The sequence below is a fragment of the Phalacrocorax aristotelis genome, chromosome 2 (genome assembly GCF_949628215.1).
Source record: "Phalacrocorax aristotelis chromosome 2, bGulAri2.1, whole genome shotgun sequence".
NCBI lineage: Eukaryota > Metazoa > Chordata > Aves > Suliformes > Phalacrocoracidae > Phalacrocorax > Phalacrocorax aristotelis.
Window position 1 is genome coordinate 37529203 of NC_134277.1, and position 139517 is coordinate 37668719.

General features: G+C 47.8%; 10 protein-coding genes and 1 long non-coding RNA gene across 23 annotated transcripts; 1 reads left to right on the forward strand and 10 right to left on the reverse strand.

The window, feature by feature from the left end:
- Positions 1-37071: 37071 nt before the first annotated feature.
- Positions 37072-39872, reverse strand: HOXA1 (homeobox A1). The gene is made up of 2 exons (XM_075083126.1): positions 38963-39872; positions 37072-38545 (listed from the first exon to the last, which is right to left on the reverse strand). The coding sequence occupies exons 1-2, from the start codon at positions 39600-39602 to the stop codon at positions 38190-38192; spliced, it is 996 nt and encodes a 331-aa protein (XP_074939227.1). The 5' UTR covers positions 39603-39872; the 3' UTR covers positions 37072-38189.
- LOC142052676 (uncharacterized) lies at positions 39418-43817 on the forward strand. Its single transcript, XR_012658939.1, has 2 exons — positions 39418-43153; positions 43361-43817. It is a non-coding gene; the product is annotated as an uncharacterized LOC142052676 (long non-coding RNA).
- Positions 43818-44317: 500 nt separating this feature from the next.
- HOXA2 (homeobox A2) lies at positions 44318-50249 on the reverse strand. The gene is made up of 2 exons (XM_075083125.1): positions 45805-50249; positions 44318-45089 (listed from the first exon to the last, which is right to left on the reverse strand). The coding sequence occupies exons 1-2, from the start codon at positions 46184-46186 to the stop codon at positions 44344-44346; spliced, it is 1128 nt and encodes a 375-aa protein (XP_074939226.1). The 5' UTR covers positions 46187-50249; the 3' UTR covers positions 44318-44343.
- A 383-nt stretch (positions 50250-50632) lies between these two features.
- On the reverse strand, positions 50633-95775 carry HOXA3 (homeobox A3). Of its 13 annotated transcripts, none has more exons than XM_075083111.1 (6): positions 95638-95775; positions 83432-83536; positions 69362-69555; positions 65661-65739; positions 53746-54334; positions 50633-52289 (listed from the first exon to the last, which is right to left on the reverse strand). In XM_075083111.1, exons 5-6 carry the CDS (start codon positions 54215-54217, stop codon positions 51520-51522), a joined length of 1242 nt encoding a protein of 413 aa, XP_074939212.1. In that variant the 5' UTR covers positions 54218-54334; positions 65661-65739; positions 69362-69555; positions 83432-83536; positions 95638-95775; the 3' UTR covers positions 50633-51519. The 13 variants fall into 13 exon arrangements, with proteins under 13 accessions (XP_074939212.1, XP_074939214.1, XP_074939215.1 ...); XM_075083113.1 differs by lacking the exon at positions 95638-95775 and adding an exon at positions 90823-90904; XM_075083114.1 differs by lacking the exon at positions 95638-95775 and adding an exon at positions 89501-90761.
- Positions 71034-73389, reverse strand: HOXA4 (homeobox A4). The gene is made up of 2 exons (XM_075083127.1): positions 72718-73389; positions 71034-72212 (listed from the first exon to the last, which is right to left on the reverse strand). Exons 1-2 carry the CDS (start codon positions 73304-73306, stop codon positions 71884-71886), a joined length of 918 nt encoding a protein of 305 aa, XP_074939228.1. The 5' UTR covers positions 73307-73389; the 3' UTR covers positions 71034-71883.
- HOXA5 (homeobox A5) lies at positions 84414-87239 on the reverse strand. The gene is made up of 2 exons (XM_075083128.1): positions 86496-87239; positions 84414-85488 (listed from the first exon to the last, which is right to left on the reverse strand). The coding sequence occupies exons 1-2, from the start codon at positions 87055-87057 to the stop codon at positions 85238-85240; spliced, it is 813 nt and encodes a 270-aa protein (XP_074939229.1). The 5' UTR covers positions 87058-87239; the 3' UTR covers positions 84414-85237.
- Positions 88714-93688, reverse strand: HOXA6 (homeobox A6). The gene is made up of 2 exons (XM_075083129.1): positions 90823-93688; positions 88714-89500 (listed from the first exon to the last, which is right to left on the reverse strand). The coding sequence occupies exons 1-2, from the start codon at positions 91256-91258 to the stop codon at positions 89241-89243; spliced, it is 696 nt and encodes a 231-aa protein (XP_074939230.1). The 5' UTR covers positions 91259-93688; the 3' UTR covers positions 88714-89240.
- A 1137-nt stretch (positions 95776-96912) lies between the features above and the next one.
- HOXA7 (homeobox A7) lies at positions 96913-100269 on the reverse strand. The gene is made up of 2 exons (XM_075083130.1): positions 99748-100269; positions 96913-98690 (listed from the first exon to the last, which is right to left on the reverse strand). The coding sequence occupies exons 1-2, from the start codon at positions 100121-100123 to the stop codon at positions 98407-98409; spliced, it is 660 nt and encodes a 219-aa protein (XP_074939231.1). The 5' UTR covers positions 100124-100269; the 3' UTR covers positions 96913-98406.
- A 5631-nt stretch (positions 100270-105900) lies between these two features.
- HOXA9 (homeobox A9) lies at positions 105901-109397 on the reverse strand. The gene is made up of 2 exons (XM_075083131.1): positions 108505-109397; positions 105901-107329 (listed from the first exon to the last, which is right to left on the reverse strand). The coding sequence occupies exons 1-2, from the start codon at positions 109052-109054 to the stop codon at positions 107091-107093; spliced, it is 789 nt and encodes a 262-aa protein (XP_074939232.1). The 5' UTR covers positions 109055-109397; the 3' UTR covers positions 105901-107090.
- A 5263-nt stretch (positions 109398-114660) lies between these two features.
- HOXA10 (homeobox A10) lies at positions 114661-118223 on the reverse strand. The gene is made up of 2 exons (XM_075083132.1): positions 117383-118223; positions 114661-115925 (listed from the first exon to the last, which is right to left on the reverse strand). The coding sequence occupies exons 1-2, from the start codon at positions 118194-118196 to the stop codon at positions 115651-115653; spliced, it is 1089 nt and encodes a 362-aa protein (XP_074939233.1). The 5' UTR covers positions 118197-118223; the 3' UTR covers positions 114661-115650.
- A 9544-nt stretch (positions 118224-127767) lies between these two features.
- HOXA11 (homeobox A11) lies at positions 127768-130313 on the reverse strand. Its single transcript, XM_075083133.1, has 2 exons — positions 129515-130313; positions 127768-128031 (listed from the first exon to the last, which is right to left on the reverse strand). Exons 1-2 carry the CDS (start codon positions 130188-130190, stop codon positions 127799-127801), a joined length of 909 nt encoding a protein of 302 aa, XP_074939234.1. The 5' UTR covers positions 130191-130313; the 3' UTR covers positions 127768-127798.
- Between the last annotated feature and the right edge of the window lie 9204 nt (positions 130314-139517).

Here is a 139517-nt window from a genome sequence, read left to right on the forward strand (position 1 = left end):
TGCTGTGTTAATATAGTTAATAGCATAATTTATATGAAAATAAATATCAAAATTGTTGAGTAGCTGTTCTTGTTATAGTAAATATATATATCAGTTTAATGCTGCCACTCAGTCAGATTAATGAGTACTTAGAGCATCTACAGTTTGTATTTTTTAAAATTTCTGAAAAATATAAGGTGATCATTTGAAATTCTTTGATCTCATATTCTGGTAACTTCATGAAAGGAAGTTCTAGGCAGTTAAGTTAATCTTTGCAAGACTAAAAGCTTAAAAGAAGGCTGAAAAGACCATTGAAGGTCAGAATTTACATATTGATCAAACTGTAAGTTTATACTCTTGCAAACATGTAATTAACTTTGCTGTTATTGAATTTTGGTTCACAACTAATTTTATTAGTCATAGTTTCACCAGTAATTCCACTGGACTGAAGCATGAGTGACAGACATCAGTAATAAGGTAGAGTGCATACTAAGGTGTTATGTTTAAAAATAGATTAAAACACCTGAAACATTTGTTATTTTGAAGAAAATGCCTTTCATAAAAACACAACTTTTGGCAGTAAAATGAAGCCATCTTCTGAGAGTTATTGATGAGAAACTGAAATGAAGGCATGTATGAAAGTTATGTTTCCATGTTCCAAACCATTGGACCTTTCTCTATGCAATTTAATTTTGTAAGCTAATAATCATGAATTCAGTGGTAAAACAGCTAAAGGTTTGGGGGTTTTTAACCCTTTATATTCTGACCACAGACTAGCTGGGAGCTAGTAAAGAAGTTATCTGGGAGGTTCAACTTCATGTGTTCAAGTATTGAGGGGATGATTCCTATCCAGGCAGCAAGTAAGAGCATGTGGGTGAACACATTGCATCATTTAAGAATTGCTCTAGAGCAGCTGATGGGCAGCCTGAGATCTGTTCTGGTTTATACATCAGCAGCAGAAATGGTCATTTATATTCCAGCTGGAATCCAAGATTTGCTCCCTGAGACATGAAGAGAATACACAAGGACCAACCATGTCATCTCAAAGGACTATTCCTTTGCATCCTATCCCCAAAACTGTACCACGGCCAGGGATATTGCAGTCATGTAAATGAAGGTGAAGGTCTCATATTCTTAAATATAGTCATATCAGATAGTAACAATGATCAATCATAAGTCACTGATCTCAGTGGTCCTTTCAGCTTAGGACAAAGAAAGAGCAAAGGACAAGGTTTGCTTTTCAGAGTCTCTCTGAACTAACACCTTCTTCACAATCAGGGTTTCTGTGTCATGTTCCTTCTGGCAGATACATAATGTATCTGCATCCTTCTTATCACCCAGGGCAGCTGGGTGCCCAGAGAGGCAGTAGGTTCTCCCTTCCTGAAGACTGATTAACCTTTTTAGATAACAGGAGGGCTGTGTTTAGACTTTGCTGCAGACTCACGTGCAGGTGGACCGGCACTGCTAAGAACAGAAATCCCACACAGCCTGAAACCAAATGTAAAGGTGACTGTGATGCCTTTTCCACTTATTTTGCCAAGTAAGAGGACCTGGGTACAAGGAAGAACTTAGGAGTCTGCACGTGTGCTCTCATGTCAAAAAGACATATAAAACAAAGCTAGGTTGAGACCTGAACTCTTGAAATTATGATACCTTCCAACCAAGCGTGTCCTTTCTTGACAAAACAGTGAAAAATTTAAGATTATATTAAGCATTTCAGGAATGACTGTCACCAATCTCAGCAGGCTGCTGTGCCTTCAATACACATTACCCTCAGCCATCATCTCCATGTCAATACAGCCATCAGCAATGAAGGCTTCACTCTGAGAAGGGAATTCTGACTTCACTTGTTATAGCAGGACCCAGAAGCACAATATCAAACAACACTCTGGAAAAAAAATGACAGGATCATTGACAGTGTAAGCAGAGCAATGTTATGTCTAGTGGCAAAATGTAGCTGGTTCAAATGTGTTTTATTTCTGCTGAAGACAGGTAAGTTTACACTGCAAAAGAGTGTGTCACTGGATAAATGTCTACTGAAAACAGAATAAAAATATAAAAATGTTATGGCCTATCACTAGGCAGAGCTACCCAGAAATGGCAATATTGGTCAGCATTCATCTGGCCACACGGTCTCTAGGTGCAGACTGTGTTTAGTTAGACTTCAGTTCCAAGATATAAGCTGTTTGCTTGTGGCTTCAGTGGTGGCAGTGGCAGTAGGCTTCTTGTTTTAGCATTTGGTTTGAACAAATTACTGTGTCCACAAGCAACTGTCAATAAATCTCTTTCTTTTCTCTTTTTTACTACAGAGAAATATGTGTTATCAGGTTACATCAACTACCATGTTCATCAACCATCACATCTGAAATCACTGCATTTCATTACAGTCTCAGGCTTGAACCTTTTATTTAAAGCTCCCCGTACCCAAACGCATGAAACAAGCCAGCAAAACAAGAAGGTATGGTAGAGAAGACAGTCAAGGAGGCCTCTTTTCTCTATGTCTGACCTCCATCTCCTCATCTTTCAGAAGTTACTCAATGTGGTAGCTGTGAAAATTAAGCGACTGCCCCAGCTGTTATTGTGAACGAACTCCTGGTAAAAACTAGGTTGCTGCTGCAGCGTGTACCTACTCTCCCAAAGTGATCTACCCACCTAGAGCTGTATCAAGCAGTTTTCTTAATTATGTGCTAGCTGTAAACATTTTATTAGTTGTAACTATAAGGTGTTTAAAATTATTTAGTAGCTATTGTACATTTCATAACTCATCTTATAATCTTAGAGTACCAAGAAATTGAAATTCGGAGCACAGTGTAAGATGACCTTTTGTATGCAAGTGAAATCAATTTTATACTCCTTAGAATCTGGCCCACTGAATATAAAAGAGTCCAAGCTGTCAAAAAGAGAAAGCTATACTAAAAAAAAAGGGGGGGAGGGGGGCATCTCAGCAGTGCCTTGTAAATAGGTAGTTCAGGAAGTGTCTGTGAGGTTATAGCATAGACCTTCCTCCTTTCCAGCATTTCCCAGCCAGTGCGTGGTGCCTGACTTGTGAAGTAAGAGCACTCTACAGTGAAGAACAGGACCCAATCTAACAAACCCTGCTGAACCTCTCTGGAGAGGGAGGGTAGGCAATGGAGGAGGCTGGAGGCAAGCTGGCAGCATGGAAGGAGCTGAACCTAGTCCAGCAAAAATCTTAAGTTCTTCTCCAGTGAGGCTGAGGTACGGTAAATGAAGGAATGACTGTTGTAATTCCCTGATTCATGTTACACTTCATGATCACCTTAGTGGTTGACACTTCACCAGTGGGAACTGGCTTAAACTGGGAATGCTGCAAAATGGCTCAATGAGCTATTTGGCACTCCATGAGCATGCTGCGGCATACTTTCTGATGGCACAGCTCAGGTCCTGCAGTTGAACCTCTGGCTGCTGGGGGAAAGCAGCTTTAGATCTGCCACCCTAGAAGCCATTTGTATCCCTGAGGATGCTAGAAGGGATCAGGCCCTTCAATTGCCTCGTAGAGCGTGTGTCACACTGGTAAAAAAGACATGGAAGGAACTTACTCTATGCTTATGTCTCCAGCACGAAAGCTGGATCCACAGAGTTGTGCTGTGTCTTTTAAGCTTCCTTTTCTCTTTTTCTTTTTAGTAGAATCAACAATAGATGGCAGGAGCTGAAGGGGATGGTTTTATTTAAAAGTTCTGTGAAGTTGGAAGAGCTGGGGGTTTTATCACTTTATTTTTACAAAATTCAGGATTAAACTCTGTGTTTCGTTACAATCAGGTGACTTCAGAGGAGGCAGCAGGCATATCAGAGGGCTAAATCTGGTTCTTAATCATTAAAATATTATGTAAAGGAACATGAATAGAAACAAAGGCAAAAGAGTCTCCACTTCCATATCAATGTTCCAGATACTTTGCATTCATACAGAGCAGAGTTCATGAACTCTCTCTAACCATGTTAACAATCCTCTGGGTTTCTAAAGGAGCAGCAGGGGTTGGAATGAGAAGTCTCCCCATATACATCAATAACATCAGTCTTGACACACTGATGGGATTTCCAGGGGGTTCTTTGCTAACTGTGCCTGCTAAATCCCCTGCACCACTCAGCAGTGGTAGCTCAGTATGCCTTGCAGGGAGGAAAAAAGTCTGAAGTTTGTAGTTCAAAACAAAATGTGCATCTGTGGCATGTGATTTCTTGTGCAAAAACAAGTCAGAACGTAGAAATTTTAAATGCATTTTTCTCAGTGACTGATGTCAGTTGGGGTGTCTTAAATGGATATATGTGCAGAAATTAAGCACAGTAATGTTTTGCACCACTCAGTTTGTATTTCACAATGTATATGTAAATAAAGTTAAGCATGGCTTCATTTGAAAATCAGATGAGTAATCTCTACTACATAAAGGAGAGCTGTGTGACTGGGGATAGCTAGCATGATGTTAGCTTTGAGGAGGTAAAAAAAAAATCAGAGTGATAGAACTGTGCTTGACCGAGGATCCACATAGCTCAGTCCAGTCTTGCTTGGTGTCTGGCACCTAATGGTTGGAGAACATTATCAGAACAGGACAAGCATATTTTTATTCACTACACACTTTTAGTACCTGGTAATCCGTAGTAGAATGACACCTTATGCACCTACATCTTTTTTATGGAATTGTTCTTGATGGCCTTTCCACCATGATTTTTTTTCTAATTGTTTTTTGAATGCATTTATACTTTTTGAGTGGGGAGATTACATTCGGGATCAGATTGTCAGCTGCAGTTAGTGGCATGTTCACATGCCATTTTCTGTCAAATAAAAATCCATCCCTTAGAAAATTCAACATTAATATAACAACTGCTTCAGCTTCATAAACTTTGTAACTGACTCACCTTTCAATGTAAACATTTTTTCATAATGGAAAAATAACAGTTGCTGAAATCTGGCATTTTGATAGAGTTTTCCACAGTGATTCAACAAATTTTTGGAAAAATAAATCTTCATCTTGAAAATAACTTTGAAGCTTTCTAATTCTGAATTAAAAAAACCCAGATGGTAGATTTTGTAGATCTATATATGCCAAATCTAACTGATATAAAAGAAAGTGTTTCAAAATAACAGTAGTACTCTGTACATTTTATGTGCTTTGAAACTACATATATGGAGTTCCTAATTCTGTATAGCTCCCACAAAAAAAAATCTAGTATTACCAAAATCCAAAAGATAGTAACAGACTAATACAATCTGCTCTAAGGACATTTTCACAAAGCTGAAAGTGAAACAAAACTTCACTGTGCCTGTGATTAAGCACAAAATAAAACCCAGTGCAGGTAGTGCTATTGTAGCTGATGTTTTTCTGTCTTCATCCTAGGCAGGAAGTTTCACGCTGGACCACCTAATACAAGAAAGACATTGACAAGCTGAAAGGAGCTCAGCAGAGGACCACTGAGGTGGTCAGGGCTGGAGCACTTGCCCAGTGAGAACTGGGCTTGTTCAGCCTGGGGAAGAGGTGGCTGTGGGAGGACATAAAGGCAGCCCCTCAACCACTCAGTACCTACAGAGAAGCTCTTGAGAAGATGGAGGCAGGATCTTCACAGAGGTGCCCGGCAGCAAGACGAGGAGCAATGGTTATGAATTGAGAAAAGAGGTTCAGAATGGATATCAGAAAACAAATTTTCACAATGGGGACAGTTGAATACTGGAAGTCACTGCCCAGAGAGGTTGTGTTGTCACCATCCTGGGAGGTTTTCAATACCCAGCTGGATAAAGCCTTGAGCCACCTGATCTGGTCTCATAGCTGACCTCGCTGTGAGCAGAGGGTTGGACTGGAGTCTGCCTGTGGTCCCTTTTAGCCTCAGTTTTCCCATGATTCTGTGATTCTGCATGTATCTGTATTACCAGTGGGTTTTTACACCAAAGAGATGCTCCATCAGCTCGCTCTGCTAAGCACAGGTTGCCTCCCACATATACGTGGCAGCATCGTGGAGAGCAATGGGTTGAGCTATGAGGGGAAATTCCCTTTCCCTGTCTTCCGCACCTTCAGTAGACGTCCCCAGGAAAGTAGAACCGCTAATTGCACCCACATGTCCAAGGTCTCCTGGTCTTTTTGGGGTGTAACAGTTGCATCAGGCCCGTGTGTGCAGGCAGGAGGTGACTTGCCCACCAGCACCTTCTCCACCCTCCATCCTTCCCCTGAAAAAGCCGCATGCATCAGAGCCAGAGGAAGCTGTGATGTGGTTAGAGAGAACAAATGGAGGCAGCTGGGGCTCAGCTATGGTCAGGAGCACAGTGGCATGATAGTGCAGACATAGCTTGTCCTGCGGAGGTGGACAGGTCTAAAAAGGGGGACCTGAAGCACTCTAGCACATGAGCAGCTCTGCCCTTTCATCCCAGGCTTTTCACAAGCTCTGGAGCTGCAAACCTTGAGCCTGCAAGAAGCATCTTATTTGCTCAGTTCCTGCAGTCATAGGGACAGCTAAGGACATCAGGGTGGTCCTGAATAGCCCTAAGAGCTCACCTGCTTCAAAGTCTTTGCAAGATCATGGCTTAAGCAATACTCTCTTCTGTCCCATTCATTTTAATCATCCTCATTTCTCCAAGCATGCCAGTGATGGGGTAGAAATGCACCTCTGCAGTCTCCTCCTTGTTTTGCCATGCAACTCTGAGCTACTTGCCAGAACCTGATCAAATGCCGGGATTTCCGCTTTGCTTTGCCTTAAATGCTTATTTAAACAAACAGAAACAAACCTTAAGTAAGAAGTGAAGTAAGTCCTCAGGCTCTGGGTGACTACAGTGGATTGATTGTACGTATGGGAAATGTTGTCATAACAAAACAGGTGTTATATGGTAATTGTGCTAAGTATCCTAACAAACAAGGTTCATCTGGCACAATTCACCCAAAGCCTTCAGGGAACTTACGAAATTTATTTATAAGTGAGAGAGAAAAATATTCTCCTTAAGCTAAGGCAGTGTGGAAAAAATGGAAGCCAGCCATATATATCCTTCTTGTGATGGCACGCAGCACTGTTTAAACAGAGGGTGATCCTCACAGGCACTTCTGCAAAAAGGAATGGCCTCCACTCCCTACCAGGTATCCTGCCCACACAGCCTGGCGGGAAAGTGGTTCTCTTAACCTTAAACAACAGAGGAGGGGAGGAAGAACTGGGGAAAACATTACAAACCTAACTTCATCCTGGTGAGTTTGGACAGATTTTGTTTAGCGTAGATTTGGGGCAGCCCACTGATGGGGTGTATGAAAGAGGTGATCAAGGGAAATGTGATGGAAAAAAACCCAATTTCACAAGTAGATACAGAAAAAAATATTTGCAAGCAAAATATGTAAAAGGCAAAAGGAGGAATGGAGACATTTGGCAGCTCAGGAGCAAAGGTCAGTAATGTAGATAGATGCATTCATGTTTGTATGTTTTCTTACAGTTAAAAACCGAAATGTACTCAGAAGCATATCATCTTAAATCCTGACCGGATCAGACAAATGTTTTTCATTGTTTGATCACCCTTCCACCAAAGAGAGTGCTGACAGCTTTTGTAACAGGTGGCATTTGCTCTATTATGTGCTACTAAAGAGTGAAATGGTACAGGCTGTCAGTCTATTCCCAAGTATCATGCCTTAAATGCAAAAGGGCTTTCAGTGTTTAACTCAGCTTAAACTGGCATTGTGATCTTCCATCTTATGTCATAAACCTGACTACAAAACATATCAGAGTAACTTTAAATAGGTGGAATTTTATAGATGATTTGTGGGTCTGTGTGTCCAAGGTAAAATTCTAGCTCTGCTGAAATGAATGATAAAATTCATACCAACTGTAATAAAGCCAAGTTTTACTGAACTTTTATAAAGCCAGGCATTTTTAAATGTCAGAAATAATGCATTCAGGAAACATTACTGCCTTTGCTTAGCTGAAAGTGGGAACCCTGTTCACGAAAGGTTTGGCTGTCCTTCCAGCTTAGCTGGTTTCTGGACATGCTTTGCTGCATCCTACACATTACACAGCAGTGTTGAAACTGGCAAAGAACAGGATCTATCTTTCCGTCCTGAAAGCTTCGCATGCCAGTCCTCTTAGTGAGCCTGGGGTAACAGCTGGGATCTCGAAAAACACATCACTGGTGGTAGATTCAATCAGCAGTGCTCAGGTTGTTGGATGCTCGGAAGCGGGTTGCTGGAGCATGGCTAGACTAGTGTTGGATCTGTTCCTAGGTATGGCTTTGGATTTGTTCTCCCAGGGTAATGAACCCTTACCCTGTCATGCAAGAAATGCTGACGTCGCCAACAGTGTCTGTGGGTAAAATACCATCTGAATTAGAGTCATTAAACCCAGACATATCTCCTTAGTGTCAAGGAGGCAAGGAATTGCAATTCACACTTATGGGTGAGTGAACACATAAATTATAGCTATTTAACTAATTGCTTACTTTACAAAGATGAATTGGACAAGGCTTTCCCAGAAACCAAAGACATTTTGGACATGTTTGTATATGGGAACGCTTTCCCAGTCCTCACTCAAAATGCTACCACAAGGTCATTTCTCATTACCTAAACTTTCTGAACTATTTCAAACTGTTTAATGGACCCAGTATATCCAATGCCTCTCTCTACAGCAAGTATAGTACAGTTCCCTGTGGTTCCCTCAGAGATGCAGCAGGCTCTCAACAGTACAGGCAACAGCCTTTTGAACTGGCACAGGAGCGGTTAAGGAGCACATGAATGAACTCTGGTCCAACCTCTAGTAAGTGAAGCTGGGTGTTCCCCATCCAGTCCAGCCCTGGGGACAAACTGTGAGACACTAAGCCAGCTCTCTGTGGCTGTATTTCCCTAAAACCTTTGTATTTTTCCAAACTCAGTGATTTTCCATGAAAAGAGGACCTGCCCCAGATGACAGGTGTCAGAAGCTTGTATTTTATTTTCACAGGAACAGAGCATGAGGAGTTATTTACTCTAGAAGGTGATGTGCAGGAACGGGTATGAACCAGCACTACTTAGCCCCAGGAAGAAAGTATGAAGTCATAAGTTCTGCATTAAAAAGAAGAAAAAAAGCTACAGGAATCAAAGACTTTATTTGTGAACAGAGGACGCCTGCCAGAACCAGAAATAGTTCTGTTGCCTGATGCTTTCTTTCCTCAGGCTCACAAACCCCAGAGGAGTCTTGGGGAGTGAGTGGAGCTGCAATGTTTTAATAAAGTACTCTGAAATTTTGTTAATGTGAAGGGTTGCAAATGCCTGCAGTTCTGGTCATGTGAGCATCTGCATTCAGCTGTCCTGGATTTTAATGAGGTGGTGAAGAACATTAACTATGTAATTCACGTGGCTGTTCCTTTGGCCTATAACAGGGTTTTGCAAGGTTAACATTATGTTCATGTTCAGATTTTAGTGTTTGGCTTCCTGGAAAGAAAAAATAAGCAAGAAAAAAATTCATATGCATTGAAGGGGATCAGAAAGACACTTGGAAATGAAGAGAGTGGTTTGCAAATGCAGAGCTCATGGAGTGCACGGGAAGGTTAGCCAGAAGAGACGAGGGACAGGGAGTTAGAGTTGCATACCCAGAGACTTCATTGCAGGTCTCAGAATCACAGAACGCACTGACTGTCCTATTTCATCCCCAGTTAGGAAGACATGAAGGCTGAAGTGAGTTTTTAAAACCTTTTTCCTTTCAAGAGCAAATCCAGTCAATCATACTTCTTAGAAATAACAAATGCTTAGTGTCTGGGGGCTTCTTTATTAGGGCATATAGTTTGCTCTTGGTCCTAGTCCAGCTCTGTCTGGGGCTCAGTGTCTGCCAAAGGGGTGCCTGTGCATTGATGCCTCCCTCAGAGAAGCGCTGTGTCAGCCCAGGAGGAGAGCACTGCTATGGAGGTACTGCTTGCAGCCCAAAGATAGAAGCTCCCTCCCAGCAAGCAAACTGAACTCCTCTGTGTGCCACTGTTCGGATTTCTGACCATAAATACCAGGCAGCTTTCCAAGCATGGACTGGTAGGCTGTCCCATATCCTGAGCTTATATTTAGTGCTTCTTCAGCATGCTTAGAAGTGGGAAGAGAGCAATTCCATATGTGAATCCTACTTTGAACATCAGCTTCCTCTATGACTGTGGTCAAGTTACATGGCTTTTCTGCCCCAGTTTTCTTCCTCCCCTCAAACCCCACCCCTGTCCTTGGATCCGGTGTAGTGCTCCTTTCCTGCTGCCAGAGGAGGGCTTGACATTCAAAAGGAAATACACTGAAATCAATCAGCAGATAAGCACTCATCTTCTGCGTACAGTCCTTTCTCCGGTCCAGTCATCTGTTCTTGGTGGTTTGGGGTGGAGAGAGGTCCTGGCCCCAGTTCTGCCACTGCTTGCTGAAGAATCATCACCTCTCTGGACTCATCTTTTCCCTTCTCCTGATGGCAGTCAGAACAATTCAATTGCAACATGTGACACTCCAGCAGACGTGCCAGGGACTCCTGCTCTATGGCAAGACTATTAGAAGCGTCTGGTCAGACTTTTAAGATCAGGCAGATGTATTTGTTGAATACACCTGAGAAACTGTCTTTCTCAGGAACTGGGGTGTCACAGCTGGGGAGAGGAACTAGGCATGCCTGGCCAGGGCTGTTGAGAAGTTCCTCTCCCATAAATGCAAAGGCCAGCTTGCCTGTGAAGATATTTGAATAACATTTTTCCCCTGTGCCAGATTGCGAGCTGTATGTCATGCTGTCAAGGCTAGCAATCAGCCTGATTGTTGCAGGCTTGACAAACACGCTTATTTTTAGAACTGCTAGATACTACACATTGCACTAGATCTCTCTTTGATGTTAAAGACTTTAATCTTCTGCTGGAGTTTCTTATTGGACATCTGCCCAGAATATAAAGACAGATCTTTCTTTTTTTTTCCCCCTCTTTGATAAAGTGTCAGAGCCTCACTGAAAGGTGTAGATGGCAGTCAAAGGATCTCAGCTGAAGTCATGCCTCTCCCACCTCTCATCCAAATTACATGTAGGGGTTATTGGCAGTATGTTGAAATAACTTTACCTTGGGATAATAGCCTTTTGCTTATCTCCCATCTATCTGTCACACTGTCTAACTTCTGTATTAACAGAGTCTACCTTTGGGCAGCTCACACAGTACAGTAGCTGTCATTCTGTCCTCACTCCTGGGTATTTAATGTAAACTGAACTAAAGTACGTTAAAGGTGTACCAGGAAAGACAGTAATTTTTCCATCTCTCTCCCCAGCAAAGTGAGAGGTAGCCAAAAGAGCGGCCCTGCAGCACTCCAGATGTGAAGTAGCACAGTACATATCATTACAGAAGAAACAGTTTCTGCCTCAGGGGTCTATTAGTAATTTTGACAGCAGAGGCACTCTAATCCCATGCAGAAGAGAACAAGGCTAAAATAAACTGGGACCTAGTGAGTTCCCAAAGTTAAGCCCTAACTGAGATACCCTGGCCCTGCCATCAGACCACAGATTGCTGCAGACTATATGCTGGAGTGTAGACCTCAATATTGCCTGACTGTGATGGCTGGGAATAAAGTGAGAGTTGAAAAGATGGGAAAGTTCACTTAAAAGGCTCATTTCTTTCATCCCAAATGTAAGGCTAGGTGACAAATGGCCTGCAAGCACAATGCACTCAGAGAAGCTGAGGCCACAGGAGGCACACGAGCACCTCCTTGACCAGCACGCTTCCCCCTCACTGCAGGAGGTGCTACCCAAACACAACAGCAAGGGGAGGCAGAAAGGATCTGACACAAAACAAAACCTGACTGGAGCACCAAGATTAGCCATTTCTGAGAAGCAGAGATCCCAGCACCCCAGCATCCTCCTCCCCTAGGCTCACCTTTCCTTTGCACTGTGCCATGAGCTCGACCTTTGTCTTTCCTGAAAGGTTAAAAAAAAGGTGTCTAAAAAGAAGTGGTTAACATAAGAATAAGCCAGGATGCTTATCATTAGTTTCCATAAACTACCTTTTCTCCATACTTTCCCCCATTATTTCTGATCTCTTTTTATTCTGAACTTCATTCGCTTGCTGTTCTATCTCCATGCCCTCGTTCCTTGGAGGTGGGGGTGTAGACTTTTGATCCCCCTTTATTGATTTGAATTCTAAAAGGGTGTTATGTACAAGAAATCTGTGGCATTTCAGTGAAAATATAAACTCATAATGTTCAAGGGAGTCTAAAAATTGAGGCAAAAACTGTCAAAACATGGCATAGCTTTTCCACAGGATAGAATATGTCCAGTTCTTCAAAGAGGAAATACGTGGAAATCTCCATAAGGGAGATACCTTTACAAGATATATGAACTTTACAACTGCAAAGCTAAAACCTCCTAAGCTTTTGTGCATTTAATCACATTCAGAACTCACCACAAGAATATCTGTCCCTCCTAGCATGCTGTTCAGCTGATCCAGCTGGTGACATGAGCTGCTAAAGACATGCTCAGCAGCTGAGCTCCATGCAAAACAAATATCAGTGTGTTGCCTCACGAGCAAGTGTGAGAAAAGGTAGGAGAGCCACAAACAACAGGGAACTGGCCTGAGGCAGTTCAGCCTGCTAGCAGAGAGACTGAAGCGGCCCCAAAACAGATGTAACCAACACCCTTTATCTGTAATCACTATATAGTTCTCATGTCAGGAAAGTCTGGGCAGTATGAGGATCTCAACTGCTGTCAACATCCAGGCCATGAGAAAACAGAAGATGTGGCAAACCTCCAGGCATAGCTTGGCTTGATGGTCCAGCAAGTTAGTGTTATACTGGAGAGACACTTGCTTTCCAGCTACTAATCTCTGTTCCACTTCTTTTTTTCCTTTTTGACAGATGGGGATTAGTGTAGACAGCCAATATTCTTAATCTCTGGAGAGTAGGAAACATTTTATGCCACTCAACAGGAGGTTTTATGGATGCTTGAGGTCAAATTCACAATGATATCTGAAAACCTAAATCCTGTAGGGGTACTTGACTTCCCTCTGGCCTTCGTGGGAATTTAGCCACTGGAGAGTTAGACCTTAAATACCTTTGGGAAACAGAGCCTAGGCAGCTGACATGTGAACAGTTTATTGGGGAGTTACTTCTTGAATTGTTCCCAAGTTTCAAGGATGCCTACTTCAGCTATAAAGCCTGGGGAGGAAAACAGATTATAACAATATTTACATAGTGAGTCAATTATCTTGCAAGTAGCAAGACAGCTACCTGCTGTAGAAAAAGTACTGGCAAGCTCGTACTTTTAAGCAGAACATTAGCCTTTCCTTCTTAACTACATAGCTGGGAAGCTGTTTAGTGAGTGATATACCTGCAGTCACAGACCCTGAGACTCTCATACCCCATTCGTTCTGTTCAGATGGAATGGTTTTGGAGAAACTGAATTTTGTATCAGACCTGTCAATACTTCCACAGCACTGGTATTCTTCCATATTTAATAGTACAGTGTCTCTCATATACCACAGTCATTACTTAAAACGTTTGCTATGTCATCTCACCTGCAGGAAAAAAATGAGCACTGGATTTCACTTTGAAATGAGGATGTCCAACATGTGTCAAAACATGTTGGCTCTTCTATTAATTCCTTCCCATAAGCATTTCAACAACCATGGTTTAAATTAAAATTCAAGAGTAAAATGACTGAGAGTAAGGTATTGCCAGTACCTGCAAGGACACTGTCCCTTTAAGGCCTTGCAGTCGGCCTCAATTAACATTCCAGTTTTATTGCATGTACCTGGTCTGAAGAGAGTCAGTAGCCACTGGGTGTAGCATAAATTGTTGGCCTTCAGCAAAATGAACAGCTGAAATGCACACAGTACCTGACCATGCTTGTTAGGCTATTTGCTCCTTTAATCACCCACTGCACTCATGAATGCCTGCCATTCAATTATCTTCAAAACCTTCATCATGTCACTAGACAATAAAACGTGACAAGACAGGTATTACTGTGTTATGGTCATTCGATATCCAGAAGTGTCTCATTATTCCCTTCAGTGATTAGCTACAATTACTGCTTTAACCCAAGTATTTAAGGCCATAACCAGTGTTTCAAATATTCATCACAGGATACCTTATGAGCTGGCGAAGCATTTGAGGAGGAAGGACCAGCGTTCCAAGCTGACTGTCCCCAGAGCAGCAGCAATCCCAGAGAGGGTGCTTCCAAAAATGCTTTGACCCCCAGTTTGCTCCTAAGACACAGCACTTGCTAGCCCAAGGGTAGGCAGCCGACATCTTGCCTGTGCTGATTGCAAGTGATATTAGACCTTTCAGGAAGGATCCACATGCAACTCTGGTCTTGCGTCATCTTTCTTGCCCTAAATCACTCCAGGCAGAGCTGATGGGATAGCTGGAGGCCAGAGATTCATCTGAAGCACGTCTCCTGCAGGAGGTGCCACAGAAGCCACCAGAAGATTGCACCTGTGTTGCTATGGGGCTATGTTGGCCCCAAGGAAGTAATGTTACCCCTCCAGTAACACAGGCACAACTGGCCCCAAAGTTACTGCAGTTTCTGTATTCCAGTTGAGGATTTGTAACTAGATTTAAGATTAGGCCATCTTGTTTGTTAAGAAAATGCAGTCCCATTCTAACAAAGCCCCTTCAACCACTTTAGGACCAGGACAGGTTTTTGTCCCTGACATCTGAAAACAGCAAGTTGAAAAGTTAGAGCAACTAAAAGATTACACAACCTCATGTTCCTCGAGTTTGGGTAAATTAGGAAACTCCTTGAGTTCAAACTCTTTGCTTCATTCAGGCCACACCATTTACGGTGAGCAGTGGGCAATGGAGAGTTCCCTCCAGGAAGGGAGAGTCCTACAGGCAAGCAGAAGTGGAGGAGGCAGAGCTGGCGCTTGCACAGTAGGAATGCTGATTGTCTAGGAGAAGGCAGGACAAAGCCAGGGTTTAACATTTCTCAGTAAGTCTAAATTACTCCAGGATCAACCTATTGCTGCCTTTCTCCCTTTCACCCAGCTCAACCTAAGTCAAACTTTGGTGAAGGGGAGAATCTATCCTGATCTTTCAGCTCAAAGGCAAGACACACATTTCACAGCGGTGCTGCAGGAGGTGGAAATAATACCTGTGTAAAGTAATAAACAAGAACAGCCAGCCTTTCACTAAGGGAAAGGCAGTTCTACAGGCGCATTGCCAATCGAAACCTCTCTCCCACTGCGGCTCAGAGTGGCCCCAGTATTCGCTCTGCCTTCCACATTGCATTCAGTGTGACAAACTAATAACCACAGCTGGCACTGCTGCTGGCAAAGTCAGCAGTTACCTCAAGCAGATGACTGGTAGGAATGGCAAAATAGTTTTTCCGTTACCTACCAGCAGAGCCCTGGAAAGTCAAGTAAGGGGATGTGGCAGATGTCCCACCCCAGTGGCACAGGAATAGCAAGCCTGGCTCTCCAGGACTCACCTCCATTCCAGCCCTTCCTTCGTCCTTCTTTATCCAGCAGCAGGATAAGCCCAGTCGTCCAACCTTGGGGCTGCAAAATTCAGTATTGCCAACACTGCTGAGAAGCCTTGAGCTGGCCCTGCAGACAGCACAGCTCATTGCAAGAAAATGAGTTGGCAATTTTGTTTCTTGTGGTACAATGAAACTTATTTAAATAAAATCCTGATTAAGACAGGAAGCCATGGACTTGATTCACAGCAGGAAAAGCTGAAAAATGCTTGCTACATGCCGTTAAATTACTAATTTCTACCATTTTATTTTTAAAGCAGAGTGCTGTTTCTTTGAACTGGGAACAACACGGCATGCACATCATTTTGGATAATGTGTATGCAAGGTCACTTTGTTCATTTGATGTTATCTAGCCCAAAGTAAGAAACATGGGGGATTTTTTCCTCTCCAGTTGAGTAGTGTCTTTTGATATATGGAACTCAATGGCCATATGGCAGTAAGAGATCTGTCCAATGTACAAATGGTAAAGCAAGGAGGCCCACGTCACCATAAGGCTCAGTGGGAATCCTGCAGCTTTCACCAGTCATTTTCCTATGCCAGGGATGCATCAATGAGGTACAGCAAACTTTGTAGCTCTCCCCTCTGTTCCTCGCATTTAAGTCATATCTGCTACAGGGCACAGTTAGTGTTTGCAGATCATTGCTTTCTGTCTCAGTTACAGAGGACCTGTTACACATACCAGGCACAGCTGGCAGAAGTTCAATTAGACACATGTTAAGATAGCATATAACAATGCACCAAAAATTTAATTTCATCCTAACTGTGAATAATTTGGGTCATTTTGGCCATATTTCATTCTAAACCTTATTCAGCTAATCACTTACCAACTTTTCCATTACCTGGCTATGACTATTCTCATGTTAGTCCACAGAGCTTGGTTGTAGCTGACCGTTTCCTATTGGGATAAATAAGCATGTGAGCAATCCTGAAGCAAATGCTCAAGTCTGCTTCTTACAGATAGTTGTATCTAGAGACAGGAACGCAAGAACTTCCACGGAATATGACTATAAAAAGCGCCTGATCATGGTAAAGAAAATGTAATACCTGGAATTCATATTTGTTAGTCCTTTCAGCTCTTTTCCAAGATCTTCTTGAAATAAATGTTTTATCTCCCCTCAGCTAGGCTAGCTACGAGTTTGGGGCACTGTATCAGCTTACACCGCCTGAGAATCTCGTCCTTTTTGTACTGTCTGTACTCAGCTGTGGCAAAAAGTCACAGAAGATACGCCCAATACTTAACTGCTTTGTGTTCGACTGCAGATCAGAAGAATGTGTCATATATGTTAACCACCATAACTAGTGTGTTTGTTTTCAGTACCTAGACAGAGAATTAATGGCATTGATTTTTAGGTATCTACATTTCAGATGAGGATCCACTGCACAACATAGATGAGTTTGCATCATTGTGAGAATGAGCACTCAGCCATTTTAGAAAATCCCTTTGAAATTCATCCCTGGCCTTCTATAATGACAAAAGCTTGTATATGTAGCTGTAGCCTATAATAACAATTTTCAGTGAAACCAACTTTCTTCAGCAATGCCCTGTTTTAAGGGATCCAGCTATGTTAGAGACATTCCCTTTCTCTGCAGAGTTACGAGGGGGCAGTGATAGCCCACTGTCACTGTTCTGCTGCAATTCCACTTTAAGCTGTGATGGAGAACAGTCAGCCCTGGCAGCTGCTGCCAGGATAAGCTTTCACGTTTCAATTGTGTTAGATCTTTCAGCAGTTATACCCGCGGTTGCCTGAACAGCACTGATAACATGGGAGAAAACTAAGGCAGGTAAATTAAGAAAAGCTGTGCTGAATCTGTTCCTCCTTATCAGGGTTTTTTTTTACTGGATTTTGGGGAGTATCTGTACATCCCTTCTCGGGTGCATAGCATTGTTATGTGCCCTCCCCGCCCCCCCTCCCCCCCCACCATCATCAGCCCTTATGTCCAAGAAATCTTACAATCTTAGTGCAAAATGCCATTTTCCCACACCATGAGTGGTCAGGTAACATGCAGTTATGTGTCCGTCGCTACCTAGGAAACCCTCTCTTCCTCACCAAACTGTCCCTTCTCTTGTGTGAGATAAGCAGACAGTTGGAGGGATGAGAGCAAAAAGTTGATCTAAGAAGCAAGGAGGGTGAGGTAAAGAAGACAGGTGGACTTGCCAATGCATTGGTCTATTAGCCTGGAGGCCAACAGGGCATTGCAAAGCCTCCATGCCCTACTGGACACCTGGATGCAGGTTACTACTTAATGAAAAAAAGTTGTTTTCAGCTGACTGCACTGTGGCTTCTTCTGTTCACCATAAGCATCAGCATAGCTGCAGCAGTGGATATGAGTAGATTATTTCAACTTCAGTTATTTAGTTTCTGTGGCCAGGTGTTTGGCCATGATGAAGCTTGCGTTTGCTGCACCGGGACTTTCTGTATGGTCATCTGAGTCCCCTGGACAGCTCTGAGAGTGCTTAGTTTCCAAAGCAGGCCAGAATCAAATTCATTCAACTAAATATGGGTAAGACTTACTGAATTCTGTATTATAGCAGTCCTTCAGTGGGACCCTGAAGCACTGAGTGACTCCCAGCTATGGACTCTGTTTATATGATGCTACTGAGACTTGTATTACAATAATAAGCCATTGGAGAGATTATTCATTATGTGTAATTAAGATGTTGGTTAACTGTGACACCCAGAATGAGCATTAGAGCAAAGACATTTTGCTAAATCTGTAGCAGTATTCCAAGCCATCAAGATATCAGTTTGATTGACAGATCAGATAATCTCTTTAGTAATCCTCTGAATTCTAAACACAGAAACCCGTAACTCATCATCAGACAAGAATATGCTGTGGTTGTACTCTACAGTAATGGAGAACAGAGTTTCAGTTGGCTGGGTTTATCCACTCACTGTTTGCATAAGGTTCTTAGGGCATCTCTGTTTCAAAAGTTTATCTTTGACTTTACTAACGTCAGGCATATTCATGAATGCCAATGACACATTCTTGCAGAAGTTCTGCTTTTTTTTTTAAAAGGCACTAATGATGTAATAAAGATTAATTAGTGTAAGTTATAGTGTCTGAAGTGTATACCTTCAAGCTGTTAAATGTGTCAATGGAGATCCATTATGACAACAAGCGGCATATTATTCTCCATAGGGATCGCTGTATTTGCCAGTATGGGATGTGTGCTCGTTATTAAGACAAAAACAGTGAAAAGAGCACAGATCTGAATGCAGCTGAAATGAGACTCTTGCTTTACACAGCATGATAAGCCTTGATTTTGTAAACACTATTACTTTGCTTTCATTACATATTCCTGCTGGTATTATTTCATGTCATCAGCTATTTTACAGGCTTTTATTTGTCATCATATGAAATCAGGCCAACAGAACATGCTTAGCACTTCACAGCTTAAAAAACAAAATTGACTTGGTGATTTATGAAGGATACGTACTTGAATTTCAAATAGAATCTGTGTATCTATATCAATATCTGCCCAGGTCTAGATGGCCCATCAGATGAAAAAGGTTAAAGCTCACCAAATTTCTACAGCCAATAGCACACAAGGGAATGTTGTGCCTAACAGCACATCTATATGCTTGGACATCCCATAGTCTAGTTAAGCAGGCATCCACTTACTACTGGATTGGAGAGGATGATTACCACTGTAAAGCCCAAATCCATCTGCATCTATGGATCCATATTGACAATTTAGATATACTCCCACCATCTCTTCATTCAACCATCTCTTTAACTTGTTAGAAGATTTAAACTGATTTAAAGGCCATTATCAACATATTTTAAAATAAACATGAAATACAGCAGGAGGATACTTGCTGCAAACTTACTGTTTAAATGTTACAAACACCAGTAGAAAATTTATTCCTCAGAACATTTTGAGTGCCTAAGCCAGTTATTAAAATTCAGTGCTTGAACTGGTTTTCAGAAAGGCCAATAGTTGCATGGAATGGACAAGTCCTCACTACGCTGAGATGGGTACATATCAGCACAGCCCGAGTGTGGTATTCTGGCCAAATGGAATAGACAGCTCTTCTCCACTTCCCAGGTTGTCACGCTAGAGGGTTTTCCTTTTACTGCATTTCTCAAAGGAATATTTTTCCCATGCACACTTAGAAATTGTTTCTCAATGCTCTGTTTTCCAAACTTGAGATCTTACCCAGGAGTCTTCTGGGCATGGCATTCCTTGAATTTTGTAGGACTACAGCTGTGCTAGGACATTGGCCTTTACAGAAGAACATTCAGACATAAAAATTACACATTATTTTCTCTGGGTTTTTTGTTTGCTTGCTTGCTTGCTTATTTTCTTACTTCAAGTTATAGCCTGTAAGAAGGTTCATTGTCTCACTCTTCTGTGACTCAAAGTTCAATCAAATAATTTTATTCAAAACTTCAGCAGAAAAAAAGGTCTTTTATAAGCTGAGATCATGCATCAAAGCTTTCAGCCATAGAGAAGCTTGGGAGGAATTTACAAGTATTTGAAACTGAAGAAAAAAAACAAACATGCCAAGAGTGACTTCCCTGACACCCAGGGAAATGCGGTTCCTGCCTTTCTTCCTGCCATGGCCTCCGATTAAATCAAACTTCAACTTTTTCAGAGCAACATGAGTAGGGCTCAAGGCTAGATCTTCCACTCACGTTTTGCTGGCTTTCTGCTAGCTGCCTCATTCAGGTTCACCTTAATACAAGAAAGGAAAGGGAGGAGGGAGACGTGGGAAAAGGAAAGATCTCTCCTTCCTCTCCTAAATGTAAGTGAACGACTGTGCTGAACCTCCAACCCAGAAATGCTCACCCTATCCACTCTGTTGGACAACTCATAGCCCAAGAGGACTTTTCAAGAAACTTGAGTGGTTCACAGGACCCCATGCACACAGTCTCTGTCTGAAGTCTTTTTTTCTTCCAGTCGTGCTGGCCCAGAGCTGGGCTCAGCTGCCACTGGAGGAAGCTGGCACTGAAGCAGCAGGATGAGTGTTCATAGCTTTGCTTTGATCTTAGAAATCCAGAGTAATGCCTGTGCTTAGCTTTATACATCTGGGACAGAATCACAAGTAAACGCATGTCACCAAAAATTGTTTCCCAGTGCTGTCAGGGATTGAAGTATTAGTGGACTATGCCTCAAGAGAGCCATGAAAACCCACAACGTTGTCCGTATATCACTGACTGACCTGCTTGTTTGATTAACATCTCAAGATTAAAGCTGGATATGGGAGAAAACCCTTTCCACAAAACCATCATTTTCTCAGAAATGAAGAGATTATTCTTCCCAGTGTGTAATGAAATCACAGTTTCCTGAAATAACATGAAGTGTCAGGGCAACCCAACCTACAGGAGCACAGACAGAGAGTGAGAAGCTTTTATAGACGAAATAAGGATTCACCTGAATCTGGCCAGTTCTGGGCCTTCAGTCACAGGTCCTGCAGATGACCCCTGCACTACAGATCAGGAGAACTACTTAAGTGCCAGTGTCTGGTTTTGCTTTCTGTAAATGAAAAAAAAAATCAATTAATACTGTGGTGTTGATCAGCATCCCATTTATGGAAGGTGTTGAAAAAAGAACTAAAGAGCCTTCACTTTATATGTTTGAATTCAGAATTAAGACTAAGTTATCATAAGGTTTCTTACCTTGCAATCTGAAGTCTGGAACTTCACACCTCGAAACTACAGGTCATGTTACTTTCCATACATTAATCATTCCTAGAGTTGAAAATATGTTCATTTGTTTAATATTAATTCATTAATGTGCTGTATGAGCATGTATTTACTGAAGGTCACATCTGTGCTTTGGCATGTTTTTAATTAGATGCACAGTTTGTCAGGCAGTTACAGAAGATACATATCTGGCTGTGGCCCACTTAAGGATTCCAGCCATGTAATTTCCTTTTTTGTTTGTTTGGGGTTTTGTTTTGGGTTTTTTGGTTTTTTTTGTAAATTATTCACTGCTACTATTTGGAACTATATCTAAAAATGCCTCAATTATGTGCATTTCACTATGAATGAACCTTTTTTTAGTAAAGGCATTGCACCTGAAGTAACTAAATAGCTGTAGAGCTTATAATCACAACAGAAATTGAATTCTCTGTTGACATTTTGAAAGTCCTATTGATGAAGATTCCTACTGATTACAATTCCTATTGATTGAAAGTTATTTTAATCAGTTCAGTTGTTTTCTTAGAGGATTGACCAAAAATAAATACTCTTTTCCCATATGAGAATATCTGCATTACTAGGACCCATACAGGGATGAAGCTTAAAATTCAGTGTTGGTTTACTTTGCCTAGCTCTCTTCCCTGAAGAGAGAAAAAAACCTCGTTTGAAGAAATTCAACACCATAATTTTAAATGCATGGGCACATCCATCTCCTATGGATAAGACATCAGAAATTTTTAAATTTCCATTTCTGAGACTGCCATACAGCTCAGTCAGTTCAAACATCTACTGGCTTGAGTGCTTACGCACTGAGCAAACATGGAAATCAACTATAAGAAAAAGAAAGCTAATGATTTATCAAATACAAACCCCAAATGCTTAATTTCTCTACATAACAAGTTAGCTTTCTAAAAGACTATTAATTTGGTCATGTTAGGCACCTGTAGTATTTTCCATTGTTCTTTTTTTCTGAGATATATAAACCTTATCCTTATGGCAAAATTAACCAGTGGTGTGGAATAACTAACATGAGCCATTCAGATTATTTCAGCCTTCACAGGGGCTGTGGTTTAGGATTTCTCAAACCTTGTATCAGTGACAGCCTCAGCCAGATCAGCTGTCTCCATCCATGATTTCACCCCATAGTGTTTATCAGTATTTTACCACAGGTTTTAGTGAAGCTAAACAAGAATTTCAGCGGGGAGAGCGTGAGCTAGTGGCTCTGAAGTCATCATCGTGGCATTGCACAAACCAAACAGCTGCCTGGGTGGGGACTGTGAGACAACCCAGTAACCGGCTCCATTTCGGAGGCTTGAATTTCACCCCAGGAGAGGAAGTCCTGCCACCAGCCTGCCTATTCAGGGGTGCATGGCAATGAGCTTCATTAAAATCGTTAAAGAACCAGCACTGAAGTCTCCATCCAAACAAAAATTCAATTGCAAGTCAGTTGCAGATCTGGCCTACGGAGTATAAGACCATAAAAGGAGTGTGGCCAGCAGGCTGGGGGAGGTTATCCTCCCCCTCTACTCTGCCCTAGTGAGACCGTGTCCGGAGTATTGCGTCCAGTTTTGGGCCCCCCAGTTTAAGAAGGACAGGGAACTGCTTGAGCAAGTCCAATGAAGAGCTACCAAGATTATCAGAGGACAGGAACATCTCCCTCATGAGGAAAGGCTGAGAGATTTGGGTTTGTTCAGCCTGGAGAAGGGAAGACTGAGGGGGGAATCTCATCACCACTTATAAATATCTGAAGGGCAGGTGTCAAGAGAATGGGTCTGGACTCTTTTCAGTGGTGCCCAATGACAGGGCAAGGGGCAATGGGCACAAGTTGGAACACAGGAAGTTCCACCTGAATATGAGAAAAAACTTATTTCCTGTGAGGGTGACAGAGCAGTGGCACAGGCTGCTCAGGGAAGTTGTGGAGTCTCCTTCCCTGGAGACATTCAAAACCCGCCTGGATGTGTTCCTGTGCCCCCTGCTCTAGGTGTGCCTGCTCAAGCAGGGGGGTTGGACAAAATGATCTCCAGAGGTCCCTTCCAACCCCTATCTGTGATTCTGTGATAATACATGGTAACATGTCTGAGTCAATATTGTCCTAAACCACAATACTTCCCTAATTTTCACATGATCTATGTAAGAGCATAGTCAAGTCAAAAGTTCCATTGCAGCAGGGAGTACTCACTTTCTCTCACTTTCATGCATAGTATGGACAGGCTTACAAAAAAAGTCGGTAAATGGAGCCCTGAACATCTGAGCCTCAATAAAGGGCAGTTCTCAAAATACTGTAAGTTCATCTTTAGATATAATAAATATCCTAAATGGTTCCTTTGCACAGCAAAATATCTTTGTTTAGTTATTACAGTGCACAAGTCGTCCTAGAAGGATCTTGGTTAAGATGAGCTGATGTTCTGTCTTTTAACCTTTTTAACACCGTGTCTCTGTATGTTGCCATTTACTCTCAACTCCAGAATCCTGCAGTATTGTGAATTCATCTTAGTGTCTAGCACCTGGTGGGGGATGCTGTTGTTATGCTATAGCTGAGGACAAAAGCTATAACATCTGCAAGTGTTTTGATAAATCAGATCACCTAAAGGTATTATTTTATTTTAAAAAATCAAATTCATTAAAACCATTTGGATAGTGTGATAGATAAATTGTCAGAGAAACTGCAACATACAGAAAAGATTCGGGACCCAGAGTCTGGTGATTTCTTTAAATTTTTACACATGCCAAGATGACAAACAGATGGCACAGTTAGGAAAATCTAGAAGGCAAAATATAGCCCCCATGTCACTTTAATGATGTCTCTGCTTATCGCAGCCTATATTTTAGATCAACTTATAAAGTATTTTTCTAAATCATAAAACTCTCTTGAGCTCGATTTTCTAAAGACAAACTGGTCTGTAAAGATGCATCAGTCAAGCAGAAGATTAATTCCTGTTGTACCAAGTTGTTGTTTTTGGCACAGAAGTCAATATTTATAAGACAGAAATCAGCTGTAGTACGCAAGTTAGCATAGTGCATAAATCTTTGCAGCGGGTTATAGAAAGATGATGATACTATCCACAGGTAACACGATGGAAGCACTGCCACAACAGAGCCTTCCTAATGGCGGTCATCCATTTACCAGTGTGAGCTACGCTAATGAGGTCACACTGATTCACTTTGTGTCATTTCCCCTTTGGAAGCAATCAGCCCAAATATAAACCAGTAATACATTAGAAGAGGTCACCCAGCACAGTAGCTCGGTAAAGAGTGAGCTGTTTGTATAGGACTCTGAGCCAGATCCATGCTTGCCTGGAGCAATAGGACATGCGGCTACTGACAACAGGGCCTGGGAAGCAGATTAACCCCCTGTCCCCTTGAAAGCTGGCTAAGGTAAAGTGCTGCTCTCAGCTTTGCCTGTAGTGCGGTATTTCATCCCACCTCTCTCATCACCCTGCCACGTCAGCCACGGGGGCAGCAGGGAAGGCAGGGGGTTAACTCTCAATTTTCCTTCTGCTGATTGAAGCTTTTGCCTCCCACTCAGCAATGCCAGACCCTGTGGCAGCTTTGGGGTAGCAGAGGGAGTGGGGCACAGTACTGCCAGGAGCTGTGGCAGATGTGGTCCCTGCCTCCTTTGCAGGGGGAAAAGAGACTTGTCCTCTGACAGACATGCTGCCCCCCTTCCCCATCTCTTCACTTCTCTTGCCCACCACACCAAGAGCTTAATCACTGGAGGCTGGGGGGGGTGTTACTAACCAGTCGGTTTTAGGGTTTGGGTTTTTTTTTCAGAAGACAGGACATTATGTGAAGCCCATTGAAGCCAACAGGACCATTCCCTTGCTTGCAAAGGGTTTCTCACCAGTGTCAGAGCTCCTGGGTCCGACCAAGGGGCTTGGCAGGCACCATGCAGCAGTGCATTCCCGCTCGGCGCTGAGCTATGCCTCTGGAGCAATGAGACACCTATCCTCTCTTTCCTCCACATCAGAGACCTGGTATGGTAAGCAGCAGGGTCAGGGCACGGAGGCTGGTGACTGACCAACCAAGTGGCTCAGGTAAGCCCCTTCTCTCCCCAGCCTCAGTTTCCACAGCTTCAGCCTGGCAATCGCTCCCTTCCCTGGCACACCATGAGCTCTGCAGAGGAGAGGGTAGAGCTGATCTAATTTTTGTTGCCAAGGTTATAGAGATTACCCATATCTCCATCAGCCTTTTTCCATGTGCTGAAACTCAGGATATCAGATCCCTTGCCACGGTGTAATCCCTAAGACTAGACGTGAAGGAAGTTCAGCCTGGAAAGGTGCTCAGGTATTTCCCTCCCTTCTTGAGAAGCCTGTCATGCCAAATGTTGATCTCCTGGCAGCGTTCACATGACTGCAGTTACTCACATACCAGGCTGTATGTAGTTTCAAGCCCAAGGCTTTCTCTCTGCTCACTGCTGTGCTCATTCTGACTTTTCCAGCCTCCCTTGACCAAATTATACATGGTTTTAGGCGAAGAGGTTCAAAATTTAATGTTGAATAGATGCAGATTGAGCCCACATGGGAAGCAGGAAATACAATAGAAATGTGCAACTCCATTATATGAATTTATCAGTGTGCATGCTTTATAAATTTCACTAGCATGATCATCTGTTTTGTCCCTAGAACAGAAAAAGCTAGCAAATATGAATTTCTCGAAATAGGCAGCAGAAAGAGATTGGCTTGAAATAAACAAAATAGTTGAAATTAAATTTTCTTGGCAAGATTTGCTTGTGTTGTTCATCAAATAAATGTACATTATGTCTTGCACTGTTACTCAGCTGTGATCCTATAATGTGTTCTCTGCATCCTGTCAGACATATGATCCTTTGTCCCGTAATAGACCCAACTATCTCACAACCAGCTGAGCTCAGGGTCATCCCAGGGTCAGGCTGGTTAAAGATGGCTGTCAGTTCACTGCCTGACTCACAGACGCACTTTAAATCACCTTTATCTTACTTGTGCTGATGCTTTCCAGCCATCACTGTAGCAGGAGCTGTAGCATCTGTGTACGATGTAGGGAAATGTCTTGTAGCATCCCTGAAGATGTCTCCGTGAATGTGCAATGTGCAATGTACCCAATATAAAGAAAGTGCAGCTTGATGTGTAATCTGAAATGAGAACGATTTCAAATACCTTTATGCAAGGTAGCTAAACAATGTGGTTCTCATCCATCTTACAAATGAAAACAAAAATTCAGAGGGTGAAATATCACCTTTCAGATCAGAAATATAATTATTACTTAGCCTGAAATTTCCAGCAAAAAGAGTATTTGCGTAAGAAGGACAGAAAATCTGGGAAATGCATCACCTGATGTTTTTATTGTGATAAATACCTCCCTTCAGCTCCCGATGCTGTACAACTTCTTAATGTTTGTCACTAGTCTCCAAGGTATAGAAGAAAGACAGGCCTTAATTGTAAATTTACACATGCTTTATTGCCGGTGCAATGGCATGAACACATTTAACAGGATTGTCATTCCAGTTAATTATGCTGATTCTGACATGTACCTATCACGTCTAAAATTGATAGTGCCTTTTGACCAGTTAGTAGCATCACAATACGTTGTGTCTTTCTCTCTAAGGTTAAGCATGTTAGGGGCCAGAGAACGGCAGGAGAAGAGTCCCTGCATACTAAGTAAGCACTGCTAGCTCAACAGCCAAACCTCCTTTTAAGAGAACGGCAGATAGCTCAACCCCAGCACATGTTCTGCATTTCTATGTGTGCTCCAGCCCCAGCTCACCTGCCCCAGGCAAAGACAACAATCTTCATTATTCCTAATAGTAAACACCACAGCCACAGCCCCTCAGAAACTCTTGGCCTTGTTCACAACATGTAATACCAGGCACCTAAGCAGATGGTAACACTTATTAAAGATATTAAAGCGGAATAAAAGACGGCAGAAAAGGAGGCAACTCTTAGAAAACATTTTGTGGCAAGGGAAAAACAACTTCCATGTTTTCCCTGCAGCAGGAGTCTGAGTCTATGAATTCCAGACTGAAGAAAATGGGGGAAGACTTGAAATCAACAGCAAACCACAAACTAATATCAAATGAGAGTAAAATACCATCCTTACCCTCAGCAGACTTGTCACTGCTCAGATCAAAGCATCACTTTAAAACACCACACTGAAAAGGCAGATAGAAAACTGGGGAAACCATACATCCTCCTTTCCTTCCCACACACCCCAGTATAAATCTTGTGGGGCATTCCAGAAGGCAAGTGGGGATACATATATCTTACAGTGGCTGACAAGGATAATATTTTCAGATTGCCTGAATTGGAGGCAGTCAGGCAAGGCAAGGCAAGGCAAGGCAAGGCAAGGCAAGGCAAGGCAAGGCAAGGCAAGGCAAGGCGAGGCGAGGGAGGGAGGGAGGAAGGGAGGAAGGAAGGGAGGAAGGGAGGGAGGGAGGGAGGAAGGAAGGAAGGGAGGAAGGGAGGGAGGGAGGAAGGGAGGGAGAACATGTTCACTTTTCTAAAAAACTGGATAAAAAAATATTCAAGTCATTCATTTGCTATCATGTGACCCACATACCTGTTAAATAAAAGCCAGCTTTTAGGCTACACCCAAAAACAAAAAACCATGGGTGATGGGATCCAAGCTAGAGCAAACAGTGCAGAAATCTGGAAGAAAGAACTGAGATTAATTATAAAATAAATTAAGGAATAGCAACCCTGTTGGATAGTCCTTTGAAATGCAACTTAGTTACCTCTCCATGCATTGTAGTGATTTCACATTGTGCCTGGGAAAGGAAGAAATAATACCACCAAAGTCTCTCTTCTCTATGCTGTCCCCCTGCTCCTGCCCAGCCTGGGCAGCAGTCTCTCCTTCCTCCTGCCCCACTGCCCCACAGCCAGTATCCTTGTAGACAGTGGCAGCAATGGCCAGCAGAGACCCTGCATAGTTAATCCCTTTCTTGCCCCAAATCAGCCATGCTCTTTTGACCACCGTCATCCTAACCTGATTAAAAGCAGCAGGAGGGCTACACCAAGGGCTGGAAAAGCTCATGAGATCTGGAAAATTGGAAAGGCTTGGAGCACCAGTGAACAGATCCTGAAGAGCTTGTCTCATAGATGTGGATGAGCATCTGGGAATCATCTAGATGAAGCTTGCTTTTTTTTTAAATTCTTTTAAATAAGAAAGTAAGCTGTAAGGAAGGAGGAATTCCTTTCCCCTGTTCTCCTAATAAGAGCTTTTGCACCTCTTCACCTTTCAAGTGCATCCACAGTTCATTTTGCTGGTCAAGAAAAAGCAGTATTTTCAGTAGTGGCGTTCTGGCTAAGCGCACATACTCCTACTCATGATTAGGGATGTTCACACTTGACAGCTCAAGGGATGCCCTTCAGATCTAGCTGAAAGGATCTCTGGAGCAGGGTATGGTGCTTTCCTTCAGACAAACTCACATCGAGCAGGTATGTCTCCAGATAGGGCTGCTGACAGACTTCATTCCTTTCTCCCTCTTTGAGCTCAGATAGTGTTTACCCCACAGGTAGTGACTTTTGGGGCTACTTCCATAGCCGTTTTTCTGAGAAACTCCCCAGTGAAACTGCTAGGGCATTTTATATAACACAAACGTAGCAGGAGTTAACCTTTTCTGATTAAAGGGAATTTACTATTTGATGCCTGCTGGCGTTTTCTTACTTTAAACGTTTTTCTACAATAAAAAAGACTTACCCCCGAGACATGAACGATAAATCTTAGATTATTTAATCTTCACTTAAATGCAGATTGCTTTTTTTCCAAAGGCTGATATATGTTCCTTGCCCTGGAGAATGTTTAGAGACAAACAAACCTGATTTTAAGGCTCAGGCTGGACTCCATCACCTTTAGCGCTGCTGCTTAGAACTGATATGGAATTGCACTAAACAAAAGACCCACTTTAAGGATTAAAACATGAAAAGACATGCCTCATTCTCATGAATCTTAAAGGACACACCCATGCACCCATAGATCACCCTCCTCCTTCAACATGGACACTTCAGACATGTTGACACGCAAGGCAGCTCTCAAAGGTGCTTCACCAAGAATGGGTATCTGCATTTCCTATATGAAGTTAACAGCATCCTTCCTCTGAGGTTACACGCTGAGTGCAGGCACCAGTGGTACAGGGGACCCTGTACACCTGCACGGCAACCGCTGTCCCACATAGCTGAACACAAACGCTGCCCTCGAGGAAGGGGCTGGGTTCCTTTCGTCTCCTCTCAGCCAACGCACACCTGAATGCAGTTAATATTGCTCAGCTCTTCCATTCAACTCCTGGCTGGATTTTTTGGTCTCTAAGAGGAAAGGAATTTTATGAAATAAAGATCTAAGGGTTGAAAATGTATGTGCAAAGGAGGGGGGAGTGTGACAAACCTCACAGCCCATGTGAAAGGTTGTTTTGCTTCTAGACCAAAGGGGAGGAGGCCTGATCCTGCTCCCGTGCTAGATAAGCAGATATCCTGCAGGCAAGCAACGCTGGCAACAGGCTGAAATCATGGTGAGAGTTGAAAAGCTTGTTTTTCTATATGCACAACAAACCAGAGATGTTGACAGAAAAGCAAAAGAACATCTGCTTGTGCTGATCTATGAACGCTTTCCCTGGCTCCATTAACCTCCCTTCTTTCTCTGTCTCTCTTTTTTTCCTGAACTGAAAATTATCATTTAAAATGTTCGGGGCTTTCATTTCTCTGTTAATCAAATTAAATCTCCTTAGCCACAGTTAAAATACTCTGTGAGGTTCTTCGACCAAAGGTCATTTGCCTTGCAATTAGAACTCATTTTTAATACAACAGGGGGGAAATAGAGAACCAGAGCTTTAGAATCAATAAAACTATAAATTACATGGAAAAGGAAATGGTAGCATCCTAGCTTGAAACACCAGATTTATTATCAAAGTGGGTAGTATTGTATCAACAAAGTACATAAGTTTTATAAAGAAAGAGAGAAGGAGACACACAGAGAGAAATCAATATTAACATGGGCTCACTGTTGCTTTAAACACTGCATTTGTGGTAACTAATTTTTACTTATTATTTTAGATTGTAAAAAGTCATATTGAAAAATTGTTAGTGGCTCAAGAAACCCTGTCTGCAGTATTTTCTAAGGCAAAACTCCACTGATTTTAATTAAAAAGGTCTGCAGAAAAGGTCCCATTATGTGTTCTGTATTTAATCCTGGTTAAGATGGGTTACTGAAGAGCCTCCTCCTTTCCCATGTTTTGAACAGGATCATGGTTAAGGTTGCAGCTAATATTTGTATTTAAAACTCAATTATTTGCTTTCATTTTGATTCACACCTGCTAGATAGGGAGAGAAAATTGTTCTTTCTGAGAGCAGCAAGTATTTTAAATGCATCACCTTCCACAGGCAGGATTCCCCTGTGGTAGCTCACATATATGATACAAAAAAACCTTGATGTGTGACCAGAAGATTGCTTGTTAGGTTTCCACTGCTTTCAGTGCACAGGCTGCCCCGCTGCCTTCTCAATGAAAAGCAGAGGGGAAATTTTTGCACGTTGTTGAATGCGGCTGGGACCTGATCCAGAACCCAGGGTAATAGGCATGTCTTCTTCTGTTTCAGCACCAGTGAAAGTGGGAGTCAACCTGTATGGTTGACCGGTCTCAAAACACATCACTGTGTTCAGAGAGGGGATTACATGGAGATTATCTGGATTTCTAGAGTCTCTCATCTGATTTGCAATCAAACTGTTTCATTAGAGGAGCCTCAGCAGAATTTTCTGTGGTTTCTGTCTATCTTCCTTATAGGCTTTACCGTGCCATTCAAACCCTGGGTTGAGAAAGATGTGATATGAAGAGAGAAAAGTCTGAAGATCTGAAGAGAGAAATCCATCTTTACTGATGGATTACCAGGTTCAGTAAACCTAATCTTTTGATTTGCAGTCTCAGGTGAGCTGAATCTCCCTAGGCAATGGGCCACAGTGGGTCCCACTCAGAGTCAACGGTACAAGCCTCTGCTAGCATTTAAATCTTTCTGTTTGTGAGCTGACTTGAAAGGAGCTTGGGTGATGCCTCTTTGAGTAAATCTAAATTCTGGGGGAACATTCATGTTCCTATGCATAAAGATATTGCACATATCTGGCACAGTGTGAGCTGAGGTATGTCATTCCTCACCCTGTTCTGACCAGAGGACAGATCTTCTCAGACCCTTTTTGCCTTACCCTCTATTTCTGTGACCATTGCCTTGCCTCCTAGCACTGTCAGAAATATAAAAAAATGAAATATATGGATGGGGGTGTAGTAAATTGCAAAACCCCACAGGGTCTTGCTTTTCTGCAATACCCACTTCCATGTCTAAACGTATTGTTCATGCTAATACTGTTTGCTGGAGGAGTGTTCCTCCAAGATAACATTTTTGCACAGTGAAATATGCGTGGTTCTTCGATAGCTCAGAGCAGATGGAATCACCTTTCAGTTTCTAGACAGTGGGGATTTTTTTTACTTTTTTTTTTTCCCCCAGCTTGGCATGAGGAACACAACACTACCCTAGCCAATGCATTTTGGTTTATGATCTGTCTGTCCTCACAGCTGCGCGTGGACGTGGAATCCACTGACATTACAGACCAGTGCTGCAGGGATTTTGTTTCTTGCAAAATGGACTATTCTAGTTAAAGTCTCCACCTTTGCTGGGCGCTAGCAGGAATATTTCACAACTTCACTAAGAATATAAATTGAGGCATGAATGGCATTTCCACTGTAACTGATGTTTTGCACAGGAGTTAGTTGAGGTAGTAAACCTGTTGCAAAAGTCAAGGAAAAGCTTTGTTTTATCAGTACAGAGAAGTTTCAATTAAAACTGTGTAGAAAGCCACCCCTGTGACTTAGCCCCTTCCATAACCTTCACCATCTTATGAAGGCAGTGAGAAGTCTGGACAAGTGGTTATTTTCCGAGACTCCTCCGATGTGCTCCCCCAGATTTGTGTCCAGACAGAGTCTGTGATTTATACAGATGTGCTTTGCACCTGAAGGCTCACCGGTGCACAGTGGAGGAGAGATTACCACTCCCCCTCACCCCCCATTTCCACCACCAGCCTCAACCTCACCCCCATCCCTTTTCATTACTTAACGAACCTGGTCTCCTGTGTTTTCTCTGCTCTTTATTCCATGTCACCAGGGCTGAGTGACTGCTGAAGATGAGAGGGCGTGAGGAGTGTGAAGAGGGAAGCTTCTGCCTTTGGTCTGAGCCTGACGGGGAATGATGAAAACCACATGGGCTATGAAAAAGTCCAGTCCAACTTTCTGTTTACCGAGCTCCCTAGAAACATCAACGTCTGTCACCAAGTTACCCCTAAAAGGGGCACCCCCTTGCTACAGGACCCCGATGGCAGGTCCCATCCCTCTTCCCGCAGCACGGGCTGGAGCAGAGGGGTGTTGACAGAGGGAAAGGGAGGTTATCCGGGATTTGGTGATGGCTGTATTAATAGACAAAGGAGATCAGAAGCGATACCCCTGGCTCAGCGCTGGGATGCCACCTCAGGCGCGGCCAGCCGGCCCGCAGCCTCCCTCCCACCCCGCAGCTCGCAGCCGGCCGGGGGGACGCTGGGGGCACCCACGGCCCGAGCTCCGTGTTCCCCCTCCCTGCAGCCGGGGGCCCTAAGGGGTGACCCGCTGAGCTGGGTGCGGAGGAGCTCGGCCTCCGGGCACCGCGCCCCCAGCGCCCCCCGCCGCGGGAGAGCCGCGGGGCGGCCAGCCGGCCGCAGCCCCGCTTCGTTGTTGTTACAATGCACACAACGAATTTTCCTCGTATTAGTCATTTCCCGAAGATCAAACCCGAAGACAGCTGCGAATGCAATCGATCCCTACAAAATGCGTTAGCGAAGCGTTCAATCAAAGTAGATATTTCCTTGGATTATTTCTTTTTTATTTTTTAATTATCGATAGCATATTGCTTTTTTTCTTTTCTTCTTTTCTTTTTTTTTTTTTTTTTTTTTCCTGGCGGCGAGTGGCCCGCCGAGTTACAACCCCGCGTAGGTCAGAATAAGAAAATGTGTAAACACTTATGCGCAAAGCCAAACGCTTGGGATGCAAAGAGCAACCGCTGGGCAGCGCCGGGAAGCCGGGCAGGCGGCGGGGCGGGCAGCAGGCGGGTGCCCCTGCTCCCGACCGCTCGGACACTTCCTACAACTGTTGCGAGGAAAACGCTCCATGAGTCCCTGTATTTTCCTAATCCCCCCGCTTCCCGCTGGCTACACCACATTTTACACCGATGTGAACACAGGCAAAAGAGCCTGTGACTGAGATTGGCTTCGTGTCCTCTCGCCGTTCCTCGTTTGGGCTTGTATTTGGTTTTATTTCATTTTTTTCTCTTTGCTACTTTTATTTTCTTGAACGGGGCAAATTTTTGCAGGGCGTTGAGTTTGTATTTATAAACTGAGCACCCGAAAAAGTCGTGAACTAGCTAATGGTTTCATCGTAATAGAGGTTGACCGTTATTCGGCCACGTTTTTATAAGAATCAATAACCCTGATTTAACTTTACGAGACATACACGTTCAAGGAAAGAAGATCGGAAAGCCAAAATAATTGTGCAAGTAATGGCTGAAAAATTCTCCGTGTGGAACAAACGGTTAAAATATGTCACTGCCCTATTAAAAAGAGCGCGGAAGCATTTTCCCGGGCCAATTTCTGCTCGTATTACTGAAATGAGTAATCCCTTTGAAGTTATATGGCAAAAAAAAAAAAAAAAAATTGGGCGCCTCACACGATCAAAATCAACAAAGTTTGCCCCCAAATTTTTAGGCGCAAGGGAAGACTTCCTTTCTCTAGAGTTCCCATTGATTTCAATGGTCTTTCTGAGCCTGAAACAGGAGTAACTGTGACCTGTAATATTTTATGACACATAAACCATTAAAGAATAATGTTAACAGTGAAAGTCGGCCAAGCGGTGTGCCTGGGGGAGAAAAGGAATGTTTGCCTTGGAAAGGAAGAAAGGGAAAAAGGAGAAAGAGGGAGAGAAAGAAAGAAAAGGTGAGAGAGAAAGTAAGACGCAGAAAAAGGCAGAAAGAAGGAAAGAAAAGAAAAAATTTTTTTTATTTATTTTATTGCGGTTTGTTCATATATTATTAATTTAATTATTTCTCTGTTGCCTTTTTGTGGTTACCAATTTACTGCGATCTCACAGAGCCAATTGCTTGGGGAGAACAAACAAGAGATCGTGCTCCTAAGCTTACGCGGAGAAAACATTCCGAAATGATCCTTTCCCCCCCCAAAAAAAAAAAAAATTACAGACAACCCCCCTTCCTCCCCGCCGGGTCAGGGCCCCCCCGCTGGGCGGCGGGCAGGGGCGCCTCCCCCTGGCTCCTCTCCCGGCCCACCTCGGAGGCCCCCCCGGGGCCTGGCCCAGCTCGGAGCCCCCACCCCCGCGGGGCCCGGCCGGGAGCTCATCGACTTTCGGGCAATGTCTGTGCGGGAGCGGGGGCAGCTCCTGAGATACGATTTGCCGGTGAAACCCCGCTTGAGCCTATATCCAAACGTGAGCTGCCATTAGAGAGGTACTAATATATCCCTGTTAAGCATGCATTTATGCAGTGATTACGTGAACTTTGGCCTTTGAAGGGTCCCTGCAATTAGCAGCAAGTCCATCGCGTTTTGCCCAGATTTCTCTCTACTCTTTTCCCATAAAGGATGGAGAGGGGAACACAGCCCCGCGCCTCCCTCCAGCTGTCGGGCGCCTCCAGCCGCCTCCCCACCCAACCCCCCGTCTCTGCCGGGAAGAAAGAACGCCCCAAGCACCCCTCCCTTCTTCCCCGGGCCCCCTCGGAAACGCAGGATGCCTTGCGGGTCCTGTTTCCCGCACCCCCGGTACCTCTCGCCGGGGGTACCCGCCTTGGCCGCAGCGCGGGGGCGGGGGGGGCCGCTGGGCTTTTGCCATCTCCGCAAAAGAGCGGAAAGCGGGTAAGATTTAGTAAATACCGCTGGGCAAAAACGAGAGGAAACTTGCTGCTGCCGGGGAGACAGTGAGAGGGAGAGGGATGACTCTGTGATTGTTGCCTTTACCAAGGCTGTGAGATTAACCACTGGGACTTATTCTAAAGTGACCCATCACCGAATTCATTTCTGCTTGAACTTTCGGTGAACCTGAGATTAAAGAGGGGAGAGCAGCTAAGCAGTTTGTTGTTAGCTGCCTTTTCAACAGCCCTTTCAGACTGAGTAAATATTGATCGGTTTCAATCTGATTGCCCCAGAGGAAAACGCCGAAGCATCTCAATAGCCTCCAAAAGTAAACTTTAAAGGTGAACGGCTGAAACGGCCTTAAGTATGATAGGACGATGCTAAACTCCCTTTGACATTTGGACGCGGATTGGGTTGGAGTTTGGCTTTGGGGTTTTTGTTTGTTTGTTTGTTTGTTTTGGGGGGGAGGTCTTAATTTTTTTTCCCCCGAGATTCTAGAGAGAAAAATTTAAATAAATTTTAAAGGTGTAAAAACCAAAAGAATCCCTATGACCCGAAGGGCAAATTAGTGTCTCCATCAGGGCAACGCACGCTCTGAATTTTTTAGCGAAATTTTTGTGGTAGAATCCTTAAGCTAGAGATTTTCGTTCCTCTTCCCCACACCCCCTCACCCAAAAAGGCTGATCGCATCGAAATAATAACAATAATGCTAAAAAAATGAGCCAGGATCGGGAGGTTTGGGGTATCTTTGCTTGAAATCGATCAGGGCTGCGGAAAATAAAATTTAAAAAAAATAAAAAAGAAAGATAACCCGGGGTTTGGGCTTGGAAGGAGCAGGGATTCTTTGCCGATGAATCGCTCACCGCAGATTGACGCACTGACAAGTGTCTTGTCTCTCGTATTTACGCTATAATTTATGGCTGCTCTTTCTAACACATTAAGTCAACACCGGGGGAGCCGGGTTGCAGATCCGGATTCCAGCAATGTTTAGATCCAGATTTCGATATTGAAATGCCCTCATTGGCATGCAAATGCCACTTTAGCACATCCAAGTCTCTGGAAGAAGGCCATCTGTTTTGCTTTGTGGCTTTACACTAATAAACAAAAGGTAAAGTATATGGCAGGCGGGGAAATGAAAGAAGTAGAGGCATCGGCGGGAGCCTTTGGAGACAGCTCTGCTCCCTTGCAGATAGCTCGGCTCTTGATGTGGCCGCCGCGCCTTGCAAATCGGGGCTTGTCTCTTTTGACGCCCAAGTGTAGAAAATTTCGTTGAAGTCTCTGCGGATCCCGCAAAGCCGAGCCTGCGCGGGCAGCCGGGCCCCGGGAGAAGCCCGGGAGCACTCCTCCGCAGCTGGGCCGGGCAAAGGAAATTCAAGAGGCAGCAGTGACTTAAGACACCCCCATCCCGTCCAGCTGAGCATATCCCTGCTCCCTCCTGCCACCCGGTTTCTCCCCACCGTCCCCGACCCGCTATTATATTTGACACCTCTTGGAAATCTTGTGATATTTACCTGCGAGAATTTGCCCTTTTTCCCGAAAAAAAAAAAAAAAAACAAAAAAAACGAAGTGGTGGTGATGGTGGGGAATGGGTTGGGGTTAATGCCAGAAGCACCTGGGAGCCACCTCCCACCTTGGCACCCGTCAGCCGCCGGGGATGGTAGCCTGGGGGGGCGGGGGGAAGAAGCCGGACCATCTTAGTGCCCGGGCTAATTAAATGTGCAGCCCTTGGCAAGGGGCCTGCGATGTGAGGAAAGACTGGCTGAAGACAGTTTCTGCTTTTGAAGCATGCTCTATTTATCTAAGTGTCAGCATCCATCCCGAGGTGAAAAGGTTAGCACTTGACCCAGGAAGTTCTCGTGTTTGTGCTTCAGAAATAGATCGGGATCATAAATTCCTCCCAGCTACGGAGGAGGGAGAGGAGGGCCTTATATTTTCTAAAAATAATATTATTTGAGCATAGGAAAGGAAGAAGTTTTGTGCTATGAGTCGGGCTGGGAAGCCGGAGCTCTGACCCCGGCAAAACAACGCATGAGGAGTGACGTTGGGAGATTCTTCCTCCCTCTCCCCCTTGGAAAGGCCCCAGCAGCAGAAAATAAGGGAAACCAAACCGCTGAGCCCAGCCTGTGACTCGGCGCTGACGTCATGCAGAGGTAGGCAGACGAGGGCTACCTGAAAGTGGAATATATTTATTACAGACATTATAAGGACCCGTAAATCCTGCCCTGGCTTCCATCACCGGTGGAATCCCAGAGCCTTTTATGATTGTACAGAAAATCAGGAGGACATTTCGCTCACACACGACAACTGATAGAACTCAGTGTACCCGCAGTACAGCAAAGCACGGTGCGTCATGCAATGGTCCAGACACCAACCACAGAAATTATACATTCATTGGCCATTCGTCACATTCACGAGTAGGCTGAAAAGACATCGAGTCTAAAGGAAGGCTAATATGAAAATAGGAAGAGGTGAGGTCTTTTGGACGGTTATACCCTTTGGTTGAGCATAATCCAGCACAGCTTTTGGGGGGGTGGGGGAGGAAGAGGGGGGGCAAGCACACCGGGTAAGGTTTACAAAACCTAGTGCAATTGAAGCCTTGTTTGTCACGTTTAAAGAAATAGCGCTACTTTTTTTTTTACTTTTTTTTTTCTTTTTGAGGTATCTGCTTGAGCTAAAGACGTTGATATGGTCGTCGGCTTTACCAATATAAAAGTGGATCCAGTTTGGCGAATGCGCTCACCCTGCTTAACCTGATAATCGAAACGTCATTTTCTAGAAAAAATCTGTAAAAAGATAAATCTCTCGGACAAAGTATTTACAAGCAACAAACTCATAGACACGAACAAAGAATAGATTAAATTAAGGGGATGAAAGTCCTATAAGTCGTGTAAACACTTGCAATAGTGCATCTCTTCGTGAGGTTATGTACCCTAGGTCTTTCACTCAGGGAAACTCAGAGGAACGTCCTTGCAGCGGAGGAGGGAGACCCTTACGCGTGTGCTAACACAGCTCCTCCAGCAGAAGGGCGGGGGGGGGGGGGGTTTCGGGTCGGGGAGGGGGAGAAAATCTTTTGGCACCAAGGCGCCGGGGCCCGGCTGCTGGGAGGCGAGGGGGTGGCGGAACTGGCCGGGCAGCGGCGAGGAAAGGGGGAGCGCCGGGACCTCTCGGGGAGACCGACCGACCGACCGATGGACGGAGCGAGGGGCCGACATAACGGCGGTGAACGGAGGCGAACTGCGCTGGCGGGGGCGTCGCGCCGGGCGGCCGTCGGGGCGCGGCGGGCCTCAGTTGGAGGCAGTGAGGGTGTCGGAGGCTGAGGAGGCGGGCGAGGCGCTGCAGGGCGACGAGCAGGACTTCTCCGAGGAGTCCTCCGCCTTCTCCTCGCAGCCCGTGGGGGCGGTGGGGGAGATGGGCAGCAGCCCCTCTTTCTCCCGTTTCTTTTGCTTCATCCGCCGGTTCTGGAACCAGATCTTCACCTGAGTCTCGTTGAGCTGGAGGGAGGCAGCGATTTCCACCCGCCTGGCCCTGGTCAGGTACTTGTTGAAATGAAACTCCTTCTCCAGCTCGGTGAGCTGCTTGGTGGTGAAGTTAGTTCTGACGGTGTTGGGCTGCCCCACGAAGCCATACTCGCCAGCCTTGCCTGCGAGGGGACATGCAGCGGTAAGTAAGCGCAAATGATTTATAGGCGACGTAATCAATATGTCCACACCGGCTAAGCGATAGGGAGCAAGAACTTCTTAGGATAAGAGGGAAGCCCCGGCAGGGTGAGTGATGGAGTGCGAGGTGCTAAACCGGAGTCAGCCTCTAGTGTCAGAGGAAACTTGATAAGTGGTTTATGAATTGCAAGAAATATGACCGCGGGAGAGGCGGAGAGGGGGAGTCAGGGATAAGCGGCGCTGGCTTCCAGCGCGGCGGGCAGACGGCTGAGGCTGCTCCCAGAGGTGCGGCCCGCCCCACCTGGCCGGCGCCTCGCGGGACCCCGCACCGCTTCCCCGCACGGCAGAGGGGGAGAGAGAGAGGAGCGGCCCCTGCCCCGACCCTCCCGCCGGCCACTGACCTGTTTTGGGTGGGTTTCTCTTCACTTTCATCCAGTCGAAGGTTTGCGCCGCCGGCGAGGTCTCGGCGGAGGGGGAGCGGGCGTTTTCCCGGTGGCCGGCGTGGAGGGGAGAGAGGGCATGGTTGTAGGTGCCCAGGGGCAGGCTCTGCTGCTCCTGCCCGTAGGGGGGAGGCACGTACTGAGCGGGACCCCCCGCGTAGCCCTGGTGCGGGTGCGGGTGCTGAGCGGCGGCCGAGGAAGAGGAGGAGATGCTCCCCGAGTAGACGGCGGGGGCGCAGGGGGGGAAGCCGCCGCTCAGCTCCGCGTCCTGCCCGAGGGGGTAGGGGCCGTACGCCGGTCCGAAGCCCTGCGCCCCGTAGGTCGGGCCGCAGCCGGGGTGTGCATAGGACACCCCCAGGCCGCCGTGGTGCTGGTAGGCGGCGGGCTGGGCCGGCGGGTGGTGGTGGTGGTGGTGGTGGTGGTGGCGGTGGGGGCTGATGGGCACCCCGCGGCCCGCCAGGAAGCGGTCCTCCCCGCTGCAGCTGCCGGCGCTGACGGCGCAGGGCTGGAAAGTTGTAATCCCGTGGTCGGGGTGGTAGGCGCGGGCGGCGCAGCCCCCCGCTTCGCCGCCGAGGACGGGGTACTCGAGGAAGGAGCTCATCCTCGCCGCGTCCCTCTGTCACGCCACCACCGGGTCTTCAGCGTCCTGCGGGGCCGCGCCAACTTTCCCACTTCCTCCATGGGGCCGGCAGGAAAATGACACGAAGGTACAGGCAGCGGGCAGGCACGTGGGGGGCGGCAGCCAATGGCTGCGGCGCCTGCGGGACTTTCCCGGCTCCTGCCGCTGATAGATCGCCGCGTCGGGGGCATTTAAACGCCGAGCGCTCCGACGGCGCGGCGCGGCGCGGAACCTCGGGGCAGGGCGGCGGCGGCCCCCCGGGGGGCGGCGGGGCGGGGGGGGGGGCTGTCATCCCGCCGCCGGGGTCCCGCCTGCCGGCTGAAAGGGGAAGGCAAGGAGAGACCCTGCGGCTGCGCCCGACTCGCGGAGCCCACCGGCCGTGCCCTCCAGGGTGAGTGCTGCTGCGGCAGCGAGGGTGCCCCGGCGCCTCCCCTGATGTCGGCGCTGTCAGGACAGCGCTGGACACCTCCGTCGCTGCCCCCCCCCGTCCCCTGTAGCCCCCTATCTCCCGGCCGGGACGCGGGAGGGGCGGCTGGATCCGCGGTGCAAGGGGGGGCTGGAGGGGCAGCGTTGAGACCGTCGGCCCTGGGGACAGGGATGAGGATGGGACCGCGAATGTGTTTGGAGACTGCTATGGGGATGAGGATGGGACCACGGATGTGGTTTGGGACTGCTACGGGGATGGAGACAGGGACGGGGATAATGATAAGCGGAGAATGGGGATGGGGCCGACGATGGGGATGGGGATGGAGATGGGTTGGGGACGGGGCCGAGGCATCTCGCTGCATCTGCCCCCGCCGCAGTCCCAGCGCGACGCGACGCCAAGAGTTAAAGGGGCTTGTCCAGCCGCATCACCAGGAGGCCGCGGACATTAGCATGGAAATGAGCCGCTTTTGGGACTGACGGCCATTGTGCTCTCCCGGGCCCGCCGGCCTCCCCCTGGCCCGCATCCCTGCTCCCCCCGCACCTCCGCCGGGCTCACCCGCGCCAGCCCGGGGCTGGGGTAGGGGAGGAGGAGCCAGGGGCAGGGGATGGATGATGGGGGGGGGGCCCGCGGCCTCCGCAGCCCATCTGCTGGGTCCCCGCGGCGCCGCTGCCGCCCGCCCGCCCTGGGACCGGGCGGGGGGAAGGCTGCCCGGGGTGCCGCGGGTCGCAGCCCGGCGGCCCGGGGAGGCGGCCCGGGGCAGGGGCAGAGGAGCGGCGGGAGGCGCAGGGTCCGCCGCCCCGGCCTCTTTGTCCCTGCGCTCCGCCAGCCGGGCCGGCAGTGGCGGGAGGTGGCAGATGGCCAGTGGTAGAGGCGGCCCCAGGACCCTTGGGAACCGCGCTGAGCATCGACTCCAACACACCCTTACCCACCCCCAAGGAAAAAAAAAAAAAGGGTCCGTAGATAGAGAAGGAGGGAGGGCGATGGGAGGTGGGTTGCACACTCATATTCGGTTTACGTATGCGGAAAAGGAAGGAGAGGGTAAAGGCCGGGCATCCGTCCGTCCCGGGGCACCCAGCCGTCTGCAGGGAGACAAGACGGCACCAACACACTTCAAAGAGGCGTCCTGCGAAGCGCTAACCTCGGGGATAGGTGGCTGGAAAGTCATGTTCCCTGCCAAAAGCTCCAGGAGGGGCTGCCCCCTCTATTTCTGCAGGTGCATTTCCAGGCGGCTCCTACGTCCCTCTGTTCTCACGCTCGGTTCCTGTTTTGAAATCCAAAAGGCTCTTCTACCCTGCCAGCTCTCCCTGATCACGAACACACACATAAACCCTCAAGCTCCTCCCTCCCACATGAACAACATCCTCTTCTAGGTGCAAAAGCTCTCTTACTGCTATTAGGTCAGCCCTTATCCCATGCCACTTCCACGGCCCCTCTACTGCCAGCCAAAACCGAAGAGCTGGTCTCTCCACCACGCGTCTATCTCTATCACCTCAGTATTTCTATTTGTTCTGATTTACTACTCCAGCATGGATGGTTAAGGAGCCCTTTGGAAAGGTTCGGTTTCTTAAACTCCAGGGGGGCGGGGTGGAGGATCAGAGCAACAACACTCCAGAGGCATTTATGGCATTATACTGCACCGATTTTGGCTACGGTTACAGCTGTAAACACATTTATTTCATTCTTGTAAACCAGTTGTGATAAATACTGCATAAGGCAGAGAAAAAAGGCAGGCCGCTGGGACTGTTTACTAATAAAAGGGCTGGCATCTTTTCAGTGCTTTTTCAGCCAGCCAAGAAAAAAAAAAAAGTATATTTTACTATAAATAGATCGGGTTTACCCCTAAATTCCGCCGAATCACAGCACCTCTCTTACAGTCTCCAGCATCCTGAAATCCTTTTTCTCTCCCTTTTTCGTGCTATTGTCTCTTTTGTTGCATTGCCTCCCTGGCGAGGCTTTGGGGCTTTGCTGCCTGTACTGTGCGTGGGGGCAACCTCATGAGAAGGGCCGGAGTAAAGGGGGACACCCCCACCCTCCGGCGCGGGGGGCTGCCGCCCCTTCCCTCTGCCCGCAGGCCGACCCGGCCCCTCCGCGGCTCCGCTCCGCGTTTCCCGCCCGGGACTGGGGCCGAGGGGGCGATCCCGGCGCTTTAGGCTTTTCCGTGGGAGTGTGCCCCTGCTGTGGCCCCAGGGCTCACCGGGAGACTCGGTGGCGACTCCTGCTCGCTGAATCCCCCCTTTTATTTTAACGAAGTTTGCGAGAAGTTTCAATCTCGTAGCGTCTTTTCCTCTTTTTTCTTTTTTTTTATTTTTTTAAAGCATTGTCAGCATCCAGAAACCTGGGCACAAAAGTGACCCCAGCCCCTACGTCCACGTTGCAGTCCGATTTAACCCAGTGGCAGAGGAGTTAAAATGCCAGTAAGGCTGCTCGTTTTCCGCAGGGACAGGGCTGGAGCAGAGAGAAGGACAAGAAGCAGGGCCGAGGTTTCACCGCGTCCGCAGCTCAGCCAAGCTGTTGTTTTAAAAGAGCAATAAAAATGAGTTATGACTAAACGCCTTCTCACTTAATGGTTTTAGACGGGGATCCCCAGCCCCGGCAAATACGTAAGAGGATTTTTATTTGTGCATGTGTTCCTGCAATTGATCTCTTTGATGACATTCTCATTCATAGAAAGAGTTTGATTTATGACTTTCGGAAGAATTGCGTTCAGCCCTTCCAGCTATAACCCACGCGTCCCAACTCCACAACGTGTTGCAGAGCTGGGAGACAACATTCCTCGCATGGACGGGCAGCAGAGCCCCGGCCACAAAGCCCGCGCAAGCCCTGCTCGTCCGTGCAATGTAACCACAGGCTCACACGCACTCACACCCAATCACACGCACACAGGGAGACACGATCGCACCCGCCCGGGATCGCCCGGCCCCGGAGCGGCAGAGCCCCGCTGGCATCTGTTGCTCGGTTTTATCCCGAAGGACGGGGCTCACCCTCCGCTTCGGGGCCCGGCAACGCCGCTAGCCGGGTGGTGGGCAATGTGGTGGAGAACTCTGAGAGCCCATCTTTGCTGCCGCCAGCAGAGAGTGAGCACCCCCGAGGAAATTGTAACTTTAAGGTCAGAGTTTCCCTTTTTCGTTATCAGTCCTTCGCCCCGCGAGAAGTTTTAAACAGAAAAATATCTTCGGCTGTGCCCCCTCAGCGCCCCTCAAAAGAACGGAATGGAGGGGCTGAATCCTCCCTAAATTTCCCCCCTCCCCCTCCTGCGTTTCTGCCACCCGTTTGATTTCGCAGGCACTAACTTCTCCATTTCCTCTCCTTCTAGGGCTGATTCCTTGGACCGCTCAGCATGTGAGAAGTAACCAGGAGCAATCTCTGTGAGCTCTGATATTTTTTAAGATACGCTTCTTGAAACAGCTTGCTGGCTGCTAAGCACTACTTTCTAGAAAAACAAGATTATTTCCTCCCCCCCCCAAAAAAAAAAAAAAAAAAAAAAAAAGCGCCTTTCCTGTACGTAACAGGCTAGTTTCTGCAGGAGACGCTTATCCTACCGAGTGTCTCTTATGTTTTGCCTGTAAGGGAGAAAGTGCTCGTTCATGCTTTTGTTACAGCTCAGCATTTCCAAGCTTTGTATCCTCACGGAGATAAGATGCTACATTTATACATTAAAAGGAAGAGGTCTCCATCAAAGCTGTGAATGGTTTTAGTTTCTTTGGTTTGTTGTTTGGTTTGGGTTTTTTTTTCCCCTTGTGAGAGCGCTTGCAATAAAGATTTTGAACGTGGTTTTCCTCTCTAATAAATGTCCTAAATTGCCATAAGGGGCGAGCTTGTAGTCAGAATGTTGGATTTTGGTTATTAGTAAATTAAGAGTAGAAGGGAGGGGCAGAAATACCCATCATGTTATCAGTCTTGAAAGGAGAGAGAAAAAGAGAGGGAGAAAGAGAAAGAAAAAAAGAGAAAGCTTCTTGTAGCAAACAAGAATTTATTCTACCAAAAATACTTATGACAACGCATCCTAATGCAATACAAAAATAAAAAGAAAGTGAAGATACAATTCCTATATGATCACTTTCTTACAGACCTCATATATTGCTTTCATAGAAGGACCTAGAATGTGGCTAGGTTAAAATTGAACACAACTAAAACTTCGTAAGAAACGGCAAAATGGCACAGCAGAGGGGGGCAACAAACAGAAAATACTGACCAGGAAAAGGGAGGGGGAAACAATAAAATTAATTCGCAGGAAAAAAAAATTAAGAAGAATGAGGAGGAGAAAGCAGGACCCTTGGAGAGGACGTCTTTAATTTCTCAGTAATTCAGATGCTGCAAGTCAATTGTAGTGAGTGTGTCTGTAAAAAAGTCAAAACTGTCAGCAGAAATATCTACGGGACTGTCCAGAGATCCTGGCAAACTGGGGGAAACTGCATCTGAAAGCTGTAGGCAGGAATCTGTGGAGAAAACGTTGAAGTCCTGTAAAGAAGGGACATCTAGGGCCTCAGGACTGTCATTGTTCAGGCCAGCTGCACAGTTCTGGGCCATTGTTGAGAGACAGTTTTGAACAGTGGGTGACTGATGTTGAAAATGTTTCAGATTTTTCTCATTGCTCGTTAAAGGCGAAACGGGGAAAGTTTGGGACTCGCCATTGTGCGCATTCTGCGCCTGCTGCTGGGAGAGGGCATTCTGCTGGAAAGCGTAGCCTTCCCGCTCCAAGAGAGCGCCGGAGACGTTGCTGAGGGCTTGCTCGAAGAGGGATTTCTCCTCCTCCTCCTCCTCCGCCGCTTTCTCGGGGTCCTCTAGGCTCTTAAATTTCCCCTCGCTGTTTTGGTTCTCCTTGCACTGGGTCTGTCTCTTGTGCTTCATCCTCCTGTTCTGGAACCAGACTTTGACTTGTCTCTCGGTCAGATCCAGCAAGGCTGCAATCTCAACCCTCCTTGGTCTACAGAGGTACTTGTTGAAATGAAATTCTTTCTCTAGCTCCAAAAGCTGGGTGTTGGTGTAAGCCGTCCTCAGCCGCCTAGATCCACCGCTACTGCTATCGGGGATTTCAAGGGGGTCTGTTAAAAAAAAGAAAAAAAAAAAAAAAAGAAAGAAAGAAAAGAAAAAGAAAAAGAAAACCACCAGCACCGCACGCACACGCACCCCAAAGCACCACCGCCAGAACAGCGAAAGCAAAAGCACACGCACGCACCCCCAAAACAGATAAATGCACGGATTGAATTTCAGCACCCGAGCACATCGCATCCCGGGGCGGGGTGGGGTGGGGGGAGTCCTCTCTCTGCACGTATGTGTCTATATCTATATGTCCATATAGCATAAAATAGCACCCGCAACAAAATGGCCGCCTTTGGATGCAGTAAACCCATTGTGTTGTGCTGCTGAGCGCTGGGTGCTGCGTGCCCCTCGGCCCCCTCGGCCAAATCACTGCCTCCGGCTCCCCAACCTCCCCACACCAGAGCAAACTTTATATTAGCCATACCGCAATTTATAATTAATGCATCAGCTGCTTAGCTGAGCGGGAGCAATCTATCACTCTTCATTACTGTCAAATATCCTAACTCTAGGACGGCGAGACAAGAGAGGTCAGCTCCAACTCAAATAAATCATCCCGCATTAAGCAAGTTTGGGGAAAGTTTGGCTTTCCAGCGAGCCCCGCCAGCTCCGTCCTCCCCGACCGCCCGCCCCTCCGCCTCGTCCCCCCGCGAAGCCGGGGGGATGCGGGGAGCCAAAAAAAGCGGCCCGGCGGGGCCGGCGGCAAGTCTTTGGACTGACCTTTGTGGCTGAGGCAGGCAGGTCCAGCGGCTGAGGCGGAGGCCGAGGCGGGCGGCAGCGCGGATCGCTTGGACGCCTTTTTCTCTTTCATCCAGGGGTACTCCGGGGGCGGCGGGGCGCCGGCGGGGCCCGGGCTGCCGCTGCGGCCGCGGGGGCTCGCCTTGGGGCGACCGCCGCCGCTGTGGCGAGGGTGGCTGCCGGGGTTCAGGCTGGGGATGGTCTGCTCGAAAGGAGGAGGAATCAGTGTCGAGTGTGAAAGCGTCGAGTTCTTGATTGATGAACTTTGAAATGTATCACCGACAGGGGGAAAAGATGTCAGGCACTCAGCAAGCGATGGCTGGCTATTGATAAAACCGATCTCTCGCTCAAATGCGAAATTCATGGCCTTCAACTGGCAGCCCCCGCGGAGAAAAAGTTCCCTCGGATTCAGGGGGCTCGGGGGGGGGAAGGCCCAGGAAAAAGGAGAGAGAGGAGAAAAAAATATAGCATAGAAGATCGCTGGTGGGGTGTTTTTTTTCTAATTCACTGATTACAGCCGTATGGGGACCGTGCTACTATTAAACTATTGAATTCATGGAGACAAGGTTGAAATTGGACCGAATTGGCTGTCACATGATTGCCTCTGCCCAATGACAATTTGGGCTTTAATCAAAAGAAGCCACTGTCTGTTTGATTGATCCAAAAAAGTCGGGAAGGAACGCCTCATTGGGGGCCAGAAAGGCTTTATTTACACTTTTTTTAAAGAGGGAAATGATATCTCGAGTATCTATCCCCTTGGCGTCCTAATCTGAAATGATCGGGGGTGGGGGGCAGGGTGCGTGTGCGTGGATATGTTTGTGTGAGAGGCTGCGAGTGTGTGTGTGTGTGTGTGTGCGAGAGAGTGTGTGTGTGGCTGCTTGTCCTGCAGCCTGCTGCCTCCCTCGCCTCCACCCGCACACTCTTCTCTCATTGTTTGGGACTGTCAGGAAAACGCTTTGCACCTCACAAATCATTTAAGCACCTCAATCTGACGCCTTGAGTCATTAACAAAGTAATCCATTAATCTTCAAACTTTTGACACCGCCAGGCCCCCGCATAAGAAGTTGCACCCAGGCAGGAGTCTGAAGCAGAGGGTCTTGATTTTTTCCTAGGAATAGCGCTTCCTCCAAAACTAGTTTCTCCTTCCCGACTCAGCCTCGATGGGCTCCTTTTGCTTTCTTTTTGTTATTATTATTATTTTTCTTGTTTGTTTCTTTTTTCCTTTTTCCTTTTCTTTTTTCCTTTATTTTCTTTATTTTCTTTTCTTTTGTTTTCCTTTTTTTCCTTCTTTTTTTTTTTTTTTTTTGGTGGCTATCGGGTGTACAGTACGGAGAACAATTGGCCGCCGGTGCCGAGCCATTGTTTAACAGGATCTTCCTCAGCAACCTTGCTTCTAGGGGAAGAGTCAAATAGGCAGCAGCCCTTGTGCTTCATGACTTCCCTCTCCAGTTGGCTTCCCGGGATTGGACCGTAAAACATAACCCTAGGAGTACCTCTCTGGGAGAGCCAAATCGCGAGGCTGCAAACGCGTCTGGCTGTTGCCTCTTTAAAAAAAAAACCAAATCTTGTGCCTTAGCTTGCAAACGATACTCCCGTCTGCTGGCATAATTTGCTTAATAACCGTAGTAGGCTGGGTCTGGTGAGTATTTTCGATTACCAGGAAATATATGGGCTGGTAGCGGGTTTGTTTTCACGGGACCAGGCAGAGCGAAAATGCTGCGGGGTTATGACTTGAGACGGCACTCGCCTCCGACGCTTGGTTTTCGCCGCCGCCGCCTCCAGTGGCCCCTGCTAGGTCGAGGCAAGTCCCGAATTTGGATGTTTTGGGCACAATTCTCCAACCAGGCTGAGGCGAGAAGGAGAGCGATGACAATGATGGCCACAATCCCCGGCCTGATGAATCCTACGGTCACAGCCTCCCCGGGCAGCCCGGACGGGGTTTGCCTTCCCGCGGAGCCCGGGGTGCCCGGCGGGGTGGGGTGCGCTGGGAGGCCGAGGGGGGAAGGCGCTTCCGAGCCGCTCTCCGCGTCTTCGAGGAGCAGGAGACCATCGCCAGGGCGATGCGGTGCCGTCTCGCTTTATTCTCGGAGTTGCCAAAAAGGGGTCGGCAAGCTTCTTCGTAATTAAAAAAAAAAAAAAAAAAAAAGAAAAAGAAAGGGGGTGGGGGGTGGAGGGAAAACAAGACCCCGAGCACTCAGCGGATCCGTCTGCGTCCAGACTGCACGAAGTGCATTTTTAAAAATCGGTTTTAAGTTAATGCACCCACAAGATGTAGCATATCTGCGAAGGCATTGGAGAGAGGGGGAGGGGAGGGGCCGGGAGGCTTTAAATGGGCTTTTTGGTGGTTGCTTGTTTAAATAAAATATAGAACGAGACCTGTCATTTAATCCCTCAAAAGGGATGCCTTACAAATATCGATGCTGTTGGAAAATGCAAGGGGTTTAATTTTCTTGCTTTTAGTCCAAACAAAGCTCTGGTGGTGTCTGCGCGCGATCAATCTTGGCCGCCAAAAGGTTTGACAGCTACTGGCCCTTAAGAACACATTTAAAGCTTCTTGCTCTTTCCAAGATCAAATGTGGCCGAGAAAAGAGGCAGAGCAAGAAACGCAAGTAAACAAGGAAAAAAGCTGCTTTTAAAATATGCTGGCAGAGGACTGGGCTGCTTGTGGGAAAAGTCCGGCTTTATTTTGCTTCTCAGTGCCTACCTTGGGGCCGGGCTTTTCCTTTTCTTTTTTTTTTTTTTTTTTCCCCCCTCTGGAAAATATTGGGATTAACAGCAGGATGACAAATAATAAAGAGAGAGGTTTGGACTTTAACCAGGCTTTGTGAGTAAAAACCTGTGTGGGTGTCTCTATTCTGCACATTTGTTTCTTGTGGTCAGTCTAATACAAAAACCACCTGGAACAAAACCTTTGGAGAGAGGACGCGAAATTCTTGGGCAAATCAATTACTTCTGCCTCCAGAGGGATCTTTTAATGGGGAGAATCTAAAATGCAAAAATACAAATTCTTATTTGCAACCTACGGGCTCCGACGAAGGGGTTGAGCACGGTTTCTGGGAAGAAGGGGGCAAAATCGCCTGTATTTTATCCTTCTTCGGAGTGGGGGGGTGGATGGGGGGAGTGGGTGTGAAACACCAAATTCCTTCTCTTCCAACGTTTCCCGAAATGGAATTCGTGGTGCTAAAGGAGGCACACAGTAAGAATCACCGACTGTACCGTTACCTTTTGTTGTATCTAACCTAACTGATCCGAGGGGAGGGGGCCCGGCTTGGATTTTATACGGGCGCTGATTTAAAACGAGCAATGTCTTGCAATGTTGCAAAAATGCTTCCTTCGCCTACAAAACAATAATCAGTAGTTGGTCTGTGTCGGGTAATAATCAGGTTTCAATGAAAAATATCAGACTGCATAACCTTTCCCTCCACGGTTACACATCTATATATACAATAAACAGCACGGTATAAATATATTTGCAATCCCTTTCTTTGACTGAGCATGCTTTATCTATTTATGCAGAAAAGCTCTATATAGATTCATGGGTGCATGACAATGTTTCAGGATCAGGCAAGGATGGTTCTGGGAACAAGATAAAGCCCAAAGATTAATAATATTTCAGCACAAGACCAAAATGGCGACATTTTTTTCTGTGCTCTAAAAGATACAGATGGTGAACAGCGTGCGTTATTATCTACACAGCATAGGAATATGTCTTTATAAACGTGCAGGGGTATATTTTACCTAGTCTATTAAGGTCCATTTTGATTTATCTTTCAAGTTTCAATCTAAAAATTACAGACATTTTGCCTGAAAGGAAGAAAAATCGGATTTGAGCACACGCTTGCGGGTTTCTGCCTTCCACCTCCAGCCGATTCGAACAGGAGACCCCCGCGGGTTCCCGTTTGGGGCCGGGACAGTCGCCTTTCTGCAGTACCGTGTGTCCCCCCCACCCCCCCCGCCCCCCAACACACACACGCACACACATCCACACCCCCGCGGGAAGAGAGGGAGCACAAGGCTCCCCTCCCCCACAGCCTCAGGCTGCGGTGGGGGTGAGGCAGATCAGCAAAAAGGAAACAACAACAAAATAAAAATATTAATTTTAAAAAATGAGATAGAGGGGGGAAAAAAAGAGAAAATCCACTTCTTTAAGGAAAAGAGAGGAAACGGCGGCGGGTGGAAGGAGCCGTGTCCGGAGGCAGCAGTGCTCGGCATCCACCCCCCAGCCGCCTTTGGGGTTCGGCCGGGGGCCTGCTCTGCCAGCCCTGCACCCCAGAGCTGGCGGGGCCGCCCCTCCTGGCTCCCCTCCTTCCACAGCGGGCGAGCCCGGGGACCATGCGGCCCCTCCGCGCCCGCACCCACGCGGGGCTTTATCCTGAGCTCTGCTCCCATGTGCTTCACACACACACGCGTACACGCACCCACACCCACCCACCCCCACAGCCGGCTGGCCTGCCCGGGAGGCAGGGGCTGCTCCCCACGCTGCTCCGCGGCCGGTCCCACGCCGGAGCCGCGGGGCGGGGGCGACCCACGCCCGCCTGACCTCCGCGCCGGGTGGGCGCAGGAGGAGGCGGCCGCCGCCGCCGGCCGTCAAACCACGCTGGAAACAAACCAACAACAAAAAAATCCCACCCAACATCCCTCTCTCTGCCTATGAAATGCTGAAAAGGCGTCGCGGGGCCTTGGGGTGGGTGAACGGATCCTCGTGTGAGTTTACAGACGAGTTTCCCAACTCCCCACGTCATGAAGGGCTCTCCCTTCCTTTGCACTGTGAAGAACATGTTCTTAACTCTTTATTATTCAGAATAAAAACTTTATTTTTTTTTTCAGAACGTGAGCAGCAAGGAATGTATAACTTTGAAAACAAATCTAGCCTTTTCAGCTTCACACGCTTTCCACCTAGCTGGATGTTACAAGCATAAAATATTCAAACCGTGATCTTTTTTCCCAGATTTTATTGCATCATCATCATCATCGTTATCACCATTTTTAAGAAAAGGAGTTATAGTTTCCTTTGAAATTATATTCCCTACGCGTGCCGATATGCCATCTAACATATGGCCAGGTAAATACTTCCTGAATATTCAGGGTACAGATTTTTTTATATATATATAAATATGAACAAATGGGGATAAATAAAATTTTAAACACTTAGATTATTCAATGTTTGCAAAAAAAAAATAAATAAATCTGAATGTTCACCAGCATACACACATTGAAAGACTTACACGTATTAATAATTGTCCAGGGAGTCCCTGTCCAAGCGCTTTTGATGTCTTTCTCGCTATTTAAAAGAAGTGCAATAAAAAAAATTGCTTCCCCGTGGGATCAATCATGTACGAACAAATTCACATTTAAGAATTCCTTTTATAGAAAATTTGTTCATATACCCTGTTTTGATAAAAGTGTAGAAGGTAAAGTATAAAGCCTCTGCATACTCCCAAAGTGAGACACAAGGCTACAGTTCAAGAAGATAAATATCCACTAGTGAAACTATAGAGCAATTCAAGCAACAAATATTGCTACGTCACATAAACTAGAAAACGCTTTTACCAAAGGAAACAAAACAAACCAAAACGAATAAAAGAAACGAGAAGGGGAGGGAAGGGCATATGGGGTGGGGGAGGAGAGAGAGAAGGGAAGGGGTGAGTACTTTCCAAAAGTTGGGGGCTTGGTGTTCCACTTAGTGACTCCTGTCTCTTACAGATGGGTGAGTTTGGGCGCTTCCTGAATTCTTCCCTGAGAAGGATGGTGAGCAGTAAGGTCTGTGTATGTTGGGTGTGGATCGCAAGGTCCGTGGTGGTGATTGTTGGCCATTGGCCCAGCCCCGCTGTAGTCCATGTTGGCAGAGGGAGGATGAGGGAGATGAGTTAGACCAAAGATGGAAGGCCCAGAATTGGTCATGGTCTCCACGTAGTTGCCCCCTACATAGACGGGGCTTCCCTGTATATGTGGATTCCCATAACCGTTGCCTTGAAGAGGATGAGTATCGTATTCAGGTGTCACAGCTGCCGTCCCCGTGTATCTCTTTTGAGGAGGTGGGCAATTATTAAGAGGAGCGGTATACGATGCAGGGATGCCATAGGTGTTTTGATGAGGCTTGTTAAATGGTGGAGGCGACTGGGGCTCATAGGGGACACTGTTTACTAAAGAATGCATAGAGTTTAGATATCCCCCAGCAGCTGGAGGGACAGGGCTTCTGCTTGGGGACTGTCCTCCTGAAGAGGTCATCATGCCCTTGCCCTTTTGATCCTTTTTGTATTTCATTCTGCGGTTCTGAAACCAGATTTTGATCTGTCTTTCTGTGAGATTGAGCAAATTAGCCATCTCTACCCTTCGTGGCCTGCAAAGGTACCTATTGAAGTGGAATTCCTTTTCCAGTTCTACCAGCTGGGCACTTGTGTAAGCTGTACGGGCTCGCTTAGAGGAGGCTTGCCCCGGGGGGCTTTTATCACCAGCACAACTCTCACCTATGTAAATCACACAAAGAACACAATCAGCACGGCAAACCCAGACACAGCAACCAGAGACAACGGCCAACAACACCGGCACCTGATGAGTCCGACTCTCGGACACAAGATGGACACCCACATGTGCACCAAGTACTCCCCTATAGCATGAGCTCAGTCGTGCCAAGCTACGAACCTCAGTGGACTTCCTTTGCCTCATTAGTGTCACTATATGACTATACTTGCTTCCTTTAAGAATGACAGCATACAACATATCTTGAGCTTTGCATAAAGGAGTAAGAAAGGTTCAGGGAAACACAGTGGGGTTTAGAAACTCTGAAGGTGAACCTATGGCTCTGCTAACATGGTGGAATCAGGGTCTTAAAGACTTAGCTGTTCTCCATTGCTGTAAAGACCTGCAGCCCTCTTTTTCTGAAAACCCTGATGTATACACATCAGCTAGAGGTGCCCGAAAGTCATGGTATCTACAATATAAAGTTATAACATATAAGCATAGAACTGACAGTATAGTGTTTCTATCATGTCTAGCATATAGCATAAACATACGGTAGTGATTGGGAAGTACAATATACATACAAAGAACATACAGCGGCTAAGCTTGCGTATAGGCATACAGACAAATTTAGATGTTGCTGATTTTTAATAAAATAAATACATGATATGGAAGGCTGTAAACAGCAATGTTACCAGAGCTTTAAAAGGCAGACTGGTGAAGACACTTGCTAAAGTTTTGTACTCTATTTCCAAGGCACATTTAAGAGAAAAAGAGGAAAAGGTTAATATAAGCCCAACTCCTGGGCATTGGAGCTAGTACTAGTATTATTGATTTGGGTTTCCTTGAGCAATAAAAGCATTAACATACACTTCCATCCCTCAAATAATATTTTATGGGCTGAAGTTTATGGCACTCCAGAATGATTTTTGTTTACCAGGCTTGTAACTTTGCCAATCAGCTTGTTAAAATAGGAAGAGGTTCTGGCTGCATGCAGGGCATTGATCCTGCCTGCACGTGATTATGAGCTATTTTATTCCTGTTACACTTCAGCAGAGATAGGTCACTGTCTTATTAATCTAACAGCACCATGCCAACAAAGTACTCGGGACAGGCCTCTGGTTTAAGGCCTCGGCTGTTCCACACTGACATGATTTACTGGAGGGGGGATTACCTAGGAAATGTGATAGATGCAGGAGGGCACAAGTGGTTTAGCCACTAGGAAACAAAATCACTTTGGAGCCATCCTCCAAGGCTGGGAAAGTTTTGCAGGGGGTGGTTTGTTCACTGACCTCCCCTTGCAAGCGGTGGCAACCCCTTTCCAATAGCTCAAGGGGGTCAACCTGGAGAGGAAAAAAGCTCCCTCCCTCCCCTCCCCAAAGTGAAGGTGGGCAGGGCTTCCCTCCTCCCTGCCAGACCAGCCCAGGGGTACCCAGGGAGAGGGGAGGGGAGCGTGTTTCATACCTGAACTGGAACTGCTGTTTTTCTGCTTTGTGTTTTGCCGAGATTCTTTCATCCATGGGAATATCTGTTTGGACATGGTGGGCGAGTTAAGAGCCGGGCTTTTGGTGGGGTTGGCTGGGGCAGGGTTGCTGCTGGCATTTTGAGATGGTGAGGCAGAGGATGGAGGTGGAGGTTGTGGCTGCTGGGCCGGAGGCGGCTGCGGTGGGGCCTGCGGGTCGGTGAGGCCAGGGGGCTGGAGAGGCTGGCTGGGGAGGGTCCTCATGCAACTCTCACTGATGTCATTGGCCTTGTGGTGGGGCACGGAGCTGCCAGGGGACTGGAGGGAGCACGCGGGGCGGTGGTACTCAGTTTCCACAAGAGATGAAGATGGAGGATATTGCTGCTGACTCGCATTATAAGTGAAACCATTTGCTCCTTGGTAGGGGTAGGCACCATAGATTGCAGAGCTGTCGTAGTAGGTCGCTTTTTGCATTTCGTTGTTTCCCAATATTTATTTCGCAAACTGACAGGGTCTTGACACCCTTGGAGAATAACATTGGCACCCCTCTGTCACGTGGCGCTCTTCCTCCAATGGCCTCTCCGAGCAGACCTGGGGTGTGGGGAGAGCAGAGCAGGGTGAAGAAATGGTACAAATCCATCTTACTTTCAATAGCTAAGTGACATGAAAGCCATAAAAGAAAAAGTGGTCAGCAATATTTAGCAGCATGACTTGGCCTCAGGCGCAGAGCATTTCGATATAAAAGCTGCCTGGATGTACTGGCAGCTACAAATATGTGCTTTGCTGCACCGGGATAGGGGCTTTCTAGGGTGTTTCTTTCTTTCTTTCTTCTCAAGAAACAGAGCAGGGCACCACATGGCAAGGGGGTCGATCGTTTATCACCAAGAGGCTGTTTTAATACCAGTCTCTGAGATAAGGGTGGTTGAGGAATCAGTAACACAGAGGGGCTGGGCTGTTCCTTCATTCCAGCCCTGGGATCAAACCCTCTCCTGTAACGGGCGTAATTTTATTTTTAGCCTTTCTCTCCAGGTTACGGCTCTCCATACAACTTCAAAGAAATACATGAGATTGTTCCTGTCTACGTGTGGCAGGGGGCAGGAGCAGGGTGGAAAGGTTTCCTAGCCAGGGATATTTACACACCCCGATCCCAAGTGACGGATTTTGGCTTGTCTATGAGATGCTCCGTAGGAAAATAAACAAAGCCAGCACCTTCTCCCCTCCGTGCTCGCACACCGCCCCAAGCCGCCTGGGTCAGGCACCCCGGCAGCAGCGGTTTCTGCCCGGGTGAGCCCCGCCGCCGCCCGCGGCGGCTCCCGCTCGGCCCCCGGAGCCCTCCTGGCCGCCCCACGCAGCCCCCACGCCCGCCTCCCACCCGCGAGTGGGTCCGGGGCCTCAGCTGCACCCGGCGCCGCGCAAAGCCCCTTCAGCAAGACCAGCAGGGGCAAGTTGGGCGCTTTGGTTGTTGCTTTGGTTTTTCCCAACAGTTATTTTCAAGATACTAACTTTTCGTGGGATCGGCCAGATCCTACCTGTTAAAACATGATGGATTGAGGGAAAAAAACACACCAGGAACCTGAAAAACCAGCGTTCATCTCCATGACCACGGCTTGAACTTTCCTTCCAACTTAGCGATAATAGGTTCTGTCTTGGAAACTGCTATGTAATTTGATGTATGAGGGTCACTTGGCTGGGGAGAGGGTGGACACAAACCCAGAGAATGCTTCTCCTGCCCGGGCGAATCCCTTTCTTACCCCCCCCCCCCCCTTTTGTCCCCCGTCCTTCTTTCTTTCTGAGAATATTTTTTTGTTTTCCAGATTAAAGTCTACTGGTTACCTGCCTGAAAATAACCAGTTAAAGAATCGCCCGCATGAATGAGAGAGGAGACCTGCGCGTAATCTCCAATCTAGGAGCTCTTTCCACACGCTCTCACATTGTTCTCAGAAATTAAAGTGTGTTCCTCACCGTGCCCCTACCCCCTTGCTGACAAACAACCGCGTCTTTTCGGATCAGAAGAGCTCTCGTTTCTTTTGCCACTTTCTCTCTACTTAAGCAGCTGGCTATTTCCCCCCAAACATCTAACGAGGACAAATGCTTAGGGGCGAAAAGCCTTACACAACACATGCACCAAACGAGCTCATTCTACGCCTTTCAAGTTATACAAGTTCTTAGAAAACAGTATTCCCTTTGTTAGATCGTAACGAAATGAAGGTAACACACCTACAGCAGGGCGGCTACCCGGTTATTGCACTAATCAAGCTCTTTTGGATGTTATTAAGCTAATAAACCGATGGAGATCTGAGGCGCGCACACAATTTCCAGCTCCTCGCCTCTCCTTCCTGATGCTATCGAGGCCTGGTGTGATTTTTCTCAATTCCTTTGAAAGAAAGAGAGAGCATAGACACCACTACCAGAGCAGAAAGAGGAAATAATGAGCCAGCGGTGATTTCACAAAGTCACCCGCCTTTCATGGTAGCGACACCAAATATTTCGCCTTCCCCTGGCCGCTCGGAAGTTCGCGGGACGGGCAGCGCTGAGCGGGGGTGCCCAGCTCGCTGTCCCCGCAGCCGCCCGCCCCCAGACAAGCGGCACCTTCACTCGGAAGGCAAAATATTATCGAAGGTCCGGCCGCCTGCCAGCGAGGGAAAAGGGGGAAAAAAAAATCGGCTCTCGCCTTTGGCTTCGCCAAGTTAATCACTTCCTAAAAAGTTATAGAGAAGCGAGAGTAACCTGAGGAGCGCCCGGCCATTCCTGGTGAAAGCGGGAATAGCGGGATTAAGAGCGACAACCATCACGATAATAAGAGCGCCCTAACGGGAGAGGAGGGGGGGGAAAGAAAGTTTGCCACACAGCCGACGCCTGGGATGGGAAGAGCTTTCCTCTCCCCCTCGGAGACAAAAGGCCAGGTCTCACAAACACGGTTGGGCCCCCAGTTTTTCCAGTGCCCGTTTAATCGGCTTCATCTCCACTTGCGTCTACCCTTAACCAACTTCTCTCCCCCCATCCAGACAGCCCGGAGACAGCAGATGAAAGATGCTTGGGGGAGGCAAGTCCCCCCCGTTTCCCTCACTCCCCACTTCAGCTCTCCTCTACCCTCTCCTTCCCTCCGCCTCCCCCCTTCCCAAGCACACCAGATCTTTGCCCTGTAACTGCCAGCCGAGCCCCAAACTCTGACTCTAGGACGAAAACACAGCAGCCCCCCTGAAAGATTTCCTGAAAGATAAAGTTGAGAGAAGGTTGGGGGGGTGGGGGGGAAGAGAGGAGAGAGAGCTGCCTGAACACGAAGTGTAAGGGTATCAGTCACTGCCTGGAAGGAAGCCCCAGCTTGTGAACTCTTCTTGAACCGACATTTAAGTCTACGGTCATAAATCACTGGGACATAAACTCCGCCATTCACGACTGATAGCAGCGTATTTGTGGCCTGCTTACCTTAACTTCTGACGACTGAGGCGGAAGCCAGCATGCTCGCTCTCGCTCTCTCTCTTTTTTTTTTTTTTTTTTTTTGGAGGCGACACAACCCAGGGAGCGGGGGCTGTCTGCCCCAGCCCGGTCCCTGCGCGGCCGCGGGGTGGGCACCGGCTCAGCTCCTCCACACCCGGCTCCCCTCGGCCGGGAGGGGCGAGCCCTGCCCCGCACGGGTTGGGGGGGACGGTTGCTCCGGACACCCGCCTCCCCCGTTCCCCTCCCGCTTTAGGCTGCCCACCCTGCCCCGAGCCGGTCCCCGGCGTGCCGGGCTCCCCCTGCGCGGGGCAAGGAGGACGGGGATGTTTCCCAGGGCTGCTCTGAGAAGGGAAGGAGAGAGAGAGGAAAGGAGAAAGGGGGGTGGGGGGGAGGGGGGGGTGGGAAGGGAAAGAAAAAAAAAAGGAAAAGGGAAGGAAAAAAAAGGAAGGAAGAAAGAAAGACGGCCGCCTGGGGAAGCCTGAGGCAGGGTGGGGGCTGGGGAGGGAGCGGAGGAGCGCGGCAGTGAAGGAGTGCGGGGCCCCCCCCCGCACTCGGGCGTCACCAAAGTCCAGGAAAATTATGCTAATGAAGACAAACGGCGCTCACAAAGGCTCGCTCTCACCAGCCTCCGGGGGTGCTGCTGGGGGGGGAGCTTGGGTTTGTCCCTCTTACCGGTGTGCTTGGGGGGCGGCTGCAGAATAGCCCCTCTGCCGCTCCCCGCCGCCGGGAGCCCCGCAAAGCCCGGCTGAGTCCCGGGGAGGGGAGCAAAGCCCCGAGAGCTGGGGCTGCGTCCGGAGAGCCAACCGAAGCCCACCAGGATCCCCGCTCTGGGCAATGCTTTCAGAGCCACGCTGGAAATCATTAGAGTTACTAATTATTAACTCATGCATGCGTGAGCGCACACACACACACAGATATACACACAGACACACACCCCCCTTCCACCCCCCAAATATCCCCAGCGCCCGGGACGGGCACAGAGCCGCTCACACACACAGACATGTGCTGCACAGGCGGGTCGGGGTGCCCGTAACCCCCGTGGGGACGCGCGGGCTGCAGCCCCTCGTGGACGTGGGCCCGGCACCGCACAGCTCGCCTTCGCCTCCCGCTCCGCGGCAGCGCTGGGGAAGGCGCTCGCCTCTTTCTCTAGCGCCCCGGGTTTTTTGGGGGTGGTGATGTCCCCCCCCTTTCCCTGCAACAGAAACACGGCAGCGACCGTCCAAACGAGAACTTAAATAAAGTTGCAGCCCCTGCCCCTCTGGCAGGCGGTAGCCGGACTCTGGGCTCCGAGCATTAAGCGGAGGCTCCGAATAATGCCTGGGTGTAAATTGGACGTTACTTCGTTAATTAAGGCATTCAAAATATAACTAGTCCGTTTAAAGCACGAGGGAGCCCGGCGTCATCTTAAAGCACAAACAAAGCGAGGGGGAAGCGAGAAATAAAAAGCACTATAAGGCTGGGGTGGCCTCTTACGCATACCAATGGTTTTTGTCATTTATGGCTATGCAAGATTTATGACTTCATGCACCAAAGCTGTAAACAGAGCACTAAAACAGAAAACACTTGCTCCTTATGGCATAAGTGAGAAGGCACCACATGAAAGGGGAAGCGGGCAGCGTAGGAGGAGAGGAGAGGCAAAAATCCCGCGTATGCGTTTTGCTTCAAACAACCCCTTGAATGTTGCATCGGAAGAAAAAAAAGTCTTTTTAGTCAATAATCGACCCCACACTTTCTTTCTGAAACTGCTGATCTGCCATTCGCCCTCTTGCCCGACCAAATAGCGAGAGGCAGCGCTGCGCCCCGACGGAGCCCCCCGGACTGGAGAGGAAGATTTGGCAAGGGAGAGCGAGCTGGGGACTGCAGAAACCTGAGGACGCCGGGGAGCCTGCCGGTTTGGGGAGTCCTGCCGAAAGCCCGGGCGATCTTTTCCTAGGAGCGCGTTTAAACTTTGGAGCCATCTCCGGCGGGATATTCTGACTACATGTCTGTATTTAAGAGCGGGGACGGAGGGGGGGGAGGGGATCTTTTTAAAACTGAAGGGATTTGCAAGGGACTGTAGTCGTGAGAACCGAAGTGGTTCATAGGAATACTGAAGTGTTTCCTCCATTCTCCTGACTGCCTGCGAAGAGTATTTTGCGAGATTTCGCCTATTAGTCCCGTTTCCCCACGCCCCCTCTCTCCCCAAAGAGGTCATTTTAAACATGAGAAGATGATTATTTTTTTTTAATGTCTCCTAGGATGTCGGGATAAGTGTCCCAATGCACAGATCCCCGCTGCTTTTATCTGTCTTTCCCTCCCAGAGGCCGAATATTTTCTTTCTGCTCCATTCTGCGGAGAGCGATAGGGCTCAGCTCGAGGAGGGACCGGCAGCGTTTGGGGCTGATTCCCGCGTCAAAAACGAACTGCCTTTTCTTCCCGATGGGTCCCACTCTGCGGGACTTCCCCCCCCCGGCTCCTTTAATGGAATTACTTCTAGTTTCCGAATAAAATAATGCCTGTAAAGCGCTTTGTCCTCGGATGTTCCGAAGTGGAAGCAGGCAGCACCATAATTCAGGGCTGATTTTGGGGGATCTCTTAGGGATGAAATAGCAAGGCGGGGAATTGCTGGAGAAGGGGACTAATTCTGGAAGTGGTGCCTGTCCAAGTCGTTAGAGAGTTAGGAGAGGATAATAGTTGCCCTAGAGAAGGACTGGACTGTGGAAGCAAGCCGTGGTTAATCTGAATTATTGTTTATATTCTCTAACACTAAAGAATGGCCACGGACTCTTTGCTATTTGCTGAGCAGACCGAGGTTATTTACACAACTCTCCGAAATCTTCCTCTCCTCCAAAACTCTTCTTGCTTTCTTTTGCTTTAAAGCAGGACTGTATTATTTATGAGCGCTTTAACTGGGTCAATATGCATCCGAACTGGGTCATAAATCAGAGGAAACGCTGCCAAGTAACCAAGCTGCAATTAAAGCTCACACTTTAATCCTGAGGAGCGTTTTGGCCCATTTCAAAATACGGCAAAGCCAACCTTGGCTTTTAGATACACAACTGGGAGCGAAACAGCTCTCCTCCCCTCGCCGAAGAAGGGGTTTAAGAAAGGACAGGATGGCAAGAAGGGGAAATAGCATTTATTTGGGTCAGCTTTGCTCTGAGAGCGGCTTCAAGAGCAGGAAAGCGAGAAGCCAGCCCCAACATCTCCACCCTGCAGGTCTCTGCAGAACGGCCGCGAATAGCTGCGAGTGGAAATAATCTTTTCTGTTGTTGTTTGTTTTCAGAAGAGTTTTCATCCTCTTTCGCTTTTCTTCCTCCCCCTCTCTCTTTCTGACCCCTTACAAGACGAGTAATTTCAAGCACCCGGCAACTGGGCACAAAATGGTACAGCAGGGACGGGCGAGAGGCGCAGAGCAAACTGGAGGAAAGCGAGTCCCAGCGCTCCGACCTTTCCCAAAGCCGGGACACACCGGGGAAATGGCGTTTTATGTAGCATTTTGCCCTCCTTGAAGAGCCAAGTAATCTTTCATTTTCGCCATTTAAAGCGCATTGTTTATATATAGCTACGCACACGTATTTACAACTATATGCGAATTCTTTCATATTTATCCGTACGGATATATCTATATTTATGTAAACGACGGTATGGATATGAATTTAGGACTAGTATATGTACTCCTGGAGGATAATTTCCACTCCTCCCCTTTTTATTCTCTCTTTCCAGATACCCATTCAGAGAGAGAGAGGGAGAGAGGGGAAAAAAAAAAAAGCAACCCACATTCCCACATTTCCAAGGCTGATTTATTGCTAGAAGCCATGGCTGGCTCTTGATTCAACTCCTTCTCACTGCGGAGAAATCAAGAGAAGCCCCTTGGCTCATTTGGAAAGGGGAAGTTTTGCCATAGAGCCGAGCGCCCATGTAGCCCCTCCGCGCACGGTAAACAAAGTACCACTAAAGCATCATAAATAAAATGGCAGCACGATCGCATACTCATCGATTTACGGAGCGGCAGCGGCCGAACAAACACCCATAAAACAACAACCGCCGCCGCCGCCGCACACTCGAGCACGACCCCGACCGAGTAGCAACCCACCCCCCCGCCTCCCCGCATCGTTTTGTCCGGCTTCCCCAAATACATAAATAAATAAACACACCAACACGCAAATAAAATAAAATAATAAAATTAAGGGGGTAAAAATATCCAAACACGACAATAAAAGAGGCTTCCTATCTCTAGCCGATCATAAATAATGATAAGATGGCAATCGAGGGGCTGGAGCTGAGGCAGCTGGCCATCAACAGCAGTGTGGGATCTCTATGGAGAAAAATAAATAAAGAAGCAAACTCTCCCTGCTCTGCTCGCTGCGAGGGGAGAGTTGAATATTTACCGCAGCAAATTGAAACAAAGGGGGAAGCAGCCTGGCTCCGGGTGCACCCACACCCGCACGCACTCACACGCACTCACTCCAGCCTCTGCGACTGACCTTTGCCTCGAACAGCAATAACTCACCACATAAATGAACAATCAACGGAAATACCTTAAAATAAAATCCATCCTTTCTAACGAAGCATTTCGTCCTCTCGGCTCGACAATAACCTTTCCATAAGGAACGAAAGCTGTCAGCGAAATGGCCAGCTCTTGCGGGGACGGTGATGGGGGCAGGAGAGGAAAAAAAAAAAATAATAGAAAGCAGTGCTTGCTCTGAACAGAAACTGGAAAAGCGTAATCGCAGACGGAGCCAGACCGGGTCTCCACTCCAAATGCCACAATAATGCGCTGTATTATGTGCTCACGTGGTCATACGTCAACTTAAATCCTTTTATTTGAAATAGGGAATCGTTGAAGGAAGAGGGTTTCTTAGCGCGAGCCTTTGCTTTTTAAAGCCTTAACCCAATATGTTAAAGAAGAGTTTTAAGGGAGGGGGGAAAAAAAATCCAAGAGATGCAGATGACGGGGCGGGGGGGGGGAGATTGGTTTGATTCTTTTTCCTCCCACACCAATATTTCTTTACACAAAGCCCATTGGAAGGTAAGAGAAATTCTTCTTATAATATGGGATTACGCTGCACTTTGATACTTAGCCTAATTAACCGGCATTTGCTCCCCAGGCCCGCCACTCTGCTCCACGTCGCATGTCCTCTGTAACCCCCGATGAAAGCCCAAATCTTAATACTATTATTTCCAGCCCCCTTGTAAATGGGACGATTACCAGCCTTCCCCCCACCCCCAGCCGCCTCTACCCTGCCATTGTACAGGGCTTGCTCAACTCCCACACGCTACATCAGGGCTCCTGTAGAAACTAAAAAGACCTATAATTACCTGACAAAGGCAAAAAAGAGTCTCTTCTAAGAGGCTAGTTGATTTTTGTCCTTGTAACACACTATGAAGAATACACCTTCCTTCACTGGCGTGGCTCTGAATTTTGAAAAACCTTTTGGGACCTTGCTGTTAAACCTGTGCTTACGCATTTCCTATACAGCTAGTTTGAGTGATGCACAAAATTATAGGTTTCTAACCATGAAAAAAAAAAAAATGGGGAGGGGGAGCTCTCTGCCTAAGGGGAAAAAAAAAAAAAAAAAAAAGAAAAGAGCAAAGTTGTGTGCGGCCCCCGAGCCAAGCAGCTTCGCCTGTGTGCGAACACACCGCATCTTCTCTGTAAGAGTGTTTAACTTGTGCTATTGACACAATAAGCTAAACAAACAAAAGGAACCCTCAGCTCACATACTTTTCTGGAAGGAGCCAAAGAAAATCAGTTAGTTCATGCTTTTAACGTGTTCCTGGTCCAGTTATGTGACTCCAGCATTTTATATCCTTGCCCAAATCTTTCCACTGTCCCCCTTGAGCTGGGAGTAAACTTTCGTCTAACTGCATATCCCCTCTTACTGTTTCACCTGCACTTCATTGAAGGGAAGGAGATTTCTTTTTAAAGATGATTTTTAGTGTTATGGACAAGCCCTATATACTCTCGCTTGGATTCTAAAAGTGGGCCACTGGAATTTAAACCCATCAGTAACCGTGTATAGTAGTGGGCATTGCAGCAAAGTCAGCGTGAGGGTACAACGGAGGAATAATTTGCAATTTGTCCTATGGAAGTGACCAGGATAGTGGCAGCGTATACATACACCATCCCTCACTAAGGACTGCAATAAAAACTATATACCTTTGAAAAAGAGAGCATTAGGCACACACGACATGCCCGGGTCCCTAACTATCAGCACGACTGGTGACTCTACAGCCCTCGTACTCAATGTAAACCGAGGAGGATAGGATATTTACTCAAGACGGATTCACGGCTCTCTTAAATACGGTGCGTTTAGATCCCATAAAAGAAGCACACAGAGAAGTTCTCCTGCAACAATTAAACTGAAATTAATGGGGAATGGAGCAGATGTTGAAAAAAGCAGAGCAAGTCTTTCTTGGGGCTGTTGTAAAAAGTTATCGACTGCTTTGCGTCAGAAGCAGAAAGATGGCTTTAGAAGTTACAGTCCTGAGCAAATAGAAACTACAAAAGCAATAAATCACAATCATAAGTCAGCTTAAATGCCTTAACGCTAGCTATGGCTATTGGCTTCAAAACCCTGTTTCTACGAACATCTTTATTAGCATTAATGGTCAAGTTAATGCTAAAACTACTGTTTAACAATTAACTTCGTGTATGTAGTGGGCAAACTAATTAATTCTTAAGAAAAGTAACTTCTTGGCGTGTGAATACCTTCCACAGGGTGTGCTTTGGGAGGATGGGAAGGGGAGTCTGCCCAACTGTCTACTGTCCTGGACCGCAGCTGAAAATTATTCCCTTCCACCGATTTTGGAGAAAGCTTTCTTTGCTCTACTATCGTGATTACGGGTGTACAAATCAAAATCCAAATGATCTCGCGAGTCGCAGACGCTAGATTTCCCCCACCACCCCATATATAGCGTTGTGCTGTTCCTGGACATTCAACATTTTGTTTTATTACCTGGATGATCTGGAGACCCGAAACACGGTTTCTAGCAGAAAAAATGTGGAGTTTGTCAGTAGGTCTGCTACTGATTTTTCTGTGCTTTATACACACGGCTTCGAGCTGAGCTGAAATTCCAGGATCCGTAACAACAAACAGATCTGGGTTCGCAACGCGCCTTCATTAAGAGAGACCCTTTGTGCTAGCTCTGGCATTGATAGCCACTTTCAGCATTAATGCTATTTAAAGACACCTTCAATATCACTAGATTTAGAATTTTTGCTGTCTTTCGAGTTTACTTTTATGCCAGTTGTTAAGAGGCAAGCCTATCACTCCCATGTGGAGACGAAACGGGAACCACTGTACTACAGAAGTATTTATTTCCTCGCTTCCTCGAAAGATTCGGAATCTGCTGGGACGCAGAGCTGTTTACCTACATCTGTGTGTCTGATAGAGATAAAGTTGCTCTTTGATCATTTCCAAGCAGATAAAAAGAACAGGAGCTATCGACTGTGCCCTTGTGGGAGAAGTTCTGCTCAGAGTCAGCTGAGCCTGCGAGTGCTGGGTCCGCTTAGGAATCCCAAATATCTCTGCACGCAACGCTGTGGGTACATGCCATCGAAGGAAGGTTCCTTCGTACCATATTTGCGCTTTTAATTCCCTAACACAAGCGTGAATAGACATTTGCAGCGCCTTTTTGTACTTAGGATTTAAGCAGCCCATTAAGCCAACACAAAGAGCCCTTGTAGTCCTTTAATTTATGGCCTCTTTTAAAAGGTAGTAAAATACACTAATTGTACATCAGCGTCCAAAAATAAGCAGGTAAATCTAGGAGGAATTTGAGCTAATTCTGTGTAATCCTCCCCTCTCGGTGGCCGGCGTAAGAAAATGGTCACTATGTAAAGCATTACGTTTCTCCTGCCAAAGGACCAAGCGCATCAAGGACTCCAGCAGCCCCGAACCACCGAACACCGACCTCCGCCCTGTGCAAAGTAGGCCAGGGCGGACCAACACCCGAAACTGAACCGCCAGCCATTCTGGTGCAGGCACTCAGGGGAAAAAAAAAAAAAAAAAGAATCAGTTTTTTTCTAACATCCCCACACGCACTGCCCGTTTGCAGGACTGGCTGCGGAACTCCTCGAGGAGGAGGCAAACAAACAAGCCGCGATAAGCCATTCAACACCGAAATGGCTTCAGCCCGCTCGCCCTCGTCTTACGCCTTTGATTTGGGAAGGAGCTAAGAATGGACAAAGAAATTCTCAACCTCTTTCGCTCTTCAAATGACTTTGCATCCTTCCTGTCCCCAATGCCTTTATAAGGATGGCGATCACTCAGGTCCCGTACACTTCTTTGTCTGCCCAGACACGCGCATTCACCACCCACGGAAGATGAATAGAGCCAATCCAGGAAAAAAAAATCCGGCTAGGTTAAATATTTATCACAACAACAACAACAAAATCTCATTCCAGCAGGCTTGTTCTGCATGCAGGTACTAGGCAAATGGCTTTCCTACAGCTGCGATCGGCGCAAAAGCCGCGGCGCTTCCCGGCTCTTACCTCCTCCAGCTGCGCAGAGTTGGGCTGAAGCGCTCCCAGCTCCCACCGCCCCAGCCCAGCGGCTCTTTTTCGGGGCTCCCTGTAAACAAGCAACAAACAGTGCCTTACCGGGGAGAGCAGGGGGAGGTATTTTGCTCCCTCATAGGGAATACATGGTTTGCTGGGAGATCCCCGGAGCGGGGCGGGCAGGGACGGAGCGGGCGCGGGCTCCCGGCGCGGAGAAGCGTGGGTTCCCACCCGGGTGAAGAGCACGGGGAGCTGAGAAATAAAAGTGTGCGGTTGTTGGTCGGGTGTTTTTTTTCTTTCTTTCTTTTTTTTTTTTTTTTTTTTTTTCCCATAGACAGCTATGCCTTCTGTCTCCAAGTGTTTGGAAATATTGTCATTCCAAACTCTTGTTACATGAATGTCTGCTTTATTTTCCTCTGGGAAACCTTTGTTTAGGATCATTTAATCAAGAACAGACATTAAACACAAGTCGTGGTGTTCATCTCTGCTGAATAAAACGCGGGAAGGGATCCAGTTTAAATGCGGCGCGTATTGTGGTTGGGCTTTTATTCAAACGGTTAGCCGGGGCCCGATCCTGCCACCACTGGCGATTTAAAAGACTCACAATTGACCTCACTGAAGCGGGATCGGGCCCAAAGCCTTTTTTTTTTTTTAAATAAAAACCAAAACCAAAAAACACACAACCACACTGGGAGCCATTGAAGGAGGAAAAAAACTGGACAGCTTCTCTTCCCCTAAAATAAACAATATTGCACAATCCTAAAAGACAATAGTCAGATTATTCGCATGCCACTTACTGAATCACGTTTACATATGAATTTGTCAGATATAATAATGTACCCCCCGTATTCACTCTCGCTAATAAACCCCATCTAACGCATCTTAAAATTGCCAGTAAATGTAAATGCTAATAATTAAATAACACAGTTCTTGCGGAAGGGTGCCATCTGAGCCTTGGAAATATTAAGTCTGTCTTGGAGGAACTTTTCGAGTAGAGACTTTGCTCTGGTAATCTAGTAGTTCCGTAATTACGCTAATAATTTTAAATTTGGTGTTGAACTCCAGTCTACATAAAATCATGCAATAATAGCCTACTAAGCTGTTTATTGCCGTCTCATAAATTTGAGAGCGCTGACTGCTAAAATCTACTGGCAAACACAAAAGAAAATGGAAAGTTCAATCCGCAATCGCAGAGCCCGGGCGCTGCTGCCTGGGGTTATTCCCAGCTCTACCTTCCCCTCCGCTCGGCTCCAGCACAGGGGAACCCCCTGGCATTTTAGGCTCAAACTCATACCTTAGCCGGTTTGAGCCCTAATCAATAGTCGTGTTACAAACGGCAATAATCATCGATCAAGCGTGTCGTGACTGGGTTGCCCCACTCGTGTTAAATATGGAGCGTGTATCGGAAAATGGTGCCGGCGACTTTCTGTTATTTATTTTGGAGCTATTAAGTCACGCCACCATATTTTACGCTGCCACAGTCCTTTAAACTATGCTGCTTCTTGAAAGAGTTGCTAAGTAGCAATAAAGCACTTTACAAACGCTATGACATTTTTTTTTTAATTTGTTGTTATCCCAAACTCTAATATTCATTGCGGCACTTTAAGTTCGTACATAAATCGTTCAGACTAATGAGTCATAGAGAAATTCGCCCATGACTTTTCCTTTACAATGCTCCCTGCCTTTCCATTGCTTTTTTGGCCCTGCATTAGGAGCCGGTGATTTATTAACGCCAGGAAAATTGAACAAAGCAGGTCCTCCTGCACTGTGGCACCCAGCCTTCCACAGTGTGAATTAGAACATTATCAAATGTGTTTGCCTCGGTAGCACTTAATCACCAAAAGCCGTAATGTGACCACAAGGCAGCTAAAACAAAGATTTAACATTTCTAAATATTAAACTTGTTAAGCAAATGCTCAGCAGACAAAGCAAGCACAAACAATTAAAGTCATCAAGCTAGAAATGCACACTACCTACTTACCAACACAGACCCTACTGCTTGCTTAAGAAGTTTAGAATCTTTCAAGATAAATCAGGTGGGTTTTTTTTTTAAAGGGAAAAAAAAAAGAAAGAAAAACAAACTCCAGTAATAAGGAGTTGAGTTTCACTTCTGAGAGGATCACTCCTAGTGAGGACTGACGGCCACAGATCCATTCCTGACTATCTGCATTAATTATTTAATGAGTCACGTGACCCTAAAGATTAAAATTTCAATATCTCCCCCAGAACAGACGCAACACCTTTATCTGCGAGCGCAGGGATCCTCGTACTTGGGTCCCCTAATCTCTGCTGGCTTTGACAGCTCCTCAGTTTCTAGGGAGAGCGCTTGGGCATTAATAACACGAGTTTGTCCCGCTCTGTACAGCGAGATGGGGTAGCTTTGCACACCCCCCCCCAGCGCACCCCCCACCCACCCCCCCCCCCCCCCCAATTAACCAGTTGAACCCAGCGCCTCACTGCCTGCAGGGGTGGGGACACCTCTGAGCGCTGCTGGCAGGGGCGGCATTCCCCGGGCTGTGCCTGCCCGCTGGCCCGGGCGGAGCCAGGGGGGCTCCCCGGGACCGGGGGGGAGGCGGCCGCGGAGCTTCCCCTGCCCACGCGGGGAGCCCCGATCCCGCCGGAACACGCGTGGGCCGGGCTTGGGCGCCCGCGGTGCACCGCGCCCGAGGGGACGGCCCTGGGGGCGAACCCCGGGAGGTCCCACCCCGTCGCGGCCCGGCCAGGCCGTGAGGCTCCGGACCTGGAGAGAGCCTCCGCCTCCCCGGGGCCGCGACTTGCGTGGGGCCCCGGGACCGCACCGCCCGGCCGGCTCCGGCGGAGGTGTGGGAACGGCGGGCGGGCCCCGCGCTGCCCGGATCGGGCCCCGGGGCTGGGGAGGCGGGAGTTTCATTGCAAACCTGCAAAGATCTCTGCCTGTGTGAGGGCTCCCCCCACCCCTTTCTCCTTTACAAACACTGGGCAAGAAGGCTACGGGACGGCAAGCACCCTGAAGAAAAAAAAAAAGAGAAAGACAGAAAAAAATGCTCCCAGCCTTGGGTAATCCTCCAATGCAGGATGGCTCTAGTTATTAAATACCACAAGGCGCTTGTCACAGCTGAGTTCCCCGTGTAATAAAACACCAGGTATTGCAAGAGCTTGCAGGAGAAACGAGGAGGGGGATCTTGGAAAAGGAGTATTTTTCTCGGTGGGTGGAGGGGAGGTGGGTACAGGGTTAACGGCGTGGCGTTCCCTGCGGCCAGCAAATTGACTCCGAGGTGATTTGGTCTTTCTTTGAAATATTGACAAACTTCCACTTCCAGCGTTTTGGGCCGCGCTCGCCTTTGTGGCCAGAGCAGATAAATCCGTGTGTGAGAGACACCGGGAGAGCGGGAGAGAGGGAGGGGGGAGAGAGACATTTAGGTCCAAGTGCCGGATTAAAAAGAATACTGTCTTTAAAGGTCAAGGGTTTGAAGGGTCAGACTGCTCCTCTAAAAAAAACAATTAATGGGATAGAAAATTTGTCCTCTCGGTGAACTCCCGGTTGCCTTAGCAAAGGGAGCACAATGCGAGAATTTAAACTGGACGATGTAATTTTCGAAGTTATTGTAAAGACGGGCGGTATGGGACGGGGAGCAGAGGGCTGCCAGCCCGGGGGCAGCGTCCCGCTCCCAGCACAGGCAGAGGGGGAAGGGGAGAGGGGGGAACGGAAAATTTACCTTAAACGACGATAATCTGCCATGGGGTATATTGCAGTCCGCCGTTCAATCTCCAGCAAGAGAGTGTACATTTTTTTAGCAGACAGCCAAGATGCTGTGCCTTTACACATGACCACCTTTTTTTTTTTTTTTTTTTCCAGGAAAATCCTTTGCGTCTTCACAGACTTTTTCCAAGAGAATGCCTTTCAGAACCGCTGTTGAATTACAAAGAAGTATTTATTGTAGGACGTGATTAATGATTCTCGCTAAAATTGCTATTTGCAGCGTGATTTCATTTCTCTTTACAATGGGAGCAAACCAGGTTTATACACATAGGCTGCACACTAAAGAAATCCTGCATTGCCAGTTAATACGTTTCAGCTGGAATTTTGCTCCGTTATGCTAATTTTGGCTCTAAATAGATTGAGGGATTCTCAAGCAATAAACAAAACAAAGAGTTACACGCTTGCGGATAGCAGTTACCTCACTTACAGCTATATTTTTGTCCCTTTATAAGGAGGCAGCTGGCAATTTAGGGTTTAGTAAACAGCAATATGTGAGTGGAAGTGCGGCCTGCTCCTTGGTCAGGTTTGGAGGCAGCAGTGTTTGCTGAGGGTATTTACATCCGCCACCTCTCTCTGACGCTGAACGTGCCCTGCCAGTGGCACGTTACCTCTTTCTCCAGGACAACCCGTGTTCCTTGGCCAGGCAGGGATGCCTGCCGTGTCTTTGGGGCCTGGTGCTACCTCACCCAGGGGGTGATGATGCACCCAGTCCTGGCAGCCTCACTTATATGAAGAGAAGCATTGGTTCCAAAAATCCCTCTCGTGTGTCTTTGGGTAAGCAAATAAGTCTTGGCCTTCAGGCCTTCCCTGGAAGATTTACTAGCACTTGAGCTCCATTCCAAGCCTTTTCCTACTCATCTCAGTGCAACTCTCTGTTGTGGAAGCCCTGAGCAAGGCTCTCTGTTAGCAGCTCCGCTTTGCCTGCGCTCCTTAGCTGCCTGGAAGCAGGGAGATGCGCAGCCTGAGCTGGAACCACTTGAACCCCATTTTGCCACAGTTGTTTCGACAAACTCTGTCAAATAAACCTCTCGAGTTGTACCCAAATTCATGTTTCTGCCGAGGATTTCTCAACACATTTCGAAACAGTCTTAAAAAGAAAATAAAAGGAAAGAGAAACAGAAAAGGCAGCTCAAAGAAACTAGAGGTTACTGCCCGTGTATGCTCCTTCAAAAGCGCTAGCTGAATGAGAAATCATAATTGGGTGAAAACGAACAAATAAATCACGGCTGGCCCAAGATTTAAAGTGTTATCACAGGGAGTGTGTGTGACTTCTCCTCCAGCACACCCCGTCATGGGAGATCACTGGCTCCCAGGAGGAGCACGGTTTCTCTGTAACACAGCTGAAAACAGTCGTACAGACAGGGATGGGGAGCCGGACTAATTCTGCACAGGCCCGCTCAGGAGAACAGAACTCACCTATGCAGTGAAGCAAGACCTTTCCTCGTCCTACAGCGCTGTTTTTCCCAGCCAGGCAATTAGGAGTCAGGACGATTTTCACTATGTTTAAAGCAACCATTACCTTACCGACAAGATGAATCCAAGTGAAAACAATACATTAAACCGTTGTTTTCCATTCCTGGTGCCAGCACCAGCCAAGCACAACGTGGATGAAACAGCACTGAGTGGACTTGTGTTTCAAGCGTTTAATTCTTTCGTACGGAATAATCTTTATTACCAGCATTTGGCACTGTTATACATTACACCAAAAAATCCACAAATTGTACATGGACCCAAACGATTTAGACGGTGCCAAATAAGAAGACAGCAACAGCCTTTATAGCGATATTTCTTTAAATAAATGCAATCGGGAATGTGGAGGAAAACTAATAGATCACAGCTACTGCGGGGGCTACACTTAAAACCAGTTAAATTACCTTTGATACATAAAACGTTTTCCTTTAGACAGCGTAAGGGGACATTTTTCGTAAGTCTTTAACCTCCCGTGGCCGTGTTCGTTCCCTCTCCCGTGTTGCTGTGTGCGCATACGTGCGTGTGCACCCTCACACACACAGACAGACACGCGCGCCCACACGGGAATCCACGAGCACGCCACGGAACACCGCTATTCAAGTCAATGCCTTACACAAGTGTCTCACGAGGTCTTTGCTTTGTTTTAACCGTCTTTTATTTTTAAAGTGTTTCTCTAAAAAGAAAAAAAAAAAGTGTCCGTCTTAGGTACAGAGAATTCGTCCGTGACAGCATCCAGCCCTCTCTTACACCGAGGGTAAGAGAGCGTTTCCATAAATAGAAAAAAATGATGGGCATGGAACCATTATCTATATACAATGTAGACAATCGTCCGGGTTTTGGTTTAAACATGTGCCCGTTCTTGGGCACGTCTCGTCTTCCTTTCCTGCTCCTGTTTTGTTTTACACAGTTGTTTGGTCCAAACGGCCAGCCTCCACCACGGGGCAGCTGGAAAACCCCAATAGATAGGTAAATATATATATATATTTAAAAAAATAAGAATAACCGTATTTATAGCGCGGCTGCGTTGGGTGTAGCCCCATCGAGCGGATGGGGGTGGCCCTGTGTCTGTGCTTTGGACTGCTGGCTCAGTGTGGACTGGTTTGAGGAGCGCATCTTTGTGTTAGGCAGTTTATGGTCTTTCTTCCACTTCATGCGCCTGTTCTGGAACCAGATCTTGACCTGGCGCTCGGAGAGGCAGAGGGTGTGCGCGATCTCGATGCGTCGCCTCCTGGTCAGGTAGCGGTTGAAGTGGAACTCCTTCTCCAGCTCCAGGACCTGCTGTCTGGTGTAGGCAGTGCGAGACCTCTTGGGCTCCCCTCCGTTGTAATTGGGATTGACTGAAACGTGCACACACAGGCACACGCACACACACACACGCGGAGGGGAAAGAAGGGGGGGGGGCGAAAGCGATGGAACATAATCATTATATAATAACTTGACACCAGGTTCGCGTAAGATACATAAACGGCAAGAAAAATTGTTTCACAGCCTATCGACAGTGGGGACAATCGAGGAGCAATAAAAAATGGTGATGGGCATTTGGGTTAGAAGAAAAGCTTCAAAGACACATGGCCCAGAGCCACCGCAGGGCAATTAAATTTATGGGGGCTATAATTACTGCCCTAACAGTTTGGCGTCTCGTAAATCTTTTGATAAAGGACCCCGGATACAAAAGGTTTCTCACTTTTTTTTTTAAATTTTTTTTTTTAAGGAAACGCGGAGGGAGAAGGAGGGAAAAAAAAAAGCCACACACGCAACCACCCATCCCGGCCCCGGGAGCACCCTCCCCCCTTCCCTCCTCTGCAGGCGCATCCCCACCTCCCCCTGGCAAGGGCGACTCACCCGTGCTCACATGGATCTTCTTCATCCAGGGGTAGACCACCGGCTCCTTCCCCTTCAGCCCGGGCAGGCTCTTCTCGGGCAGCAGCGGGCAGCCGGGCCCGGTGCCGGCCCCGGCGGCGGGGGCCGCTTCGCAGCGGCGCTGCAGGGCATGGCCTGGGAGCAGGGGCTGGGGGGGGCCGGGGTGGCCCTTGGCGGGCGGCGGCGGCGGCGGCGAGGCGCCCGGGGGCGGCTGCTCGGGGCCCGGGGCGGCGCTGCCGGCGCTGCTGTAGCTGTAGGGAGCCTGGGGGTAGGAGGGTGCCTGCCCCGCGTAGAGCGCCTCGGGAGGCGGCCCCGGCGGCGCCGCCGGAGCCTGGTAGCCCGGTTCCCGGCGCGGCCGCGGGAAGTACTCGGGCAGCGCCGGGCCCGGGTGCGCGGCGTGCAGGTGCGGCGGCGGCGGCGGCGGCGGCGGCGGCGGGGCGTGCGGGTGCGGGTGGTGCGGGTGGTAGCTGGCGGAGCTGCCGGCGCTGCCGCTGTGCTGCGTGTACTCCTCGCAGGGAGGGAATTTGGGCTCGATGTAGTTGGAGTTTATCAAAAACGAACTCATGGTCATTAATTTGTGAAGTGCAAAAATACTAATTTTTCTCGCGTTGTCGTTTTTCTGGGCTCGGCGAGGCCCCTCCCCTTCCCCCCCTCCCTCCCCTCCCTCCCTCTCCCCCTCCCGCCGCTGTCAAGTGCTCGCCGCTGCCAAAGTTTGGGCCTCCAGATTCCCCCCCCCCCCGCTGCACTCCCCTCCCTTCCTCTCTTCCCACCCCTGGAGCGCCTACAACACACACAACACACCCCCGCACACACACCCCCGCACCCCCCGCCACCCCATCACCACCTGACCGCCAGCGCCAATTATCGCGCGGGGCCGCGGACCCCGGATCAGGAAATGGAAGGAGGGCGAGCGGCCGCGGGGCAGCCCCGCGCCCGCGGACCCACCGCGGGGGCCGCCACCGCCGTCGCCGCCTCCTCTCCGGGCGGCGGCTGCCCGCCGACGGAGCGCCCCGACGGGGGCTGCCGGACCCCCTCGGCCGCTCCTCACCGGGATCCCCCGACCCTCCCCGCCCGCCGAGCCGAGCGGCGTCCGGCAGTCGCGGTGCCAAACCGAGATAAACCTAACCCAGCTCTGACAGTCTTTTTTTTTCCCCACCCCGCCCCAACACTTTTTGTTTCCCCGTTCCCCCTCGCGGGAGCGCGGAGGAAGCGGAGCGAGGAAGCGGGGCGCAGCCCAGCTGCGTGATCCGAAGGGGAGGCAGGCATTGCACAAGGGCGTTGCACAATCCTTTTTAAACAAGCCCATCTCCAAACGCCTGGAGTCGGGGCTGCCGCGCAGGCAGAGGGCGGCAGCGGCTGCCGGGCACAGGCCACCGGCAGCCCTCCGGACTCTGCCCACGCCGCCGCGGACCGCGGGCGGGCGGGAGCTCTGGGGCTAGCCCCTTTGCACCTTGGAAGGCGTGCTAACCGGAGGAATAGATGCAAAAGTTAGTACGAAGGTGGCGGGGAGGCCGAGGAGAGTCCTCGAGTGGATTGCAGGGTGTGAGGGATACAGCGAGCCTGAAAATAACGGGGAGGAGAGGGGGAAGGGAGAGAGGGGAGGGCGGACACGGCTGTATCAAATACTTCCACCGGCGGTCGCGGGGCTCGCTGAGAGCATCCCTCCCCGCGGAGGAGCGGTTTGCAAACTACGAATTTAAGCCCGTCGGTTCGGTATGCCTCGTCTTGGGTTTATTTCTTAATTTACATTTCCACTAGAAATCGGTCGCCCCTTCGCAGAAGCAACTCGCAAACCCTGGCGTAGGAGGGAGAGGGCACCCGGGCACTCACTCCCTCGTTGCCAAAACTGAGACTGTTAACGATATTTGCAGCTCAGAGGGAAAAGAGGCAACCGTCCTGACCTTCGGTAATTGAAATTTGATGGTTAAACTAATTACGCTCTTATTCTAAGGGGGAAAAACATACTTATTGAACGTCAGCTAGTATGGTACATTCGGAGTTAGAAGCGAACTTTCCGGATTTTTTTTTCCCTCCTTTTCAGGAAAGCATATAAACACATAGAAATATTTACCGTACCCTTCGAGAATATAATTGCTGAGTAGGTAATCTCATCTGCTGGCATGGGAAAATGCATCTAATATATCAAGCGTAAATATGATACGGTTTAGATCTTGCCCTCCTAAAGATATTACATTAACAGTTACCCTGGTTTAAATTCAGATTATTGTCTTTTGCAGTTTTGTAGTTAATGGATACATGCAATAAAATTCTATTTGAATATATATTCTATCTAACAAGACACACATCGTATCGATTTATATTTTATACACACACACACGCACGTTGCAGGCGGCTTGTAATATGTTAGACCATTTCCAGCACTTGGGTATAGTGGGGTACTTATCTAAACAATCACTCATTTCCTCCTCCTATCGAATGCCTAATTTGTAAAGAGAGTTAAAACGCATTTACTTACTCATTTCCAACAGCACATCTATGGAACTCTTTAACTGGGATAATAGATAAGTTTCTCTATTTACTCTGCATGGAGAGGAAATGCGGTTACACACACGCACAGCTTCAACTGTTCAGCAACACACATTTGACAGAAAAGGGGAGATTTATATATATATATGTAAAAACACACAACAACAACAAACCCAGAAAGCAACAGCCACACAGGTTGTAAAAGAATAAAGCTCCCACCTACACGACTGCAAAATAAAAGCTTGCCAAAGCCCACCACGAGCAGAGAGCATTTTCCCGGCGTAGAGAGACCCATGCACACATACGGACACAGACGTACAAATACCTGCCGGCCAGCGCCAGACGAATTACACTGGGTTATCGTAAATATTATCCTCGGCATAAGTCCTGAGACACTGCGGTCGGAGAGCTGCAGCAGGCTGCCATGCTCCCACGCCACGTACAACACAACGAAAAGTGGTATCTCGGTTTGTAAGCTCAGCGCTATATTGGGAGAGCTGACCGGGCTCTGTTTCCTATTATTTACCGTGATTAGATCTTAAAGTATACTCGTTTCTCTGCGCCTCTTTCTACCGTGGGGTTCTGGCGCTCCGTTACAGGGAGAAGGATGAAATTTTGTATATGACTGTAAATCTGCAAGGTGACCTGCGCTGCTCGGCTGAAGTCTCTTTTTTTTTCGTGTGGTTCTATTAGTCTGCGAAGATGTGCTGAGGCAGGACCTCCAAAAGGCCTGTTCCATGTCTTTGTGGTTTTGTTATCATAAACAAGAACCCAGCCAAGACCACCAAGTGTTATCTTGCACACGGCCATTTCGACATTTTACTGCAAGATTTATGGCTGTAATAAACAATCTCAGAAACCCTTTTTTTCCCCGGTACTTCCCTTTAACAAACTTGTAGCATCATCCTAAGCTCTCAAAGAAAGAAAAGGAGCGGAAAAATAGGCCAACTCCCTTATTTTTCCAGAAGGACTACAGGCTCGATTTCACTGGCGGAGGAGACTTTAATCAGTTAATAAAGGAGCGGGATTTTCCTGGCCAAGGCTGGCCGAGGAGGAAATGGGGACCCCACTAGAACTAAGTTGAGAGGGAGAGAGTTAATTTCCATGCACCCAGAAGAGCCAACCTCATACAGACCTAAAGAGGGGGAAAAGGGGGATCCCCATTTTTCTTGTCAAACAGGCAAGCACTCCTGCTACCCTCCACATGCGCGGCGAACACGTAATTACCCCGAAAGACAAAATAACAATAATAGCAAGAATAGTAATAGGAATAGCAATAGCAATAATAATATTAATAATAATAACAATAATAATTCAAGTCAACCTTTCGCCGTGCCCGGGCATCCTCCACCGAGAGCGGTAGGAGGAGGAAGAATCGCACTAGCAGCCTGGTTTGAATTTGATTTGAACCATTTTGAATATATTTAGCTCCAGCTTTCCCCTCTTGAATGCGAGGCTGTCCCAAGTTTCAAAGTGACCGAAAAGTGACACCGTGTGCATTTTGTTTCTTATTAATCTTACACATTGACAGTCTTTGTTAAATAACAAGGCGTGCCCTTCACCAGGCGACATTTTCATATTTGTTAGACGCGGTGACCTGAAGTTCACCTCGGCCTTGGACTTAGTTTTTCTAAAAGGTCTATAACAGTGTCTTTTAGATAGCGGGGTGCTTTGCCCAGGTCACTACTTCTAAGGGAAAATTAAGAAAAAATCGCGGGAAAATGTAAACGTTATGGAATGTATCGACTGTATTCCCTCCTTTGTTCCTGGGAATGATACAGCCCCCGAGGCTGCTCCTGCCTCCGCGGGCGGGAGCGCTCCTTTCCTACGGTCGCTGCTGGGGCAATGCTCGGAGTTTTGCCCCAAGTTCAGCATTTAGTAGAAGCGGTGACTTCTCCGGCACCGGGGCTCTCCTTACCACGGGGGTGCTTGGCGGGATTTGCTCCCTCTGTCCTGGCGCGGTTAAATAAACACACGTAAAATGTGATTTGTACCCGGATTTTAAATTAATGGTCTTTTGAGCAGACCTTCCACGCCAGAGAGCGGCGTGCTGAATGCAGAGAGTGAAAGGACAGAAAGAGTTCGGGCTCAAATTATTAACTGTTCTGCTCCAGGTTGTTGCCTAGTTGTGGGTTTTTTTTTTTTTTTTTTTTTGTAAGGGAAAATTTAAGCAACAATTCAGAAGAGTCAATACATATTGAAGTCTCAGTTTCAACTTCTTTGAAAATATCCCCGTTGATATTTTTATTCTAAACCAGATAGAAAATATGGAATTAGAGCCACTAATGTTTTGGTGGGGAAGCAAATGTATTTTGGTCACCTACTCTTGAGTAAGCCGGTTACAGCAACTGCTTTCGTTCTGGGTATATCAAAGACGCATTGTTATTCTTGGAAACAATCCGCCTGCTATTCTCTAACAAAATAGATATTTGGCTACGGTTTTTAGCTTGTTATCAGGCTTCGCTCTTACACCAAATAAATACTCTAGATGTGAAAGGTTAAATACTATCTCCAGCGAGGGCAGGCTCCCCAAACGTGCAATGCCAGGGCTCTCTACAAGTGAGCAACTTGTGAACAACGCCTGCACGCCGAGCAAACACTTGCGTTATAGACATCATGGCTTCAGCAGGTATTTCAGCAGTCACTCCTGCAGGCAAAATCTCCAATAACCGCTCTGGGTAACCTGAAATCTAACCCCTGATATATTTGTTCCCAAGAAATAGCGCTCGACTGCCACGATCCAGCTGTGTCCCTGGCAAATAATTCACGCGTACCAGCTACACAGAGGCCGGTGCAGCCGCCTGCCTTGGGGTCGAGAGGCAGCTATGCGGGGATGGGGGCGAGGTGCGCTCTTCCTCGGACTTCCTCCTCGCCCTCTCCCCTCCTCCAGACCTTTCGTATCTGCTTATGAATATTTGGGAATACTCTTTCCCTCGTCTACCGACCCCCTCATCCTCATCATTGCAAGCTGAATGCGGTTTGCCGTGATCTATCCCAGAATGAAAATCCCTATACGATATTGGCCAGTTCTCCCTGCAGACACGCCTAACCGAGGAGCTAAGGCTTCAACACCGAGGAACAAAAAAATCCCAGCAATGTGGGAATAACTCTTTGCGCAAAGAATTTCCACTAAACTTTTTCTTTTTTTTCTCTTTTTTTTTTTTTTTGGGGGGGGGGGGAGGAGGGCGGGGGGATGGAGGGAGGGAAAACAGCCCTCCCTGCTCCCCGTTTCGCCTGAACCGCTGCCTCGGGTAATTCCAGAAGGCTGTGAGATCCCTCCAAATGACGGAGAGGCGCAGGGCGCCAGCTTCTCCGCAACAATTTTCCATCGGTAGCGCACCACGGTCTTACCGCTCCGCATTTTAAACGAGCTCCTTCGGACCAAGCATATAAGCCCTATTATCTCCAGAATGCCCTGTTTAAGCACAGTTTAGCGGTCGCTACAGAAAGAGCAAAAACAAAGGCGCGGCGAGGATCGATACAGGCGTTAATAGCCTCGCTCGTATCTTATCTTCCTGCCATTTTGCAAAGTGCGAAGGCTTAACATTAAACCTCTTAAAGCTGGTTATTATATAATAAACAAGGGCGAAACATTTTGCTACTTGACTCTCGGAGGAGGCAGCATCAGAGGCTGCTGTGGGGGTAACACGGGTGTTTACCTGCCGCGGCCGAACCCGAGATATTCAGGCACAAAAGTGGCCGATAATTCAAGATGAAATACAACGTGTATTACTCTTGAAAAGAGGAATTTTCTATCCTTTCCTCGGTAATTGAGGTCATTCAGCCAGTAGGGTTCACCTGGAGTCCATACTGTGATACACACGTAACTCAAAGCTATTTTATCTTTTGTGCTGATAGTCAAGATCTCGGCTATAACATTGACATCAAACTCTGTCTGGGCGAATGACTAAGAGTGGTGCAAAACGTAAACTTTTGACCCTCAACTTTTTGACCTGCAGTTGTAACGCCCTTAACCACAAAGATATACAAAAGCTATGCAGCTTCTTTTAGGAGTAAGAGACTCGCACTGTTTGTTTCAATAGTTCTGCCGTTTCCCCCAGCTTTCTAAGGTGGTTTTTTTTTCTTTTTCCTTCTTCTTGCTGTTGAGAAATCGGATACTTTTGCATTTTTTAGTATTGCCGGGTTTTTTTTTTTCCTTTTCTTTAATCTCGCAGCTCTGTAAAGTGCTGTTAAATCAGTTTGCACAGCCTTTCGGCAGCGTTGGAGGGAAGCCTGTTACTCAAAGGCGCTATATGGTTACAATTGCAGGTGAAAGAAATGCTGGGTAAGTTCTGGGCGTGAGGTTGGAAGGAATGTAGCGACGAGCGTTGGGGGAAAAGCTGCAGCTCTCTGCTGCGAGGGTCGTAGTCATTTCTCCTTGATTTAAACATAAAGAAACAACTCTAATTGTTTGCGAAGCCTTGTCTAGGCAAACGAGTTGACTGTGAACTTGGTCTAAAGCGAGCTCTGCTGGTGATTCCTAGGGTGTGCAGATTTATCTTTTCTGCATTTACTTAACCTGGCAGTGAACTGCACGGGCTGCCATTTGTTATCCAGAGACAGACTTCACCTCAAGCAAGGACTGTTCCACAAAATTGCAATAATTACCCAATAACCTTCATAGCAAATATTATTATTGAAAAGACATTTTTTGGGGGGAGGGGATATAGGGAAGTGTCCATATGCGTGCTATAAGGCAAATTTCTTGCAAATTTTACACGCTTTCTATGTCAGATTTGATATTGTTTGTGCGTGTAGCTACAGGAACATGTGACTGTGCTGGTCCATGAGTATTTGCCTTCCAGAGAGCCATTAGTGAGGATGCTTTAATTTGTTAAGGGACAATGTTTTCAAAGATAACCAGGAGGCTGTGGGAGCTGTGGTTTTGTGCTCTGGCTAGCAACTCTAGCAACAAATCGGGGAGATTTTAAGGGCAGGAGAGAGAAAGAGCTAAGAAAGCAGAGCGATGTCTTGACTTGGTCAGGAGGTTTCCTTATGTCTGCATTCAATGCGTTAAATCTGTATTTGCGGGGAGGGAAAAGGCATTGCTCCAGTATCCAGGGTTTGAAATCGAAACCTCCTGATCCGCCCCTCATGATCTGTTCCATTCAATTTCCCATGAAGCAGATTGCAAACCCCTCTATTGTCACCCTTCCACAGATACACACTTATTAAATGTAAGGAAATGGCAGAATAATAATTTCCCCGTAATGTTCTGCAATTAGGGCGTTTGCAGGGCTTAGACAAGGCTGCAGAGCTGTAATTTACGGATGACTTTCCATCGGATTGTTATACTTCTGGTTTAGAGAAAGTTATGCCCTGCGAAGTCACTAGTTACACACATTGAGAGAGTTGCCTAATCTTTAATTGGCCTTACGCTTAGACATGACACACTACACTCAAGTATTTCTTTCAAAGGATTAGGTAAACTATATTTCAACGCGCAGAAAGCCACTTGCCATGCTTAAAGTAAAACGAACTCGCATGCATTAATCCCCCAAACACAGCAGAAAAATAACGTGGGCAGATAAGACCTCTCTCTTGATTCCCAGCGATTATTCTCTATGACATTTTTCCCTCGGAAAACAATTAGGACCTGGGAATATTTTGGTGGAGTTAGGCAGTCTGGGGTAGTTTGAATTTCAAATTTCAAAGCGGATTAGAAAATCTGAGTGCATTTCTGGATTTGAATGGCTTCAACTGTGCTGCTCAGGACAGGGCAGGGCCAGAAATATGGTGAAGTTGTCATTTCTAGTTAACTTTCTTTTGTTGTTAGAGACTTTCTTGCAGTACGGGCGGGTTTATGTGCTTGTGGGTTTGGGGATATTTTTCTTTTCCGTAGTTCTGGAATCTCCGTATACTGCTTTAGGTGGAATATGCTCCAGAAGCCACATTCAGAAATGTGAAAATATGCTGTAGCAAATCTTTTTGCTCTAGACAATGAAAAATTACAACCCGCGATTTATATCCAGGTTCCTAAAATATTAGTCGAACGGGTGTGCCTGTGTTTGTGTATTCACCAGATAATTCAAATAAGGCAGTGTGGTTGAATACTGAGTAATCGCGAATGGTTTGTGACTAGTATCATTCCCGTTTACAAGCGAAGAGTTTTTCCTGGAAAAGGACCCGTATACAAATGAAGCCCAAACTTTTAAAGGGTTTTCATGCCTTTGCCTCAAACTATAAAATTTTATGGCATATAATACAATATAACACATGCCTATCATATATAACTTTCTGGTATTCCTATTGACGAAAATGTGACAGCTAGTGTACTGTAAAATCTCCAGCTATTTATCAAGGAAATTATTTTCAAATGTGCGTTTGGATATGCACTTTTAAAGCCTTTCCCTTTTTTTTTTTTAATATAAAGTACATTCATATGTGTTTGTTTAGTGTTCATAGGAAGATACACAGACACAAAGGCTTCGGACTCCATTTATCTTACACAAGGGGTTGACTCTAGATATTAAATATTTGTAAAACTGTGAGATCTTTGAGCTGGGCTAACCTTATATACTATCGTTTCTTTAACGTTAAAGGCAAATAAATTAAAAATAGGAATCAGTCAGCAGCATGGAGATCTTGCAGAGGTACCAACAACCTTACCCCCCCGTACCCCTCTGCCTTTCTCTCATTTTTCTCGCAGTAGCAGCTACAGTCTAAATCACAATATTCAAACGGGATAGCACTAGCGAAATAAAACAAAGCCCATCTCCCAGCTCATGTCAAACCACCCCGTTCTTTTACAAACCCGACTTTATGACACATGAAGGAAAACAATGCGATCTGCTGAATCCCTCCTACTCCAAACCTGAGCAGAAAAGAGATACTCACAGCTGGTTTGGAGTTATATAGATATTCTTTTGTTTTCTTTTTTGGAGGCAATTCTCAAATCTCTTCCCTAGCCCCCGATTAGTCCGCCTGCACCCCCCCGAGATCACTCTCCTAAGCAACAGCTCTGAGGATAAGGATCAGGCCTTAATGCTACCCAGAGAATGACAGAGTTCCTTTCACCCTTTCATTCAAGTCCTGGAAATTCAAAGACTAAAGTTAAATCCGGCCATAAAGTTTATTGCTGAGTAATCGCACTCTAGTGAGAACAGTCCACTTAAATAAAAAGAATGTTGAAGTAAACACGCAGCTGGGGCCTACCCCACAATGGCAGCCAGCAATATAAGGCAGAGGGAGAGAGCAGAGCTGGGGGGATATTTACAATCTTCAATAAACCGAGCCCGTATTTCATAATTTGCAGCACTCTAATGACCTGTAGTCTCTTATATTAATGCTACAAGTTACAGTCAATTGCTTCGCTTAAAAAAAAAAAAAAGTCACAGGAACGTATATATGTATACACGCGTACACACCCTTTGTATACATATATACACCAGTATGAGACACACATATGCTTGTGAGCGGCTTTATACGAGCGTATACACCGATTTGTACATGCATGCACACACGCGCTTAATTTAAATATATTTATATTTATGCAATTACATATAGAATCTGGAAAAAGTTACAGCAGCATTATAAATGTGCAGCCCCGAAACACAGTACACGCTCACAGACGGACATATATACATAGCTAAGGCTTTCTGCACAACCCAATGCAGAAAATAGGAATCTTAAGCGCTCCAGTACAGTCTGTGCCATTTTAATACTAGTTCTGATGTGCAACATATTTCACCAGTCCCAAGATTATTACCATATCAGCACGCCTCCAACTCTATCATGGCTACATAAGACACTGCCCTGATAATATCAAGCCCTATCTATTTTGTTTCCCTTTTTTTTTTTTAATCGCCTGCAGTAACTACTCTTTGCTAAACAAAACCTCTCCAAACTTGGAGAGCCTATTGGAGCAAAGGAAGTAATTATGTTCTGCGGTAGTCAAAGTGATTAAAGCTAGGCCCCAAAATCCATCTCTGCCAAAGTCGCTTATTGTGGTTTACTTTGATTTGATCGTTAAAATAGAGAGCTAGCTGCTGCGAGTGAAGGGATGGGGGGGATTTGCAGCGCAACCTGGATCATTAGTGGTTGATCCTGCCTCTCGGGCTCGGTGGGACCGTCCTGAAAAGCTCCAGGCGGAGAGGAAGGGAAAGAGAAAGAGAAAGAAAGAGAGAGGCGAGAGGCAGCCAGAGCGAGCGGGAGCCTCGGCTTCCCCACTGTACAAATAAACTTTAAGGAACTTGTGCACAAAACTTACCTTTGACTTGCAAGGAGCCATTTTTCATACAGTATTGAGAACTTGTGGTTTGGATACTTCTGTCCCTAAACCTGACAATTTGAATGGCCAGGAGGCACACGTAGCCTGCAAAAGAGTCAAATGAAGTCCAGCGTCAGTGAGATTATATGTTATGTGGTATATAATGTTGGATGTCAACTCCCCAAAACCATAAAACTTACTTTAATGGCACCACGTGACTTTTTATAGCCAGTGAGCCTATCTGTCTGTGCTATGGATGATTTTACGATCTAATTCATAGACAAAACCCTATTCATTTGGCACCCAAATGTCATATAGCCGGAACTGGGGCTTATAAAGTTTACTGTTTTATAACTTTTAAGGGAAGGCATCAATGTAACCAGTCAGTAAATGTGCAAATCTTTAGTTGCTCTTAGAAGCTCAGAAGAGTTAACCATTCAAGCTCTGACGGGGTAAGTAACATTACGTTTATAGCAAACTAATTGTAGCGAAGAAAACCAAAAATCTTTAAAGGGTGAAAAGTGGGGTTTGTGGCTAGCGAGGCTTGCTAATATACGCAGAGGGCTCGGACGTGGCTGTCCTGCAAATATACTTAATGAAACCACAGGAAAAATTCTAGAGCGATGTAAACACGTCTTGGAGTTAGCGGCGTGTTTTAACAAAGCACATGGGGGTTTGGTTGTTTTTGGTTTTTTTTTTTCCCCCAATCATCAGCAAACAGTTAACAGTTGATTCACCCACAAAGGGTGTTGACTGTGGTCCTGCGATGCAGCTTTCCACCTAGCGAAAAACCATTAAGGAGGAACTTATGGTCAAACTTTCAATTAAAAATACTGATAGCGGACAATCGCAGCATCTACCATTTCCAACGTGCAGCAGGAGCCAGGTAAAATATTATTACAAACTCTGCACGGGTTAATTTTTTTTTTCAGAGGCAAATCAGGAAGCACAAGTTCTTGCTTTGCACAAACCAGACCACGAAAGCTTTACAATAGAAAGTTTATTTTTTTTTTTGTTGGTTTCCAGTCAGGTTTTTTTAAAAACAAATACAAAAAAAAAAAAAAGCTGATCACAGTTTGCTCAAACAGCCAGACTTTGACTATATTTGTAACTTTGTTCACAAAAAACATACATCACAGAAGCTGCGCTTAATAAGAGCCACTTCTAAGAGTTCGTGCAAAGAGTCATATACAAAGGCACAGCAAGGACATACTGCTTGGAATCACAGTTTTCGTCACAGATTCACTATTCACTACACGTAGGACAAGTTCAGTTGATTTCATCATTTCACCTCTACAACAGCATTAATTACACAGGAATTATATAGGTAGTTTGAATAAAAATATTTTTAACAGCTTGGAGCTATACAGACATTAACACTTGACCACACATGCACAGTTAAGCAGGTTGAGTGCAACACATAACATTTGTACTAAACCGGGGGAGGGTTTCCTTCTCTCTCTCCTATTTTTTTTTTAACCTTCCTTTTTTTGTTCTTTTTTGTTTAGTTTTGTTTTAACAGTTACTTCAAGTAACACAGCTCGCTTCATATAAATAAGTTAAAACATCTATTATTTTTTTCAAGACAAAGCCATCCAAGACAAAGAAATGTACGATAAAAGCAGATCTACTTATACACGCGAGAGAATGGTAATAAACAGGCTCATGATTAAAAGATGAATAAGGGCGACAAGAACAGGGTTTCTTCACAGAAGTAACACAAGGAAGTTTTAGAAAGTCAACTTAGTACTGACATGAGACGCAGGGTCAGCTAATACTGCTCAGTACTTTTAATTGATCAAACGCTTAGGGACGGAATGCCCCTCCTGCAGCTGCCATGCTCATACTTTTCAGCTTATTATCCTTTTTCCATTTCATTCTCCTGTTTTGGAACCAGATCTTTATTTGTCTCTCTGAGAGGCAAAGAGCATGTGCTATTTCAATCCTTCTTCTGCGGGTCAGGTATCTATTGAAGTGAAATTCCTTTTCCAGCTCCAAGGTCTGATAGCGGGTGTAAGCAGTCCGAGCCCTTTTCCCTTCTGGTCCCCCTATGTTGTCTGGAAGAGAAAAGTACATGATTTAGATTCTCAGCAGCCACTCGGAGCCTTCGTGTCTTATTGCAGCTACCAGTGACCAGGACCGTTATTCTCAGTCCTGCTTGGTTTTGTTTCTGGTTTGGATAAACGCTCAACAAGTTTCCCTCTCCTGCCCCTTTTAGGAAAGGCTTGGGGGAGGGGGATTTGGTGGTCTCGGTAAGTTTTCGCTTGGATTTGGGGTTCGATTTTTTTTTTAAATTGAATTTTTTTGGGGGGGAGGGGGGAAGGCTAATCCTCTCTCCCCCCCACCCCGCCTCCCTCCAGATAAGCTGTTTTGGAGGGTGCCTCTGCTGCTAGCTGGGTTCTCAGGGCTGAGAGAGCAAAGCTGAGGCGTGCAGCCTTTTCCCACGGCTAAGCTGGGGAAGGCTCCGGGAGGCAGCGAGCCCCCGGCTGCTCCCCCGGCAGCGAGGGCAGGGCAGGCACCCGGGGCTGAAAGTTGCTCCGCTCCCCCGCGCCCCTCAAGCCCCTCTCCCCGGAGTTTGGGGCGACTCGCGCCCCCCCCCCTCCCCCACAGCTTCCCAGCAGCGAAATCTGCCCTCCTCGCCCTCTCCTATTCTCTTTTTAATACGGCTCGGCAAAATAAATGGGGTCAGCCGCGCCGTTCCCACTGGAGGATCCCCCTTCCAGAGGAGAACCGGGAGCAGCCTCTGCTCCCGATCCCCCTTCGGGAAGGCGCTTTCTGCTCCCCCGCTGCCCGCCGGGGCCGGCGCTGGGAGCCAGACGAGCTGTGTTTTAGGGGGCCGGGAGGGTTGGTTTGTTTTTGGGTTTTTTTTTGTCTTTTGGGGGCGACTCGCCCGGAGAAGGCGGCGTGCTTCCCTGCGAGCAGAGTTGTGCTGTGCGCGGAAGCTGCCCGCTCTCACGCCCTCCTCTCCCCCTCTCCCCGACCTTGCTCGGCGTAGCCACCCGGTTTACATTAAATCCTCCTTTTCCTCCAGAGAAATAAAGAAAGAACAGGGTATTTGCTTTACCATGACTTATGTGCAGTTTTCGCATCCAGGGGTAGATCTGGGGCTGTGAAGGCTGGGCTGTGCTTTGGTCGGTCGGGGCACTTGCCTGCTCGCTGCTTGCTGGAGTGTCTTCCTCAGTCCCAGACGAGGTGCCAACCCCGTCTCTGCTGATGTGCGTGTTGCTGCTGGAATTGGACGAAGTGCTGGTGGAGTTGGCGAGGGAGTTTTTCACCCCGTGGTGACTCTCGCTGACAGGCGAACCGGCCACGGCGGTGCAGGGCAGAGGGTCAGGGGGAGGCGAGTGGGAAGACGTCGCGGGCTGGTTGTACCTGGGCTCTGTCGAGGCAGAGGTGGTGTTGGCCGGGTAACTGCGGGGTCTCTCATTGGCACCAAAGTGGGTGGAAGCAGAGCGCCCGACGCTGAGGTCCATGCCATTGTAGCCGTATCCGTACCTGCCGGAGTGCATGCTGGCGGAGTCCCTGTATTGCTCGCTCACCGAGCTGTGATCTCCATAATTATGTAACTGGTAGTCCGGGCCATTTGGATAGCGACCGCAAAATGAGTTTACAAAATAAGAGCTCATTTGTTTTTTGATATGTGTGCTTGATTTGTGGCTCTTGGTCGTTTTGTGCGTCTATAGCACCCTTGCACAATTTATGATGAATTATGGAAATGACTGGGACATGTACTTGGTTCCCTCCTACGTAGGCACCCAAATATGGGGTACGGCTTCACATCACGTGCTTTTGTTGTCCAGTCGTAAATCCTGCCTGATGACCTCTAGAGGTAAACTCGTGCACTGGTGGGGGAGCTGGGAGGGCGCGGGCGGCCCGGGGCGCGCCGCCGATGCGCGCCGCCGCCACCGCCTCCCGCCCGTCCGCCGGCCTCCGGCGCCACCCGCTGGCGGCGCGGGGGATGGCGGCGGCTCCGCGGGGTCGGCCCGGGGTGACGGACCCCGACGGCGGTGCGGAGCGGAGCGGAGCGGGGCACGCCGCCGCCACCGCCACCGCCGCCGCCACCGAGCCCGCCGCCGCCAGCGGGCCCGGCAGCCGGCGGCGGGGCTGTGGGGCCGGCGGGGCTTGCTCCCCCCGCCCCGGCCGCCGGAGAGCCTGGCTAGCAGAGAGCGCTCCGCTTTGTGCCGGTTTTCTCTTCCGTACGGGGCTTATTTACAGCAGGTCACAATTCCTGCGTAATCCATCCTCGGATGCTGGCAACGCTAATCTCCCTTTTCTAAATACATATACACATAGGTGTATATACACACGCATATATATATGTACATACATATAATCCCCCCCCCCCCCACCTTATCCCCGTGCCAGAGCTTTCGAGAGGCACCCGGGTCCTGCCGATCTGAAATGGCAGGTACCTATGAAAGATAAATATCTTGCAGTGTTTTTCCAACTAGGGGGTCAAATTCCAGGCGCTTTATGGCCGCCGTTATTTTTCCGCCTCTCGGAAGAAAAAAAAAAAAAAAAACAAAAAACAAAAAACCCCAAACCTCTAAATGCGGCGGTAGCCATTTTGCATTAGTATTTCCCAGATTTGGCTTTTAAAATATTTAGAGCGGTAGCCCAAATTGCGCTGCCTTCCAAACAAAAGAGCCTTGATGCGTACACAAGTGTATTTATACACAGCTTCACACCACATTCACGCACACACAATATAATATAGATATAACGTATATATTAATATTTTCGCTGCGCTTATTTTACTTATACAGAACTCGAAATGAAAGCATTTTATGGCAGCTACTTTTCTTTAGAGCGTCTATTTATTTTTTCCAGTGCTAAGAAATGCGAATGTGAATTAAGATACCACAAAAACGGGGAAGAAGATTCCCCGAGTTAAAATGACAGCCACTTTTCTTTTAATAAAACAAAAGAAAAAAATAAAGAAAGAGGAGAGAAAAGAAAGAAAGATCGACCCAAGCCCACGAAGCCCCAAGAAATGCAGTCCATAATTCAAAGCCCCTTCAGTGTAGAGCTGAGCTCACCGAAACCTCAGTGTAAGCTCAACGGGAACCACAGAAATTCGCCCGCTTCGAAACCTCTTCCCTCGCTTCCCCTGAACTTTAAAGCCGAGTTTTTACTTTAATACTAGTAGTGCAGTTTAAGCAGTTTAGCGGCATTTAAAAAATTTTCTCCCTGCAATTCATCTTCGCTTTAACTGCAAGTTTATACCCAGGGTTTTATACAACGATTTTTAAAAAGTATTTTTCTTCTTTTTGCTATTTAAATATCTTATACATGCGTAAAACTTTTTTTTCTCCCCTGCAGACCATAAGCTCCCAAACACAGCATAACGAGACGGCCCGACGCAGCGGGAGTTAGCAAAAACATAGACCCAAGATTTCCTAAAATCTCTCGTATTTCTACAATATGAACATTTTTAATAAAAAAAAAAAAAATCACTCGTTTATCTCTTCTCACACAGGCACGCCATGGACACTCACCCACACATGGATGCTCAGCTCAAATATTAAAAAATCTCGGCCGTTTCTCTAATACTTTAAGCAACGCCATCTACGCTTTGGAAAGGTGGTTATATACATACATGCCTGTAGCTCGAGAGCTAGGACTTCCACACATGTTAAAGAAAGTCACAGATGATTGCAAATATGCATCTTCTGACCAAGCCTTTTGGGAATTAATAGACTGTGACAAACCTATAGGATTTTAGTAGCAGAAGGAACACAAGGTAAACAATAATAATAGTGATAGTAAGCGCTAAGGAAAGGCCTGGTAGCGTTTATTAAACGTGGTTCTACTCCCCTGACTTTTCCTCTGTTTCTTCGCTGCTGGGCTGTGTGGAATTTATGAATTTGTTTTCCTTTTTCCATTTCATCCGCCTGTTTTGAAACCATATTTTAATCTGGCGTTCAGTAAGGCAGAGAGCGTTTGCAATCTCAATACGTCGTCTTCGGGTTAAGTATCTGTTAAAATGAAATTCCTTCTCTAACTCTAGCGTTTGGTATCTGGTGTAAGTTTGCCTCCCTCGTCTCCCATGAGTTCCATATACTGTACCTGTAGAAGTAAAGACAAAACGATCGCATTGGACAGGGCCCAGTGATTTCAGACCAGAAAGAGCCGTTAGTATATTCTGCCTCCTTTTGCAGGCACAATCACCGGGGGACGGGGGTTGCTCTGGTTTCCTGAAGGCTTTTTTTTTTTTTTTTTGTCCCTCTTTTCCTTTTTCTCCTGCCTGACCAGCTGTAAATGCGGATGTGCAGCGTGCTGACGGTGGTGGGGCAACTGGGATACAAAGAGGCTTTAAGGTGGACCTGGGGAAAGCGAAGTAGGTAGCACCCGTGTGAATCGCTGAGCAGCGTCTACCCTCTGCCTGTCGAGATGCTGTGCGCGCACACGCACGCACACACACACACGCACACGTGTGCGATCCCGGGAGCTGCACGCATGTGTGTGTGCGTGTGTGTGTGCACGCATATGCGGGGGTGTTTACACAAACACCTTCTATAACCGTGGCTGTGACTACAGAGGGTCTGTAATTTAAGTATAATTATAGACATCAACTAAAGATCATAGAAGAGCCTTTACCATTTGCTCCGGAATTTATTGCCCTCGAATGTAAAGCAGCATCAGAATGGTCTTGCTAAAAGTTTAACTTTCCAAAAAAGAAAGGCGACCCACAGTCCAGCAAACGTAACCTCGGGAGGAGGGGAATCATTAGCAAACACTGGAAGTGAACGTCTTGATAGGGGATTATTAAAAAGAAGTGACACGCCAATACAACCCTCCCCACCCCCAGCACGACTCCTGGACAGAATAGTTTAATTCTGTGAAGTTCACTTGTAAGTCAGAGAAAATCCGCGATGCCATGGAAGTGCGCCCACGGCCCCAGAAACGTGCTCTCAATATCCAATACTTACAGGCTAATGAGCTGGGGGAGGGGGGCGAGGAGGAATGTGCCACAAATGCATTGGATCCTCAGTACAGAGGGCATATTCCCTGCATGGCTCTCTGACAATGAAGAAGTGGAGCAGTGGCTTTGGGGTGGCTTTAGGAGAGTGGGAAAACTGCTCCGCTCCTTTTTTTCCTCTCTCTCTCTCTTCCCCCCCCCCCGCCCCCCCCCCGCTTCCTTAGGATTCACCAGTAACTTTCACCAGTGAACCCGCAAGCTGGGCTCTCGGCCACCGTTCCCAGGGTGCCAATGTGCCAGGTCTAAAATAACCTGGGAAGGTTTCATGTTACACGTTGCCCCTCAGGAACCGTGTCTCTCCAGCAGTCTGGGCTTTAGGTAAGAACAAAAAAAGAAAAAAAATCCCGGGGAAAGAAACTTTTCCCCCCACCCCCACCCCCCGGCCCTTGATTGCATCGAAATGCCTTACCAGCGCAGGAGTTCATCCGCTGCATCCAGGGGTAAACAGGGCTCGTGTACTTCCGGTCGGTGCCTTCGTCATTTACAATTTTGGCTTGGACGCCGCTGGATTTGTACTGTTGATCGGGAGAAAAGTGCAGGTAGTCCCCGGGCCCCCTCTGTTTGCCACTGCCGGAGGGAGAGGCGCTACTGATTTCCTTGTCCGAATAAAAACAAGAGGCTCCGTACTCATAGGAAGCCCGATTGCAAGCAATGACGGTGTTGGACTGTTGGTAGAAACAAGGTGAGGTGTAAGTCTTGTCCTGCAGGCTGCTTGCCCCGTACGAAGCCGGAAAATGCCTGAGAGCATCATAGCCCGCCGGGTAAAGGGGGATCTGCCCGAGGAAAGAGTCCTGGCCCCCGGGCAGGCTCCCCGGGAAAGTGGGATTCACGAAATAGGAACTCATTTGCTCTCCCCCTCTCCCGGACCGTGATTTGTTGTGTATTAGTACATCTGGCGATAACTATTAGGAGTCATCGAAGTGGTTTGTTTCTGGATGGCCGAGCGCCAAAAGCGACAGCAGAAAATAGGAGCAGCTGACGGCGGGGCGGCCAATGGGAGCGCGCGCGGCGCCCGCTCCCCCGGGGCCGCCGCCACCGCGCCGCCAACTTACCGGCGGCCCCGGCCCCACCGCGCCGCCCCGCGCGGCCCCGCGGGGACCGGCCGCGCCCCCGGGGCGGCGCCGCCCCTCCAGAGCGAAAACATCCCAATAATAACAACAAAATTAGCGACAATAATAGTGGTTCCCGGTAGGAGCAGGCAGCGCGGGCAGCGTGACAGCGGCGGATGGGGGGACACCCCCCACCCCACCACCCCCGGCGGCTGGAGGTGTGTGTAGGGGGGCGGCCTTAAAAGTTGGCGGCCCCACGACAGGCGCGTCGCCCCCAGGGGAGCCGCTCGGCCCCGCAGGGAGAGTGGGCGAGCCGACCCCGGTCACTCCGGCGGCGGTGGATGCTGCGGCGGGGGGGGGGGGGAGGAGGGAGGGAGGGAGGGCGTTTGGAGCGGAGGGAGCACCTGAAACGGGGAGCGGAGGGCTGGGGGGGGGGGCGGCCCGGCCTCCCTCCGTTTCCCACCGCGATGCCACAACGGCATCCAGGAGTTTTTGGGCGGGTTTTGGGGTCTTTTTTTTTTTTTAATTTCTTTTCGGAAATCGCCCCTCCGCTGAGGCTTCCCTTCGGAGCTCGGGGAGCCCGCCCCAGCACCGAACCCAGCTTTTGTGAGAGAGGCTAACGCGTCCTGCGTGGAAGAGGTCTCGTATTATAATGAACACCCCCATAATTAACGCCGAGGTCGCGGCTGGGGCAGGAAACGGTGGCCTTCTGGGGAGGGGATCTTTCTTTTGCACCAAGTGCCCGAGAAGGCCCCGGGAAGGGCTGGGCGGGCTCCCGGCGCCCCCCGAGCAGCCGAGATAAAGTTCCACGTGTCTCTCCTTCCCCGAGTCCCCCCCGCCAGAGTCGAGCCGAAGGAATCAAACATTCAAATTCAAAAACGAGCCAGTAGGACTATTCCTAATTAATACGGCCCCGCTAATGAGTCAGCAGAAGCCAATCGGTTTCGTTGGTGCGCCGAATAATTTGATTAAACGCGGATGCGTGTCTTTAGGAGAGGGAGGAAAAAAAATCCATGAAACAAACATTTCCACCTTCATTTTTCAACGTGGCAGTTACCCCATAGCGGAAATATAATTCTTGGCCCAGGGCAGGGACAGTAACATTCAGTAACAGTTTCATCAGTAACAGTGCTGATGAAATTCGCTGAGACGCTTTTAATTCAGCCGTAACCCTCCAGCTCCTGGAGATAACAGGAGGTTGTTCATTCCAAGATGTGTTTACTCATAATCCGCGCCCATTACAACAAATTGAATAGCCTAATTTTAAACGCGCTCTGACGGAAAGTGACATTCGTATGAGCCCCGTTTCCTAAAGTAGCTTTCAAAGGAGAGTTTTGTTGGTGTTGGGAGACTATTTGTCTCATTTCCGGGGGCAGATTACGATACCTATAAAACAGTAGTGAGTTAAAACATCTCTCCACAATAGTTTGTATTGTTCACAGTCTCAGCTGGACTTTCACATTCAGATGTTGATTGCCTCCAATTTTCTCCCCCCCCAACTTCCTTAACCTCTTCAGCCCGACTAATCCATAAACACACCTGGTAGAATTACAGCTCACTAGCTGCATGGTTTGAGAGGTCATTTCAGAAACGTGTATTTCCTGAAAGCCAGTCTTCTCCAGGAAAAAAAAAAAAAAAACCCACACCAAAAAGTGGTGGGTGTTTTTTTTTTCACTCAGTGCGAATAGAGTTAAAAACGGAGGGAGCACCAGCAAACAAGCACAGAGCACGCTAAATGCAATGAGGATTGAAAAAGAGCAGATTTTCGCCAACGCAGGTCGGAACGAAAATGCACCGTGAAAAATGAATACTCGGGACACGCGAAACCCACCGGCCCTACTTTAAAAAGTTGTGGCCAGACGGGCTTTTATTTGAGTCCACCACACAGAGACCAAAATACAAAAAAATCGCGCCAGGCTTAGTTATATTTACATTTTATAGCATCGCTTACAGACTGATCTTTTTTTCTCCTCTCTTTTTCTTTTTGTTTTCTTCCCTCTTTTTCGACTTATTGTTTGCGTCCAATTCAAACTGCCGAAAACCCGACTGCAGACGGCGAAAACATTTCTTCGTTGATCCCATAATATTAAAAGGAATGGAATGTGCTCGTTTGCCTGGCTGGGTCGTGTTAGAGTAGTTACAGTGACAGCTAAACAATCTGCACTGCAATCTCCGCTTCAGTCACATTCAGGCGTCCTCTCCGCTCCTCCCCCTACCCCCAGAAAACCCCGAATTACAATCATCCGTGACCCCCCAGCTCTGCCGGGGAAATGCCCTGCCCGGACACATTTCGCAGCAGTTTCCCTTCATCATTCCCGCCCCCCCTCACACCCCCACCCTCAACCTCCACCTCCGGAAAGCAGAAAGCCAGCCCGCTGCATTTTGCCACCGCAACAAAGTCACACTTTGCGCTACCCACGTATTTCACCCGCCTTTTATTTGTTTTCGGAATTCTCCGCACCCCAGCACCTCCTCCGCCAAGCACTTCGCCTTCCTCCTCCCGCCGAAACCCCGGCCGGCAACGCCAGCCACCCTCGGATACAGGTGCGGGGGCAGTTGCCCTCTTAAGCTTAAAAGCCTCATTTCTCCTCGTATCTAAAAACCCACTTACAAATCCTTCTCATGCTCGGCAGCGTCACCAAAACCAACCTTTAACTAATAGCTCCTAATCCAAACAGTTTGGGCAAGGCGAACCGTTGTTTAGACTGGCGGGGCATCGGGAGCCTGGCCGGGGGGACGCGGGCGGGTCGTCCCCAGCCAGCTCCCACTGGGATATTTCACAGTGGACACACACCGAGGTGCAAGCGGAGGAGAATGGGAGGGGGCAGAGCCGGCCTTGCTGGCATATCTTGCCGGGGTGGGGGAGGCGGAAGGGGGTGTGTGTGTGTGAGCTCCGATGCTCCCGTTGGAAAGGTAGGCCGGATATTTTTCTTATTTTTTTGGGGGGGGTCTTTTATTTGGGTTGCCCCCGAGCAGCGCAGTCTCCCAGCGCTGCCCTTCCCAGGGGCTGCGGGGGCCGCTCCGCGCCCGCCTCCGCCGTTCGGCCACGCCGTGGCAGCACTGAGCACCCACGGCCCCGCAATAAATAATCCTGCGCTCACTGCAGCTCCAGTCCGGCGGATACCGCAATGCAATGCAAATGCAATGCTTTATCAGCCCAGCAGCACAAGCAGAGCCGGGGCTAACACTTAAAGCACTCCGAGCCGTTCGTTCGCCATCAGGAGGCGGGAGCGGAGCCGGGCAGCGGCGGCGGCTGGGGGGGCCGGTTTCGGGGGGCGCTGTCCCCGGGGCCCCGCTCGCCCCGCCGGCACACCCCCGCGGGGCACCGGCCCGCCGGCCGCCGCTCCCCCCGCCCCAACGCCGCACCGTAACAGTCACAACAAGGAGAGAAGGGGGGGGGGGGGGAAACAAAAAAAGCTCGGTCTCCGGCGCTGAAATCGGTTTAGCCGCTGCAAAGCCCGCTCCGCGCAGCCAGGGCGCGCAGGCTGCCCACGCCGGAAAGCGCCGGGAACCCTGTTCCGACGGACCCACGGAGGGGCACGGGGATTTTGTAGGCAGCGCTTGATCTGATAAAGAAAATCAAAGACACGTTCGCGCTGTTTTCCCCCGTCTAGAAAGAACCTTTCCCCTGGACGTGCCAGGGGAGCCAGGAGACATTGTGCTGACCGGTTGTTTGGTTGTGGCGTTTTTTTGTTTGGGTTTTTTTTGCTTTTTTTTTTTCTGAAATATTAAACAAGAAATTGCATCTAAATTTCAGCTGCCACAAATGAACTTTAGGTTAATGCTGCGAAATAAAAGAATTAATGTTGGGGGGGGAGTTAAATTTTTTTTTCCTCGTGCTGTGGAAAAAAAAATCCCCTCCGATTGATGCTGTAAATCTGAATTGTTAGAAAATAACCGGAATGCCACAGCAACCCCCTGGCAAATGCAAACAGAAATAAACTTCGTGAAAAAAAAATAAATTAAAATCCACGGCTTCCTTGCTAAATAATAGAAAGTAGACATTTTATTTAGGTATATTTTTGCATGCACTCCTTAAGTCGAAATCAACTGAGCTGCAGCCACCTCTATTTTTGGCCGGTAGCATTTCCATTCGGTTTAATTGCACATGTCTAATATTTAAACGTATTAAACCATGTTTCCCTGCTTACGGTAGTGTCATATACATTTCTCACCTTTTAGGTTCTGGCTCACAGGAGCCCCTGCGACTTTGACAGCTGTCGCTTTGGCTGCACAGGAGACGAATCGCCCTCCTTTTGGTGCCAGAAGAAGCAGGAAATTAGCCAGGTTGCAAGTTGAAAATCTGCCACGCCAGTGCTTTGAATCCAATATGCCACACCTTCCAGCGGGGGAACTGGAAATTGCCATCCCGGATCTGTGTTCTAGGCGGCTGCTTATGCCGAACCTCCGCACACTTTGTTCACTATTGCCTTACAAAGAACAAATGAAATGGGGATTGAAAGCCAGAGAGATCCGAAGCAGGACAGAGCTCAGCAAAAGAATGCGGCTCTATTCTCGCAAGGGAAATTATAAAAAAGTTCATGTTCACGGTTACCATCCACATGACCGACAACGACCAATGGAAAAACCGAACAACTCATAAAGTTGTATTGCAAAGTTGTAAATTTTCATAAACAACAACGGATTTATGGCCTTTTCCTCATCACTAAGAAGAGGCAGGTCTTAGAGAGGCGCCATCTTACCACAGAGGCAGCCCTGGAGTTTTTTAAAAGACCTGGAGTTTGCACTAATTTTATTAAAATTACAATTAGTACGTTGATCAGGAACGGAGTGTAGTAGAAAAATGGAACTTCTGCGCAAATGATGCTCTGGTTCTACCTGTATTTACCCGGCCGAATAAAGGGACTTTTCGGGCGAGCTTTTTTTTTTTTTTAATTTTTTAAAATTTTTACAAAATATTAAAAATATTAGATCTCCTTGACATTAGGTGATACCTGGCAAAAATGGTACATTTTCTAAAGCAGGGCGATTTTCCCCCTTTTTAATGCCACCCTGATGCCCCCCGCCCCCCGAATGCTGCACGCTCACGTACCCGACCGGATCATTTACACTTGGAAGTTTGGCATCGCGCTTTCTGTTCATTACCAAATATTATTTCACTGCATGCGATTTCGGCTTGATCGCCGGCCGCCTGGACTGGGGTTATGATTGCAAGAGGACACGGGAACAGGGTGGAAGGAAGCCCTCCCATAAAGAAGGCTTTCCGCTTTATTAATCAACTGCACTAGGGAAAAAAAAAAAGAAATCACAAAGTCGAGATAGAGAAATTGACTGATTCCTATCAATTAATCACCTTGGATTTTTTTCCTTCTGATTACGGAAAAAAAAAAAAAGAAAAGATTTATATGGTCTGATTTATTTATTTGTCTCTGTAAATTATTTTTTGATGCTCTCTTCGAACTGTAACCCTAATAAAGAAACACAACTCATTGTCAACAAGCATATTTATTTTCTGCGTAACATAAAACACATTTATCGTGGGAGATACTTGAACACGGTATCACTTCCAAAGATAGTTCACAGACATTTTTTTTTCCACTTCCAATACTTACACGGCATATCCAAATGTTCACAACGAACACATCGAAACACATTGTAACATACAATTTTCGAATAAACTTTAGTCAAACCTTCAAGACGGATTTATACAGAGTTCTTAACAATACATCATGCTACAAAGTTTCCAAATTAATTACATACTTCCCAATTTGACATGATCTTACAAATGAGCTCCAAGACGAATATAAATGACAAAAAAAAAAAAATCGTTCAAATATACAGTATCTGCTATTGTAGGAAAATTCACGGTATTACATATTAACACGTTCGGATAACCAGGACAAACAGGTTTTTTTAAAGGTGGTTACATGGTCATTTAAATTCACTTTTCAAAGAACACTTTCCGCTATATTAAGTAAGATCAACCTAGAATAAGAAAACAGCCTTTAGCAGAGGCAGCCGAAGGTAGAAGCCAACGGGAGATATTAAACCGCTTTGTACAATATTGGCGTGTGTTTGCTTCCTCACTCGGAATAGTAAAGAATCGAGAACAAAGATATATTGCAGCATATGGTTTTCATTTATAATTGCTTTGGAATAAATATATTATTTTAAATTTAAATATATTCAGCCTTTTCGGTACCAAATTCTATACCAAAGCTATTGATGCGTGCTTTTCGAACGACTACACTTATATTTCTAAAAGCATTTTGCGATTCACATTAGTAATGTTATCTTCTTTTGACTACTAAAATACAGTATACTTTCGAAGATAGGTAGGCGGAGCAAGATATATAGGTAGTCTGGAAAATAGGTAGTACAAATCATTGCTGTAGATTGTAGTGGTTTATGGAACATCTTCCCCCTCCCCCCCCAATGTTTAACCTTTTGTTAGTGTAGCTGTTAGTTATGATATTTTTCTAACAATAATTAAAAAAAAAAAGAGAAGTGCAGAGCTACTTATTCAAAATTAGGTAGTTTTTTCTTAATGTGAGCCTAATGCACTTTTCCCCTCACAAATGATTGGGACTATTGAGTCAGGTAGTTACTTCGGAAGGTCACGGTTTACTATCTGTGCAAGCAGCAGTTCTCCCACTGAAATGTCCCCTGGACAAACCCACCCAGGTTTGGGCGAACGAAAAAACAAATGATTGTAGGATGCTCTTAGGAGATATTACCGAAAGGTTCGGCACAGGGCAGGTTTGAGGAGTACGGGAGAGCGGAGAGAAGGTTGGAAAACCACCCCAAGAAACGTTTTCATGTTTGCAAACGCTCGCTTACAAGATGATTATTAAAGGGAACTGATTTTTTTTTTTAAATAACAACGTGAGTCTCTCTCTTTTTCCACCCCACCCTTTAAAGGGAGCTTTTCAACTGTCATGTGCATACATTATACTAGAGATCGCTTCCTCGAGTGGGACTCCTTAGTCCTCTTCCTCTTCGTCTTCTTCTACTTTCTCGACAGAGGCGGCTGCTGACGTGGGCTCGTTGGGAGCCGGGGTGCTGGAGCTCTCTTCCTTGTGCTCCTTCTTCCACTTCATCCTCCGGTTTTGGAACCAGATTTTGATCTGCCTCTCCGTCAGGCAGAGGGCATGGGCGATCTCTATCCTCCGCCGCCGAGTCAGATAACGATTGAAGTGAAATTCCTTCTCCAGCTCCAGGGTCTGGTAGCGGGTGTAGGTCTGGCGCCCTCGCTTCCTATCCGGACCTGAAAGCAGGCACACACGGCCAGGAGTTAAGCAAGAAGAGAGATGGAAAGTTTTCTCTCTTCACCCCCCTGCCCTTATTGTTATCATTATTTTTTGAAAAAGAAATACATAAACAAACAAAAAGCGGCCGAGCGAGAGTGAATGATCCCCTACTCTCGGTTTCGCCCGCCCCCCCACTTTGCCCTAACAAAGGCATTTCAGCCACACGACCTGCCTTGCTCAGGCAGGGCAAAAATTAAGTTGCTCGAGACCTAGAAAAAGTGGAGAGAAAGCATTCAGAAGAGGAGGTGGGGGAGGAAATTGCTTTTGGGAGGAGGAACTTTCCCCCCAGGCAATGTATTTCCCTAAAACCTTCCAGACTTTCGCGTTTCGCAAGGGGAAATAAAAATCTGGAAGTCTGGGCTGTATTTATTTTATTTTAATGTCGGGGGCTCCCTCCACCCCCACCCCCACCCCCACACACCCCACCCCGCCTGGATCGTAAACAATACATCGCATTTAGCTCCAGAAGAGAGCTCTCCTTTTTCACACACTCTCGCCCCCCCCCCCCACCCGCCCCGTTTTCCTGTTTAGTACACTTCTATAGATCCTTATCTCCGTGGAAAGGGCAGGGGGGGACGAGAGTGGCACGTCTCAGCAGCGTGGGCTGGCAAAGTCCTCAGCAGCCCGTCCCCCGCTCCTGTACGCCCCTCTCCCCTCCGCCTTTCCCCGCGAGCGGGATTTTTTTTGCCCAACTTCGGCAGAGGGCAGGGGAGACGCTTACCCGTGGGGGCTCTGGGAGCCCGCAGCCAACTCTCCACATTTCTATAGCAAACAGCACAAATCGACTCGATGCTAAAATTCCATAGCAAATGGAGTTAAATAAATTTACGAGGCTAGAACCCATTAATTGGGCAATAAAAAGTTTTATGATACTCATTTACATACAATGCCACGGGCTTTCTACGCAATGGCGCCTCGGCTATAATTAAAACCATAAAGGCTGTGCTGACAGTAATTCTGGCGACACGCTTTGCCTGGCTGCCACGGCTCCGAGCCCTCTCCGCTCGCCCCTACCTGAAGACCTCATCCAGGGGTATATCCGGAAATTAGGCTCAGCCTGGTTGTGCAGGTTGCTTTCCTCCGCTTTCTCACAGCTGGGTTTGGTTAGCTCATTGCAGAGGACGGGAATGTTCTGATCAAAAGAGGAACAATGCAGGTTGTAGGCATCAGAGCCCAGGCTGTATCCGGAAGAGAACGGGTTTTGATATATGGTACTGTTCACATTGTACAAGCCAGGCATGGAGGAGGCGAAGGCACCCGCGCCTGGTCCATAGCCGCTTCTCTGGGAGTTGCTTGCAAAGGAGCAAGAAGTAGGCTCTGCATTTTGGAAAAGAGAAGCCCCCGCCGTATATTTGCTAAAAAGCGCATTCACATAATACGAAGAGCTCATAATTTTGACCTGTGATTTGTTGTCCGGCAGGCTTCAGTGTCGGTTTTACGAGGTAGCGTGATATATGATAACATTACACCCCCAGATTTACACCAAACCCCATTTTCTTTTGGACTGAGCTGCCTTCCAGCACGTGACCGGTCATATGACGCCGCCCGCCAATCCCCGCCCGCCTCACAGGTGGTGCCGGCCGCGGCCCGCCGGTGCCCGGCCATGGACGGGCCGGGGACGCCGCCGCCAGCCCCGCCAGCCTCTCCAGCCCCGCCGCCAGCCCCGCCGCCGCCGCGCCCGGCAGCGCCCTCCAGCCGCCGCCGCCCCCCCTCGCCCTCGACGGCGCCGCTCCGCGGGGTGGGGTGGGGTGGGGGGGGGGGGGGGCTTGCCCCCCGGGACTGCCACCCCCCCCATATGGTCCTTTGGACGAGGCGTGGGGGTGTCGCAGAAATAAAATAAAATAAAATAAAAACTTTAAAGGACGCTGACCGTCACCCCCGCCTTGTTTTCCCGCAAGGAAAATAAGCGGGGGTCGGGAGAGTGGGGGTGTTCTACCCCGGCCGTCGGGCCCCGCCACGCCCGGCCGCTGGCTATGAGGGGCTGCCCAAGGCTTGAAAATCAAAGTGCCCACCCCAAGGCCGGAGTGAGCCCAGCCGGTTTAACCCCTAGGAAGAAGTCACGGTCACCCTCCCGAAAAAAATAAAAAAAAAAAAAGGGAAAAAATTAAATGAAAGGGCTCAGCTTTCTGGACGCCTTAAGAAGGAAAAAAGCAAAAACAAACCAACCCAGAGTTGAAGGAATCGCCTACAAACGGCTGCAAATCCCAGCCGCCTGTTTAATGCCCCCTTTACCTTTCCCTCCTGCATACCTTACGGTCCTAAGCGTGTGGCGGCAGCGGTACGCTCAGATGACGGGAAGCGTTGCTGCCTTTCTAAACGCTGGGCTCCCCAACAATGCGAATGGCTCTCCATTGAGGATGCTGCACCGTGCCCTTCCTTTAAACGGATCGTAAAATGAGTTTCCTTCCCTCAGACAGGGAGTCCTGGTAAAGACAGCTTTTACTGCCTGCCTGTATTGCACATCATAAACTGGAAGGAGCACAATGGAATTGCCCCGGAAATTCTCCTTTCAATTATAGTTTGGTGCCCCGTGTACAAAGACTTTCTCACCAGTTAAAATTGTTCTTGGCGATATTTCGCACGGACCCTAAACTTTGCGTTTTGGAAACGTGGGACACCCTCTCCCCTCCTCCCACGCACACCTCCAACACACACACACGCACCCTTTGGGACTCTTTATGCGCGGTTATTGCAGCCCCATGAATATAGGTTACTGACAGAAGCAAGAAAATTCTCTAAAGCCAGATCCCTGGGATACTGGTGCTTCAGAGCATGCAAATGTGGCGGCTGCATGTAGACATTTGCCAAGTGTTAAGTACGTGAAAACGCAGTTATTATTCGCAGGCGTAAGGGAGAAGCTGGCGAAAAAGCCCCCTTCGGTTATTCCTTCCAATTCGCCAATATTAGACAATATCCCTGCGGTCGCGATTGCGATGTGGGAACACGCCGGCAGAAGAGGCTGCTGGAAGGGAATAAAGGCCCAAGAAGTTAAACGAACGCGAAGCAAACAAGACGACGACTAAGAAGATCAAAGAGCCTGAAGTAGATGACATTAGACCAATAAATTGCTCCTCTGGTGACAACATTCCAAGATGCAAGAAGAAAGAAACAGCAAACTATAACCAATGTCTAGACTTAAATATGGATAGCGTAGGACTGCGCAGATTAGCTGGGTGGCTGTATTTCGAGCTCTCTGGTTCTGTACAATTTGCACGTTTGTGTATTTTTCTTTGCGTGTGTGTGTTTACTGCCGCCACCTTTTTATATATACATCTATACATATTTTGCTTTCAGCTTTTTTTTTTCCTGCCAACCATTAAGATTTCTCAGAAAGTCTTCACTGAATAAATCTTGAAAGGACCCCAGGCATGGGTCCCCACCACCTTATTTGCTTCCCCTACCCTATGCATTTTAGGGATAACGCTGTCTCTGAAATCTCTCGTTTAGTCGCACATAAAACCAGGCTGGATCCCCGCGCCTTAAAACGCGCTTTTCATTTGAATATATATTTTTTTCCAGCCGAGGAAATGGCGAACGAACGCAGATTGCAAGGTTTTGGTCACCTCAATATTCTCACACGCTTTAAAAAACAATCCTCTAGGCGGGATTTATTGTATTTATGTTTTTCTCCTGAGCTCTGGTCTACCTCTCTTTGCCTTCTGAGCTTTTTCGGGAAGTAAAAGGTAGTGATAAAACGGTGCTCATAAGTTATAAGCGACCTGGGAGCACTACGTGATTATGGCTTGTGTATTAAGCAGCATCTTGATGTGGTTCATACTAGGGAGGATTTTGTTGTTTTGGAATCTGTTCTCGCCGTAATTTATCCACGATTATAATGGAGCGTACTGTGCCAAGTTATTACTTAGTATGACGACGCATAAACACTTTTTAATTTCAATATAATTTTACTGCCCAAGGAAAAAAAATAATTAATCATAATAAGTTTAGCAATGCCATTGTAGACAAACATTTGATAGGAAGGCTTTTGTTAGAAAGCAGGGAGTGGTTGTTACTCTTTATCCCTAGAAAGAATCAAATCTTTCAAACAGTGTGGGGAAAAAATAGCTCAGTTCTCACAATCCTTCCCGATGCTGAATTTCGATATAAAGAGATTGGCTTTGATTTAAGGAAATGTAAATAAAACGCGGAGAAAGTAGTTCTGTTTCGGAGTACTATGCAGCGATTTGTTTGCTTGTCTGGCTTAAACTTGAAAAATACAACGTTCATACTTCAGCCCACATTTTATGCTTCCTTTCCTCCTGCCTTTATTTTCCTTCCAATTACTTTTTCCTCCTCTTTTGGCACTGCCATCTGAAAATACTCCACAATTCCCCACTAAGCCTCATTCTCAAGATGCGAAAGCCAACAAAAGCAAAACGGGAAAAAAAAAATACGAAAACGACTGGAGGAAATCAAAACAGAAGGCGAGGAGAAGTTAGGAATGACTTTGAGAGACACGTCAAGTTTGCAGAGCATCAGCCTGCCCGCATCTGTATCATATAATCGCAACGGGTCCCACAGAGCTGAAATTGCTGGAGACACAAGCAGGGCTTTTTACTTGTATCAAAGGCAGCTGTTGAGGAATTTCACTCGCCGGTAAATAATTTTCAAAGCGGAGGTTTGCGGCGCTGCTCTTGCCCCGCACGGCTCTGTCTCCAGCTACGCGGGGCGGAGAAGGGTGGTGGAAAATTCGTCGCTTCACCCCCCGCTCCGGGGGCGAAGCTCTTCGGGGACTCTCCTCCTGGGCCGATGGGGGGAAAGCCTCTTCCATCCTGCCCCGACCCTTCAATTCCCCCTTTCTGCAAATATTTCATTTCTCACCAGCCCTTCGGGAGGTCGGGTCACCCCGTTTGCAGGCTCAGAGCTTCGCCAGAGAAGGGCGAAGGTCTGGGGCAAGGGAAAGAGGAGCTGGCAGTTCGGTGCCAGGGCTCCATCCGCCTCTATTAGCTGATGGGAAATGCCCCGGTGTTTTGAGAATAATAAATGCGGGGTACGTCCTTGGCGCAAAGCAAGCTTTACTTTTGCCACGAGAGCACCGAGCGTGGCCAGGCGGCAAATGCCACCCTAACGGCGCCCGGTGACAGCGGGATATCCCTCGCCGCCATCCCGGGACAAGGGGAGGGGGGGAACCCCCTCAAGCCTATCGGCCTTTCTTAAAACCAAACCGGCGTTTCCAACCCCCGTTATGCTTCCATAAAGTCGACATTTTAGGAGCTTTCGGGGAGGTGGCCGAGCGCTTGATGGCGGGAGGGCGCGCGCTCTTTCGCGGGCTCACAGCGCCACCTGCCGCCGCGCGCCCGCCACCGCCGCCGTCCCCGCCGCCGTCCCCGCCACCCCCGCCACCGCCCCGCCGCCGCCCCGGCCCCGCGGAGCCAGCGCCTCTGCCCGCCAGCGCACTGGAAGATAAATGTCCACCTCCCAGCCTGGATTTAAGCAGGGGAAGGCCAATAAAAGGTTGTTATTTCCGCTCGCCCGCTTTATCTAAAACAGCCAGACAAAACAAATGAAAAGGCTTTTGTAGAAAATCTTAATTGTGGCTGGACAGTTGTAAACTCATTAAGAGCCGAATTCCAGACAGTTTGCAGACCCGTCATTTATTACACACTCTTAATGCTGATTCTTTGAAGTTGCCTCTGTCTGCAACAACAGAGGGCGTCCCAGCATCCCCAAATACTGGCCCAGGGATCAATTAGGGGCTTTTTGTGTGTGTGCGCACACCAGAACGAGCTCCCTTTTGCTAATTAGAACTCATCAAATCTTACCCCGGATTTCTTGCCTTTCCTTTTTTTTTTTTTTTTTTAAGGTGAAGCCGAAAGCTCTTTTTTTTTCCTCCCGCGGTTCTGCACGTCTGTAAACTTCTTGCCGGCTCCCTAAGTTTTGTCTTCAGCCCTGCAGCGTTTTACACCCCATAAACGGTTACAGCAGTCATTTTCTTTTATTGCACTGTATGGCTCTGAATTTTCCTAACAACAACTTCTGGCAAGACCATAACTGTGTTCCGTCTTATTTTGCTTTAAATACATATATATATGCACGTGTACCTCCGTAAAACAAGAAGGCTTTTACTGTTATTCGGCATATTTGCAAACAACGGTCGGTGTGGCGCAGAAGTGTGCTGCGGCTCGTATTATGGAGGATATCTGCTCTGAGCAGTAAGATGTCCGCCCAAAACAAGGGTAAATTTCAGCAAGCTCGGAGATTTCGCTATTTTCTTTTGTTGCTGAGCTTGGTTTGGCTTGGGGCGGCGGGGGAGGGGTGGGTGCAATGGGGGTTTGTGTAGAAATCTTCCACTCCAGAGAAACGTTCTTTCTGCTTTTTAAAATAAATCTTATTTTGCCTTCTCCGCTCTAGCCTGCTGCCAGCCCAGCTCTTTCCTTCGGCTAACCTAGCGAGTACAATCGACACCATAAATTCTACCATAACTGTCAGTAAAATTTTATCTGTATCTATATCTATCTATACATACATATATAATCTGAGGCACTAGTAAAACGCAAGGAGTTGTTTTTATTTGCCACGGGGCATATAAAAGGGAGGGAAAAAATCCAAACGTGAAGGCAAAGGAAGGGGGAACAAAGGTGACGTTTGAAATAACATATTTTGCATAGGCAATTATCTCTAGAAGGGAATTTAAAATGAACGCGCTGGTAAGGCGAGCCTTCCCACAAAGCTTGCTGAAGCACAGTGAGTGCTGGATATTTTCTGGTCCAGGCTAATTAACCATCGCAGCTTAAATGTCGCTGTCTGAGCTGATTTACATTATTGTCCGCGCTGAAGAACGTCGGACATTTTGGTTCGGTCCTAAATCCCCCCACCCAGCCAGGCGAATTTATTAAAACGGCGTTAAGTGGGGACTGTGCCCCCGCTGCCATCCGAAGGGGCTCCCTCCTCGCACTGCTCAGCCCCAGCTTACTGAACGGGAGCCGTCCCTCCTCTCAGCGAAGCAATGGCATTTAGGACCTGAATCTGTCCATTTAGGACGAAAATAAGCCCAGATTTTCATCACCTGGGGTCTGCGTTTATAGAACCGTGGGTTTGCCTCGGCTCGGAAATAGCACCACTACTCGCCTTGCCTCTGTGGCTGCCCTAGCCTTGCCATGTCCGCCGGTGAGACTCGGTGTGCCGTGGAACAACCCCTCCTTAATGATCTTAAAACATCACAAAATATAAAAGAATCAATATATTTTATTTGGCAAAAAGTTAAATATCATTTCAACACAACGATTTGGTCAGTAGGCCATGAGGTAACTATTTCAAAATAGACAGTGTACGTTCTGCATCAACATAACTTCCCAGATTTATTTTTTTTAAATCGATACAAATTTACAATAACCAAATGTAGGTTTTTTATAGTGTATAATTTATTATCAATAAAATTAACCTTCATTACAATAACCATCAAATCATTCGATTAAAATTAAAACGTAAACCATAGGTAGTTACCCTTTTCACATATATGTATAGCTCCGAAATATGATAACTGCTCACTGGTGCAAAAACAATCTTTAAGCTAGTCTGTTCATTTACTTTTTTTTAATATATAGAATATATATACAACCGACAAAGACAGTACTATATATATATCAACTGTGCATACTAAAATGACTTGCTTCAATATTTTGAGAACCGTAATTCCCAGACATCCCGGACGAACTTTTTTCTACTTTTTTTTTTTTGTTGCTTTTTTTTGTTGTTGTTGCGTTGGGATATATATAATATATATTTTACAATCAAAGGTTAACTGTCTAATTATACAGAAAAGACTTAATACACTACAGAGCTATACTCTATGCAATTTTTATAATAAACAACCTGAGTTCAAATTGAATTCTAGCTTACACCATTACATCCGGTACAGCACCCAAGCACATAAATTGAGTCACAAACATAATTACCACAATAAAACACAGTGTTCAAGTATTAGAGCAGAGATCTCTCTGCCGCGCAAAGAGCGAATAAAATTAACTACGTAGGCTAAACTATACAGTCCGTAAATAGTTGTGCATTATGAAAAGGTAGTTTTTTTCTTTATTCATTTTTTTTCTTTTTTCTTGCCATAAGTGAAGAAACAGGTAGATTTATACAAGCCAGCTAAACAGCCTTTTCGTGCTAATGCCCCCTTTTTCTTTCCTATTAGAAAATTAAAAGTCTTACTGTACCTCTCCTGGCAAACTGGCCTCTGTGACAATCAAGGTACAATCATAATCAGAATTTGCCATGGGAAAAAAATGAGGCCTGGACCCAGACGCATTGCATGGCAGGGCTCGAGGGGAAGATTTTTGTTTTGTTTTTAACTTTTTTCCTTTTTTTTTTTTTTTTTAACTTTATGCCTTTTCAGTTTTACCCGCGTGTCACCATCATTCATCCTTTGCTCGATCTTTGTTGATTTTCTTCATTTTCATCCTCCTGTTTTGAAACCAGATTTTCACTTGTCTCTCGGTTAAATTGAGGAGTCTGGCCACCTCGTATCTACGGTCCCTAGTGAGATACATATTGAAGAGAAACTCCTTCTCCAGTTCCAGCGTCTGATGCTTGGTGTAAGGGCATCGCTTTTTCCTGGTGGACCTTGCGTGGAGCCAGTTTGCAGCTGGATTATCTACAAAGGAAAAACAGGAGAAGTTCAGGCCCGGGGCGGGGGGTGAGGAGGGGAGGGAGGAAGAGGAGGGGGCTGGGGAGGGAAATCCACGCGGGACCAGCCGCGTAGGTGTCCCGATATTGGGATTTAGGACGTGGGTCTCATTTCCCCAGGCACAGGGGGTGGTGAGGCACAATGGACTCCAAAATACAGACACATGGAGAGGTCACACGCAACCACACGCGGCAAAGCCCCGCCGCCCCCGCCTCCCCTCGCCCTTTTTATTGTTTGTAGGATGCAATTTTAAAATACCCTTTCTCCTCCTCTCTCTCTCTCTCTCCCCGCTGGCTCCCTCCCTCCTTCCTGGCGTCCCCACGCACACACACCCCTCAAACTGCCATCCCGCGGAGTGACCGGCCAGACCAACATGTCATCGAAATTGTTTCACTTTTTAATTTCGACCTTCTCCAGTGTCATCACTGGCAAGACCCAGGGAGCTGGCGAGTCAGCCTACAGCTGGCATAATTAAAACCTCGCCCGCTTAGGACCCTGATTTGCAAGGCGTTAATCGCGATAGCAATCCCGAGGCGCTCTACCACCAGTCCCGTAGCCCTGGGAGCATCCAAGCCCGGGGTTTTCCACCGAGGAGACGAAGAGGGGGTGGGGGTGGGGAGGAAGGGCACCAAGTCAACGGCGAGGTTTCTGCTCTCAGCCCCGTAATAGCCGCCCCGGCCTGCCAGCCGTCTCAAAAGGATCAGATTCACATCCAATGCTTTCCAGGCACCCTCTCCCTGGCGTCTGCCCACGCCTGGCAGCGCGGCGCGGCGGGCGGATGCGAGCGCGTCCTGCGGAGTTTGCTGGGGCGGGGGTGGACGTTTTTCCTTTTTTTTTTTTTTTTTTGTGTGTGTGTGTGTGTGTGTGTGTGTGTGTGTGTATGTGCTTAAGTTGCAGTTGTAGGGTGGGTTTTTGTTTTCCTTTCAGCCCGGAAAGCCCGAGCCATCCTAGATCCCGTTCGAGCCTGCGAAAGGCAGCGCTGGCTTTTGCAGATGGCAGACCCCGGCGAGCTGGAGCGGCGGCGGCGGCGGCGGCGGCGGCAGCAGCCGGTGCTCGGCCGCGCAAATTGGCCCCAGCGCCTCGACACCTCCCCGCGGCCGGCGCAGCGCCCTGAAGTCCATTACCCACGCAGTCCCACTTACTTGGATCGATCTGCGGTTTCTCTCCGTTTGCCTCACTTTCTCCATTGCTTTCAGAGAATGCGCCTTCGTGGCTTTGCTTATCCCTATCAACTGGAGGAGAACCACAAGCATAATCAGAGAGAGACAAAGTGTGAGTGTCAAACGTGGTACAGTCAGCCCTTCTGGCCGCCAGCGGTTCAGGTTTAATGCCGTAATGCCTGCTGGTAGGTAACCCGGGGAAAGACAAGGAGCCCGGCACAGGCTCAAGCCACGAACGCATGTACCTGCCGTCGGGCGGTGCCACCGGCGCCTGGTGGTGCGCGTAGGGGTGGTAGACGGCGGGGACGCCGCTGGCGCCGGCGGGGTGCGCGGGGCTCCAGGGAGGGCCGAAGACGGGCGCCTTGGGCTGGAAGCTGCAGGGGGCCAGCTCGGGGTGCTCGGCCAGCGCCGCCGGCCGCGGCGGCGGGGGACCCAGCGGGGCGGGGGCGTAGCGGGGGGCCGCCAGCTCGTCCCCCTCCGGCACCAGGAAGGAGTCCACGTAGTAATTGCTGAGGGTCCCGGGAGCCGACATGGCGGGCGCGGGCGGCGGACCCGCCGCGGTTCGGGGCTGCGGGTTTCACGTAACAACTTGGTGCTGGCGGAGAAGTAGAGTCAGTAATAAGTTGAGGGCAGCCCGGGCGCCCATTGGCTGCCCCGGTCACGTGGCGGGGGAGCAGAACAATAAAGTATAAATCAGTCCGCCGGCTATTAATGGGTCAGTGTTTTCCAGCCATAATTTTTATAGCGAGGCCATATGTTTTTATGCAAAGGGATATTGGAGTTATACGGCGGGGTTTGTTTTAATTGCGGCCAACTGAGATTAAAAGATCAGATTCCGTATTACGGCCGCCCCCCCTTCCCTCTTTCTCTCTCTCTTTCCCCCTCTCTCTTTTTTTTTTTTTCCCCCCGTTTAAGCGGACTATTTTATATCATAATTAATCATCCCATCAGTGGGTCGTGTTCCCCGAGAAAAAAAAAACACCAAACCAACCCACCCTTGTGATCGGAGACCTTCACATAAAATTATACAATAATTGAAGCAATAAAAAAGGCAAAATAGCAGTTGCGGTATAGTGTATTTAAATATATATTTATTATATTTCATAAGGAGTTATTGTTTCGGGAGCCGCGGGGTTGTTATTAAGTCAGTAACTACGAGCGCGCTCATTTGCATCGCTGTGTTTCACAGCAGTAAAAATTTACGAGTGCTTGGAAAGGTTAAATTATACTATTGTGTTTAGTTTGGGAGCTCACTGTAAATAATACCGCTCCGTTCGGGCTCAGGGCTGGCAGCGGAAAGTCAAATTCAACGTATCCCCTTTCCGAAGCCCCGCCGCCCAGCCGGCCCTCCCCGCCCGGCCGGAGGAGGACCGGGGCAGTCTCTGGCTCGGTATTTAGGCTGGCCGGCACCAAACTGCACTTCACCACCCCACCCCGCCGGGCAGAGCGCGGCAGTGACCGAAACACCCTCCTCATCCTCACCGCCGCGCCTGCCCGCCCCTGCCCTTGGACGGGGGCCGCGGCAGCCGGGGACCCCCTCGGCAGGCCGGGGAGAGGAGCCGCCGTCCCGGCCGGGAGGGGAGGAAGGAGAGCGGGCAGAGCCGGGCGGCGGTATTTATCGCGACGAGTAATTCTTAACTATGCAGGGAAGCAGCGGGGGGAAAGGGGAGAAAAAGCCCCGTCTCCCCGCTGCCGAAAGGCACCCTGCTTCTCAGGCCGGCTATCAAAGGGGCGCTGGCAGCCGGCCGCCCCGCATGCTGGTGAATCAAATTTATGTGCAGATATAGTTAGTTATTCGCTGGCACCTCCTTTGACTGCAGGACACACGCTAGCGGCATCAGAAACCGAGCGGAGGGTTACATCCCTCCGCAGAAGGAGGGGAGGGTGCGCGGGGGGGGAAAAGTCAGAGGCGGCCAGATCCAAGTCCAGTGTTAGGAATTAAAGTCGTGGCTTTGCAAATATGCCCGGGACTCCCCCATTTTATTTTTTTTTTCCCCTCCGGCGGACACTCACGCTGTCTATCCCCATGGCTGGCGAAGGAGCGCGGTCAGTGGGATCCAAGGGGCACAAAAAACCTCCGCGAGAGGGTCAATTTACTCGAAATATTTTTTATTGAAAATAGAGCCCAGCAAATGGTAGGGACGGCTGAGTAATAATTAAAATCACGTGTAAATATTGTGCATGCGAAAGTGTGGTTCTAATTAGTTTTACACCGCTATGTGGGCTGCCTCTCTGCCTCTCCCCCTCTCTCCTTCTCCCTTTCCTCTTCTTTTCATGTCTTCCCGACAGTTTAATCCGAAATCTTACAGAGATCCCATTTTAACAACGCTCTCTCCCCCCCATTCAGGATTACAAAGGCCCATAATGAAACTATTATCCCCCATTAGAGTTCGAAAATTACGGAACGGTTGCAAGATCTCCACAAACAAGGAGCCCGTTATTTTCTAACAATTTAAAAAATGCAAATAAAGCTCTCCTCTGCTATTTTTTGTGGCCATTGTATAGACACGCCATAATAGAAAAAAATAATTGTATTTCTTTCCTGGAAAGACGGAACTCGACGTCATTTGTATTTATTATTAAGAGTCAGCTGTGGTGAAATGTGATTGTAGAACTTCCTTTTTCCATTCAGAAAAAATAATGTTAGCTGCAGGAGTCCTGAATGTTTATATTCGAATTTGGGTTCTCAACTTGCAGCGGGTTTCATTTTTTTGGTTCCTCACCAAAAATAATAGCAAATGAATGACAATAACAATAACGTTTAAGAGAACGTGCCTGCATTTTTATTCCCCTGTAAAATCCTGCATTTGTTCACTGCCGGCATCCAAGCGGCAGGAGAGGGTGTACAGAGAGCAAGAGATAAAATATAGCAAATAATTACAGACGTTTTTCACGCCGTCACGTCCGCTGATAGTAACGCTGGAGCGTTCGCCTCTCTTTTCGTCCTTTTAGACCCATTTTCCCCCAAAGTACATTTTGCATACGAGCCACGAAGGCTAGCGGGGGCAGCGGGGGCTTCGTGCAATTTGCGTTGCAAATTACTTAAGGTTTTGGTGGCTTACACCCTCGGAGGCCAAAGACCCCAAACAGGGCAGAAAGAGACCTTCACATCAAATTGCGATAGGAAATCGGAATTCCCGGCACCGAAGCGCTGCTGGCGCGTTCGTACCTGAATAAAAATACTCCCTGCCCTCCGTCCCAGCATAATCAAATTAGCAGAGCTCCAATTCCGCTAGCTCTTATCCCCGGCTGCAACAGGAAGGACCCCGTCGGTTTTTAAGCGGGGGGCATATGCAAGGGCTGCCTCACTTGCCACGCACCGTGGAGGCGCGGAGTGTACGCGGTCGCGGGGCAGGAATCCGCGGACGTGGGCGACCTCTCCTGAACGGGAAGTTCAGGATCGCCTTTTCCCAGGGTTTCCTGCCGCTACAAATCACGGAATCGCCGGTGCTACGAACGCACGGAGGTGTTTTGGCACAGAGGAGAAAAATGCTTCGGAATTTGGGGGAAGCAGTCCAAAGTCAGGATGATGCGATTCCAATGGGAAATAAAGGGCAGAAGCAAACCTATGTACAAACGCCTAGCAGGCACGCACAGACATATGGACTGTAAATACACTCCCCGTACGTACACAGACCCAGCGGAGAGCCCGTCAGGCGCGCAGCGTGTGTAGAGGCAGCCACAAGCACTTAAATTTGACTGCAACGCGGAGCTCTGCTCCTGCCCCCGCCGGGGATGTCTCCTTCGGTAAGGAACCGGCCAGCGTGGCTTTAGCTAAAACCCGCTATCCGAACTCCTCCGAGTTCCTGCCGCCCAGCTTGGAGTTCCGAAAAAAAAACTTTGTAGGGTGTTTTTAAATTATTATTATGATTTTTAGGCAAAATTGATCACGGTGACTACAAAAAATACATAGAAATAAACCCCCGACAAGCGAGTTTTCTGCCGGTTCCCGCTCCTGCCTCTCCGCTGCTGAGGCTGCCCCGCTCCGCCGCCGTGCCGGCGCTGGCTGCCGGGCGGCGGGCCCGGCGGGAGGCAGCCCCTGCCCGCCGTCGCGCTGCGGACACAAAAGGCGGTGGCGGCGGCGGCGGGCCCGGAGAGGTCGCTGTTGCCCGTTCCGCCGCCGCGGAGAGCGGCCGCGCCCGCGCCGCAATCGTGATCGTAACCGAGGCCTTGCGGGGCGGCCCCCGGGCAGCCCCCGGGGGAGCGGGAACGACGGACAGCGGGGGCCCGGGGAGCCCTGCCGCAGGGCCCGGGGGGCACCAGCCACCCCATACGGGGGGGACGACGACGACGAGAACCGCCGGCGGGGCCGGGCGCCCCCGCCGCGGGTGGGGTCCGCCCGGCCGCGGGCCCTGGCTCCGGGGCCTTCTTTGTGATGGTGCGCGGAGCAGGGCCGGCAGACTTGATCTCTCCCCGCCCCCTCCCCCTTTTGGGTCTCTGGTTTTTTTAGATATATCCCGACAGAAAAATAAAAACAGCCCCCCCCACCCACCCACAGCCCGCCCCCCGAGCTCTACCCACACCGAGCAGAATGCAAAAACGCACCTGACCTTGAATGCAGCCTACGAGATATATTAAAATCCCGCAAGCAGGCAGGGACTCGCTTAGGAGCTAGCTAACCTTGAAGAACTTGTCAAGCTTCCCCCCTCGGCTGCCGTGTTTATCTGAGGAATCAAAGGAGGCTCCGTTGCAGATGGGGAACAATGGCATTGGGACTTGACGCCTACAGATCACTTCAGCGCTAAGATTTCTTCGGGCAGATAGGACCCTCGCACCAAGCATACCTGGTGATGATATCAACTGAAGTAATTAAGGCAGTTTCGTGCTGTAGAGAGAAAGGTGGAGCCCCAACAACATGAAACTACCTAAACCACAGAGCAGTTCTCAGGCGCTAATTATTACTTTCCCCATTGCCGTGGTCTTTAACGCAAGGATCCCGCTACGAAAATAAAACCAGAAACGTGACTAAAACATCCCTCTCGCCCGCCCGCCCGCCCGCCCGCCCCGCCGGCGCCCCTCCGCGCCCCCCGGCCAGCCTCGGGTGGGTTAATGAAAACAAGAGAGAAATATAATAACACACACACATCCCCCCCTCCCCTCCCCGCCCCGGGCAGCTTTCGCCTCTCCATGCAGATGCAATCGGGAAGAAAAAGGCCGTGCACGACAATGTTACATCATGAAAAGCTAACGGCTCCCAGTAAGCCCGGGTTCAAAGTCTGTCCCCCCTCCTCCCGGCATACACATACCCTGCAAGGAAGCATTAGCTGTCTCTCTCTTCTCCCAGCCCTCCTTTTGCCTTCTTTTTGCGCAAGACTCTTTTAGCTAAACATGCAGCAAGGGAAGGGTGATGCAAAAAAGCAGCAAGGGTGAAATAAGCTCTTCCACATGCAGCCAGGTAGGGAATAGCCTTGTCTAGAGGGGCCCGCCGGCAGGGAGGCGAGGCTGATGTCCCCCTTCCCCATGCTCTCACCTTTACGATTTCTTCTCAGCCCTGAGATAAACCTAGAATTTTGTCACCGTCCTCTGCAGTTAAAGATCTCCGCGCACTTGTAGGTGTTTGATTAAAAAAAAAAAATCGTTTTCCTACCCTCAAGAAATAGTAATTTGCTTCCTCAGTCCATGCAGCTCCTCAGTCAACTGAAACCACTCGTTCAAGACAGCAACAATCCAGATATACTAGCAAGTCATAAAACTGAACAAAAGCCGACAAACCTTAGAGCACCATCGCTATATGGCCCAGACAAATTACGACCGTCTAGGTAATATTTAAATAGATTCCTAAAGTAATTGCAGGGGGTTTAGGCAACTATTCCTGTTGTAAAAGTTCTCGAAGGCATAAAGTAGAACCTGAGGATAAACAGTCACAAAAAGAGGTAAAATTAAAAGGATTCATTCCACGGTTTTTTATTCTTCTATGAGAACATAAACATCGTCTTTTTCACGCACAGCAGCATTACAATATTAATTTATTTCGATTTAAGGTAAGAACTAAATATAGCTAGAACTAACATTTATAATAACGATAGAATGCATTTGCTTAAAACAGTATCGGCATTTTAATAATAATAGACATTTATACATATCTGTATTTATAGTTTTTCCCCTTTCTTTTTTTCTTTTTTTTTTTTAATTTTTTTTCACCTATATGTTTGACCCTTTAATGCATGTAACTTCACAGTATAAAGGAAGACGAATATATTCTCCCTCGCAATCTCAGACTCTGGCTCAGAAAGTCCTTCTGATGTCCAGGATATATACTTTTCAGTGAAATTAGTGAGGAAAAGTGAATACTTTCTTCTCAAGGGGGAATTTCTGTGTGCTTGTCATGCGTTACCAACGGTAACGTTATTTATAGACAAAAAAAGAAATCACTAATTCCACATATTTAAGCAAAACTACATTAAGTAAATATCTACAACCAGAAAGAGCGAGAGAAATTCAGAGGTAAGTGTCATAATTTAGTCCATGAGCAACACGAACTCTTTTATACCTTTAAAGAGGAGAGATTTCATTTTCCTGGCCAATTTTAAAGCTGTAATACTGACATTTAAGGTAAAGCAAAAAAAAAAAAAAAATCCCTCCTAACACCCGTTCCCATGAAGCCCTTTTAAAGGATGCCTGCATTTCATTATTGGAAGTCCTGCTTTTCGAAGGAAAAAGGGGGGAGGGGGGAGAAAAGGAAAACAGAGTGGGGGGGAAAGCTTGCAATATACAGAAATATGGCAAGGCTTAAATATCTTCATTCTGCACATACAGTCCAAGATACACCGCTTATAATTTAAACGAATGCGCCTTCAACCGAGCTTATTTACTTTTCAGAGAGAGATATGGGGGGGTAGGAAAAGATATTTGCAGCTCCTGAAGCGGTATTTCTGCGTTTCAAAGCTTAAAGGAACAAGTCGGCCCCGGGGAAGGCTGAAGGAAGCGGGGAGGTTCACGCACGGCATTTTGTGCATTAGCGTGGCTTTAGTCCGCCCCCCCACCCCCACCCCCACCCCAAAGTAGCTTGTAAGAGGTTAAGGACATATTGAGAACGTCTAAAATGGTTAATCCATACAGGTGCGGATGACTACAGCCTAGGAAAATGATACTGGCTCTTTAAACCATAAAGATGTGCTTATAGGTTCATCAAGAGAAATTAAAGTTGGCTGTGAGCTCCCGAATCCTATTCTCTCTGTTCATTTTCTTCAGTTTCATTCTGCGGTTCTGAAACCAGATTTTAACTTGTCTGTCTGTGAGGTGGACTGTGCGGCTGATCTCTAGGCGACGCTCACGAGTCAGGTACATATTGAATAGAAACTCCTTTTCCAGCTCGAGAGTTTGATGCTTGGTATAGGGGCACCGTTTCTTTCTGCCACTTTTTGCCGTGAGCCAGTTTGCTGCATTTTCTCCTTTTGAATTGCCTGGTTTTGAGAGAGTAAAAAAGGGACGTTACCAGCGGGTAGAAGGCAAAGAGCTGCGGGGGGAGAGGGGTGGAAGGAGCATCTGTCCGTGTGTCTGTGTGCGGGGAGGGGTGTGTGGTGTCGCTCCGCCGGCTGCGGGGAGTTGGAATGTGGGGTGTCCTTGTGGGAACCGAGAACTTCAAAGCGGTTTCCCAAAGGCCCTGGAGCCGGTCGGGAAAGTCTGCCTCTGCTCAAAAAGCTCAGGGCAGCCTTGTGCGGGGCAGCGTGCCTCGCTGGGCAGTTCTCCTCCGACCCTCCAAAACAGGCTTTTACCCGCTCTCCCTCGGCCGCTCCGAGCCCGCTGTTACTGGGGGGCGGCTTGGTGAATGGCCTGGGGTCTAATTTTCCCCCACCAGACACCTGCTTCCAAAGGAAAAAAGAAAAAAAACAAAAAACCAAAAACCCGAAGCCTGGAAGCCTGGGGATCTGAACTTTGTAAGTCTGCTCTGGAGGCAGAAACAAGGTGAGCTGGGGAGCCAGAGCCTCCCTGCCTCCAGCCCCTGCCTTCCCAGGAGCTTCACCCCGGCCCTTTTTCCAACCATTTCGGGGAGAAAAAAAAAGGGGGGGGGGGGAAGGGAAAAAAAATATTTAAAATCCCCCGTTGCAGGGTGTTTATTCCTCTCAATGGAACAGGCTGGGAAAGAGTAACACCGATCCCTCGATGGCTCGGAGTGGTTCGTGGTTTGGGGTTTGCTCTCTAGTAGTTTTCCGCTTTCTTTTTTGTTTTGATCTGATTATTTTCCAACGGGGCGCCTGAAGGAATAACAGGGCTTCTGAAACGCGGCCGGAGAGAAGCGCCTGAAAAGTCTACCGCCCAGGGAAGGGGAGTTATTTTTTTTGCCATGGGGACCCGAAAGGGAAATAAATAAGCAAATGAATAAATAACAACCCTGTTATCTAGTGTAGACGCAGAAGGATATTCGCGGTGCATTCATCAGTCTAATTTGATAGCAGTTCATAGATGGCACATTTCAGCGCGGCTGTTATTCCGAAAAGCATTCTGGATCGTAAAATATAACTTACCGCGTTAATAGGTTTATTTATTGGCACTGCCTATTGCTTATTTTGGATGCTTTACAAACATCTCTGTTATCTGGTAGGCACCTTCACATCACAGGGGAAAGATTGATCTTGTTTTTCTATATGTTTAAGCAGCATGCAGGCTAAAGTTGCCCAGAGCGGAGGCTCTAAAGGTTTAAAACTATAGGATGGACATTAATTTTTACGGCAACCCCATGCCCGAATATTACAAAGTTCAGAAGGTCAGTCTGAGCAGCGCTTCTTGGCAGCCCCGCGGGGCAGCTGGGATCCTCCTTTTGCATGGCGATGCCACTATGATCCTCAACTGCTTTTTTTTCTTTTCCTTTTTTTTTTTTTAATCATCACCACCACCATCATCATCATCACCATTCGCTTACCTACGGGCTCTTTCTCGGGAGAGGCTTTGCTGCTCTCTGACGGAGCTGGAGAGAGCTCCTCAGCGGTGGAAGATGAAGCCTGAGTCTCGTCCTCCCTCTGGGAGACACACGCCAAGGGGCTGGGGGAGCGCTCCTCGTCCTCCTTCCTCCCCGCGTCCGGGACGGGAGGCAAAGATGGAGGCGTCTGGAAGCGGCCGGGGGGCTGCGGAGGGAAGGGGGCAGCCCCGGCCGGCCCCGCGCCGTAGCTCTTGGAGGTGCCATAAGCCTGGGAGAGGCGGAAATAGCCCGGGACGGGGACCCCGCCGCCGCTGGTGGCCGGGCTGACCTCGGCGCTCAGCCGGGGGAAGGGAGCGAGGTCTGTGGCGGCCGAGCCCTTGGGGCATTTCTCTGAGTCATAGAGGCAGTAGGAGCTCTCCTCCTTAATGCTTGGAGCGAAGGAGCACGAGGTGGCCTGCTGGCTCTCCGGCTCTTCCATGCGACAGGACCGGGGGGGGTCTAGCCACACTTCCATCCCTGACACGTAGGGGTGCGAGCTGGGGACCATGCTTTGAGAAGTACCTTCATTGCGTTTGCTCAAAACGGGGAAAAGTCCGCAGCTTTGCAGCCCGTAGGACAGATCGGACGCTTGTGGCAGGTAGATACCACTGTTGGGGTAGTAGCCGCCTCCGCCTCCGCCTCCTGCTCCCGCCGCTTCCCCTCTGCCCGAGCTGATCAAGGAGTCTACCAAAAAAGAGTTTGCAGCCGGGCTCTCGGAGCATGACATTGTTGTGGAATAATTTGGCGAAGGGAGCAGATAGCCCTTTCTGGCTGACATTTCTTGTGCAAAACATGCTGAATATGATTAGAGATACCCCCGCACCACGGCAGACGCCTGCAGCCAATGGAAGCCCGGGCCTCCCCAGCAACCCCTCCCCGTCTGGTTTCGTATGCACCGAGCTGCTCTCAGGTCGACCTCTGAATTTGGGAGATAGATGTATATTAATGTGTAATATGGATTTCCATACACACAGGCGCGCACGCTTCGCCCACATGGGCGAGTGCCTGCGCCTGGGCGGGAGCCGCGCTCCCGGGAAGGGGAAGGAGCCGGCTTTGCTAGTACCGGCTCCAAGTTTTGCTCCCCTCTTATCACACGCACCGCTATAAACTAGCACGGCGGTCCTGATGTTTATTATACCTAGGCTGAAGCGGTGTCCAGATGAAGCTTTTACTATCACTCCTTTCTGCCCGCGGTTGGGCTTTCCGGCAGCAACGCCTGCTCACCTCCTTGCACAGCCTATGTGTCTGGCGAAATTAATAAAGCCACGGCTCGCCCGGTGTTTTATGCTCAGGCTCTGCTCATTTTATTTGATTGTCTCGTTTTTTAAGAAATAAAAGACGTGTTATTGTTTATCACGGATCATTGGAAACCGTAAAGGGGCCTGGTGCCTCTCGCGTTAAACTACCAAGGAAGGGGGCTGCTTCCAGCCTAGCATCACCGCCACGACGCCAGGCTGGGCTTAAATTTCCTGGAGATAAAATGCTCGCTGCTGCGCTGAAGAATCTCTCAGGGAGCAATGCCACTCTGGGAGGATTGATTGTGCGGTTGCAGCTCCTAATGCTTTAGTTAACGCTGGATTCTTCCCGAGGTCTGATTACCATTTAAAATATAAAGCCAGACACATGCCACAGAAAGAATCCAGACGCGAGCAGTTCAAATGGATCCTCGCAGGATGCTGCGCACCCTGTTTATTGACGTGTTTATATTTGGGCGATCATTTTTATATCTCACTTCCCCCCCCCCCCCGCTCAATTTGGGTCATTCACTTTTCGCCTCTTCAAAAGCACCCTCTCTTTCACAAGCGATGTACTAAATAATAGAAAGAAAAGTAAGTAGATGAATCCTGAGATACTAGACAGCCCTGTCCAGTCAATATGTAATTGTGGCGGAGTAGCAGACAGATAGCAGACAGACAGGGACGCATACAGAGAGACAGATAGATTTTCTAATGAATCGCTTAATGATGGCTTGCTTTCACTTCCATCCTCTCTCGCTTATGCCATTTTGAAGTCGCCTCACTGCCTGGCCTGCAGAACTAAGGGCTCCTGAGTCCAAGGGGAGTCTGGAGCTGCCCAGTACTCGCTACCCATCTTTGGGGAACAGGGCCCGCTCCTCTTTCCTCACCGTAGCCCGGTGAACCAGCGGTCGACCGCACTCCGCTTCCGGCAGGGCGGGCCGGGGAGAGAGGGGCTGCCGGCCGGCCGGGGGGCAGCGCCGGACCCGGCAAGAGCCGCTCCCTGGCACCCGGCTGCCGTGACCGGCGTCCCCCGGCACCCCGCATCCCCTGGCGCGCCGCAAGCCCCGGCGCCCCACATCCCCCCGCGCCCCGCAACTCCCGGCGCTCCGCATTCTCCGGCGCCCACACTTGGCGTTCAAACCGCCCCGGGGCAGGGGCTGGGGCGGCCCTTCCCCACCCACCCCCCCTCGCGCCACGGATCTGTCAAGCCCCACGTGGTGTCGTCCCGCAGTGTTTGCCTGCCACGAGGAAATGCTTTTTCCACAGCGTGACATTCCCCCGGAGGAGCCCCTCCGTGCGGCGGGAGCCGGGGGTCCCTTCTCGCGGGCAAACCGAGCCGCGGGGCCCTTCCCCAGCCCCCCTCCGCGCTCGCTGGAAGCGCCGGGGCAGGCGGAGGCTGCGGCGACTTTGCAATACCCATCAAACCTTGATGGAAAGGCGTCTGATTTTTCCGGTGTGACGGGGCGAGTAAGGCAGCGCGGCTTCCTTCTGAGCGGCCCGTGGGATGCGGTGCCAGGGGGAGATCCCACAGCCTATAGAAACCTTTCGAGGATTCTCTTTTTTTTTTTTTTTTTACATCACCTTCCCCCCTCGCATTTCCTCCTGTAATACTGTTTGTATTTCCCCAACCCGAGCAACCCCGCGCCGTGTTAATGTGCGATGGACATACCCTTATCAGATTCCTATGAGGGCCGTATCACTGCTAACAAAATTAATACCATATAAGGCACGGGTTTATTGGCTGGTGTACAGGAAGGCTATTATCAATAGGCTTAGCGTTATAAATACAGATCTAAATAAAATGAAACGTGAGCCCCAACGTCGCCTTCCAAATACATTTCTCTGCGCAAGCCAGGTATAAAAATTACTCCGGGGAAGTCCGCTCTTGCGGTATGTTTATTTTGCATTTGCCAAATTAAATAGAAATGGATTGCAAACCTAAAAGCCATACGGAACCGAGGAGCAACACTTGAAATCCTTCCAAAGCTGTTTTTAAAATAAGCAGCTCCCTTTTAAAAATTGGATTAAAGCGGGGGGTGGTGGTGGGGAGGCCTATAAAAGTACATTGCAATCCTCGCCGGCCAGAATAAAATGCCTCGAAATGCATTGGAAGAAGCACGAGTTGGCTTCTTCTCCCTCTCTGCAAGCTAACGCTGGGGGATCAGACAAAAGGCACGGAGGCCAGGGACAATTTGGAAGGTTTTAAGTTTTTTCCCAGGTTTTGTGGCCGAGGGCGGCTGGGGTTTGCCCCCCGTGTCCGGTCCCGCCGGAGCTGCTGTTGGCCAGGCCGGGTGCTGGTTGTGCTGGTCGTGCTGGTCGCCGTGAGCGGTGCCGGTTTGATGGTCAAGGCACTGACTCCGTCTAGATCATGAACTCAGCTCGGCGTTGCGTTATCTCCGCTTTCTTTAATCGCTAACAAGGCCAAGGCAAATAGTAACCAGCGTCGTCAAACCCAGTGAAGTAAAACTAATAATGTTCACTTGATTCGTAACTATAAAAGATAATGGTCAATTCTGACTAACTGAGCTAATTTGGCATGCGCTGGGTGTAGCTACTGCATTTCCAGCGCTTAACAATGTGTCCCTTGGAGCTTAACCCCTATTTAAAAGAAATTTTAAAGAATATTGTGGACGCCAGGGGACGAGAAATACTTTCTTTCTAATTCTACTTCTGTAAGTAAAGCTATCGGAGGGTCTATAAAACCGGGCAAATAAAATTCTGATAAATATCAAAACCGGCAAGAAGGTGCTTTCGCGGAGAATCTAAATTCATGGCGTACACAGACAACACTATCAAAATAAAAACTTTATTGATCTAAGAAAAATATAATAGATGCATTAATAGCGTCGTTAAGCCGTTTTATTGGTTGGACTAAAATTAAAAACAAAAAGGGAATAAATAAAAACCGACAGCTCAGTTTAAGCAAACTCTGATTGGAAATATCAAAATGTATCGTGTTAAACCGTGATTTATCTTTTTATTATTGGCCCGTATAACCCAAAAGATCAGCACTGTTAATCCAGAGGCGCATTTTGCGAGCTAATTAAAATATGCTTTTATTTGTAGGCACGGGCAAACTGCAATTTGCGAAAACGTAAATGGCCTTCCAGTCTGTTGTGGGAGTGCATGCGCCGCCTGTCTGAGAACATAGCCGCGGATTACATTTTATATAGCTCCAAAAATTAATGCAATCAGGGTGTAGTTATTTAATATTGGAACTGTCAGTTGTCAGGAACGTGCCTGTGTGCCAGATTGCTCCTTTTTTATTATTTTTTTATTATATTTTTTTTTATTTCCCCTGGATTTGCTCCAAAGAAGGCGGATTTCAAACAGGAGGTTTAGGAACTGCGTCTGTGCCAAGTTAGGCGACAAATGACGGTCCCACTAATTTTATCTTTACTAGAAATTCTTCCACGCGGGGAGGGGGGGGGGGGCGTGGGGAGGAGGGGATGTTGGCTTGTTTTGGCGGATTATCCTGTTAAAAATTAGGCTGAGATTTCATTTTATTCCAGCCGTCCGGAGGCTTGTTCTCCTAGCTATGTTTTATAGTATATGTGTATCGTTTTACTCGTTTGGCTCAGGAACATCTTTTGCAAGCAATTCTGACGAGCTCCGAATTCTAGTGCGCGGCAGGACAAAATACCCCCAAACCAATTCATTAGGGCTTTATCTCCTCGCCATTCCTCCGGCACAGGCGAGAACAACGGGGCTTTCTATTGTCCGGAGAGCCCCAAACACCGAGCAGAAGCAACGACGGGGTCGGGTTATATATGTGTCGGGAAAGTCTTACATACCCAAGTCTGTCTTTTAAGTGTACCCCTTCCATTGCGAGAGATGGGCCGCACAGCTGTATTAAGCATTCGAAACTGTATCTCTTCTCCCTTGCTTGTAGCTGTCTTTCCTTTAAATAAGCTCTCGATCCATATACGAATATAGTTTTTGGTTGTGGTATGTATAGCTTGGCTCCTCTCAGACACACACATTGGCCTGAAGTTTCGATTTCGGAGCATTTAATGAAAAGATTGTGACAAAAAAAAAAAAAAAAAGAAAAAAAAAGACAACACAACACAAACCCAAAGAACTTATGAAAAAGCCTCCCAGGGTTTGGATGTGGTATGTGAGCTGAAGTTGAGTACACGATTAATTAAACACAGTGTAGACACTGAGTTGGCTTCGCCTCTTCCCTCCAAAACATGCAAACCCAAATCATGTGAAATAATAAACAGTTATTGTAAGAAACAAGCTTGTTTTTTTAAAATATTATCCTATGACCGCGGTCGTCAGTAAACAATTCGTAACCAGAGGGCGCTTTAACTGCTGCTGGGGTCCCTTTGATTTATTCAGCAGAGTATTGAATGGGGCAGGGAAACAACAAGGGGAAAAATAAATATTTGATCAAATATGCTGAGTTTAACTTGACTGGTGTAAAATGAAATGTTGCAAAGGGACCCTCAAATCGCCCTGCTCCTTCCCGAGACGTGGCTTCTCACGTCCTGCCGTTGCCGAGGGGAGGTCAAAAGAAACCAACATCCCCCAGCTTTTAATGGAGCATCTTTGATGAAATCGATACTTTCCGATAATCATCTAAAAACTGCTCTCTGCCGACTGAGCATGTGCTTTAACTACACTTGCAACGGTTCCCTGGAAGCACAATTTTAAAGAGCGCTTTCTTAGAAAATACTGCAGGCAAGTTGCATCACTTTACGAAAGCAAGGGCAAAATGATCCTTTTTTGTTGTTGTTATATCCCCCCCCCGCTCCTCCCCGGATATTTTCCCCAGATATTTTAAAATTGCATGCCCCCCCAAAGAAACACGTGGATTAAAATATGTAGCCAGACCAGTATCTCCTCCATATAATACCACCTTTCCTCCCACCCTTCTCAAATGGAGACATAACAAAAACATGTGAAAATTTTATGGGTGAGAAAAGTAACCTGGAGTTAGGGATACTTGTAGCGAGGATAGAGTTTCAAAGCTACAACCCAGAGCAGCCCTGAGCACATGAGAATGTGTGACTATTGTTTGTTTACAGCACATGTGCTGGTTCAGATAGATGGATAGATAGATAGATAGATAGATAGATAGATAGATAGATAGATAGATAGACAGACAGACAGACAGATAGAGGAAATCCAAATCTGGTCTTGCATGAACATTGAGTTAATACACAATCACATTAATAGTTTTTCGCATAAGTGTGTCAAAATTGTTTACCACAATCTGTGTCCAGTTGCGAGGAAGCAGACTACCCTTTAAAGTTACCAAACGACCATAACTAAACTACAGTTCAAGTCCAATAAGACCGTCAGAATTGTCTGTCATTTGCAGTCTGTGTTGCCATAGATCTATTTGATTGAAGACACCTACTGTTCCACACATAAATGTCAAGTTTCATAATATTTCCAGTGCTACGATCTTTTTATAACTGGAAGAAAGCTACAAGTTGCTCTGAAAAAATATTTCCAGATAACGTGGTTTTTCCACGCAGCTGGCCAAAACTTTACGAAGAGAAAATAAAAGGTCAACTGCAGCTCAGAAAAGTCCCTTCTATATTATTTCACATCGTAATCACCAACTTTTTGCATCGCTTCCCCCCCTTCCCGGCTCTCTTCCGCGGGGTTCAGCGGTCGGTACCACTCTGATCACCGCACATTCCTCGCCCCTCTCTCCACGCAGCGTAGATGTATAAAACACTTACCTTCGCGGATTTCCTAACTTTTAGGAAACTTTAGCTCCACTGAGAAGCCCCAGCGGCTCCTCCCCCGGCATCCCGAGCGGCTTTTGTAACGCGGAGCCCGGTAAGTGCAATAATTACTCGTGCGGCTCCAGGGATGCAAAATGAACAAAGGCCAAGATTCTTTTTTTCTTTTTTTTTTTTTTCTTTTTTTTTTTTTTTCCCAAGGCTGCTCCCCTCTCCCCAGGCGGCTTTGACATTGATCTGAAGATCGCCATCTTGTGGCAAAGAAACCCCCAAACCACCGCCGTCCGTCTGTCCGTCCGCCCGCCGGCCGACGGAGGGTAGTGCCCACTCACCTCCCGGTGCAGAAACCTCCGCTGCCTTTATAGCGATGCATTTTGTAGAGGCGAGCGGACAAGTCACGGGCACTTTTTATGGCCACATTGTCACAGCAACAGAGGATGCGATTTTATTGGGCTAGGAAATCAAAACCCCGACCAGAGAAACTCCATGGCTTAACTGTCTCTGGGATTGGCTATGAATGCCAGTTAATTTTTAACCAGGAAAGGAAGCTTGCTGGCTTAACTTTCATTGCCATTCAGCTCTCCATCCGTCCTTCTGTCCCTCTCCCACTGCCCGTCCATCCGTCCATTCCCCCTTGCATACTAGGCAAACAAACAAACAAGCAAAGTCCCCTTTTCCCCCCTCACTTTTTAACATTTCCTTTGGGTGGACGTTGTCTGGCTGGGTGGCGGTTGTCAACAAAGGCCCAAGTCAGTAAGTCCTTCACCTCAAGTTTATGGGTGATGTCCAAGCAATACAGAAGTTCAAAGCCAGTAAACAATGCGAAAACAGAATGTACTTTCTTCTTTTGGTTAGGATGAGGGTCAACATTGAAGAGTCAAACACTCTTCCCAAAAGACATTCCTATCTCAGCTATTGTTTGGGGTTTGGGATTTTCTTCCCCCCTCCCCTCCTAACTTTCTCCCTCCAGTCCTCCTCCCCCTCGGCCCCTTGCCCGCCTCAGTCCACCCTCTCCCTGCCTTGGAGATCAAGGACAATTTCAAACACTCCATTTCCTCCACACTGACATGTGAATCTTTTTTATTTTATTTTATTTTATTTTATTTTATTTTATTTTATTTTATTTTATTTTATTTTATTTTATTTTATTTTATTTTATTTTATTTTATTTTATTTTATTTTATTTTATCTTATTTTTTTCCGAGAAAACAACTTGCTTAGGGCTCTCACATTTCTGGCCATATCCATCGGCTGGCTTGGACCTTCCCTTGGGTGCTGGGCATATAAAATCTGCCCCAAATGCTACCGACACCACAAACATTTCCTGAACACTTCTCCTGGACACATGTGGCAGGGAGTAAACAGCAATGTCACATCAAACCATTGAGCATAGGACCTTGCCCTGCCAGCACTGGCAGGGTAAGGGAAAGGCCTAACATGTAGCAAGCCATGAACATGCTTCATTTTCCTTTTTCTGTGACCAAGCGAAACGATGCTTGAACAAGCCTAGGTTCACTTGTTAACTCCAGAGCAGAAGATTTAACCGTGAAGCTCACAAAAGAAGAATAATTCGCCCCAAATGGCTGAACAAGGTCATGAGGAATTTCGGGTCCCAGAGTTACATTGGATAAAAGAACATGCAGTAACGTAACACCAGAGTAAAAATATAAATTTTCCATTTTTTTATTTTCCTTGTGCGCTGTTCCACTGTGTACATGCAACCAAATACTTCCGCATATTAAAAGAAAACTGTATATACATATAGATGATACATGTTGAAAACAGTGATGTCATACAAAGGTATTGCATTTTGTGAACATGTCAAAGAAATTACATCCATTCGGTAAATTTATCAATCAAAAAACATTCTTATCACCACTTTGTTGCACATGTAGAGAAATCCCACACCCTTTAGCCCCAAAGGAACAAAAAAACAGGGGGAAAAAAAAAAGCATTCAAACAAAATAGGTCATGGGTTCTTTTTTTTATTATTTACAAGTCTTGCAAAACACCGTTCCTGTATGAAATATACATTCAGATATTCTCAACAGCAAATTACCTTAACGATAGAACACTGTATCCTTTGTAAACTGATATAGAATTTTAAATATTTTCCTTTTTTTCTCTTTTCTTTTTTTTAAATTGCTTTTTTTCACGCTTTGGTTCCTGCAGGGAAATATATATATTTATAGATATTTAAAATAACTCCGAACAACTCTCCATTCTTTGCATACGTCGACTGGGCGACAAAGTAGATCTCGTGACAGTTAGAGCAGACAACAACAAAATTACCATATTTACATTGTTTGGCTTCTGTTTAAACTCCTCACTAGTCACCTTTAAACGAACACGCGATCGAGTTATTTTAATGATCCAATGTTAGTGGATTGCACAACTCCAAGTTTCAATTAAGTGTTGTGTGGTATTTGCTAAACTCCACAGGTATTTCCTGAAGAAAGTTTGTGAGCCAGAAGCCAGAAGGTTAGTTTCCTTTATGGAGTTGTTTCTCTTAAAACGCTGAAATTCAGACTCTCTTTTTTTTTTAGTTTTTGTTTTATTTTTAGTATTTAAATATGATTTGTCTCCGAAAAGATGGCAACGCATAGTCAATTGTCATAAATAAAATGAGAGCTAATGAAAATTTGCCTTTTTTTTTTTCGTTCAGTGATTGTTTCTTTACGATATATGGCAAATTTATACCTGATTTTTAAAGTAAATATTTTTCATTTAGTTCTCTTTCTTCCCCTTACTCCCTCCCTCCCCACACCCTCAAAGCAAACGCTATTATACCCATCACTACATCCATATTACAACTGCTCGCGGTTGGCCTCGTGAAGGTGTAGGCATGTCAAACCACCCCCCTACCCCCCCATTAATTCTGTGTCGTGTGTGTGTTCTCCCCCCCCCTTCAAACCCCTGGGCAATGGAGGGCTGCCTCTGACCTAGCCATTTTCCGCTAAGGAAGGACAAAAGATTATTCCTCAGAGTTTATATTCTGCAGTGGTCCTGGTTGCGTGGGCTCGACCTGGCAACCTCCAGCCAGCTGTTCCGCAGCAGGAGAGGGGCGAGGGAGGGCCGGGGGTGGGCGAGGCCGGGGACGGAGGGGTGCCGTCCCCGCCTGGGCCGGCCGAAAGCGGTAGCAGGGTGAGCCGCAGTGCCTGGAAAGGTAAGAGGTATGGATTTTGCACTCAGAGGTGACGTGCACGTTTAAGAAATGGATGCCACGTGTGTCAAAATCAAATCGATTCCAGTTGATATGTAAATATATCTATATTTATAAAATCATCCTTGAAGTTCCAGAGTAGATTTACATGTATGTAAACCCTTGGATTCTTCTAGTCCCGTCAGATGCACACCTCCTTCCTCCACGTAACCCCGTGGCTTGACCTTGTCAAGGGCGAAATCTGAATTTAATCTCGTCTTGAAAAACGCTATGAGTTTTAAAGTAGTGGATTAGCTGAGTAATATTGTAATCGGTCCCTGTTAATTTTTTTTTCTTTCATTCTTCTGTTCTGAAACCATATTTTCACTTGGCGGTCGGTCAGATTGAGCATTCGGGAGAGCTGGAGGCGTTTCTCTTTGTTTATGTAGACACTGAAGAAGAATTCCCTTTCTAACTCTCTAATCTGGTATTTGGTGTACGGGCATCTCTTTTTACGGGTACGTTGTCCACCTGTGGAGCGAAAAGAGGCAGAAGCGTTTGAGACCCGGCGGTGGCCGGCGGCGGGGGCTCAGGAGGGGCGGGTTGGGGGACACACACACACTTAGGGAAAACACGAATGTGGAAGAGACGCGCTTTGCCCGGTCCGGGGCCGGCGTTGGCAGGTCCGAGGCTGGGCGCCAGCCCTCCCGCCTCGGCGGGTGCGGGCAGCCTGGGACCGGGACCCACAGGGACCCGCCGGCTCCCGCAGCGCCGCGGCCCCGGGCAGGGCGAAACCCCCGGCGAGACGCCGGGATCCGGCCTCGCTGACTCCGCGGGGAGGGCTGCCGGAGGAAGGGGTGGTGGCGGGGGGTCCCTGAGGATTTCACGAGCCGGAGGAAAGCCTTTGTCGGCTGCTCGGCACACGGAGCTGCCCAGGGAGCGGCCGTCACCTGGCTGCCTGCAGCAGGCAGCGCGGCACGGGGCAGGGGGACCCAGCGCCCAGCGCTCCCCGATCCCCTACACGCTCGGATCTCTCCTCTATTCCCTACTAATCCTGGCTCTACGTCCCCAGCAGAGGAAAAGCCCCTGAGCCCAGGGCTAAGGCGCCTCATCCCCCCCACCCCCCTCCCCGCCCCGCCGGGGTTTTTAAAGCACGCTCTCCACCGCATCGAGGTATTCTCCTCTCGATTAGCCATTACGGTTTTAAAGTTCATTAAGCAGAATATAAAAGGTTTCAGGGTTCAGGAGCTCTTCACATTAAACGTAGCTGCTATCCCTTTAAAAACTTCCTTTTCTGGTACAGTTCATTGTCGAGGTATTTTTTACCCCGAGCCGTATACTAGCTTTGCCTTTTAAAAAGCCCACATAAAAAAATCGGACTTTGACAGATTGAATAACAATTGTAAGTAACAAACTGTTGGACAGAAGGCAACACGTAATTGCCACAGTGCCTTAGTAAAATGGCTTCCTTTAGACAAAAAGGCCAGCTTTAGGTTAATTTGTTTCTTTTAATATATTGCTACAGTTCAGGCGGCTACTTTATCTGTTAAACGCTATTCTAGTGCAATCGTTAAAACGGCGAAGGCTTTGAATTCAGCCCCTAACTAGACTTCTGGTGCAACACATGGCTTTTATAAAATCACTGGATTACATCGATATCAAAGGAGTCGGGATCTCCTTTTTCTGCCGAATTTACAGGCACGAACGTACGTTATTATATTTTCGAGAGTTGACCACAGAGCTCTTTTTTATTATAATTTAAAAAAAAAAAGAGGAAGGAGAAAGAAAAAAAATTTTTTTTAAGGCATCCATTGCCCGGTGGGTATTTCACGGCCAATTTCAGCACTAAACACGTGATCTCGCCTTTTATAACAAAGTTTTGTTGGGGGAAATCTAAAGGCCCTTCATAAACCTTATATGCTTATAAAACAGCATATAAAAATTTAACAGCGGCGGTGCGCTAGATTTCAAGCTGCCTTTCCTAAAAGCGCTCGGGCGCTGCCTTTATACGTACTGGAGCTGCCGGATTTCTCCTCATTGTTGCCGGAAGACGACTCGGGGCTGCTGCTGCTCTCCGGCCGCCTCCGCCTCTCCTTCTCCCCCGCCGCCGCCGCCGCCGCCGCCGCCGCCCTGCCGCAGCCGCCCTCCGAACTTGAAGTTGCCGCCGCCGCCGCCCCGGCGGCCGCGGTCGCCTTCTCGCCACTCTTGTCTACCGGGTAGTCCGCCGAGGCCAGGTTTTCCGCCGTGCCATAAGCCGTCTCGAAAAACTGGTCGAAAGCCTGGGGTAGGACCCCGTTCCTGCCCACCGTGCTATAGAAATTGGAGGAGACGTTGGTGCTGGGGTGGTAGACGTTAGCTGTGTTTTTGCCGAACATCTCGCCCATGCTAGCAGTGTTGGTGGCAGGCAAGCAGTCTCTGTGCATGATCTCCTCTGCGGAGTAGCAGTGGGGCAGATTGTTCCTGGGGTGCCATTTACTGGAGGGATCAATGGCATATTCCCTGAAGGTAACTTCTCTCACAGGTTGGACCTGGGGTAGGTTGGAGGAGTAGGAGTATGTCATAGGGCGAGAAGACGGGGTCTGGGGCAAAAAAGAAGGGAGGCTGGAAAAATCAGGACCCGAGACGTAGTAAGTACAACTTGGCAAATACATGTTAGAGGAACAAGGAACACGCTCATCAAAATCCATCATTAGGGCTACCTCGGCTCCTCCGCATTAGCTGAGCTTAACATGATTCTCTAACGCAGCTGCCTCTTTGAAGCAGATCCGTGAAGTAAGAGATGGGGAGACGTAAGCTGACGTGGAAAGCTCTCCCCGGCGGCGGCAGGGAGGTGCGGTCACGTGGCCCGACGTTGACATTGACGAGCGGCGGGTCCGGGCCCCGCTCCCTTTGTGGCCATCGCGGGGGGAAGCAACAGCTCGTCGCCAGCGCCTAAGGGCGAGCCCAGCGCAGGTTGCCCGGGGGTAGCCCTGGGGGACACAAAGCCGCGTTGCCACCGCCCCACGCTTAGCCGCCCGGCCCCTGGCACCCGCTGGCTCCGCAGTAGAGAGGCTTAGCAATCCCCCCAGGGTTAGGTGAGACCTTTCTGTTTGTTTGTGTGCTTGCTGGGGCGTTCGGCAGGCTCCGAGAAGGAGGGCACAGGAGAGATGCAGGCAGGGTTTCTTCTGGAGAGACGTTTCCCAGCAGGAAACGCTCCTGAAGAGATCGGCCGGGGTTCCCCCCCCCCCCTTTTTTTTTTTTCTTTTTTTTTTTAATCTTGTTTTGGTTCGGTTTGGGCTTCCCCCCCGCCCACGAAAAAAATTAAAGGGGGAAAAAAAAAAAGCCCTCACCCCGCAGAGTTTTTCTGGAAACGTTACTAGGAAGAGTGTGCCAGGGTCAAGTCTGTACTGATTTTCATGGTGAATAGATTACATGCTTGCATTCATGTTCACTTCCGAAGCGCTTAGTGTCTTCCTTCCCTTACTTACATATTAACCTCAAATACCCCGCGCGGCTTCAGCCAAGCTTTGCTGGAGGTAGTTAACGATGTCGGGTTCCCAGGACGCAGGTTCTCCCTCCTCACCCCCTCCAAACCGTCCCTCGCCTCATTCGCAACGCCAGAAAGCCCTTTAAATTGCAGACCACGGAGCTAACGAGTGTTTGCTGATCTCTCCGCCTCAACGCTGCCGCTAAATACTTGGAAAACCAGTGGATGTTGGGCTACCCCGGCTTGACAAATACTCCGAGTTTAATTGCCAGAAGCCTAGTTAAAATTATTTGACATACTGTTAACCCCTAGGAACAAACTTGCCGTACCGAGATACTTTCCTTTTTGCTCCGTACCGTCGCTGAAGGCTGAGACCCAGGGAGACCCATTTTTAAAAAGTGGTTAAACTTTTACTATTGTTGCATGAAAGGGATGATATAGAAAGCGGATTGTACAGGGCAGAGACTAAAAAGTACTTCTCTGCCAATAAAAATGCACACCCCACCGAATGAGTGGAGCCAAAGAAAACAGAGAAATACGCCAAAGAATACAGCACCTTTTGAGGCATGGACATCCCTAGGCTCTCGGAAAAAATATTTTTTTGCTATTCTGATGCTCGATTTCAGAAAAGAAATATTTGGGTTCCGGCTGGATTTCATCAAAATAGAAAAACAGAACGGCAAAAAGGCTATTGTGAAGTCGGTGCTCTTAGGAAATTAGACGTAGCTCAAGATCCATGCCCCCGTGGACTTTGGAGTCTAGTGGAAGGGAAACGAAAATGTTAGGGAAGGAATATTTGGATTTTCCCCCCTCTTCCTCTGCAGTGCTGTGGAAGTATTTATATATCCGGAGAAAGTTCTCTAGTAAATTCTGGAGATCTTCGGTATTTAAATGTCAACATCGATTTGTTTATTTATTGCTTTGCTTATCGTAACTGACTCAATAACAAATCTAATCATGTTGTGCACAGAGAAAATATTCTCATTATGTATTTTCCCTACATTATAGTTAACTATTGCGTTTGAATTCAAGCTGTAAATTCAATATTATCAAGTAATTACTTTGTAGTGGAGTAAACTAATTTATTAGCATTAATGTTTATATGCCTTTTTCTTATTTTACAAGGGTTACCGTTCACAAATCAAACGCTCTGGACGTATCCCTGTAATGAACCCTTTATTTTGGTTTGCTGCAAGAACTTCTTAAGCTTACTGTATGTCTGCGAGCTGAACTTGAAATTAATGAATTAATCTTCCAGCTTGACATATTTGCTAGAAAGTGGATGGAAAGAGATTGCATGTCGTCAAAACCGCTAGCAGAAGGCTGCAGTGTCGTTTAGGGATTGTAAAAGGGTTTGGGGGTGTTCCCTCTCTCTCCCTCTCTCTCTCTCTCTTTTTTTTTTTTTTTTGTGTGTGTGTGTTTAACTTGGGGTGGGGGTTGCAAAAGCTCTGTTTGGCTTTTTTCTTAACGCTATACTTTTGCCCGCATTTACTTCCCCCCCTACTTTTGCGAGGGGATGGGGGGTGAGGGGGGTGGGTTGGGGGGTCGGAAGCCCTCTTTTGGTGTCCGAGCACTGATTATGTTCCCTGTGTGTGTGTGTGCCCCTACAATTCCGTCGAAGAAATACCTCTCCCCATACCCTGCACACACGCAGACACCCCTCCCTTCGAACAAAAAGGAATGTATAAGGATTTCAGTGACTTTGAGATAACAAAGGCGCCACCATTGCAGAGCCTCGCCCCGCCTCTGTGTGATGGCAAACAAATTCTTGCACTTGTATTAGGGCTTTTAAGGCTATAATTGAACACGGCGCGTCTAGGAGAACCGAAAACAGTTCTAGACTGACCTGCGGTTTTATAGCACTTTGGCAGTCAACTTCAGCTTGTGTCAGAGCAGACATGACAGAGCTGCCCAACGCTTAATCGCGGGACGCCACCTCCTCGGACTCACTGCAGCCCCCCCTCTTGCATTTCAATAAATTTCAAACCTTGGGGCTAGAAATGGGGATCAGAGCTGGCACAGGTTTGTATGGGGCTCTTTCCCGCTCCTCTCGGCAGCCGGGGCTGTGGCGCCGTGCGAGGCTTCGCCGTGCCAGAGGTCGGGGCTGCCTCTGGGAAACAAAGGGAAATTAGGGAAGAAGGGCGAGAGGCAACTGGAAATAGGCGTGTGCGTGGGTGTGCGTGGGTGTGCGTGTGCCTGGGCATATGTGTGCTTGCACAGCATGCACACGTGCGGCCCCGATGCCTACTTTTGAACCGCTCGAGCTGTCCTCCCCCCTCCCCAAAGCGAGCAGCCGAGATCTTCAAGCGGGTTTGCAACGCAAGGGGACCCCAAAATGCCTCCCGGGGAGGGTGGTGGGGAAGGCTGCGAGGGGCGCAGCCCGTCTGGGAGCGAGTAGACAGCCGAGGCACAGGCTGTTCTCTGCTTTATTTGCTGTTAAGTGAAACAGAGATAATGTACGCTTAAAGCCCCGGAATGTGTGGGTAATTGCAGGGAGCCTGCTGTTAAGTTGCTGTGTTCAGCACAATTATCAATGTTGATTATTTGGTCTAATGTTGAATTGCTCTTTTAATACAGTAATTGGGACTTCCGCGTTGAGGAAGGGGGAAAACCGAGCCTTCCCCTCGCTAACCTCACGGAAAAAAACATAAACAAAGGCAGGCATTTCGTTTGGAGAAGCAAAATGCATTCGTTACGCCTTCCCATGTATTTCGGCCGGATTAGAGAGGGTAAAACCGCTCTGAATTTGGGAGCTGTGCTGCAGGACGTTTTTGCAAAGGAAAGCGTAGCCAAGAGGTGGGGAGGCTGTGAGCACATTTACCCACAGCTAAGCTAAACAAAGCGGGGGGGGGGGGGGGGGGGAGCTACATCTCTTCTTTGGAGGAATATAAACAGAGCTAGGACGCCTCGATAGCCTAGCTTTTATATATACAGATGGCGTGCAAAGGGAACTGTTTAACTTACTACCGCTCGTCTCCAAAAGGTCAAGTTCTATAGTACCTAAATTGTTGTCTTTTTCTACCCTGTTTTGCTTGAAAAAAATCCGAAGCCGACCATTTACCTTGCCAATAGACTGGGTGCCTGTAATTAACAGAAGAAACGTGTGCTAAAAGGAATTTGCGTCAAGAGGAGCTAATTAAAATATTACATGATCGCTGGCTTCAGTCGCTGCTGCTCCTCTCGCATGGGAAGGCTGAGGGCTATTACTGCTCGAGCAGGAGAAAATATCTCAGGAATTAGGACAGTCTTTGGTAAACTTGCGGGTTGATTACAGCCTACAAAGGCTTGTTAGAATAACGTAATATTAGGGAATTCGCACCGCTGTTGCCAACGAAAAGCGCAACCCCTTCCCACCTTTTCCAATGAAAATAAGGCCAGAAGGCGATAATTCTTCGCAAAATTTGCTAGGAATGCGGCTTCAGAAAAGTGTGCTCATTGTTTGGATTATAAATATTTCGGGCTCAGAAGTTCTTAACTGGCATTTCTTCTTTTCTGTTTGCCTTTTTGTCCGTTATGGAAAGGAGATATGCATATCTTTTTTTTTTTTGTTCATTTTCTTTTCTTTTTTTTCTTTTCTTTTTTTTTTAAAGTAACTATGTTCCCTTAACACTGCAATAGAAGGAAGCATTGCAATAGTTACCTAAGATTTTTTAAATAATTTACAAAATAGGTGGTTTTTGATACCGGCGAGATGGAAACCCCGTTCTGTGATATGGGACAAACTATTTATTGTCCAAAACATGAAATGGTATGGTTGCGATTTTGCTAAGGAACTTCAGAATACTTGTAAAGAGAAAGGGCAAATGTAAACAGGATTCAAGTCATGGTTATTCTGACTTTTTTTTGGTAGTATTTAATCGCATTACATTATTTCAGAGGCTTGCATACCTCAAAAGGCTGCGCTTATCTGGGTGCAGAATATTTTAGATTTATTTTTAATATCAATTATTGAAATCCTTTCCTTTTCTCCGTCACCCTCTGTGTCTTTTTAAGTCCCTGACATGTAAAAGCTTCAGGGGGTGGTTGGTTTTTTTCCCTCTCCCAACCCTCCCGTTTAGTTTGATCATTAGGATTAAACGGCTGCGGACCTAAAGAGATCTACCCGTCGTTGGCGACCAACCATGATGTTCTGCATCTTTTTGCGCTGCCGAACACCCGAGAGCTCTACCTGCAGGCACACCCCGACTCCGATAGCTGCAACAAGCCAAAATATAATTTTTTTCTTTTCTTTTTTCTTTTTTTTTTTTTTTTGAAGAGAGGAAGCTTCTTCCACATAGACAGCTTCTCTTTTTCGACAACAGTTTTCCTGCAGCCAAAGGATTTGCTGCTGTGTCAGACTGCCGGCGCCTTCACAAGCGCGGGGAGTTTCTCCTAGCGCCGTGTCTCCTCACCCCCCGGGTCTCCAGCCCGGCGCGCCCCCGGCTCCGGGGCGCTGAACCCCTCCAAAAATGTGTTTGTATTTACTGCTCGTAGCTTGCTCCTGAAAGAGAACGGAGGCAGATTTGGCAGTAAGGGGGCCATGAGGAGATATTTTCTCAGACGGCCAAGTGTATCACAAATTGATTGGCTGGCGATGCTACCATAAACGTCTCTTTTTCTCCCCTTGAACGCTCTGTGAGGCTTTCCCGACACATGAAAAAGCACATCTAATCATTCATTTCCCCCCCTTCCCCCCGCCCCGACTATCCAGATACAGGTGCAAGAGATTTCTGGCAAAAATAGGGTGCAGGAGAGGGGTGTCTAGACCAGGCGGCGGGCTCTAAAACGATTGCGAAAGCAAATTTCCCTGGTTATAGTGCGCCGGTACAGAAAAGCAGGCGCTTTTCACCGGCTCCCACCCAGACCCACAAAGAACCGGGTCATTAGCGCCGTTTGTAGTAAACAGGTTCCAGTCCTTTTTCATGCCGATGTATTTTATGTGGAATTAATCAGAGCGGTTTAGGGAACATCCGCAGCAATCCTTTGAAAGTGCGGTGCTATTAAACGACGCGGTTATCCCTACGGACGGCCACAGCTCGGGCGATATTCCCATGCAAAGTTCTGCCGCAGCCCGGAATGCCGCTTTACCCTACACGTTTAAAAAAAAAAAAAAAAAAAAAAAAAACAGTCCGCCAAAACATTCCCATGTCGACTTACATTTAAAAGTATTGCTACAACCGATGCCTTGAACTTGACCTTAGATTTGTTAATCCAGGAAATATATTCCGCGAGAGGAAAAAATATCCTACTGTGTCGCCTCTGAGACAAACGAGCATTTTTCTGCCTAGTGATTCGGGATGCAAAAAACACACCAGAGTTACGAGATATATAACGTGCCCTCTAGATTAGGAGCATCAGAAAGTTAAATGCCTCAACGCTGAGAAAAGCTCGTCATAGAGCTCGATCGTTCCTGTGATGCCAACATCCACGCTTTGCCACAGAAATTCAAGTCAAGGTAATCGACTGGGATTCTCAGCTAAATTGAATTTTATAGGATATAAGGATCTCTCTAATGTACATTGAATTTCAACAGTGATTTATAAAGGTATTTCAACTTTTTTTTTATTATTTTGCCCAACTTGCCAAGAAACACATCAGATTTTACTGTACCACACTGCTAACTTTATAGGAGAGCCTTATTCACATATCGTGAAACCCACCGAAGTAAAGACATTTCTTCATCAGGGATTGTTTCAGGGGGCGGGTACAGGAAGTATCACTATACCGGGGCTGTCAAATCAACGACTTCAAAGCCCCAACTTCATATTTTGATGGACTCTCGGAATTGCATTATAATGAAGGTACCTGTATTTGCGTAACCTTTGTAGGGAGCTATTTGGCTAACACGAGCTTAAAATAGGCGCTGCAATTGAGGATGCAATCGTATGGGCATGTACAGCTCCACCGGCTCTATCAGGACCGCTTTTTGTCTATTCTCTCGTATGTCATGCAAAGATACCCATAAAAATAGCTCTCCCTCTAAGCCTAATATGGCTGCTCTTGCCTATGCCCCGGTGGAAAAGCGCTCTCTGTCCCGCTTATTTCCCTTTCCCGACCTTCCGAAAACGCCGATACTAATACCACTCCTTACAGAAATCGGGGGGAATCAGCACGACAAGTCCACGACCCAGAGGCCGGGGGAATTTGGGCAAAATCCCCCGAATCCGTCCAGGCGGAGTGTGCGGGTTTCTCGTCCTTTCTCTTTCGCTTTTATTTTCCCATCAAATGACCATACAGCAGGGTATTCTCATTTTACAAACCCTCACATATTTAAACATAAACCAAATGCTAGCTGGAGACGAAGCCCATGCAAAATTGCTTTGTGTTAAAATCCATCCTTTGTATCAAAATCTATCCTTTTTTTAATGATACGAGGGCATCTCGAAGACTAAAACCAGACTTAAAATGCCCTGCTTTTCCATCGCTCCTAGCCCAAGCCGACTAGAGAGGCCGATTTATACGATCAGGAATAAATAAAAGCACTTTGCTTGGCGCGTTCAAATCAAGGCGATTACGACGAAGTTCAGGTTAATTTAAACTGGCAGGTTACAGTGCCCGGCTGGCGTTTTTTCTCCATAGACACACACGGGCAATGGCGAAAAGCAGACAGGTTAAACATCCCTCCCCTGCTTCCTTCCACACAGAGCCTTCCACCCTCCTCCCCGGCTCTCGAACTATTGAAATAGTTTCAGAGGTGAATGCACGGGAATAAAACAACCAGGAATAAAGCCCAGGAGAGGCTTTTCCACGCAGCCTGACCCAACTCTGCAAGACATGGCAGCGCAGCAGAAAGCCAGGCAACCAGCAGATTTATCTGCGAATCTGCCTGCATCTTGGGCTCTGACCCCAGCCTCTCCTGGCCCACTTTCCTCCCAAGAGCCTTCTTTGCTTTCCACCTATGCTAGAAGGGGAAGCAGCATCTCTGGGAAAGGTGGAGCCAGTACCCAAGCTAGGAGAAACGGTCTTACTTTTCTCCTCGGGCTCTCCGTCTCTGTTAGCATCAGTCCAGACATCCTTCTTCACCCAGGTTCCCGCAGGAGAAGCAGCACTTCGGCCTCGTACACCGTGGGAGAAAGGGAGCGGGGTGGGTGGGTGGGCTGGGGGTAGAGCGGGGGCCTGGGAAACCCTCCACAAAGGCCTTCCAAATGACATCGCTCCAGTCATGCAGGGGGCTTTGCGGGAGGACCGGGGGGGTGTTTGTTGTTGGCTTGTTTGCTTAATTCACCACCGAGCAGGGGGAGAGAAGAAACATTCAGCCGCTTCCAGGAAGAGCATGAAAATCTTACCCCAGCATCCAGAAGTCTCTCTCGCCTGTGCAAAAAATATATCCCCATGGAGACTGACAGCTAGGATCCCGCGTTGGGCTGTAGACCTCCGGATCAATGAGGATGGATTGCACATTTTTTGGTTTCCTCCCTTACAGATTAAATATACCCGGTCCACAAAACATTCCTTCTCGATCTCTCAGTGACTTGGGTTCCTGTTGGTTTGGGGTTTTATATTTCTTTTTTTGTTCTGGTTGTTGTTGGTTTGTCTTTAGATGGAGAGAAATCTAGCCACTAGGGCACACCGTCCTTCCTGCCAGCGTCAGGCAAAATGCAGCAATATCACAGGCTAATGACGATTATTGCTGTTATTATTACTACTATTACCGCTCTTTTTTTTTTTTTCCACCCCTTTCTTTCTGTCTTTCCTGGTCCCCTAGGATTTCCGATGACGGTTTGCACACAAGGTGATAGCAGCAGGCTAAACCGCTGCCTAATTCCACAGATTTCCATCGCAAGAGAAGGAGGGGATAAAAAAAAAAAAGTCCCAGTGTTTTTGATCACGGGACACCCGGCCGTTCCTCCCCAGTACACCCCGGGTCACAGTACAGTAATGACCGTGGGTTGTGCGTTGTAGGACTTGACCTTTCCTACGTAGAAGAGGGCGCTTTCCTCTGCGCTACGGGGAGGGAAGGGAGGGGGGAGCGGCGGGAGGAAGAGAGATGCTCTCTTTGGGGATGTTTAATCACAGTTCAGATCTAGGAACGGGCAAAGCTTCTGCCTTTCAGCACGCCATGTTGAAGCTATTCACTGGAGGGAATTTTTTTTTTTTTTGAGGGGGGTGCGGAGGCGGGAGGGAGGCCGGAGGGAGGAGGGAGGGAGGAAAGACTTAATGAACATTTGCATTTCGTACCCTAGTTCATGAATCAACTGCATTCAAGGGGGAGGGGGCCCGGGGGGACAGGGAAGGGCTCACGGCGTGGTTAAAACACCCGCGGCCGGAGCGCATTGGCCCGCCCGGCACTCACCGACCCACGTCCCCGCCGGCCCACGCGCGAAAGCCACCCCCTGGTCCCTCCGCCCCCCCCTCTTTTTGGACTCCTTTACCGCCGAGAACGCGCAAGGCCATCTCTTCAAATCATCATTAAATTGCATTAAAACGCATCTAAAAGTTATGAATGGCAACAAACGGCCTTTTAGTGCCTGCCAATATTTTTTTTGTATTAAACGCTGTCTTGTTTTTATTGCTAACGCTGCCCACGGAGAATCCTGAAATGCAGCAGGAATGGGGTTTTATTTAAGCCATA

Excerpts from the sequence above, each read along its gene's own strand:
- HOXA1 (XM_075083126.1), bottom strand. The coding sequence starts at position 39,602 with ATGAGCTCCTTCCTCGAGTACCCCGTCCTCGGCGGCGAAGCGGGGGGC. Across the intron at positions 38,546-38,962 it reads GAGAAACCCACCCAAAACAG|GCAAGGCTGGCGAGTATGGC; the intron begins GTCAGTGGCCGG and ends GTCCCCTCGCAG.
- HOXA2 (XM_075083125.1), bottom strand. The coding sequence starts at position 46,186 with ATGAATTTCGCATTTGAGCGAGAGATCGGTTTTATCAATAGCCAGCCA. Across the intron at positions 45,090-45,804 it reads TGCCTGCCTCAGCCACAAAG|ACCCCCTTGAAATCCCCGAT; the intron begins GTCAGTCCAAAG and ends TTTTTTTAACAG.
- HOXA3 (XM_075083119.1), bottom strand. The coding sequence starts at position 54,217 with ATGCAAAAAGCGACCTACTACGACAGCTCTGCAATCTATGGTGCCTAC. Across the intron at positions 52,290-53,745 it reads AAACAGCAGTTCCAGTTCAG|GTGAGAGTTGTGCTGGTGAT; the intron begins GTATGAAACACG and ends TGATTTACATAG.
- HOXA4 (XM_075083127.1), bottom strand. The coding sequence starts at position 73,306 with ATGACCATGAGTTCGTTTTTGATAAACTCCAACTACATCGAGCCCAAA. Across the intron at positions 72,213-72,717 it reads GAAGATCCATGTGAGCACGG|TCAATCCCAATTACAACGGA; the intron begins GTGAGTCGCCCT and ends TGCACGTTTCAG.
- HOXA5 (XM_075083128.1), bottom strand. The coding sequence starts at position 87,057 with ATGAGCTCTTATTTTGTAAACTCATTTTGCGGTCGCTATCCAAATGGC. Across the intron at positions 85,489-86,495 it reads AAAACTGCACATAAGTCATG|ACAACATAGGGGGACCAGAA; the intron begins GTAAAGCAAATA and ends TTTCTCTTCCAG.
- HOXA6 (XM_075083129.1), bottom strand. The coding sequence starts at position 91,258 with ATGAGTTCCTATTTCGTGAATCCCACTTTCCCGGGGAGCCTGCCCGGG. Across the intron at positions 89,501-90,822 it reads GCGGATGAACTCCTGCGCTG|GTACAGTATATGGAACTCAT; the intron begins GTAAGGCATTTC and ends TTACTTCTACAG.
- HOXA7 (XM_075083130.1), bottom strand. The coding sequence starts at position 100,123 with ATGAGCTCTTCGTATTATGTGAATGCGCTTTTTAGCAAATATACGGCG. Across the intron at positions 98,691-99,747 it reads CCCCTGGATGAGGTCTTCAG|GTCCGGATAGGAAGCGAGGG; the intron begins GTAGGGGCGAGC and ends GCCTGCTTTCAG.
- HOXA9 (XM_075083131.1), bottom strand. The coding sequence starts at position 109,054 with ATGTCGGCTCCCGGGACCCTCAGCAATTACTACGTGGACTCCTTCCTG. Across the intron at positions 107,330-108,504 it reads GAAACCGCAGATCGATCCAA|ATAATCCAGCTGCAAACTGG; the intron begins GTAAGTGGGACT and ends TTTCCTTTGTAG.
- HOXA10 (XM_075083132.1), bottom strand. The coding sequence starts at position 118,196 with ATGTCAGCCAGAAAGGGCTATCTGCTCCCTTCGCCAAATTATTCCACA. Across the intron at positions 115,926-117,382 it reads TCCCGAGAAAGAGCCCGTAG|GCAATTCAAAAGGAGAAAAT; the intron begins GTAAGCGAATGG and ends TCTCAAAACCAG.
- HOXA11 (XM_075083133.1), bottom strand. The coding sequence starts at position 130,190 with ATGATGGATTTTGATGAGCGTGTTCCTTGTTCCTCTAACATGTATTTG. Across the intron at positions 128,032-129,514 it reads GGAGAAATCCGGCAGCTCCA|GTGGACAACGTACCCGTAAA; the intron begins GTACGTATAAAG and ends TTCGCTCCACAG.